Source organism: Dipodomys merriami, unplaced genomic scaffold (genome assembly GCF_024711535.1).
Source record: "Dipodomys merriami isolate MVZ:Mamm:240054 unplaced genomic scaffold, mDipMer1.0.p SCAF_26, whole genome shotgun sequence".
NCBI lineage: Eukaryota > Metazoa > Chordata > Mammalia > Rodentia > Heteromyidae > Dipodomys > Dipodomys merriami.
This window is the reverse complement of record NW_027204048.1, coordinates 4,424,504-4,557,771: the sequence shown is the minus strand read 5'-3', so window position 1 is coordinate 4,557,771 and position 133,268 is coordinate 4,424,504. Positions and strand designations below refer to the sequence as shown.

General features: G+C 55.3%; 5 protein-coding genes and 1 long non-coding RNA gene across 18 annotated transcripts in view; 2 read left to right on the top strand and 4 right to left on the bottom strand.

The window, feature by feature from the left end:
- Nucleotides 1–16,901: 16,901 nt before the first annotated feature.
- Nucleotides 16,902–59,639, bottom strand: Clip2 (CAP-Gly domain containing linker protein 2). 4 transcript variants are annotated; one of them, XM_070035560.1, is made up of 18 exons: nucleotides 58,823–58,948; nucleotides 55,444–55,518; nucleotides 47,833–48,017; nucleotides 41,377–41,915; nucleotides 37,248–37,372; nucleotides 36,200–36,413; nucleotides 34,938–35,135; nucleotides 32,102–32,205; nucleotides 31,313–31,373; nucleotides 28,783–28,887; nucleotides 26,109–27,041; nucleotides 22,357–22,414; nucleotides 21,406–21,489; nucleotides 20,884–21,040; nucleotides 20,598–20,757; nucleotides 19,623–19,805; nucleotides 19,345–19,404; nucleotides 16,902–17,810 (listed from the first exon to the last, which is right to left on the bottom strand). In XM_070035560.1, the coding sequence occupies exons 3-18, from the start codon at nucleotides 47,957–47,959 to the stop codon at nucleotides 17,799–17,801; spliced, it is 3,120 nt and encodes a 1,039-aa protein (XP_069891661.1). In that variant the 5' UTR covers nucleotides 47,960–48,017; nucleotides 55,444–55,518; nucleotides 58,823–58,948; the 3' UTR covers nucleotides 16,902–17,798. The 4 variants fall into 4 exon arrangements, with proteins under 4 accessions (XP_069891661.1, XP_069891659.1, XP_069891660.1 ...); XM_070035558.1 differs by lacking the exons at nucleotides 55,444–55,518; nucleotides 58,823–58,948 and adding an exon at nucleotides 59,387–59,639; XM_070035559.1 differs by lacking the exon at nucleotides 55,444–55,518.
- A 6,722-nt stretch (nucleotides 59,640–66,361) lies between these two features.
- On the top strand, nucleotides 66,362–67,525 carry LOC138836898 (uncharacterized). The gene is made up of 3 exons (XR_011375120.1): nucleotides 66,362–66,441; nucleotides 67,136–67,252; nucleotides 67,418–67,525. It is a non-coding gene; the product is annotated as an uncharacterized lncRNA (long non-coding RNA).
- A 5,434-nt stretch (nucleotides 67,526–72,959) lies between these two features.
- On the top strand, nucleotides 72,960–79,622 carry Rfc2 (replication factor C subunit 2). Its single transcript, XM_070035548.1, has 11 exons — nucleotides 72,960–73,088; nucleotides 73,562–73,631; nucleotides 74,317–74,358; nucleotides 74,457–74,563; nucleotides 75,198–75,299; nucleotides 75,964–76,064; nucleotides 76,311–76,468; nucleotides 76,589–76,654; nucleotides 77,483–77,563; nucleotides 77,833–77,946; nucleotides 79,226–79,622. The coding sequence occupies exons 1-11, from the start codon at nucleotides 72,994–72,996 to the stop codon at nucleotides 79,334–79,336; spliced, it is 1,047 nt and encodes a 348-aa protein (XP_069891649.1). The 5' UTR covers nucleotides 72,960–72,993; the 3' UTR covers nucleotides 79,337–79,622.
- Lat2 (linker for activation of T cells family member 2) lies at nucleotides 74,531–88,207 on the bottom strand. Of its 8 annotated transcripts, none has more exons than XM_070035550.1 (11): nucleotides 87,107–87,119; nucleotides 85,656–85,767; nucleotides 85,044–85,083; nucleotides 83,816–83,859; nucleotides 83,601–83,649; nucleotides 83,449–83,480; nucleotides 83,149–83,179; nucleotides 82,468–82,523; nucleotides 81,820–82,038; nucleotides 81,534–81,625; nucleotides 74,531–74,660 (listed from the first exon to the last, which is right to left on the bottom strand). In XM_070035550.1, exons 1-10 carry the CDS (start codon nucleotides 87,110–87,112, stop codon nucleotides 81,549–81,551), a joined length of 666 nt encoding a protein of 221 aa, XP_069891651.1. In that variant the 5' UTR covers nucleotides 87,113–87,119; the 3' UTR covers nucleotides 74,531–74,660; nucleotides 81,534–81,548. The 8 variants fall into 8 exon arrangements, with proteins under 8 accessions (XP_069891651.1, XP_069891654.1, XP_069891650.1 ...); XM_070035553.1 differs by lacking the exons at nucleotides 74,531–74,660; nucleotides 87,107–87,119 and adding exons at nucleotides 79,707–81,173; nucleotides 88,149–88,207; XM_070035549.1 differs by lacking the exon at nucleotides 74,531–74,660 and adding an exon at nucleotides 79,707–81,173.
- Nucleotides 88,208–90,612: 2,405 nt separating this feature from the next.
- Eif4h (eukaryotic translation initiation factor 4H) lies at nucleotides 90,613–109,882 on the bottom strand. 2 transcript variants are annotated; one of them, XM_070035546.1, is made up of 7 exons: nucleotides 109,777–109,882; nucleotides 97,367–97,554; nucleotides 96,250–96,314; nucleotides 96,074–96,170; nucleotides 95,789–95,848; nucleotides 92,263–92,400; nucleotides 90,613–92,184 (listed from the first exon to the last, which is right to left on the bottom strand). In XM_070035546.1, the coding sequence occupies exons 1-7, from the start codon at nucleotides 109,833–109,835 to the stop codon at nucleotides 92,045–92,047; spliced, it is 747 nt and encodes a 248-aa protein (XP_069891647.1). In that variant the 5' UTR covers nucleotides 109,836–109,882; the 3' UTR covers nucleotides 90,613–92,044. The 2 variants fall into 2 exon arrangements, with proteins under 2 accessions (XP_069891647.1, XP_069891648.1); XM_070035547.1 differs by lacking the exon at nucleotides 95,789–95,848.
- A 7,809-nt stretch (nucleotides 109,883–117,691) lies between these two features.
- Nucleotides 117,692–133,268, bottom strand: part of Limk1 (LIM domain kinase 1) — a 22,962-nt gene continuing 7,385 nt past the window's right edge. For both annotated transcript variants that reach the window (XM_070035544.1, XM_070035545.1), the window contains exons 3-16: nucleotides 131,695–131,833; nucleotides 131,296–131,405; nucleotides 130,409–130,615; nucleotides 127,757–127,862; nucleotides 127,507–127,673; nucleotides 125,421–125,604; nucleotides 124,962–125,048; nucleotides 124,626–124,757; nucleotides 123,452–123,511; nucleotides 123,220–123,285; nucleotides 121,851–122,007; nucleotides 119,209–119,264; nucleotides 118,917–119,074; nucleotides 117,692–118,827 (exon numbers count right to left, since the gene is read on the bottom strand). In XM_070035544.1, coding sequence (XP_069891645.1) covers nucleotides 118,665–118,827; nucleotides 118,917–119,074; nucleotides 119,209–119,264; nucleotides 121,851–122,007; nucleotides 123,220–123,285; nucleotides 123,452–123,511; nucleotides 124,626–124,757; nucleotides 124,962–125,048; nucleotides 125,421–125,604; nucleotides 127,507–127,673; nucleotides 127,757–127,862; nucleotides 130,409–130,615; nucleotides 131,296–131,405; nucleotides 131,695–131,833 — 1,792 coding nt within the window. In that variant the 3' untranslated portion in view covers nucleotides 117,692–118,664. The remainder of the gene's footprint in view (nucleotides 118,828–118,916; nucleotides 119,075–119,208; nucleotides 119,265–121,850; nucleotides 122,008–123,219; nucleotides 123,286–123,451; nucleotides 123,512–124,625; nucleotides 124,758–124,961; nucleotides 125,049–125,420; nucleotides 125,605–127,506; nucleotides 127,674–127,756; nucleotides 127,863–130,408; nucleotides 130,616–131,295; nucleotides 131,406–131,694; nucleotides 131,834–133,268) is intronic.

Sequence of the window (133,268 nt, the reverse complement as noted above, 5' to 3'; positions counted from 1 at the left end):
GCCCGCACCGCCCCGCGCCCGCCCGGCCGGGGACGCGGACGCCCCGCCCACGCCGGATTAAGAGAGCCGCCCCCCCAGGTCAAGGTCACCCCGCGGTGTCCCCCGCCCCGCCCCCGGCCCCGCCGCTTTGTCTCTGCCCGGCCTGGCTCCCACCCTCCGCTGCCCGGGCCGGGGTCGTGCGCGGCCGGGGACACCGCGCCCACGGTCCAGCGAACGCCCCAGCGCCCCGGGGAGTCACCGAGCCCGGGGACGCGGGCCTGGTCCTTGAGGTCCCCCCGGAGCCCGCCACGGCTGGCCACCCCGCTCCCCCCCCAGCCTCGCACCCCAGGAACCCATCTCACATCAGAGGCCCTGTGTCCACAAAGAGCCTGAGAGCAACATCACAGATGAGGGCAATAGAATCCGGGGGCTGAGCGCAAGGGTTCAAATCCTAGCTCTTCCTCTTCCTGATGGGGTGATCTTGGCCAAGTCAGTGCCCCTCCGGGGCTCCCCTTCCTGCAGCCTGTCTGTCCATCACGGGGGACCCCACGGTAGGCAGCCGTGCCCGCGGTCCATTAAACACCTGCTCGCTGCTGGTCAGAGCAGCGCCCAGCCCGGTGTAATCACCTGTAATCTCAGCCGCTCCGAAGGTTGAGATCTATCAGAATGTAGCAGATCGAAGGCAGCCGGGCCGGTAAATCGGTGAGACCACCAAAAGGCTGGACGTGGAGCTGTGGCTCGAGCGGTGGAGCGCCAGGAACAGCGCCCAGGCCCAAGGACTGGCACATAAAAATCACTTTCTGAAACCGGGCGCTGGTGGCTCCCGCCTTGTCATCCTAGCTACTCAGCAGGCTGAGATCTAAAGACCGCGGTTCAAAGCCAGCCCGGGCAGGAACGTCCACGAGACTCTCATCTCCAATTAACCACCAGAAAACCGGAGGTGGCGCTGTGGCTCAAGCGGTAGAGCGCTCGCCTCGAGCTGAAGAGCGCAGGGACAGCGCCCAGGCCCAGAGTTCAAGCCCCACGACCGATCAAAAAAAAGATGTTGTTTTTTTTTTTTAATGGACTTGAATGACTTGTGCGTGGACCCCGTTCCCCAAACTCCCCACGCGCGGGAGGCGCTGTGTTCAGGCTGATCCCGAACCCGCTGCAGGCTGGGGGTGGAGGCCGGGCCCTGGCAACCCCACACCTCCTTCCGGCCTGGGGGCTGCCAGCCGGGTCCCCCAGGCTTGGTCAGGCTTCTCTCACTGGAGCTGCAATTCCAGGCACCGATAGGCCAGGAGGGGCACTGGGAGACCCGGGCAAAGGTCAGGGTGGTCAAGGATGTCTGGGAGGATGGAGAGGACGGAGAGGATGGGGAGGATGGGGAAGACTTCCAGATGGACAGGCCCAGAGCCTCGCCCCCTCTGGGCGGGCCCTAGCTCGGTGCTGGCCAATAAGAACACAGGGAGGGCTGCCACACACTGCAAATACAGGCTGCCTGGAACCCATGGAGCTGGAGGCTCACCAAGTGTTCAAAGCCAGCCTGGCTACGTTGAAAAACTAAAATAAGGGAATGGAGGGAGGGAGGTGAGCAAATCCAGTCATTGCATTCCGTGTACACTATGTTAAACAATGAATTAAGGGGCTGGGAAATGTGGCTCAGTAGTGGAAAGCTTGCCTCACATGCATGAAGTTCTGGGAACGAGTCCTGCAGTACCACATACACAGAAAAAGCTGGAAGTGGTGCTCTGTTTCAAGTGGTAGAGTGTTAGCAAAAGAAGCCCAGGGACAGAGCCAGGCCCTGAGTTCAAACCCCAGGACTGGCACACACACACAAAAATTACAAGCAGGCATGGGTGGCTCATGCCTATAATCCTAGATGCTCAGGAGGCTGAGATTTGAGGATTGTGGTTTGAGGATTGTTGGCCTGGGCAGGAAAATCCATGAAATTCTTTTTATGTCCATCACGGGGCTTGAACTCAGGGCCTGGGTGCTGTCCTGAGCTCTTTCACTCAATCCTGGCACTCTACCACTTAAGCCACCAGGGCCACTTCTGGTTTTCTGGTGGTTTATTAGAGATAAGTGTCACAGACTTTTCTGCCTATGGCTGGCTTCAAACCGCAATTCTCAGATCTCAGCCTCCTGAGTAGCTAGGATTACAGGCGTGAGCCACCTATACCCAGCCCCATGAGATTCTAATTTCCAATTAACCACCAAAAATCTGGAAATGGAACTGTGACTCAAGTGGTAGAGCATTACATAAAATCTCAGGGACAGCACCCAGGCTCTGAGTTCAAACCCTAGCTCAGGGACCAAAATATTAAAATTTAAAAGTGAAGAAAATTAGAGTTAGATATGTTACTTATTGGGAAATGATGTAGCATATACAAAAGGCCCAGGTCTTAATACCTGGTCTGCACTGAAAAAAAAAGTGTGTGTGTGTGTGTGTGTGTGTGTGTGTGTGTGTGTGTGTGTGTGTGTGTGTGTGTGTGTGTGTGTGTGTGTGTGTGTATACCTATACAAACATGCAATTTAAACTGAGCATGAATCTGATACGTTTGGCAAAATCCAGACTGGGAAATTTGAAAGCACATACAAGTGTATTTCTTTTAACAAACCAGGAACATTGGGGATGAGCAGAGTGTAGACGGGCCCCCAGATGAAGAGACATAAGTGGTTGTAGTGTGTAGACCTTCCTGGTTTGTGAAGATTACATGATATAACTCAGGCAGACATCTCATTCGGGGAACTTGCAGAGTGGTTCGCAATGATTATTTGGCAGAAGAGAAAGAAACTCTTCTGTATATTTTTTTTGTCGGTCTTGGAGCTTGAACTCTGGGCCTGGGCGCTGTCCCTCAGCTCTTCAGCGAGTGCTCTACCGCTTGAGCCACAGCACCACTTCTGGTTTTCTGGTGGTTTATTGGAGATAAGAGTTTCACAGACTTTCCTGCCCAGGCTGGCTTTGAACCGTGATCCTCAGATCTCAGCCTCCTGAGTAGCTAGGATTACACTTGAGCCACTGGCGCCCAACTACTCTTCTGTATTTTTACCTCTTCAAGATGCAGATATCATGTAGTGAAGAATGAAAGTATAAATAAATGAAACATTATAAATAAATTATATAATGAAATAATATAATTGTGTGTGTGTGTGTGTGCGTGTGCGTGTGTGCGTGTGCGCGCGCGCCAGTCCTGGGTCTTGAACTTAAGGCCTGGGTGCTGTCCCTTTGCTTTTTCACGAAAACAAGGCTGGCACTCTGCCACTTGAGCCACAGCTCCACTTAGGACTTTTTGGTGATTAACTGGAGGTAAGAGTCTCATGACTCTCCTCTCAGGAACGGCTTTGAACCATCCTCCTCAGATCTCAGTCCTCTGAGTAGCTGGGATTACAGGCGTGAGCACCAGCACACAGCTTAGGCTACCTCTGTGGGCTTTCTTTTTGGTTTTCTATGTCTGAGGGGTCCCAGCACCCCCTGCCATGCCTGCGCCTCTGCCCTCTGTGCCCCCTCTGCTGGCATCTAAAGAACAGAGGGATGTGATGAGCACACACAGCCCTAGAGGTTGTGAGTGAGAGGCGCTGAATTCGGAGCCAAGAGCTTTGCTCCCAGTAATGGCACCCCAACGTGTGCACAGGGAGAGGGGCCCCAGGGGCCCGGAAGAGGAACACAGCGCCAGCCTCCCTAGCCCGGGCCTCATCAGGGAATGGGGGCCTGTGCTGCAAACAGGAAGGGAAACGGGGGGGGGGCTGACACCCCTGCCCCACGCTCCGCAGAGGCGCTTGGCGCCTGCTCCTGTTTATAATTTATGCCTACAGCGGGAATTATGGGCAATAACATAACATGATGATAATTGCTGAGCTGCGGGCTCCGTGGCAGCGCTGTTGGTAAATATTATGATAGAGACAGGGCACTCTGGCCTCCTGGAGCCGGAGGGAGGGATGGGGGGCGGGGGTCTTGGGGGGGGTCCCCCTCCCAGATGGGCTCCCACCCCAATGCTATCTAAGTCAGCTCCTGATAAGCGTTCTCTCCCTCTCTCCCTCCCCACCTCTCTTTCTGGGCCAGTATTGGGGCTCACACTCAGGGCCTGAGCTCTTTTGCTGAAGGCTAACACTCTATCACTTGAGCCACAGCACACTTCTGGTTTTATGGTAGTTCACTGGAGATAAGAGTCTTGATGGGCTGGGAAGGTGGCTCAGTGGTAGAGCGCTTGCCTTGCATGCATGAGGCCCTGGGTTCGATTCCTCAGCACCACATAAGCAAAAAGAAAAAAGCCAGAAGTGGTGCTGTGGCTCAAGTGGTAGAGTGCTAACCTTGAGCTGAAGCGCTGAGGGACAGCGCTCAGGCCCAGAGTTCAGGCCTACGACCGGACCCCCAAAAAAAGTCTTCAGATCTTTCCTGCCTTGACTGGCTTTGAACTGCAGTCCTCACATCTCAGCCTCCTGAGTAGCTGGGATTACAGACTTGGGCCACAGGTACCGGCTTTTCTTTTGTGTAGGTAGTGATATCTGGACTCAGAGCCTGGTGCTCTACCACCAGGCGGGCCTTCCATACTTTTGAGTCCCATGGCTACTGGGGTGACGTTGTCTGTCAGGGCTCTCCTGCATTCTGTATGCACTAGACCGGACCAGTGCTGTCCGGCCCCGGGGTGAGGTGGGGACAGGCATCTGCCAAGGGCCACTGCTCCTGCTCATAACCCCAATTGGCCCTGCTTGCCAAACACACTTAAAGACACGACGATGCGGGGCACCCATGGCTCACACTAGCTACTCAGAGGCTATGATCTGAGGATTGAGGTTTGAGGCTAGAAAAGGCCACTAGACTCCATCTCTAAAATAACCAGCAAAAAGTTAGATTGGTGGTGTGGCTCAAGTGGTAGAGTGCCAACTATGTGCAAGCAAGCCAAAGGCGCTGGTGGCTCACACCTGTAATCCTAGCTATTCAGGAGGCTGACATCTGAGGATCGCGGTTCAAAATCAGCCTGGGCAGGAAAGTCCGTGAAACTCTTATCTCCAATAAACCACTAGAAAACCAGAAGTGGTGCTGTGGCTCAAGCAGCGGAGTGCTTGCCTTGAGCTGAAGAGCTGAAGGACAGTGCCCAAGCCCAGAGTTCAAGCCCCACAACTGACCAAAAACAAACAAAAAAACAAGCTACAAGATGCAAGACAGTAACAGCAGAGCAATGGCTAAAAGCGAGTGTCCAGGGCTCACTTCCCTCTTCCCTCTGCTACCACCACCCAGGCCCCGCCCCCAAGCCAGACATGGCAGTGTCCTGTGGCCACCATGGCCAGCATCCCCACCACGAGTGCAGTATCCCTTTCTGTCTCCCACTCAGGGACACCGCAGGAAAGAGTGTGTCATGAATGTCAGGCTTTTAGAACTGGGCCTGTACCCCCTGGGGTGCAGTGGGGCGCCAAGCCCACCCTGACACAGCCGTTTCCAGTGCCGGCGCTGTGCACGGATGTAGGTCAGGCCAGGGACCAGGGCTTTGTTGGCCCAGAGAGGGTGTGGGTTGGTTTGGCCCAGCTGGGCTGGGGAGGACTCAGGGAGGGTGAGGAAAGGGAGCGAGGGCCAGAGGCCTGGGCCTCCAAATTCTGACCCATGTGGTCCCCACACATGCAGCATGTGCAGAGGAGAGAATCACCACTCCGCATCAGACGCCACCACGCTGTCTCCCCATTTTGATATGTTCCCTCCTGCCTCAGTTTCCCACACCTGTGCAGCGAGTGTTATTCTGACCATGCTAGCCCAGTGGGCCCAGGGTGTCTTATGGTTAAAAGCACAGCTGAAAGTTGGGCCTGGCAGTGCATGCCTGTAATCCCAGCATTCAGGAAGCTGAGGCAGGAGGATGGAGAGGTTCAGGCTGGCAGGGGCAGCTGTGTGACACTTACCAGTTTACAAAACCTCTCTGTGCCCAAGTGTTCTCAGCTGCACACACAGAGATAAAAATAGGAGCCATCTCGGAGCTATTAGGAACAAGCTGACGTCAGGGGTGTGGGGCGGCGCAGGGGCCCATGCCGGGTCTGGAGTGTGGACGCCGCAGCCAGCCGCGTGAGTGCTGTTTTCAAGACAATCTCTCTCCTGAGGTGTGGGCCCCCAGCCCCCCGCCCCCGGCAAGCCTCCTCTCCCCCCACAGCCCAGTAACCGCCCCCCCCCCAGCCCAGGGTGCAGCCAAGGGGAGGATGGGGCTTGTGTGCATGCTACCCGCCAGCCCCCAGGCCTGCGCTCGGGGTCGGAGTCTATCTGCAGATCTGGTAATTAATACCTGCGACAGGACGGGTTTTATTGGAAGCAGGCAGGCCCTGCACATGAAGGTTTTTAATTAATAACCAGCTTCCCCTGTCCCCTCCCATCCCCTCGGCGGCCCTATGGGTCTTAAGGGGTGGACAGGCCTCTTGGGGGACAGGCAAGCAGGAGGGGGAGGAAGGGGGGGAGCCCACAGCCACCCAGGTCCGGCCCAGTCCACTCAGAAGGTCGGGGCTTTCTGGAGGGGTCATTTGCCAAGCCACATCTAGAACATTCTCAGCCTTTGGTGTGGCGGACAGCAGGGCCTTGGGTGGCCAGCCCAGCCCAGGGACCAGTAGTTGGGATTGGGATCTGGAGGGCAGATCTGTGTGTGTGTGTGTGTGTGTGTGTGTGTGTGTGTGTGTGTTGTGTGTGTGTGTGTGTGTGTGTGTGTGTCACGCCCCCACCCTCCTCCCTCGGTCATTCTTAGATTCAGTTTTCTGTGGCCTCACTGTATCCAGCCTCCTTCTGTGGAGATGGAGCCCTGTGGACTCCTGCCTGGGCTGGCCTCCAGCCACCATCCTCTAGACCTCAGCCTCCCAAGGAATGAGGATTACAGGCATGAGCCACTAGCGCCTGGCTCAGACGTGTTTCTTGGGGGTGCACTGAATGAATGTCTTCCACTCCAGGGGACGCCAGCCTGCTGTGGGTGGGGCTGCCAGAGGTTGGATCTGGGGCCTGGGGCCTCACTCAGCCTGGATCTGTTGGGGGGTGGGGAGGGAGTGTCTAGCAACCTCTCTCCAGCCCCAACCCCCCTCCCTTCCCCCCCCCCCCCCCCCCCGTCTATTTTTAATTAGCCACCTCTGAGATGAAAATACACCTCACCACTCCGGGCTCCTTTGCATAATTCCCCCCAATTAACATTTCCAAGGTGCCAAAGGAGACAGGGCCCCCTCCCCCCTGCCCCTTCTCTGCAGCTCCTAGGGGAACCGGCTTTGCCAGCGAAGACCTGAGCCTGTCCCGGGCAGCTGGGGCACAGGCTGGGACTTGTTGAGTCTTTGGAATGCTCTTGGCCGAGGGCCTTTTGTCTGTGGGCCTCAGTTTCCCCATTTGTGAAGTAAGAGGGTGGGAGAGGATCAGGGTGTGACACCTAGCAGGGTCTCCTCTTCCTCCTTGAGCCCACTGAACAGGTGGAAACGGAGGCCTGGAACTGCAGGGTCTCTGCCTGGCCCCTGGGCGAGGTTAGCCCTGCCCCCTAATTCCCCCAGGCTGCACAGCACATAGTGAAAGGGGTTGTAGCTCCTGCTGTGCTCTGGGGCTCAGGTCAAGCTGCCTCCCACAGGAAGCCCTCCAGGATCTCTCTGTCTGTGTCTCTGTCTCTCTCTCTGACACACACACATACCCCTCCCCTCACCCCAGAGTCCCCATTGTCCCCTTGAGGACTCTCAGACTTGGTTCTCTCCTTTTGGTCCCTGTCCCCAGTCTATGGCTCTCCCTCCTGCAGCTTGGGGCCAGGCTAGGTGCAGGCAAACAGGACTGGCCAGCCCCAGTGCCCACCCAGGGACACAGGGCAGGGCCACCAATGTCCCCTCCCCTTCCTCCCTGCCTTCCTCTAAGAGCTCCTTCATCCCACCAGCAAGAGCCAGATTCCTTTCCCTCCATCCCAGTCTCGTAGGCAAGCTTGGTGGCCATTTCTAGCATTTTCTGTCCAAAGCATAAGTGTCCCTGTTGAATTTAATCTAGGCTCTGGCCTGGCCACAAGCACCGGCCCACGATCCCAAAGTAGCAAATCACACTTCTCAGACCTGCCAGACCACTGTGATGGACACAGGGATCGGCCAATCAGAGTTCAAGGCTGCTGTGACCTGCTACCCACCGGTGGGATTCCGTGGGAGAGAGGACGACTTGGGGTCCCAAAGGTCCTCTAGCTGTATCCATGCCATGAAATGGGGTGCACTTGCCTAGCTGCTTGTAGTTTTACTTGGGGTGTGTCTCACTTAAGTGGGACGGAGCAGCTGCCGCCATCAGGTGAGATGCAGCCATGCTGGAGGGCTGGGCCCAGCACCGCCTTGCCTGTCCGGCCTCTGCAGAGAAAGCGCCCCTCAGATAGTGGGTGCTTGTTTCTTATTGATTTGTAGAAGTTGTCTATATGTGTCAGATCCCCAGTCCTTTGTCAGTAATGAACGGGCACTGCAGATCTTTCTGGAAGCCATGCTTTATCTTTCATTTTGTGTTCATTTTTTTTTTGGTCAGTCATGGGGCTTGAAATCAGTTCTTATGCTCAAAGCTAGTGCTCTACCTCTTGAGCCACAGCGCCACTTCTGGTTTTCTGAGTGGTGTACTGGAGATACAGGCTGGCTTTGAACCATGATCCTTAGATCTCAGCCTCCTGAGTAGCTAGGATTACAGGCGTGAGCCACTGGGGCCCGGCTTGTGTTCACTTTTTATTACTATAACACATGAGGTGCTTGTTAGAAGTTTTACATTTTAATTTTTTGGGGGGAGGGTCTGTCATGGGGATTGAACTCAGGGCCTTGGACTCAGGGACTTGGGTGCTATCCCTGAGCTCTTGTGATCTAAGTGAGCACTCTACCACTTTGAGCCACAGTACTACTTCCGATTTTCTGGTGGTGTCTGCCTGGCTTTTGAACCGAACCAAAATCCTCAGATCTCAGCCCGTGAGTAGTCAGGATTACAGGCATGAGCTACCGGTGCCTGGCTTCACATTTTAATTTAAGGATATTTGACAATCATTTCTTTTTACACTTGTACTTAAAAAAAATATGGCAGTTCTGGGGCTTGAACTCCAGGCCTGGGTACTGCCCCTGAGATTTTATGCTCAAGACTAACACTCTACCACTTGAGCCACAGCTCCACTTCTGGCTTTTTGGTGGTTAAGTGGAGTTAAGGAGTGAGCCATCAGCACTCAGTTGTTTTTCTTTTTTTTTCCTGTCAGATTCCTCCCAGTACCTAATGCCAGAACTAACAACTTTGCCTGCCTGCCTGCCTGCCTGCCTGCCTGCCTTCCTTCCTTCCTTCCTTCCTTCCTTCCTTCCTTCCTTCCTTCCTTCCTTCCTTCCTCCCTCCTTCCCTCCCTCCCTTCTTTTCTTCCCTGCTCCTGTTGTTATTATTATTATTATTATTATTTGGTGGTGCTGAAGATGGAATCCAGGGCCATGCACAAGCTAACTAAGTGCACTGAGCACTTGGGTGAAATCGGGTCTCACTAAGCAGCTCACACTAACCTTAAGCTCCGGATCCTGGCACCTCCCTCTCGCGGATGACTATACCTGAGATAGCATTAGTGAATTTTTTTTTTTTTGGTCCGGTCGTGGGGCCTGAACTCTGGGCCTGGGCGCTGTCCCTCAACTCTTCAGCTCAAGGCTAGCACTCTACCACTTGAGCCACAGCGCCACTTCCGGCTTTTTTTCTTTTTGCTTATGTGGGGCTGAGGAATCGAACCCAGGGCCTTGAGCGTGCAAGGCAAGCGCTCTACCACTGAGCCACCTTCCCAGCCCCAACTATACCTGAGATAGAAGTAAACCCAAGGAAGAGTTGCTCTAAAACACTTTGGTTTTGGATTTCTGCAGCCAGGTACATTGCCTGTGCTCGATTTTCTCTGGAAAGTTCTGTCTTTACTTCTTACACATACTTACTGAGTTCACATGGAGTCGATTTTTTGCGGCTGTGGGAGGTGATAACTTATTTTTAGGCTTTTTCCATATGGACATCGAAGTGTCCCCACAGTATTTATCAAGTAGTAGAAAATAAAACGCAAGGTATCTGAAAATAAAGAAGTAAACAGAGCGAGGGTTGCTCGTGACCTTGATAGAAAACATGGGGAAGTGTGCACAAAGGCACAGAGCAGGGGGGCAGCGAGCTGTGGACAGGTGGGAAGTTCTCCCCTGGCCAGTTGTCCAGTGCCAGCCCATCTAATCAGCATGGGCTTTCTGTGTTATTTTTTCCAAGTTATAAAGACAACTGAACAGAGTAGGTGCGGCTGGAAGCCTAGGACTGAAGGACCAGTTAGAAGGCGGCCACCACGCGAGCAAGCAGGTAGAAATTGAGTAGAAACTGTAGCTGGCTAGAGGCACAGAGCCAGAGGTTTGCCTACCACAGAAGAACAAAGGAAGGGCGGACACAAACCACCAAGGAGGCCAGGCCCCGACGGCTGGAATTGGAGCTGCTTAGGAGGCTAAGATCTGAGCGTGGAGGTTGAAAGCCAGCCCGGGCGGGAAAGCCTCTGAGACTTTTACCTCCAGTTAACCAGCATAAAGCCAGAAATAGAGCTGTGGCTTAAGTAGTAAAGCATCAGCCAGAGCAGAAAAGCTCAGAGACAGCACCCAGGCTCTGAGTTCAAGCCCCAGGACTGGCACAGTAAATGAAAACAAACTAACAAAAACAGAATTGTTTGGAAGAAATGAAAGTCCCGAGTGAATGGGATGAAATGTTGGGACTCTAAAGGAAAGGCTGAATCCCACCTCAAAGCCAGTGCAAAACCAACATTATAAACCAGAAAGAGGAACTTGAAAGTTATTCTTAGGAGATAAAAGTGGAAAGGTTTAAAGTAATGATAAAATAAAGTGACAAGATGAATTTGATTTGAGAAGATAAGAGATCAAAGCTAGACTTCTGGGATTAAAAGATTAAAAATAGGCACGTTAAAGATGTGGAGCATAATTGGCCACCCAGGAGATGAAGGAAGAAGGCGCGGCGGAACCCTGAATTGGCTGCAGAAGACGGCAGGTTTGTTTTCTCAACAAGACATAGACTTGAAAGTTAAGACCAAGGGAAAATGTGTCTTAAAGGAAGAAATAGCCAGACGCTGGAAGATTCCAGATAAAGACACTACAGTCAGCCTGGCACTGTGGCTAACACCTATAATCCTAGCTACTCAGTAGGCTGACATCTGAGGATCACAGTTCAAAGCCAGCCCTGGCAGGAAAGTTCATGAGACTCATCGCCAATAAACCACCAGAAAGCTGGAAGTGGTGCTGTGGCTCAAATGGTAGAGTGCTAGCCTTGAGCTGAAGAGCTGAGGGACAGCACCCAGGCCCAGAGTTCAAGCCCCACGACCAACCAAAAAAAAAAAAAAAAAAAGATTCCACAGCCAGGCTGGACACTAAGGAGTGGAGCCTGGAGAATGGAGAGTTCTGCACTATGTCTTATCTCAAACAAACAAATAAAACATGTCAAATAGACCCAGATTTACAAAAAAAAGCAAAAACATGCCAAGCTCACATGCTAGCTACTCAAGAGGCTGAGATCTGAGGATTTGGGTTTGAAGCCAGCCTGGGCAGAAAAGACCATGTGAGACTCTTATCTCCAATAAACTACTCAAAAACCAGAAGTGGCCCTGTGCTCAAATGGTAGAGCGCTAGCCTGGAGCACAAAGAGCCCAGGGACAGTGCCCAGGTCCTGAGTTCAAATCCCATGACTGACAAAAGAAAAAAAAAAGGTGATGGAAAGTGAGCCACAGCACCATTCCGCCTGCTCCCCGCAGAGAAGTGGGAGAATCAGGTCCCCCACCCCCCGCCCGTGGGTCCCTGTCCTCCACATCAGCTCTGCTGGGCAGATGGGACGGCACGGGGGTGTGCGTCCATGTCCGTGTATGGTGATGTGCACAGTGCATTTGATCCTGGGTACATGTGTACACACATGCATAGGTTTGTGTGTGTGGTATTTGCACATCGATGTGTGTGCATACAGGTGTTGTGCATGTGCACGAGTGTGCATGCATTCACGTGACTCACTGAGGCACTGGAAGCCAGGACAGAGTGAAGACAGAAAGTGACCGCCAGGGCCAGTTCAGGAAAACCTGGCACTGTGCAGAGCAATACCTGCATGAGGGGCAGGACCAGAGAAGGCAGCCCCAGGGAAGATTCTAGAACCAACTCTGATGATTGATTCTATACCATTTTGCCTCCTGAACAAGTCACCCTACATCCCACGGTTCCGTTTTTGGTTTTGGTTTTTGTGCCAGTCCTAGGGTTTGAACTCAAGACCTGGACCCTGTCCCTGAGTTTTTCTGCTCAAGGCTGGACCGCTAGCACTTGAGCCACAGCTCCCCATCTAGCTTTTTGGTGGTTCATCAGAGATGAGAGTCTCATGGACTTTCCTGCCTAGGCTGGCTTTGAACCATGATCCTCAGATCTCAGCCTCCTGAGTAAGCCAGGATTACAGGGGTGGGCACTAGCACCCGGCTCCCACACTTGAGTTCTGTGAGGTATTCCAGGAGGACCCCAGGCATCTCCCAGGAGATGGCTCCGTGGAAAGGACATTTGTGGTGTGGAGAACTGTCACCTGTGGGTGACAGGGACATCACGGGAACAGGGAGAGACAGAGAGATAGAACACATGGCCTGTGATCCAGCTATGCACCTTTTGTCCTCTGTAAAAATGGAGCTGGACAGGATGGTGGCCGCCATATGCACTGGTGAGTGGGATGAGGGTGACCTCTGCTGGTGACTATGAACATTACAGGCAGGACTCGGATGGTCTTGGGGGAGGGCCATGTCACCTCCAGGCTGGCTTCCTCCTCAGTCCCTTCCAGGGCCCCGGATCACACAGTCAGATAGGACTGCGGGACAGCAGAGCGGGGCCATGAGGTGAGGGCCTGCATCCACAGCACAGACATGGTGGAAGGAGGGCTGCTTCATTCTGGTGTGCCAGGACCCCAGGCCTGGCAAACCTGGGGTCCTGGCAAAGCCTTAGTTGAGCACTGAATTGGAATGCATGCCCAGGCCATCCCATCCTCCAGGAGTTGGCCCTTATGCGCGGGCTGTGGACACCCATACGGTGTTGCAAGGACCTCAGCTCCTGACTCCAGACCCCCTGATTCCACCCCACCTCCCAACACTGCTGCCCTAAAGTCAGTTTATCTTCTTTCCAAAGCAAGACAGGGTTCCACCTGGACCCCTCCCAGAGGCTCCCAGGGAAGGTGCTCACCAGCCCTGCCCAAGGCATGGCTTCCAGTATGGCCCACTGAGGCCCTATGTGTGGGAACCAAAGCTTCTGCTTTACAGAGGGGAAAACAGCTCCAAGGGACTGGTCTCTTCCAAGGCCAAGGGTTATTAGGACAATCATCTGCTCTTAAATCATGACATAATTTCCCCCCACCCCCCCACCCCCCACCCCGGCCACACACACAATCACTCAAGCCCTAGCTACTCAGGAGGCTGAGATCTGAAGATTGAGTTCAAAGCCAACTCCGGCAGTAAGTCTACAAGATTCTTACCTCCAATTAAAAGCCAAAAAATGCTGGGTGTCAGTAGGTCATCTGTTATCCTACTCAGGAAGCTGAGATCTGTGGATCTCAGCTCAAAGCCAGCCTGAGCAGGAAAATCCATGAGACTCTTTTTTTTGGTCGGTCATGGGGCTTGATCTGGGCTTGGGCACTGTCCCTGAGTTTTTCAGCTCAAGGTGAGCACTCTACCACTTGGGCCACAGCACCACTTCTGGTCTTCTAGTGGTTTATTGGCGATAAGAGTCTCTAGGTAGGATTACAGGCGTGAGCCACCGGCGCCCTGCTTCCATGAGATTCTTTTTTTTGGGGTCCGGTCGTGGGCCTGAACTCTGGGCCTGGGCGCTGTCCCTCAGTTCTTCAGCTCAAGGCTAGCACTCTACCACTTGAGCCACAGTGCCACTTCTGGCTTTTTTCTTTTTGCTTATGTGGTACTGAGGAATCGAACCCAGGGCCTCATGCATGCAAGGCAAGCGCTCTACCACTGAGCCATCTTCCCAGCCCCTTCCATGAGATTCTTATCTCCACTGAACCACCAGAAAACCAGAAGTGGCGCTGTGGCTCAGAGTGGTAGAATGTTAACCTTGAGCAATAGAGCTGAGGAACAGTGCTCAGGCCCTGCAAGTCCCAGGACTGACACACACACATACATCCTCCCTCTCCCCCCCACAATCCCTGAGAAAATCAATTTAGGAGGAAGGATTCCTTTCAGCTCATGGTTTCAGTCCACAGCCGCTGACCAAAATGAGGCTGAACATCACTGGCGGAAGAAACACATCATGGTGGACAGGAAACAGAGAGGACTGGGCCAGAGACATACATACCCCACAAGTCCCCAGTGACCTGCTTCCTTCAACCAGGCCCCGCCTCCCGGCAGCCTCAACTGTGATGTCATTAGTGGAGGATTCCATTGGTGCAGCCAGAGCCCCCGTGAGCCAATCACCTCTCAAGGCCCCTGCCTCCCGATAGCCCACTCAGCCACTCAGCCACTCAGCTGGCCCCAGACTCGGCCCTAGACACTGCTTCGCAGCTCCCAAGGGGGCTCTGTAGAGAGGAGCTGTGATCGCTGGGCTCATGGCATCTGCAGCCAGGAATAAGGTTGAGGGGCGTGTCCTCTAGACAGGAAGTGAGGTTGAGGGGCGTGGCATCTAGCCCTAGTTTCCACCTCTTTCTCACTTCTTGGTCACCTGGAGGGCAGCTTCCTTCCCCACCTGCTCCCTCCATGATGATGCCTCAGGCCCAAAGCAACAGGGCCACTGGCCATGACTGAACTAACACTGGGCCAAACAAGCCCCTTATGCATGTATGCATGTGTATGTGTGTATGACAGTCCTGGGGCTTGAACTCAGGGCCTGGGTGCTGTCGCTGAGCTGCTTTGGCTGGTGCTCTGCCCCTGGAGCCACAGTGCTACTTCTGGAAGTGCTGATTTGAGACTATGCTTGCACTCAGAGGGACCCTGGTCCTTCCTTCTTCTTTTCCACCTCCTCTGACCCTGTGTGGCCGTTAATCTTGCAGGCTTCGATGTTCCTGACACAGGTGGTGCTCACACAGCTCACCAGAGTCTGCTTTTCCAGGTCTTTGCTTGTGGCTTTTTGTTGTTGTTGTTGTTATGGGGCTTGAACTCTGGGCCTGGGTGCTGTCCCTCAGCTCTTCAGCTCAAGGTGAGCTCTCTACCACTTGAGGCATAACGCCACTTCTGGTTTTCTGGTAGTTAATTGTCCTGCCCTGGCTGGCTTTGAACTGTGATCCTCAGATCTCAGCCTCCTGAGTAGCTAGGATTACAGGTGTGAGCCACTGGCCCCTGGATTTTTTTTTTCTCAGTATTAAAGCTTGAACTCACGGGTCTCGCATTTGCTGGGCAAGTGCCCCTACCACCGAGCCACAGCCCCATATCTTTTTGCCTTAGTTGGAACTTGGAATTTCTATCTCAGCCTAGGGCATAGCTTGGATGACAGAGGTGTGGGCCACTGAATGAGATGGAGTCTTGCAATGTCTGGTTTTGAACCATAATCCTCCTCATCTCAGCTTCCTGGTAACTGTGGGTTAGTCCAGGTGCGAGTCTGCACACCTGGCAAAAATTGTGTTTTTGAGACAGGGTCCTGCTGTGCAGTCCAGGCTGGGCATGAACTTGGGATCATCCTGTGTCACTTCAGTCATGCCCCCAGCCCTTCCTGGTGGCCTAGATTGAGAATGAGGAGGGACTGCACCCTAAGTTTCCTACCACGACCATTAAGTCCTTCTTATTTTCCTTCTGCTTAAAAATTAAAACTCAAGGGGGCTGGGAAGGTGGCTCAGTGGCAGAGCGCGTGCCTTGCATGCATGAGGCCCTGGGTTCAAATCCTCAGCACCACATAAGCAGAAAAAAAAGCTGGAAGTGGCACTGTAGCTTGTGGTAGAGCACTAGGCTTGAGCTGAAGAGCTGAGGGACAGCGCCCAGGCCCAGAGTTCAGGCAAAAATAAAATAAAATAAAATAACTTAAAACTCAAGTTCAGTAAGTTGGGCACTGGTGACTCACACCTGTAATCCTAGCTACTCAGGAGGCTGAGATCTGAGGATCACAGTTCAAAGCCAGCCAGGGCAGAAAAGTCCATGAGACTCTTATCTCCAATAAACTACTAGAAAACCGGAAGTGGTGCTGTGGTCCAAGTGGCAGAGGGCTCACCTTGAGCTGAAGAGCTGAGGGACAGCGTCCAGGTCCAGAGTTCAAGCCCCATGACCAACAAAAATAAAAAATAAATTTAAAAAATATTAAATCCAACTATAAAAGCTGTCAGGTTATTGACGTGAAAACTGTTGTCTTTGGGGCTGGGTGTGGCAGGGTGGCTTTGTATAGCCAGTGTGAGGCGGGTGGGGCACAGCCCCGCTCCCTGGAGACCTGGGCCAGTGGGGGTCCCTGGGCACCCCTGCCATCTCTGGGTGATTCTCCATTTGCATTCCCTGCTTATAGCTGGTTTTTTGTTTTTGGCCAATACTGTGATTTGAACTTAAGGCTTTGTGCTTGAGATAGGGCCTCGCTCATTTTGCCTGAATTGGCCTCAAACCTTTTTTTTTTTTTTTTGGTCAGTCGTGGGGACTGGGCGCCGTCCCTCAGCTCTTCAGCTCAGGGCTAGCGCTCTACCACTTGAGCCACAGCGCCACTTCCGGCTTTTTCTGCTTATGTGGTGCTGAGGAATTGAACCCAGGGCCTCATGCATGCAAGGCAAGCGCTCTACCACTGAGCCACCTTCCCAGTCCTGGCCTCAAATCTTGAGCCTCTTGTCTCTGTGTTCCCAAGTAACTGTGACTACAGGTGTGTGCCGCCACACTCAGCTCCTCATGCACTTCTACTGCCACCCCCATAACCATTCACGTGAGCAGGCCAGCAGACAACAAAGTGAGAACCAACCAACTCCTCTCCTGGCACGGGTGGAGAGGTGCTGCCTTGGGGTGACTCGGGTCTCCAGGCACCCACAGAGTCCTGTTTGACCACTCGGCTCCTGCACCTCAGTCACAAGCTTTATTGCCCGAAGACAGACGAGCCACGCTTCCACAATTCCACTGGGGGAGGGAGGGGGTGGGGGGGGCAGGGCGGGGAAGGGCAGGGCCAGGAGAGGCCCTGGTGGCCGTGCGGCAGGCCATCCAGATGGCTTGTCACAAACCTGCCGGGCCACCCTCCCGGCCTGGGTCCGCTAGTACTCAGAGCTGCTGGATTGTGCTAGAAGCAGCAGTGCTGTCTCTGGCCAAACCACTAACACGCATCGCTTCTAAGCCGATGTTACTAAATCCGCTACGGAAGCCAGCGGGGAGTGGGGGGCATGGGCGGGTACATGGCTGCCCCCCATAGCTGCCTTGGGGTGACTGTGACCCTTGCCAGCCTGTACCTGGGGGAGGGACATCAGGCCGCCCTCCTGGAACTGGGGGCCCGCAGGGGTGGGCGCCGCCCCGCACCCCACGCTTGCCGTGTGGCCTGGGGACAGTGTGGTACCAGCCCTGGTCACCCTGGCTCCAGGCCAGGGCTGCCCGAGGCCGCAGGGTGGAGAGGGGCTGGTGCGGGCATAATACTGAGGCTGGCGGGGCCCAGCCGGCCTCCTGGGCAGGACAAGCTGAGTGTGGAGGCCCCGGGTCGCGGACCCACCACCTTGTCCTAGGGGGCAGGGGCAGCGGGGGGCACGGCTGGGCCCTGGCACCCAGACAGGCGTCAGGGCAGCTTGCTCCGGGGAGTCTCTGGCAGGGTTATCTCAGCTTCTCCCTAAGAGTTCCAGAAGCTTCTTCATGCCCAAGTGAGGGCTGAGACGGGCGGGCTGCGGTGGATGGCAAGCTCCGGGCACCTCCTGGTCCGGCAGGGGCAAGATTGCTATGGTCACGGCTGGCCACGCCGCCTCCAGGTCCACGGGGTCAGTGCCGGTCCTGGGGGAGCCAGGGTTTGGTCAGAGGCGGGGAGGAAAGCAGGGCCAAGGCAGGAGGGCGGGTGGGCATGCGGGGAGAGGACCTGCAGGTGTCGAGGCCCTGGGGCAGGAAATGTGTGGGGTTTACAAGGAGCCCAGGGGGAAAGGATGGATGGATGGAGATGGGAATGGGGGTGGCAGGCCCCAATTTCCCCATGTGTCAGCTGGGATGAGCCCGCCCTGTGCACCGCAAGCCTGGCAGGGGAGCAGAGCTGCAGGCAGTAAGGTGCAGGCCACAAGTGCAAGGTGGAGGCCCAGGCTCAGGACGTGGGCAAGGCTGCGCTGGGCTCCAGGCCCTGCAGAACAGCAGTGGGCTGGGTGACAGCTCTGTCTGGGCATAGCGGGCGGGGCCAGGCCTGAGCAGGGCGGCAGCGGCAGAGCGGGGAGCTGGCGGGGAGAGGGGGCGTTGCACCTGCACAAAGCACGGGAGCCTCTGATACAAAAGGTGCTAGGAAAAACATTTTTGGGGAGAGGAGATATTGGAGTTTGAACTCATAGCCTTGTACTCTCATTCAACTTTTTTTTCCCCCCTTGGCGCCCAATACTGGGCACCAAAAAACTCAAGGGCTGGGTGCACTCTCTGAGCTTTTGGACGCAAGACAGGTGCTCTACCACTTGAGCCACAGCTCCACTTCCAGTATTTTGGGGGTTCATTGAAGGGAAGAGTCTCATGGATTTTCCTGCCCAGGCTGGTTTCAGATCACAACCCTTCAGATTTCAGCCTCCTGAACAGCTAGGATTATGGATGTGAGCCACCAGTGCCCAGCTAATTTTATTCATTCATTCATTTAGGTTGGTCGTGGAGCTTGAACTCAGGGCCTGGGCGCTGTCCCCAAGTGCTCTTTGCTCAAGACTAGAGTTCTAGCACTTTGAGCCACAGCACCGCTTCCAGTTTTTTGGTTCACTGGAGATAAGGGTCTCACAGACTTTCCTGCACAGGCTGGCTTCGAACCTTAATCCTAACATCGCAGCCTCCTAAATAGATAGGATTACAGGTGTGAGCCACCAGCGCTCAGCAGCTCAGGAGCGCTTCATCATCCAGCCTTCAATTGCCTCCTGAGTGCTGAGATTACAGGCGTGAGCCACCTTACCCAGCCTGCCTACACAATACCGATGTGTTGGGTACAGTGGCAGTTGGCTCAGACAAGAGGCATAGAAGGCTGGGTGCGGCTTGTGATCCCGGAGCTCAGGAAGGGGGCGCAAGAGGCCAGCCAGGCGTATGAGTACAATGAGACTCTGTGTCGAGAAAAATGGGGGTGGGGGTCACTGGGGTGTAGCTCCATGGCAGAGCGCCTTCCTGGCACACACAAAGCTCCGGGTTCATCCTCAGTGCCAGGCAAAGAAAAAAGGCAGGAAGGACGTTGTCGCCCCTGAACGCGCCTCTGTGAATGGCCTCTTGTTAGGGGCACACGCGTGCACGCACGGGCACGCACACACATGCCGCTTCCTCTGCGTTTAGTGCCTTCCCAGGTGTCCTCCTACGGGGGTGCCTTTACCTCCTGCTTCTGGGCCTTGTCTGGTTGATGGATGCCATTGGCAGAACCGGAAGTCAAGGTCTGCAGTGGGGGGGGGGCAGAGGCCATGAACACGGTGCCCACTGGGTGGGGCCAGTGCCCAACACCAACATCCCAGGCCGGGCTCCATCCTCCTTCCTCCCTCCCTCCCTCCCTTCTGCTCCCTCCCTTGTCTTTCTCCATTTCCTCCCTCCAGGCTGGGCAGCCCGTCTCTGGTTCTTCCTGGCTTGGACCCCCGCAGCCTGGGCCCCAGTGCTCACCTGGGCCCGGTCAGGGCCCCGCATGGCCTCCACAAACTTCTCCACTTGCCGCGTGAGCTCCAGGGCCTCGCGCAGTGCATCCTCGGTGCTCAGCAGCTGGTGCTGCAGGCGGAGCAGCTCCGGCGCGGATGTGGGGTCGATAAGGGAGAAGCGTCTCTGCTCGGCCAGGCCCCGGTCCTTGTCCTGCGCAGAGCTTGGGGTCAGCGCTTACAAGAAGCCCTTGAGGCCCACGTACCCCGAGACACTGGGCCACCAAGTGCCCAGAGATGGCTCTGCCTGGCCCTTGGCCTGGCCTCCATGCCAGCCTCAGGAGGCCGGGCTCGCTGGGCAGAGCCCATGCCACCTGGCTGATGGACAGCCAAAGAACCAAGCACCCCAGACCCCCTAGCACCCCAGCACAGGCCTGGTCACATAGCCACAAGACTGCAGGGCATGGATGGGAAGATAGCAGTGATCATCAGGCCCAGACTGGGCAGAGCCCGCAGGCCTGGCCCGCCCCTGCTCCCTTCTCCCTGCCAGGCCAGGCACGCAGTTAGTAAGGATCGCGGTTTGAAGCCAGTCCGGGCAGGAAAGTCCGGAAGACTCTCCAATGAACCATCAAAAGCCAGAAGTAGAGCTGTGGCTCAAATGGAGTGCCCACCTTGAGTGAAAACTCTATGGGACAGCGCCAGTCTCTGAGTTCAAGTCCCAGAACTGGTACAAAACCAAAACAGAAGCCAAGCAAGCCTGGGAAAGGAAGAGGAGTCTGGGGAGACTGGGTGGAATCCCCCCGGGGACCCCAGCACAGCCTGGAAGTTCTGGCCAATTCCCTTGGGGCGCGGGGGCTCCCTACCCGGACAGCCACCCGCCTGGGCACAGGCCCCACTGGGCTGACCCCCACCGGGCCTCAGCCTGCCATGGCCCCCCTCCCACAGGCCCCGCCCTGTCCCACCCCCGCCAGTCCCTCCCACAGGCCCCGCCCAGTCCCCCAAGTACCAGCCCCGTGAGCTCCTCCCGCAGACCCCGGATGTCATCCTTCAGTTTCTGCTCCTTGATCCGCCACTCAGCCTTGTGCACCTCGCGGCTCAGGTCCCGCTCAGGTCCCGGCGAGTGGCGATTGGCCTCCAGGAGCAGCACCCTCAGCTCGTTCAGACTCCTGGGAGCACAGGAGGGGCGTCAGCCCGCCCCGCCGCCGGGGCCCAGCGCCCAGCCTACTCAGGAGGCTGAGACGCGAGGATCGCAGCCCAGGGTGCGGTGGGGGGGGGGGGGGGGGCTGGCTCACCGCTCCTTCCGCAGCAGCTCCCGGCTGAGGGTGACCAGCTGACCTGAGCCGTCATGAGTCCTGCGGGCCGCGGCGTCCAGCTCCGCCTCCAGACGCCGCTTCTCCTTCAGCAGTGCGTCCGTCCTCTTCTCCGCGGCCTTGCACTTGGCTTCCAGCGCTGCCCAAGGCCATGGGGAGAGGGTTGAGCCCTTCGGGGACCCAGGTCCACCCAGGGCGCTGGGGCTCGGGGGGGCCAGCCCGAGAAGAGGACCTCACAGAACAAGACAAACTCCAAAACCAGTGCCCGGGCAGTGGGTCAGGAACAGGTGCCCCTGCCTCAGGGCATGGCAGACATGCAGCAATTAGACAAGGAGGCTGAGCTGTGGCCCAGGGCCCCTGACTTCTGTGGACTCGCTTAGCCACGTGATGTGACAGGGATGGGGGGGGGGTCCTACGGGAATGCAGTCCAGCATTCAGAGGAAGGTAAGGGCACCCCCCCGCCCCCCACATTGCCCCTCTCAGGGCTAAAGGACGGAGACTTACCACTTACTTGGGCCCCAAGTGTCTCGGCCTGGGACGTCAATGCCATCACCTCTTTGTCCCTCTTGTGGAGCTTGTCCTGCAGGTCTAGGGCAGAAGAGGGGCTTGGTATGCTCCAGGGAGGCCTGACCTCTCCAAGGAGGCCACACTGGGCCTCCAGGGCCCAGCCCTTCCTCACTCTTCGCTGTGAACTGCCCTGTGTCCTGGCCAGGGCAGAATGCTGGACCACACGCCAGTCACTCCCGAGTCCTGTGTCACCAGGCACGGGGACAGACCAGGCTCCCCTCCCGTTTGGTTCCTTCTCTTAAACGAGGTCTAACAATATAGCTCAGGCTGGCCTAGAACTCCATCCTCCTACCTCAGCTTCTTGAGTGCTGGCATGGTAGGTGTGCACTACCATGCCCAGCTATAAATAAAAATACCAAGATTCTAATTGTGTGTGTGTTGGCTGGTACCGAGGCTTGAACCTGGGGCTAGGGCACCCAAGCTATTTTGGCTGGTGCTCTACCACTTGAGCTATACCTCTAGCCCTTCTTTTTGCTGGGTATTTTGAAGATGATGTCTTTACAACTTTTTTTCTGCCTGAGCTGGACTATAGGTGAGCCACTGGTGCCCAGGGCCAAAGGAATTTTTAAAAAGCAAAGGAGGGGGCTGAGAAGGTGGCTCAGTGGTAGAGTGCTTGCCTAGCATGCATGAGGCCCTGGGTTCAAATCCTCAGCACTACATAAACAGAAAAGGCTGGAAGTGGCGCTGTAGCTCAAATGGTAGAGCGCTAGCCTTGAGCTGAAGAGCTCAGGGACAGCGTCCAGGCCTAGAGTTCCAGCCCCACAACTGACCAAAAAACAAGAAACATAAACAAAAAAAGGAGGGCCAGGCACCGATGGCTCATGCCCGTCATCCTGTCATCCTGGTGGTGGCACAATAGGCCCAGCCATTCCTGTCCATCCTACTCACCCTCCAGCGTCTCCTTCATGCTCATCTTCTCCTCCGAAAGGTCATTGGCCTCGATCACCTGGAAGAAGGCAGGGTCCTGCCTGTTGCCTGGTCCACCAGTCCCCCCACACCTCATCCTGTGTAAGGGCCTTGATGCGGTGTCCAGGGCCACCATGTCCCCACGCAGCCTCCCCATGACAGAGGCAGCCCCTTGGCTTCACCTCCATGAGCTACTGCTGCAGACCTCCATCCCTCCTTAGTCACGGTACTACAGCGGGTGCTGGGACTCACACCCATAATTCTAACTATTCAGGAGACAGGTCTGAGGATCATAGTTCAAATCCAGCCTGGGCAGAAAAGGCTATGAAACATCTCCAATAAACTACCAGAAAACCAGAAGTGGCACTGTGACTCAAGTGGTAGTGAGCTAACCTTGAGCTGAAGAGCTGAGAGATAGTACTCAGGCCCAGAGTTCAAGCCCATGACTGACAAAAAAAAAAACCCAATTTTTAAAAAAATATAAATTGAACAGGTATAGTGGTATGTGCCTTCCTCAAGAGGCTGAGGAAGGAAGAAATGGAGGTCAAGGCCAGCCTGGGCTACCTGGTAGTTGGGAGCTGGTAGCTCATGCCTGTAAGCCTAGCAACTGAAAAGATTTGAGATCTGAGGACTGAAGTTCAAAGCCAGCCTAGACAGGAAATACATGAGACTCTTATTTAATTAATCAGCAAGAAGCTGGAAGTAGAGCCGTGGCCTTGAGTGAAAAAGATAAGGGACGGAACTCAGGCCCTGAGTTCAAGCACCAGAACAGGTACAAACACTAAAGAGTCTGGTACACAAGTCAAAAGACTGTAGAGCCGGGGCTGGGAAGGTGGCTCAGTGGTAGAGCGCTTTGCTTTGCATGCCTGAGGCCCTGGGTTCGATTCCTCAGCACCACATAAGCAAAAAGAAAAAAGCCGGAAGTGGCGCTGTGGCTCAAGTGGTAGAGCGCTAGCCTTGAGCTGAAGAGCTGAGGGATAGCGCCCAGGCCCAGAGTTGAGGCCCCACGACCAGACCCAAACAAACAAAAACAAACAAACAAAAAAAGACTGTAGAGCCGGGCACCAGTGGCTCACGCCTGTAATCCTAGTTACTCAGGAGGCTGAGATCTGAGGATCTTGGATCAAAGCCAGCCTGGGCAGAAAAGTCTGTGAGACTCTTATCTCCAATTTACCACCAGAAAACCAGAAGTGGCACTGTGGCTCAAGTGGTAGAGCGCTCGCCTTAAGCTGAAGAGCTCATGGACAGTGACCAGGCCCAGAGTTCAAGGTCCATGAGCAACATTAAAAAAAAAAAAAGAGCCGGGCGCTGGTGGCTCACGCCTGTAATCCTAGCTACTCAGGAGGCTGAGATCTGAGGATCACGGTTCAAAGCCAGCCCGGGCAGGAGAGACCGTGAGACTCCTATCTCCAATAAAACCACCAGAAAACCGGAAGTGGCGCTGTAGCTCAAGTGGTAGAGCGCTCGCCTTGAGCTGAAGAGCTGAGGGACAGCGCCCAGGCCCAGAGTTCAAGCCCCACGACCGACAAAAAAAAAAAAAAAAAAAAAAAGACTGTGGACAGTGCCTGCGCCCCCTCCGCAAGTTCTCACCCACTGTCCAGAGCCCACGAGGTGCGCGGTGCAGCCCGGCAGCAGGGGGAGCAGAGCCCATCAAAGCCGAGCGCCCATCCCATCCATTTTACTTTGTCCTTTCCAGATTATGTCTGAACCCGGGGCCACAGGGGGCCCCTTCGTGACACAAGGGGTGGGGTCACCCTCAGGCCTCTGTCACCAAGGTCTGCAAACCTCCACAACTAAGGGCACCAAGGTCCAGGGCTGCAGCCTTGATCCACCTGCCCATCAGCTTCCCTCTGACTAGCCCGGCCGCCTCCTTCCTCCAGCCCAGATCCCGGCAAGCAGGGACCATGCGAGTGCATGGGGGCGGGACACAGGAAGGACTTCACAAACAGCCCCCTCCCCCCCACTGCAGCCAACCCATGGAGCAGGGCTGCCTGGTGGGGACCCTTGGAGGCTGACCAGGTCTGTCACTGGCCACCCCTCCCATGGGGCTCTGTCATCCTGGCACCTTCATGGGCTCTGCTGGCCACCGGACTGGTCACCCTGCCAATGGGCACCAGGGCAAGCCATGCCACCCCAGGGCAATGTGGGGCTGGGCACCCATTCTCTTCCATCCCAGGGAAGGCCAGTCCTGCAGAGCGCCCGGGAGCCCTGGCTCTGGGGACAGCTGCTGGCTTCACGGGTGGTGGTGGGGGGAGGCCATGCTGGGCCCCTGGGCCAGTGCACTTGTTGGAGATGGGCACCCAGGCGGCAGCTTCCCGCCACATGGCTGTTCTGTGGGGACCGAGTGTCATGTCCTCTGAGGGTGGCCCCAGGGGTGGAATCTAGGGACTCCACCACGGGACCCATCTCCAGCCTGTCACCATCCTGACAAGAAGCATTGGGAGGAGAGATTACAGGGACTTGAACCCAAGCTGGCTACTGCCTGATCCACACTCAAGCCCCACCCCGTCACTGAGCCACCACCACTGCTTGAGCCAGGTCTCCAGTCCCCTTTTTTTTTTTTTTTTTTGTCGGTCGTGGGGCTTGAACTCTGGGCCTGGGCGTTGTGCCTCAGCTCTTCAGCTCAAGGCGAGGGCTCTACCACTTGAGCTACAGCGCCACTTCCGGTTTTCTGGTGGTTTATTGGAGATAGGAGTCTCACGGTCTTTCCTGCCCGGGCTGGCTTTGAACCGCGATCCTCAGATCTCAGCCTCCTGAGTAGCTAGGATTACAGGCGTGAGCCACCAGCGCCCGGCTTTTTCCAGTCCCCTTTTGCCTTGGAATTTTCTTTTTTTTTTTTTGTCGGTCATGGGCCTTGAACTCTGGGCCTGGGCGCTGTCCCTCAGCTCTTCAGCTGAAGGCGAGCGCTCTACCACTTGAGCTACAGCGCCACTTCCGGTTTTCTGGTGGTTTATTGGAGATAGGAGTCTCACAGTCTCTCCTGCCCGGGCTGGCTTTGAACCGCGATCCTCAGATCTCAGCCTCTGGAGTAGCTAGGATTACAGGCATGAGCCACCAGTGCCCGGCTTTTTGCCTTGGAATTTTCAAGGCAAAATCTCCCCCATCATGCCCTGGGGTGCAATCTCCTACTTGTGCTGCCTGCGGCTGGGGCAGCAGACCTGCCTTGCTACGCCTGGCCTTCGGTTGTGATGGACTCTCAAGCATATATATATATATTTTTTTCCATTTTGTCAGTCATAGGGCTTGAACTCTGGGCCTGAGCAGTCCCTGAGCTCTTTTTCTCAAGGCTAGCACTCTATCACTTTGAGCCATGGCACCACTTCTGGTTTTCTGGTGGTTACTCAAGAGATTTGAGTCTCACAGACTTTCCTATCCAGGTTGGCTTTGAACTGTGACCCTCAGACCTCAACCTCCTGGGTAGCTGGGATTACAGGCGTGAGCCACTAGTGGCACCTGGCCTCTCAAGCACTGTACTTTTATGCACGAGCTGACCTCCCATTGTGATCCCCAGAGCTCCATCTCCCCAGAAGCCTGGACTATAAGCATCAACCACCGTGCTGGGCAGGTTGCATTTTTCCTTTTTCTCGCTTTGCTGGGGCGAGGGGGAAGTTGTGCCTGCCAGGCAAGGGCCACCCCCCCCCTGCCCCCCTCAGGGTACCTGGGAGGCCCTGGGCCACCACACAGAGGCCCATCCCACCCACACCCTGCCCAGCTGGCCTGCAGGAGCCGCCTACGTGGCTGTGCTGAGCCGAGCACAGGGCCTCGAGCGCCTGGAGTCTGTTCTCCGCCACCAGGAGCTTCTCCCGAAGCCCCTCGGCCTCCGCCTTGCTCTGGGCTTCGGCCCGCTGCAGCAGCTCGAAGTCCAGCATTTTCTTTTCGGCCAGGGCGATCTGCTGCTTGAGGAACTCGATGGCCTGCGCCTGGCCGCGGTACTCCACATCCAGCCCCTCCAGCTCCTGCACGCGTAGCTGGGCATCCCGGCACCGGTCCTGAGCCTCCTGCAGCTCCTGCCGGTGCTGTGTGGCCTGGGCCTCCAGCTGGGCCTGCCACTGCTGCCCGAGGCCAGCCAGCTCGTCCTGGGCCTCCTGCAGCTTCTGCTGCAGGCCCTCCTTCTCCTTGGCGTGCATGGCTGCCTCCAGGTCCTGCTTGGCACGCAGATTGCCCAACTCCAGCTGGTGCTCCATTTTGATACCCTCTATCACAGCCTTCAGCTCTCCGATCTCCTTCTGCTGGGCACCCGGGCCCGAGCTCAGCGTGGCCTTGAGCCCCTCCAGGGACTTCTGGTGGTCAGAGGCCAGCGAGTCCAGCCTGGACTTCCAGTTGTCCATGAGGCCCATGTTCTCGTGCGTGGCCTGCCGCACCTTGGCCTTCAGGTCGGCCACCTCCTGCGCGTACTTCTCGTTGGCCGCCCGCAGCCTGTCCGCCTCGGCCTGATAGGCCTTCAGCGCCTCCTCATACTTGTCCCGGAGCGCGCTGCCCTCTGGCTGCCGCTCCTGGCTGGACAGCAGCCGCTCCCGCAGCCGCAGCGCTTCGGCAGCCTCGGGGTGGTCCGCAGGCAGCGGCCCTGACTGCAGCAGGCACTGCTGCAGCTCCTGGATCTCACCGCGCCGCAGGCTCAGCTCCTCCTCCAACTGCAGAACCCGAGACTTCTCGGCTACCGTGGTCAGCTGTTGGGAGAGAAAGGGTGGGAGTCAGGTCGCAGGTCGGGAGCCCATCCCAGCTACTCGGGAGGCTGAGACCTGAGGACCGAGATTCAAAGCCAGCCCCGCTGGAAATGTCCACGAGACTCTAATCTCCAACTGACTACCAAAAAGCCAGACATGGAGCTGTGGCTTGAGTAGTAGAGTGCCCGCCTTCAATAGAAATGCTGAGGGGCAGCACCCAGGCCCTGAGTTCAAGCCCCAGTATCGGCACAAACAGTTGTCAGCAGCCAGCTGGACCGCAAGAGGACACATACCAGCTGGGGAAAAGGCACCCCTCCCTCCTGGGCACTGGCTGCACCCTAATAATGAAGCCACATGTGTGGGTAAGAGAAGCCAGCATCTTGTGCCTAAGGGCTGTGCAAGCTAGGCAGGCGCTCTACTGCTTGAGTCATGTCTCCAACCATTTTTGCTTTTGGTGTTTACAGACAGGATCTTAAACTTTTTTTTTTTTTAAACTGGAGGCCAGACTAAGACTGTGATTCTCCTACCTCCTCCCGAGTGGCTGAGATTATAGGTGTGCACCACTATGCCTGGTCAAGCTAATGCTAGTTCCAATAAGCAGAGTCCAGAGTAGCTTTGCCATCCCCTTACTTTAGAGGTCCCAACATGAGTGGCTGGTACCCAGAGGGGCAGGTAGGAGGGGTGGCCGAAGGGGCAGGTTTCAGGCCTCCAGCAAAACAGACCCGTTGGGGGCCTCTACCCTCCCAAAGGGCCCCTGATCACGTCAGTGGTCACAGATTTGGAAATCCTGCTGGGCTGGGAAGGTGGCTCTGTGGTAGAGTGTTTGCCTTGCATGCATGAGACCCTGGGGCCGATTACTCATCACTACATAAGCAGAAAAAGCCAGAAGTGGTGCTGTGGCTCGTGGTAGAGTGCTAGTCTTGAGAACAAAAGAAGCTCAGGGATAGTGCCCAGGCCCTGAGTTCAAAACCCAGGACTGGCAAAAAAAAAAAAAAAAAGAAAGACGTTGCCCTGCTTCTCTGATATGAGGATTAAACTTGGGGTTTTCCAGCTACATAAGCACCCCATCCTGCATTTGTGTGCATTCGCATACATTTGCATGTGCACCTGCCATGGAATCTGGGGCCTGGTGCTTGCTGCATCAATCTACTCCGGGGCTACAGCCCTAAGGCCTTTTAAAGTTTTGAAACAGGCTCTCAATACATAGCCTGGGCTGGCATCCATTTTCTTGCTTCAGCCTCCCCAGTGCTGGGATTACAGGCATGCCCATGCCACCTGTGTGGATGGAGTTGGCCACTTGGAGACTGGATGGGTGTGAACGCAGCTTCGTGCACACGGATGCTGAGCCGTGGCTGTGTGAAGATGCCCGTGTCTGCAGACACCCGCACAGTGCACGCTCTTTCCCCATGGCCGTCAGCGCCCCTCCAAGCGCGTGCCACTCCTTGGAACTCATGGCACCTCATGCCCATGGCAGCCTTCCTGGACTCCCCATTTCACTGGGTGCTGCAGTCGGTCCTAGGACCCATGGAAATGCGGCACAGCTCTGCCCTGCAGATGGGGGGGATCTCGGCAAGTAGGCGGGTAAACGCCCAGGGACCCCAGCTCCCACAGCCCCAGCGTGTTCGGGAATATCTGCTTCCTCCGGAGAACAGGACGCGGCGAGAGCAGCCAGAGGCAGAGAGGAGGTGGAAGGGTGGCGGGGCCGGGTGGGCACGGCGGGCACGGCGGGCAGCAGGCGCATTACCCTGTTGTCCGCTAACTCCCTGAGCAGCCGCTCGGCCTGCGCCTTCTCCAGTAGCAGGCTCTGCTCCAGCTCCCCAATGCGGGCGTGCTCCAGCTGGGTCTGGGTCTGGCTCCACCCAGAGACAGGGGAACGGGGACAGGGGACACAGGGACAGGATGGGAGAGGAAAGCCAGAGAGAGACAGACAGAGAGAGACAGAGAGAGAGGAGAGAGGAGAGAGAAAGGAGGCGTCATCGTCCACGAGCTGACAGCACAGGGAACAGAGGAGCGGGAATGGCCCAGGAGAGGTGTGGGGGAGCGGGCGGTGCCCACTTCCCATGCGGCCCGGCTAGGGTGCCATGCGCCCCTCCCTGGAGGCCCTCAGTCCTTTGTTCACTCAGCTTGGGGCCTGGCATTGATCTCAGGCATAAGGTCCTACACGTGGGACCCCAGGATTCCTGGCTCCCCAGGGGAAGTTGTGAACATTTCCACCCACGCCATCTCGACTGCCCAGGCTGGGCTGAGGCAGGGCCAGGCTCCATCTCCATCCCTGCCCCGGGGCCCCCACATGAGCACAATGCCACTTTGTCCCCAGCTTCCCACGCCCGGGCCGGGCCAACAAAGCCACATATTCTTGGGCTGGTGTGCCTGGCATTTGGGCTGCCCGTGATGGCTCCCCAGCGCGGCGGTGGGCAAGGGCAGCACTGGCGGAGAAGCAGCCTGACCCGGGCGAGGCGGGACGGAGACGCCGCTGCTGAAGAGATGAAGAGAAAGGCTGCATGCAGGCAGCATGTGGGGGCCCCACAGAAATCCTGCAGCCCGACCGCCAGGACCCGCCCTCCTCACACACCAGTGATCTAGAAATGACACACAGTACAGGGAGCGGTGGACATGGGGGTGCGCGTCTGTAATCCCTGCGCTTGGGAGGCTGAGGCAGGCTGACTTTTTGCCTGGGCTAGCCTCAGACCTCAATCCACCAGATCTCATCCTGGGCAGTCACTGGGATTACAGATGTCAGCCACTGCACCTGGCCACCTAGGGATTGTCTTCCTGCAGCTTTGCTGACCACACAACACCGCTTCACAAGCAAACAAGCAAATCCTGACATGGAAGAGAGAACATGACATGGCCTGGTGCCATGTTGCCCAGTGGCATCCAGCAGAGCCAAGTTAGACCCCACAAGGGGGCCTGTGCCGCTTGGGAAGGGGAGACTCCTGGGGCAGGGGAGGGGCTCCCCGTTTTCCAGCTCCAACCACTTGCCCGCGCCTCATAGTCCATGCCTAAAGGGGAAAGAGGCTTCACTTCTGACAGTCCACTGGGGCCTCAGCCACCAGGCGGCCAGCTGAGTTCTCTAAAGATGGTTGATTCTAGGCTGAGCGCACTGACGCACACTGCAGTCCCAGCATTCTGGAGGTGGACGCAGGAGGATGGCCAGCCTGGGCTACGTAAGAAAACTGAATCTCAAAACAGCTTTGGCTAGGCTGGGAAGGTGGCTCAGTGGTAGAGCGCTTGCCTTGCACTCATGAGGCCCTGGGTTCGATTCCTCAGCACCACAGAAGCAGAAAAAGTTGGGAGTGGTGCTGTGGCTCAAGTGGTAGCGCACTTGTTGTGACCTGAAGAGCTGAGGGGCAGTGCCCAGACCCAGGGTTCAGGACCCACAAGCGGGGGGGTGGAGGGGGTGCAGCAGGGAAGCTTTGGCACTGCCAGCTCACACTCCTCATCCCAGGAGGCTGAGATCAGGACCAAGGTTCAAAGCCAGCCCGGGCAGGAAAGTCCATGAGACTCTTATCTCCAATTAATCACCAGAAAAACAGAAGTAGAGCGGTGGCTCCAAGTGGTAGAGCATTAGCCTTGAGCAAAAGAGCCCAGGGACAGTGCCCAGGCCCTGAGTTCAAGCCCAGGACTAACAACAAAAAAAGCTTTGGCTTAGCCAGTGCATAGTTCACACAACCCCATCTCAACTGATATTTGGGCATGGTGGCACAAGCCTGCTGTCCCAGCAATGCCGGGCGCAGTGCAGGAGTCTGTGGCCCCGGCAACACTGGGAGGCACAGCAGGGCTGCAGCCCAGGCTGGCCAAGGCATAAATGGAGACTCTACCATAACAAAAAGGGGCTGGAGGCATGGCTCAAGCAGCAGAGCACCACCTTAGCAAGCTTCAGTTCAAACCCCAAGTACTGCTGAGAAAAGAAAAGGCTTTGGACGGCGCAGAACGTGGAAGCCGAGAGACATGCAGGGGTCGGGCGTCACGGACGCTGGGCGGTGGAGGGCTGGCACTCAGGCATGTTGGGGTGCAGGAAGGGGGGCTGGGAACCCACAGGGATGAGAAGCTGTGCAGGGCTCCTTCTGGAGCCGGGGGCGCCATCTGGGTGCTGTGGACGCCCCAACCATTGTGGGAACCTGCCCCGAACCCCACCTCCAGCTGCCGACTCAGGCTGGGGTCAGGGCAGGGCCAATCCCATCTTGGGCCCCAGAACAGCTCATGACCTCCAACCTTCTGCATTTCTCTCCTCCCGCAGCCCGGGGCCCGCGCTGCCCCCAGGCGGCCGATACCTCCAGGTCCCCCTTGGTGATGGACTCCTCCTCCACACGGAACTGCAGGTCCTCTACTTTCCTGTGGGCAGAGAGAGAGGGGATGATGGGGGCTGGGGCAGGCAGCCCCACATCCCCTGGATCTGCCAGGGTGGGAGGGAGGCAGGCTGGCACATGGGGTAGTAACTACAGATCTCATCATGGAGAGGAGGAAAGGAGAGCTGGGCGTTCATCCATGGGTCCCCCATCTCCATTCTGGAGCCCCCGGGCCCTCCAGTGGGAATCGGGGAACAAGTATATGAGCACAGGCTCATATCACATATAATCACAGTTTTGACAGCCCTGAGCAGGCCAAGTGAGAGGAGCAGAGGCCAGAGAGGGCAAGCAGCCTGCTCAAGGTCACACAGCGAGGCAAGGCCACAGCCAGACTCGCAGTGAACACAACTCCCATGGGCCTCCCAGAGTGATTCGTGTGTCAGCATCAGTGTGTCACCATGGAAACCAGATGTACAGGCCCGGATGACCCACCCAGGGGTAAAAATACACCCTCATCTCCCAGCCAGAAGGCAAGGGCGGCTGGCGGACGCTCTTCTGGGCTGAACGCCCGAAACACAGATGCGAGAGGAGGTGTGGGGTAAGGGGAGAGGAGGGGAGGCACAGAAGTCCCCATCACCCCAGAGAAGAGGAGAGGCTGGGCCTCCTCCACAGGCAGGGCGGGAATGGTGGCAGGGCCGCACCTCAGGCTCGGCCGGTACGTGGGTGACTCAGCCAGCCCAGGGCCCAGCCGCAGCCCAGCCCGGTAGCACCCACCTCCTCTCCTCCTCCAGCTGGTTGCACAGCTCCACCTTCTCCTTCCGAGCACTGTCCACCAGCAGCCGCGCCCGCTGGAGCTTCTCCTCTGCCTCTGAAACATACTGCGGCCCCAGGGCCAGGCAGGGTGAGCTCCCCGAGACCCCAGGGCAGGGAGGGCCCTACAGCACGGCCATCCTGCCGCCCTCCCAACTCTAGCACACAAACAAGGCCACAGCGGTGCAGCGCCAGTGACCCTGAGGTTCACATGGCTGCAAGAGCTGCCATCCCTGCCTCCCCTATCAGAGGCAGACCGGCCTGGGGAAGGCCCCTCTCACAGGGAACTTAGCTCTATGACTCTGCCTGAGGTTTCTGTCGTTGTTTTCTACACTGGTAACAGGGCTTGAACTCAGGGCCTCTAACTTGGCTTTTTTTTTTTTGGTCTGGTCGTGGGGCCTGAACTCTGGGCGTGGGCGCTGTCCCTCAGCTCTTCAGCTCAAGGCTAGCGCTCTACCACTTGAGCCACAGCGCCACTTCTGGCTCTTTTTTTTTCTTATGTGGTGCTGAGGAATCGAACCCAGGGCCTCAGGCATGCAAGGCAAGCACTCTACCACTAAGCCACCTTCCCAGCCCCTCACTTGGCTTTTTTGCTCAAAGCTGGCACTCTACCACTTGCGTCAGCTCTGCTTGGGCTTTCTGGTGGTTAATTAGAGATAGAAGTCTCAGGGACTTTCCTGCCTAGGCTGGCTTTGAGCCACAATCCTCAGATCTCAGCCTTCTGGGTAATTAGGATTACAGTGTGAGCCACGGGCACCTGGCCTGACGAGCTTTGGAACATAGAGCCTGGCGCTCTCACTTGGCTTGCCTGATTGGCTGATATCTGCTGCTGGAGTCATGCCTGGGGTCCCATTTTTACTGCTTTATTCTGCCCAGGCTGGCCTTCCGCTGTGATCCTGCAGAGCTCAGCTTCCTGAGCATCTAGACACCCAGCAGGCTTTACAGATTTGGGGGTTTATTTATTTATTTTTTTGTTGATTGTGGGGTTTGAACTCTGGGCCTGGGTGCTGTCCCTCAGCTCTTCAGCTCAAGGCAAGCATTCTACCACTTGAGCCATAGCACCAACTTCCGGTTTTCTGGTTTATTGGAGATAAAGAGTCTCACGGATTTTTCCTGCCCAGGCTGGCTTTGAACCGTGATCCTCAGATCTCAGCCTCCTGAGTAGCTAGGATTACAGGCGTGAGCCACTGGCGCCCGGCTTGGGGGTTTATTTTTTGCAATGCTGGGGATGGAAGCCAGAACTATGCAAGTACAAGGCAAGCACTCGACCACTCGACCACATTCCAGCCCAGGCTCTTTTTTTTTTTTTTTTTTTTTTTTTTTTGGGTCCGGTCGTGGGGCCTGAACTCTGGGCCTGGGCGCTGTCCCTCAGCTCTTCAGCTCAAGGCTAGCACTCTACCACTTGAGCCACGCCACTTCCGGCTTTTTTCTTTTTGCTTATGTGGTGCTGAGGAATCAAACCCAGGGCCTCAGGCATGCAAGGCAAGCGCTCTACCACTGAGCTATCTTCCCAGCCCTAGCCCAGGCTCTTTACTCTTTCAATCCCAAAGAGGACCCAGGGGCCAGAGGGGGCCATTGCCAGAGATAAAACACCAGAGCCGGGCATCAAGGGCTCATACATGTAGCCTTTGTTACTCAGGAGGCTGAGGTTAGAGGATCATGGTTCAAAGCCAGTCAGGTCAGGAAGATCTGTGAGACTCTTATCTCCACTTAACCATCAAAAAGCCAGAAGTGGAATGTTGGCTCAATTGGTAGACCCTTGAGCACAAAAGCTCAGGGACAACACCCACCCAGACCTTGAGTGACCCCACCGGGGGACCCAGCTAAGAAGTCTCATCACCCACCAATCTGCCCAGAAGCATGACCTGAATGAGGGAGCAGCACACAGAAAGATCCTGCTGACGCATGATGTAGAAGAGAAAAGCTAAAAATGGTGAAGATGAGCAGGGAGGGGCTACACTCATGAGGTCACAGCCACAAGGGACAGCTGATTAGCCATTAAGACTATGAAGACATTAGACATCTGAAGCGGAGGTGTAGTACCAGTCTTGAGAAAAAAAAGCTAAGCAGGGGCAAGAGGTCCTGAGTTCAAGCCCCAGGTCCAAGCACAAGAACATAAAGAAAATGAAAGAAAAGAAGCCAGGCATGGTGGCACACAGCTACAATCCCAGATACTTAGCAGGCGGAGATAGTAAGATCAAGATTCACAACCAGGGGCTGGGAATGTGGTTTAGTGGTAGAGTGCTTGCCTAGCAGGCATGAAGCCCTGGGTTCTATTCCTCAGTACCACATTAGCAGAAAAAGCCACAAGTGGCACTGTGGCTCAAGTGGTAGAGTGCTAGCCTGAGCTAAAGTAACTCAGGGACAGTGCCCAGGCCCTGAGTTCAAGCCCCAGGACTGTCAAAAAAAAAAAAAATTCACAATCAGAAAAAAAAAGCATGAGACTCTATAAAAGAAACAAAAATAAAGCAAAAAGGGCTGGGGGTGTGGCTCAAGTAGCAGAGCCTGCCTGGTGGGCACAAAGCCCTGAGTTCAAAAGAATTTTCCATGACCTACAAAATTCTCCCAGTAGTTGGGATAGAAAGCAGGACACACAAATTTGGGGGCCAACCCTGGGGCCCTGTTCCTCCACCGACACATAGAGAAAAGTCTGGAAGGAGCCTGGCCAGACCCCTGCAGGGATGGCTCTCAGGGGTTGTGGATGACGCTCAGGAAGGATCAGATTGCTCTGCACACCCAGGTTTCCCGCCTAGGAGCAGGGAGTGGCCCAGAACCCCCGCCACCCTGGGACCTGGCCCACCTGCTCGTGCTGCGCCTTGAGCAGTGCGATCTCCTTCTCCACCTCGCAAATGTGGCTGGTGGCCTTGGCCACCTCGGCACGCTCCAGGTCACGCTCCGCCAGCAGCTGCTCGATGTGCTGCTGCTTCTCCTTCAGCGCCTCCTGCAGGGCTGTGGTGCCCGAGATCTTGCGGGCATAGCGCGAGGATGTCTCTGTGAGCTGTGGACAGAGGGGGTGAGGCCGAGGCTGGGTGACTCACAGGTGGGAGTCCTGTTTCCCGCCCTGCCGTGCCTGAACACTCTGGAACTCCACGCTCACCTGGACACACTTGGGGTACCCCTTGCCCAGAGCTAGGCCCTGACAGGGTCCCAGGATGCATTCATGGTGGTGCCCTAGCCTTGGCCAGCACTGCCTGGGGTTGAGCTGGACAGGTGACCCTCCACCCAGCCTCCTCTCCCTCAGAAAGAGCCCTGAACCCTGCATCCACCAATGCCTCCTCCATGGCCTGGGAAGGGCTTGCACACACAGGTCAGTAACAAGTGTAACAATAAATGTAATTGGATCAACTTTCCTATGAAAAGAAACTGACAACCCCCACCCCCACCCCGGGACTGGGACTTGAACTTGGGACTTCAGGCTTGCTCACTTGCGTGGCTGGCACTCTACCACTTGAGCCATGCCCCCAAGGCCAAGCTACACATTTTTATCTTTGCTCAAAAACTCCAAATTGACCAGGCACTGGTGGCCCCTGCCTGTCATCCTAGCTACTTGGAGGCTGAGATCTGAAGATCACCATGTGAAGCCAACCCAGGTAGAAAAGTCTTAAGACTCCAATTAATCTCCAATTAATCACAGGAAAAGCCTTAAGTGGGGCTGAGGCTCAAGTGGTGGAGCACTACCTTTGAACAAAAGAAACTCAGAGAGGGGCTGGGAAGGTGGCTCAGTGGTAGAGTGCTTGCCTTGCATGCATGAGGCCCTGGGTTCGATTCCTCAGCACCACATAAGCAGGAAAAAAAAAGACAGAAGTGGCATTGTGGCTCAAGTGGTAGAGTGCTAGCCTTGAGCTGAAGAGCTGAGGGACAGCACCCAGGCCCAGAGTTCAGGCCCCATGACCGGACCAAAAAAAGAAAGAAAAAGAAACTCAGGGACAGTGCGCAGGCCCTGAATTCAAGCCCCAGGAAGAGCAAAAATAAACTTAAAAAAAACAACCCTGAACTGAGCGAAGGAAAGAGGCAGAACCGGGGACAGCCCGGCCCGGCCGGTGCCCCCAGCCCCTTGCTCACCAGACCACTGCGGCTGGGCCGGCCTCCAACAGAGGAGGCCACGGAGCTGACGGAGCTGATGGAGGAGCTGCTAGGGCTGTGGGTGAGCGCCGAGACGCCCATGGCCATGCGCTTGGTCTTCTTGGCCTTGGCAGGGCTGGTGGAGGGGAAGCCGATGCGAATCACCTTATGGATGGGCGCGAAGAGACCAAACTTGGGTGGGCACTGGAAGTACCTGAGGGAGCCAGAGAGAGACCCCGCTGCCAATGTGGCCTGGAGCACCCCTGTGGCCCCCGCTGCTCAGACCCCATCATTCTCAGAAGGAGGGGAGAACCTTCCAGAGGATGGGTGGGGTTCCCCGGGGAAGGCAACAGAGCTGGGAAGAGCCTGAACATCTGCAGCTGGCAGCAGCCACTGGGGCCAATTCGGAGAGGGGTGAGATGCCCTGCACTGCACAGAGGCTGAGGCACTGATTAAGTACCACACAGCCAGCCCCTCCCACCCCCGGCCATGCAGAGCCCCCAGACACAGGGACAGCCAGAGTCTGCCCAGACAGACACAGGGTCTGCCCAGAGCCAAGCAACTCCACTGCTCCCCACATCCTGAGAGGGGAGGGAGGCGGGGACCGGGAAGACTGTTGTCATGGAAACCCAGGCTCTGCTCAGCTCAGGCTCTACTTATGGGCTGCGAAGCCTGGCACTTGGTGAGCTCACTGCCCACGGCCACGATGATGCAGGGCGCCTGTCCCCATCTCGTGCTCCAGGCGGCCTCAGCCTCTCTTCTGCCTTGATTTCCTTGTGTCAGAGATGGCAGGACACAGGCAGCCCCTTTGTGCTTTGAGGGGCCACCTTGAGCTGCGGGTGGGCATGGCCAGATGGTGTTACCGGGCACTGCGGCCTCCCTCAGCCACGTCCACACGGAGCCGGCACCGAGTGACTGGGTGACTGTAAGCAGTGACTCCTGTCTGCCTCTGGCCATCAGCGTATGCCCGGCTGTGGTGGATGCTCGAAGGGGAGCCCCCATGAAGACCAACGCCCCTCCCCTCCCCTCATCCCTGCAGCAGCTGTACCTGGTGCCCGCCACTGCGCCATCGTTCTTCCCCAGGGGCTCGTCCAGCTCGACGCCGCACCACTCACCCTTGGCAAAGTCAGTCTCCCCCACGTACCGCACCACGCCCGTCTTCGTCCCGCCAACCTGCACCGTGGGGAGGAACTCAGCCCAGAGCTCACAGGGGTACAGGATGGAGATGGCTTCTCCCCCCTCCCGCCCAGCTCAGCTCGCAGGGCATGGGGACAGGCGAAGGGGGACCTCAAGAACGGTTGGGAAGGCCCCAGCACCTCCCAGGCCTGTGCCATACTGGGAGGTGACTGGGATCAGCGTTGGAACTCTGCCACTTAAAAGCTGTGTGAGCTTACCAAGTTTCCTGCCCTCTCTGAGCCCCAGTGCCTTCACCCACCAAAATCATCTGTGAGAATTTAGTAGTGTGCTCCTTGGGAGGCTGAGACCCACACAACCCAGTGTACATATCTGTGGGTTCTGTGTGACGTGGTGAGTAACGCACATGCTGATTCGTTCATGGTGCAATCTGGGGCAGGCTGCCAAGAACCAAAATGATTCTCTCAGACAGAACAGCACAACCCCGTCCCTCAGAACCCAGCCAGGCAGGCGCCCTACCACTGGTGCCCATCCCCAGCATTCTTCTTTTTGTACTGGTACTGGGGCTTGAACTTAAGGCCTCCCACTTTTTGCTTAGCTTCTTATTCAAAGCTGGCACTCTACCACTTGTGCCACAGATCCCCTTCCAACTTTTTGCTGGTTAACTGAAGGTAAGAGTTTCACACCCGGGTGGCAGTGGCTCATGCCTATAATCCTAGCTACTCAGGAGGCTGGGATCTGAGGATCAAGGTTCTAAGTCAGCCCGTGAGATACTTAGCCCCAATTAACCACTCAAAAACCGAAAGCAAAGCTGTGGCTCAAAGTGGTAGAGCACTAGCCTTGAGTGAAAGAGCTCAAGGACAGAGCCCAGGCACTGAGTTCAAGCCCCACAACCAAAAACAAAAACAAACAAAAAATAATAATAAAAAATAAGGGGCTGGGAAGGTGGCTCAGTGGTAGAGCGCTTGCCTTGCATGCATGAGGCCCTGGGTTCGATTCCTCAGCACCACATAAGCAAAAGAGAAAAGCCAGAAGTGGTGCTGTGGCTCAAGTGGTAGAGCACTAGCCTTGAGCTGAAGAGCTGAGGGACAGCACCCAGGCCCATAGTTCAGGCCCCATGACTGGACCCAAAAAAACAAAAAAACAAACAAACAAACAAAAAAGTCTCACCATTTTGTCTGCCTGGGCTGGCCTCAAATCATGATCCTCAGATTCCGCCTGAGTAACTAGGATTACAGGTGTGACCCATTGGTGTCTGGCTTATGCCCTTATTCTTAAGGGGTTTTGTCAGTTGTGTGGCTTGAACTCAAGGCCTAGGTGCTGTCCCTGAGCTCTTTTGTACTCTGGGGTGGTTAACTGGAGATAAGAGTCTCATGGGGGGGGGGGCTGGGAAGGTGGCTCAGTGATAGAGTGCTTGCCTTACATGTATGAGGCCCTGGGTTCGATTCCTCAGCACCACATAAGCAGAAAAAGCCAGAAGTGGCACTGTGGCTCAAGTGGTAGAGCACTAACCTTGAGCTGAAGAGCTGAGGGACAGCGCCCAGGCCCAGAGCTCAGGTCCACGACTGACCAAAAAAAAAAAGTCTCATGGGAACTTTTCTGCCCAGGCTGGGCTCGATCTGATTCTCAGATCTCAGACTCCTGAGTAGCTGGGATTACAGGTGTGAACACTGGGCACCTGGCTTTCTTGAGGAGTTTTCCCGGGTCTCTTTATTTGAGAGGCTCCCTCTGTGTGTCCAAAGCTTTAGTGTTACTGTTGAGAGACCTTTAAAGCCACTTAGAATCCTGCCCTGTGTCCAGCCAGGACCTGTGAAGATGGGCCTGTGTCCAGCCAGGACCTGTAGCAACGGGCCTGTGTCTCCATGTGCTGCACCCTCCCCTTGTCTCAGATGCTGCAGGCCCCAAGTTCAAATCCCAAAACAAACTCCAAAGACAGTAATAGAGCTCGTTCGTCTCTTTCCATCTGTCTTCGTCTTCAACGTTCTCAGATTTCCTTCATTTTATCTTCTAACACTTCTTATTTCTGCAGTCACACTTTACTTCCCAGAGTCTTGTGGCATGATGAATATTCATGCATATGAATATTCATGACCCCCATGAATATTCATGATCCTCTATTCAAGGATCTTAGGAGACCAGGGTCCATCCCAAACCCCGGCCTGCAGGGTGGTCGCCAGCCAAAGGTGGACAGGGGCAGAGATGTGATGGAGGTGACTTCGTGATTTTTCTCCTGTTTCTGGCCTGGCATGGGCCCCACTTCCAGGGACCCCATGAGGCTGGCACAGGCTGTGCCAGTCCAAGATGACTGACAAGGGCGTTTCTGTCTCCCGATTCCAGCTCTGAGCATGGCTTTGGTGCATTTCCAGCTCTGCTGTTGCTGCTGTTTCTTCTGTTCTTTGTCCTTGAGGATTTAAAGTCTTTTTTTTTTTTTTTTAAATCTCACCCAATGGTTCATGCCTATAATCCCAGCTACTCAAGTTGCTGAGAGCTGAGAATTGTGATTTGAAGCCAGCCTAGGAAGAAAAGTCCATGAGGTTTTATCTCCAATTAACCAGAAAAAAAAAAAAAAAAAAAAAAAAGCTAGGCATTGGTGGCTCATGCCTGTAATCCTAGCTACTCAGAAGGCTAAGATCTGAGGATCACGGGTTGAAGCCAGCCCAAATAGGAAAGTCCGTGAGACTCTTATCTCCAATAAACTACTGAGAAAAAGCTGCAAGTAGTGCTGTAGTTCAAGTGGTAGAGCACTAGCCTGGAGCACAGAGAGGCTAAGGGAGGCACAGAGAACCCAGGCTCTGAGTTCAAGGACCAGCAAAATAAATAAATACATAAATACATACAAAATTTTAAACACCACGGTTCAAGTGATAGACATGTTTTGAGTGGAGAAGGTGAGGACTGTGTGGTGGTGGGGCATGGCCAGGGTTTTAGGGCGTGTCTGTGTGATGGGTATGGTTCATATGGTGGGGGCGTGGCTCAAATGGCAGGTGTTATAGCTCAAAGGTAGGCCAGCCCAATACAAAAGCAGAAGACCCTACGTGAAGACTTATCTATTAGGAAGGAGAAGGAAGTGGAGCCCCTGGGCCCAGATGGGCCTTTCGAGGGATTTTAGCTAAAAGAGGGACAAAGAGCCAATAGCCTGAACTGAGATCATCCGACCTCCACCTCCTGTGTGGCTGGAATTACAGACATGTACTCTCATGCTCAGCCTCTAGACATCTCACCACTGGATTTATATAATCTTATAAAGTGTGAAGACCAGCCCCATTTCAAAGGTGGGAAACAGAAGCTCTGCACTTTCTGAAGTCACACTCCTGAGGGCTGGGCACTTACCCCCTGCGGTGTTTTCACCATGGTGAGCCTGCCTGGCACCTGGCACACAGCTCAGCCGCATGCTTGGAGACTACAGCAAGGGAAAGCTAGAGATGGCCAAAGCCTTCCCCTCTCAGAAGCTGACTGCCGGCCCCAGGACAGCAGTGAGGGACCTGGTGTGTAGACCTGCCTACTAGGGCAAGGAACCCAGGTCGGGCTGCTGGGCTCCAAGCTGTCTGAGGGGCTTTCGCTCCACCAATGGGTGCATCCTCTGGTGACATATATTTTAGTCAAGAGGTGGGGCCTTGAGGTGATTGGATCATGGAGCTCTAACTCCACCAATGGGTTCGTCCACTGATGATGTCATAGCTGAGTGGGCTAACAGGGGTCTTGAGAAGTGATTGGACCATGGGAGCTGACTCCACCAATGGGCTCATCCATAGCTGAGTGGGCAGTCTGGAGGTGGGGCCTGATTGGAGGAAGCGGTGGAGGGGCGGAGCTTCGAGGCATTTCTCACCTCTCCTCGCAGGGGGGGGCCCTTTCCTCTCCGCTTCCTGGTCGCCAGGAGGAGAGCAGCTCAGAAGACCAAAGCCTGAAGCCATGAGCCAAATAAACCTCTATGCTGCTTCCCAGGGAGAAAAGACTGAACACAGACGGGCAGATGGGAAAAAGGGCGGGCGGGCAGGCGGGAGGGTGAATGGGAGGAGGAGGGGAGGGCGGGCGCCCGCGCTCACCAGCACGCGGTCCCCCAGCCGCAGGTCCTTGTCGCCCCGCTTCACCGAGCCGCTGTCGGACAGGTTGGAGCCGGACTCGTTGCCCGCCTTGCCGGAGCCCAGCACGGCGTCGCGCAGCGGCAGCGCGCGGCCGGGCGGCGGCGTGGCGCTGCTGGCGTGCAGGGACAGGTTCTGCGCGGTGAGCGGCTCGCGCGGCTCGCGGTCGGCGCCCTCGGCCGGCTGGCGCACCAGCTTGGACGGCCTGGTGAAGATGCCGCGCAGCGCCGGGCACTCGAAGTAGCGCACGCCGCCCACCGCGCCGTCGTTCTTGCCCACGGGCTCGTCCAGCACCACGCCGGCCCACTGCCCGGGGGCGAACTGCGTCTCCCCGAGGAACTGCACCGAGCCGGGCTTCACGCCGTTCACCCACACGCGCTCGCCCACCTCGAAGTCGCCCGCAGACTCGTCGCCCGCCTCGGCCGCCCGCGAGCCCGGCTTGTCAGGGGCGGCGGGGCCGGGGGCCGGGGCCGGGGCCGGGGCGGGCTTGTGCTGCGGGGATCCTGCGGGCGGGGAGGGAGAGGCAGCCGTGAGGACCCGCACTGCCTGCCCGCGGGGGTTACCTGCGGGAGGGGGGAAACTGAGGCAGCCCCCGACCCCCCCCCCCGCGCTGGGGCTCCGGCCCCTCCCCTGCCCCGTGCACCCTCCCCTTCCCTGGTTCTGGGGTCGCACCCCAGTCCTGGGGCTGGAGCTCTCGCTTGGCTTTTTTACTCAAGGCTGGTGCTCCACCACTTGGGCCACAAATCCACTTCCGGCTTTTGGGTGGTTCACTGGAGATAAGAGGCTCAGGGCCTTTCCTGACCAGACTGGCTTCACACATGGTCCTCACGTCTCAGAATCAGGAGTAGCTGGGATTACAGGTGTAACTCACTGGAGCCCGGCTTTATTTGGGGTGTCTTCCCGCCCTTGCTGCCCCTCTGATGGTTCTCAGCTCAGACAAGCACTTCCATACCCATGGTCCTGAGAACCGAGCCACCTGGGGGGCTCCGCCCCACAGCTCTGAACACAAGACCACCCAAGGCTCCACAGAGCCAAGGAGGGGGCTCCGTCCTGTCCTTCCTCAGATAACCCAGAAAAGCCTCAGTCTATGCCCTGCCACCTGAGATAGAAAAGGCTACACACAGCCAGGTGCTGGCGCTCACACCTATGATCCCAGCTACTCAGGAGGCTGATACAGGATTCTGGTTCAAAGCCAGCCCAAGCAGGAAAGCCCACATGACTCTTCTCTCCAATTAATCAGCAGAAAGCAGGAAGTGGAGTTGTAGCTTAAATGTGAAAGCACCAGTCCTAAGCAAAAAAGCAAATGAAGGCTGGGAAGGTGTCTCAGTGGTAGAGTGCTTGCCTTGCATGCACGAGGCCCTGGGAGCAATTCCTAGGCACTACATAAGCAGAAAAAAACCAGAAGTGGTGCTGTGGCTCAAGGGGTAGAGTGCAAGCCCAGTACACACACACACACACACACACACACACACACACACACACACACACACACACACACACACACACACACACACACACACACACACACACACACGTCAAGGGGCTAGGAAGGATCTAGGAAGGATCAAGAGATCTTTCCTCCCCCTAGGCCTCCGTCGACCTCCCCAGGCCTCCATGCTGCCATCGAGGTTGAGGGCCTGCCAGCCTCAGAGCTGAAGACCCAGCTGGGAATAGAAAGGAAGGAACGGCACTTAATCCCTGCCCCTCCTGGGGCTCAACTCTGGCCTTTCTAATAGGAAGAGCAACTCTTCAGCTCAGAGACAAAGGCCTTGCCCACAACCACACAGCACAGATGGGGCTCTAACTGAGGCCTGAGTCAGTGTATTACCTACCCACAGGGGACGGAAAACACCAGCTTAAGGCCCCTCACAAAAGGGCATGGCACCAGCCATTGCTCTGGTCCTCAACAGAGTGGCTGGGATTATAGGCATGCACTACCATGCCCAGCCAAGCCTTCTACATAGTAGACACACTTGATGATGTTGCCACATCCCATGCCTGTTTCTGTCTGTTGTAATAAAATGGCCAGGCTCACCAGGGCTGGTCTCTACCTGTCCCAAAATTTCCTTAGAGCCAGAGAAAACTTCCCAAGGTCCATGGAGACCCAGCCTGGCTATTCTTAGCAAAAAGTGCCTGCCCAGCTGTCCTCAACCCCAGCTGCTGCCCTGGTGCTGGGGACCCTCAGGTAATCTCCCCCTACCTCCCCCCTTCCAGGGTCATGGGCCTCTACACCAGTTGTTTTAACAGCTGCTCAAACCCAGGTCATGCGTCTTGGCGCTCAGACTCGCTTGCTTCCTTTACCCTCTCTGTCGTAAGCCCTTCGGCTGCCCCCGACAGCACTGAGACCCCCTCCCATCAAATTCCCCACAAAAGCAGGCCTAAAACTCGGCTTCCTGAGGAGGAGAACACAGAAGACACGTGAGAGGGCACACAGCCCCAAGACAACCTTGCAACGTTGGCTGGGCCTGGCCAAGCCTGTGTCCAGATTAGTGTCTCCATTTCCCCATGAGACAACAAAAGCCCAGGTCAGAACCCACCACAGATGGCTGAGCATGGTGATTCATGCCTGTAATCCCAGCCACTCAGTAGGCAGAGGTAGGATTTCAGTCTAAGGCTGGTATGTCTGGGCCAAAGTATAAGACCCCATCTAAAAGCAAAGCAAAGCAAAAATAAAATAAATAAAAGCACTCAAGTGGTAGAGCTCCTCACTAGCTAGGAGGAGGCCTGAGTTCAAATCCCAGTCATAGCCGGACGCTGGTGGCTCACACCTGTAATCCTAGCTACTCAGGAGGATGAGATCTGAGGATCACGGTTCAAAGCCAGCCTGGGCAGGAAAGACCGTGAGACTCCTATCTCCAATAAACCACCAGAAAACCAGAAGTGGCGCTGTAGCTCAAGTGGTAGAGCGCTCGCCTTGAGCTGAAGAGCTCAGGGACAGCGCCCAGGCCCAGAGTTCAAGCCCCATGACCGAGAAAAACAAAAACAAATCCCAGTCATGTCCAAAAAGAAAGAACAGGAGAGAGGGGGCCGTGTCACTCGGAACCCACGTGTCCCAGGGGCCTGGTGTGTGGTCACAGCCCTGAGACCTGCGGGTGGGCTGATGACCCCAGCCTCAAAGGCGACAGGGGGTCTGGCAGCCCTTAGGGCTCAGCACCCTCACGATGCCCAGTGGGGAGCCTTTCCCGGAGCAGCTGCTTCCTGCTTGGAATGAGACTGACCGGGGTCCCCGAGTGCAAAGCAGAGCTGAGGGCACAGGGCCTCTGCAGCAGCTGAGGGGTGGGCAAGCGGGGTGCTCAGAAAGGAAGGGAGGCCCCCCCCCGGCTGGTGACAGCTGCGGCAGAGCCAGCAAGGACGGGGTGAGACAGGCAGGCTCGTGTCTACAATTTAGATCCCCCACACATCCCAAGAGCCACCAGCCTGGGTGCACGGCAGAGGGGTCCCCATGACTGCTGGCCCCCACTTCCCACTACTCCTTGTGGCTCCGCTCCCTCCCCAGATCCCCCCAGCTCGGCAGAAGCTGATGGCAGCTCAATCCTTGCCCAGCTCCACACCCGGCAAGGCTGGGACTGGGAACCAGCTACACAGCGCCATACAAGGACCCAGCGTCTGAGCCTCACAGAGCCCACCACCATGAGGGCCATGGAGGGGCCCTCCCTTCCCCCACCACTTTCACCCTCCCTCCCTCCTTCTTCCCTCCCCAGGGCCTCTCTAACCTTCCCTGTGCTTCTAAAATAATCTAAGGCCCCTTACCGTAATAACCACCTGCCGCCCTCCACGCGGCCCTGGCGGGATGCTCGCCCCTCTCTCAGGTTCTGAACTGGAGAAGGGGCCCGGAGCCGGACGGTGAGGAAACAACCCTGTCACCCACCCGAGTCACCACCCTCAGTCTCTCTCCTCTTCCCTGCCAGCTCACCAAGACTCAGCCATCCCCAGAGAAAAGATATCCTGAAAGCCACACTGCCCTGGGTCCCCCATACAGCCTTGGCCATGGTCCTGGCCACCCATCTCTCCCTCCCCAACCCAGCCATCAGAACACAGTGGCATGGTGGCATGATGGGTAATCCCGGGGAGGTAGAGTCAGGAGGGTCTGACCTGCCACCACCACATGCACCAACCCAGCCTCTGCACTGGCAGCCTTGGACAAAGGTGGCTCAGTGGTAGAGCACTTGCCTTGCATGCATGAGGCCCTGGGTTCGATTCCTCAGCACCACATAAGCAAAAAGAAAAGAAGCCGGAAGTGGCGCTGTGGCTCAAGTGGTAGAGCGCTAGACTTGAGCTGAAGAGCTGAGGGACAGAGCCCAGGCCCAGAGTTCAGGCCCAACGACCGGATTCCCCCCCCCACAAAAAAAACCCTCAGAGACAGCACCCATACCTTGAATTCAAGCACCAGGACTCACGGGGGGGGGGGGGGGGGGGGGGGGGAGCCACAGGGGGAAAGAGGCAGCTTACAATGTGCTGCAGGACTTTCCAGAGCCTCCTATAAACAATGCCGATCAGCACTGCGCTGCTCCCCACTGGGTGGGGCTACACATGAGGAGCCCTGGGGATTCTCACAACACAGAGCCAGCTGCAGGCCTTCACGCTAGCCCGCCTCCTCCTCCCACCCTGGCCCCAAGCACCCAAGTGCCTTGGCCCCAGTTCCACCCTCCAGCCTCATCTGCCCTCTGCCTGCGTAGCCTGCTGCCTGAGCTACCGGACGGGAAGGGAAGCCATGCACCCTCTCTCGGGAGTTCAGGTCACCCCTGGGACCCACAGGCCCCAGAGGACGGTGTGGAGATGCCCCACACCCCAGGCAGCTTTCTGGGCCCTTCCTCTCCCCAGAAGGGCTCAAAGGCGGAAATGGAGCCCCTCCCCAGCTTCCAGGAGGCCCAGGTCTGCCCCTGGGGGCTCTGCAGCCCTACGCCCCCCCACCAGGGCACTCAGCACTCTTCCAGAACCAGGCAGAACCCAGAAGCCCCTCCCCTGCCCTGTCTCCCACCCCAGGACAAGGCTCCTGCCTGGCACACAGCCAGGGGCGGTGGCAGGGATGGGCAGTCCTTACCCACAAGAGAACAGAGCCAGCTCCCCATGGAGAAGCCTGCGCCGGCTCCCGGGCAGCTCTGGCCGCCTGGTCCCCACCCCCGGATCAATGGTGGCCCAGGATGGGCGTCCAGAGGCCGCCCTGCCCCCAGCACGCCACACCCTGCCACACAGCCCAGCAAGGCCGGGCCTGACCGCTCCATCCTGCACCATTAGTTTCAGATGTGGTCAGGGAGGGGCGCGCACAGGAGCTGCCCTTGAATGTGACCTTGGCCACTGCTGGGGGAAGCCGGGGCCGGCCTGGTCCTGCACCAGGTCGCACTGTGTCCTAGACAAGTCATTTCAAATGATGCCAGCTGGGCAGTGACGGAGCCCTGGCACAGGCACCTGGGCTCAGGACCAGCACAGGACCTGCATGGGGGGGGGGGTCCTAACACCTCTGCAGTCCCCAATACCAGGAACTTCTGGGGACAGGGTGACCCACTAGGTACACTGGCTCTTCCTGTCACCCACCTGCCTGGAGTAGGCCACGTGTGCAGAACTGGGCCTGGGACAGAACACAGGTGGCATCTCTGGACTCTGCTCAGGCCTGGCCTCAGGGCAACCCTGCCGCTCCCTGACTTGGTGCTTCTAAGCCAGCTCAGCTGCAGTGCTCAGCTCTGTGCTACTGAATGGACCGAAGAGCTGGGCACTGGTGCTGTAATCCCAGCTATTCTGGAGGCTGAGATCTGAGGATGGAGGTTCAGAGCAGCTGGGACACAAAAGTCCATAAATGCCAGGCGCTGGTGGCTCACACCTGTAATCCTAGCTACTTAGGAGGCTGAAATCTGAGGATTGCAATTCAAAGCCAGCCCAGGCAGGAAAGTCTGTGAGATTCTCATCTCCAATGAACCACCAGAAAACCGGATGTGGCGCTATGGCTCAAGTGGTAGAGCACTAACCTTGAGCTGAAGAGCTGAGGGGCAGCGCCCAGGCCCAGAGTTCAAGCCCCACGACCGAGCAAAAAAAAAAAGTCTATAAGACTTATCTCCACCAAAAAGCCACCAGTTAGAGCTGGGAGTCAAGTGCAAACATACATATCACAAACTACGCCCCCCCCCCCCCCCCGAACAAAATATGACTGTGCCTGCCGGAGGGAATAGGATCACACACAACTGCACCCCTGCAGCAAGCTTCCCCAGTCTTAAATAAGAACAAAATACAGCACGGTAGTGTACACCTGCAATCCCAGCGCCCCAAAGGCTGAGGCAGGAGGATGCAGAGCTGGAGGCCAGCCTGGACTATATCACAAGGCCCGACCCCAAAAACACCGACCCTTCCAAGGAGAGCTCCCAGGGAGCGAGCGGTCCCCACAATTTTTCGGAAGCAGCCTCCTCCCCCAAGCCCCTCAGCCCTACACACCTTCCTTGGAGCCCGTGGTTGCTGCAGATGGCGAGGCAGAGGAGGCTGAGCCCGTGGAGGCCCTGCCCATGGGGCTGGAGTGCTTTCCCCCCCGGCCGGGGGGCTTCAGGCCGCTGGGCTTCTGCATGGCTCCACGTGTGGAGATGGGGCGGGCACCACTCACGTTCTCTCCACCATCTTGTCACCTATGGACAGAGACAGGACAGGTGACGTCACCACATGCAGGGCCACCAGCCCAGGTCATGGCCTGGGCGCCTCACACCACCCAGAATCTTCCAGAACCCTCCAGAACACCACTCCCACACAGCAGGGGACAGTTGTCACTTTTTATTTATTTTGTGCCAGTACTGGAGCTTGAACTCCGGGCCTGGGCGCTGTCCCTCAGCTCTTCAGCTCAAGGCTAGCACTCTACCACTTGAGCTACAGCGCCACTTCTGGCTTTTTCTGCGTATGTGGTGCTGAGGAATCGAACCCAGGGCCCCAGGCATGCAAGGCAAGCGCTCTACCACTGAGACACCTTCCCAGCCCGGATCTCAGCTACTTGAGAGGATCAAGGTTCAACAACAGACTGGGTAAAAAGTTAGCAAAACCCCATCTCAATCAATAGTTGAGTACAGTAGAGCAAGCTTGTCATCCCAACTATGCAGGAAGCACAGGGAGGAAGTCTGTGTCCAGGCTAGCCTAGGCAAACACACAAAATTCCATTTGAAAAAATAAAAGGATGGGCGCCAGTGGCTCACACCTGTAATCCTAGCTAGTCAGGAGGCTGAGATCTGAGGATCACAGTTCAAAGCCAGCCCTGGGCAGAAAAGTCCGAGAGATTATCTCCAATGAACCACCAGAAAACCGGAAGTGGCACTGTGGCTCAAGTGATAGAGTGCTAGAGCTGAGGGACAGCGCCCAGGCCCAGAGTTCAAGCCCCACAACCAACCAAAAAAATAAAGCAAGACAGGAGGTATGGCTCAAGCAGTAGAGCACCTGCAAAGCACGTCCAGTCAATCCCCAGGAAAGCCAAAAAATAAATAATGAAATAAAGTCCTTCCCACCTGCACACTTACAACCTTGGAATCACAGACACCCTTAAGTGATTTTTGTTGTTGTTTTGTTTCGTTTTGGCCAGTCCTGGGACCGAACTCGGGGCCTGGGTGCTGTCCTTGAGCTTCTTTTTACTCAAAGTGAGTCCTCTACTACTTGAGTCCCAGTGCCACTCCTAGTTTTTTTCTGAGCAGAGATGAGTGTCTCGTGGCCTTTCCTGCCCAGGCTGGCTTCAAACCACAATCCTCAGTTCTCAGCCTCCTGAGTAGCTAGGATTATAGACATGAGCCACTGGTACCTGACAAGGCTTTAAGTTTTCAGTAAAGAAAGTCGGTTTTATTTTTTGTTGGTTGGTTGGCGGTGCTGCTGGGTGAAACCCAGGGCATGGCACATGCTAGGCAAGCACTCTGCCACAGGGCTCTTCCCCTAAGGCAAGGCGGGCGATTCTGGGCACCACAGATGGGCTGGCAGGGGCCCAGGGGTGGATGGCCCCCTCTCCTGCCTCTGGCTTGGGAGTCACAAGCACTTTCTTGTGTCAGTTCCAGTGCAGGACCCAGCTGCAGCAGGACCCAGCCTCTGCCCTGGGGTACTGTCCAGGGAGGGGACTCAGCCTGGACCCCAGGGAGACCCTCCTGGGTGCCAGGCCTTGCACGAATGGGGGGCCCATTTGTCCTGGGTCCCCTGCTGAGGCCACCAACATCACAGGACATCAAAGCTCAGAAAATAGCCACCAGTGGCTCACACCTGTAATCCCAGCTACTCAGCAGGCTAGGATCTGATGATTGTGGTTCAAAGCCAGCCTGGGCCAGAAAGTCAACGAGACTTTTCTTTTTTTTTAATCTTTTCTTTCTTGGCTCTGGGGATGGAAACAGGATGCTGAACTTTCTAGCAAAGCACTTTGCACTGAGCCACATCCCAGCCCCTGTAAGATTCTTCAGTGAACCACCAAAAAGCCAGAAGGAGAGCTGTGGTTCAAATGAAAGAGTGCCAACCTGGAGCTAAAAAAGCTCAGGGCATTCAAGCCCCAGTACCGGCCACACAAAAACCTCAGTCAAGTTTGAGGACTCAGACCCAGCGAGGACTGGCCCAGCCACCCCCAGACTAGCTGGGTCCACCCAGGAGTAACATTTGTCCCCAGCCTCTGGGGACAGCGCCCGACTGCCACTGCTGACAAAGGAGACCAGAGGCAACCAAGCTGGCACGGAGCCTGTGCCCGCACTGCTGCGGGGACTGGTGGGAGAGGGGGCTGGGAGGAGAGGAGGGAGCGGGGCGGGGACTCATGCCTCACAGGACAAGGGAGGGACTGGGATGTGGTGACCAGTTGCCCCTGAATACATGATGGCCACTGGCAGGGTGACAAGACATGAAGCATCATGCAGAGCACGCACCCTGGGTGCTTGGCACTGGACATGGCCAGCGCAGTGACCGCTCCTGGCCTGGAGCCCAGGGCGCCACTAGGCGCCCACCTCTGTGCGCCTCCATTACAGTGCTCCCAGGCAAAAATGCGCGTATCTCAGGCTTTCCATTTCAGTCACTGGGGGTGGCAGAGGAGGCTGGGGCTTTCGGCCAGTGGGCGGCCCCTTCTGAGATGGTGCCAACCAGGGCACGGGAAATTGGGTCTCCAGTGGGGCAGGGCGGCTGGGGAAAGGGATCCAGTGCCAGGAAGCGGGCACCGCAGCCAGCCTGGAAGCAGCTAGAAACGCGAGTGGAGGGGCCTGGCTGGCTGGGCAGTCCACAGGGGCACAGGGCTTGCGTGACATTGCAAGACCCAAGTGCCTTGACCAGCACTACAAAACAGGTTTTAAGCCAGGTGCTGCTGGCTCACACCTGTAATCCCAGCTAGGCAGGAGGCTGAGATCTGAGGATGACGGTTTGAAGCCAGCCAGGGCAGGAATGTCCATGAGACTCTTATCTCCAATGAACACCTAAAAGCCAGAAGTGGAACTGTGGCTCAAGTGGTAGAGCATCAGCCTTGAGCAAAAAAAGCTCAGGGACAGCAGCACCCAGACCCTGCAGAGTTCTCAATACCAGCACACATACAATTACTTACACACACACACACACACACACACACACACACACACACACACACACACACACACACACACACACACACACACACACACACACACACACACACAAAATATTACTTCTAAGAGTGCACCTGAGGCTTCACTGGGCCCAGGGCAGGGGCTGGACCCCAGAAGCTCTGCAGCCTCCCACAGAGCAGCAGGGAAGTGGGCTCTGGGGAGGAGGGAGTGCAGTGATGGCTCCATTTTTTTGTTTTGGTTTGGTTTGGTTTTATTGGTTGTGGGGCTTGGCACTCTGGGCCTGGGTGCTATCCCTGAGATCTTCAGCTCAAAGTGAGCACTCTACCTCTTGAGCCACAGTAAGACTTCCAGTTCTCTGGAGGTTAATTGGAGATAAAAGTCTCATGCACTTTCCTGCCTGGGCTGGATTTGAACCATGATCCTCAGATCTCGGCCTCCTGAGTAGCTAGGATTACAGGCTTGAGCCACAGGTGCCCGGCGATGGCTCTGTTTATCTGTGCCCGATTTTCTTCACTCTGCAGAGAACACAAAGCTGGCCCTGTCCTCTGTCCCCTCCTTTGTCATTGCCGCTAATGGCTATTTGTCGGTCATGGGGCCTGAACTCTGGGCCTGGCGCTGTCCCTAAGCTCTTCAGCTCAAGGCTAGCGCTCTACCACTCGAGCCACAGCACCACTTCTGGCTTTTTCTGTTTATGTGATGCTGAGGAATCAAACCCAGGACATCATACATGCAAGACAAGCACTCTACCACTGAGCTACCTTCCCAGTCCTAGCTATGTATTTTTTAGACATAAGGTCTCACTATGTAAGCCCAGACAGACTGGGAACCTGCCATTCCTTCTGCATCAGGCTTCTGAGTGTTGGGATTATAGGCATGCGTCACCACACTTGTCTGGCTGTTCTTTTGACTGCACTTGACTTTGTTACTAGGTGAGTCCAAGTTCAGCATCTAAAGCTCCCGTAGCCCCAGGCAAGCAGAGCGAAGGGCTGGGCAGACACTCTCTGTTTGCTGCACCAGCCTTTAGATGAAAGCCAACATGCTGCCTCCTGCCAGCTGCCCCTCAGGCAGGGAGAGCAGGGGAGATGGCGCCCCTGCCCAGTCTGTCCCCAGGTCTGCCCTCTGCCTCCAGGGTCACCAGGCCAGGCCTGGCAGGAGGTGGGCAGCCTCATGCTCAGCTGCCAGCTTATAGAAGGGGCACTGGAGCCCCAGAGAGGAGAGGGCAGGAGGGCCTGGGTGGGTCTCCAGTTGCCCTGGATGGTCCCAGGAGCCCCAGATGTAATGGAAGGGGTAGGGCAGGGCTGGGAAGGTGCAGCGTGGGGGGGGGGCAAAGGGGGTGCACCTGGCTGTGTAGACCCTACCCACAGCTCAGCAACATGACAACTGGGGTCTCCCACCTCTGGACCATGATCAGCAGTAGGCAGTGGCTGGCTGTGCTAGCGGGAGACCCCACCAGGCCCACAGAAAAGGACCCAGGAAGAGCCAGGACTCAAGTTCCCCCTCGCACCTGCCTTCATGCCCACTTTGCAGACTGAGAAGCTGCGGCCCAGAGCAGAGGAGTAATGCACGCACACTCACAGGGCAGGGAAACAGGGTGGCAAGGGTCAGCACCCACGTGGGCAGCGCTGGGCCAGTCAGGAGTGTCCCTGGGGCTGGCAGGGCCACGAAGGTCTGGGGAGGCGGGCACCAGCCCCAGCAACCTGCTCCTGGTGCTCTTCCACAACTTACCCTTTCCTGCTAGCTCCATGTGCCAGTGCCAGCCTGGGGTGGCGGCCGAAAGGTGGTCCATGTTCCCACCTCTCCTCTCTGGGCCAGCCTGTCTGGCCGCCTCTTTATTAGTCTTGATCACATGCGCAACTAAAAATACCCCTGGATCACAGGGGTCTCGACAATGACTGATGATGGTAGACAGCATAAAGAACAAAAAAAGAAAGCGGAGCACCAGTGCTAATGCCTGTAATCCCGGCTATTCAGGTGAATGAGAGCTGAGAATCATGGTGTGAAATCAAACCCAGGTAGGGAAAAAGAAAAAAATCTGTGAGGCTCTTTATCTCCAATAGACAAGCAAAACAAAACAAAAAAAAAAAAAAAAGCTGCGGCTCAAGTGGAAGAATGGCAACCTTAATTAAAGACTAAAAAAACGACACCCAGGCCCTGAGTTCAAGCCCAGGAGAGGCACAAAAGAAAAAAACACAGAGTAACAATCCGCAAGATGCCCACAACCCAATTCCCCTCAGTTTGTGGGATCAGACCCACCTCCATTCACAGAGGGGTCACCGCTGGACTCAGTGTCTCTGCTTCTATCCTTACAAACAGAGAACAGAAGAAGCCAAAGAATCAGAGCAGGCTGGGTGCTGGTGGCTCACGCCTGTAATCCCAGCAACTCATGAGGTTGAGACCTGAGAATTGCAGTTCAAAGCCAGCCTGCAGGAAAGTCTATGAGACTCTTATCTCCAATGAACCACCAGAAAACCGGAAGTGGCGCTGTGGCTCAAAGTGAAGCACTAGCCTTGAGCAAAAGAGCTCAGGGACAGCACCCAGGCCGAGTTCAAGCCCATGACCACCACCAACAACAAAAAAGAATTCCAGTGGGCAGTGGTGGTTGTGAAGGCTGAGGGAAGAGGCCTGAAGCCAAGGAATGTCGGGGGCAGCCCTACAGGCCAGAAGTAAGGGAGAGACCAACTCAGCTGCAGGCTGGCTCTGCTGGGGTCCTGACTTCAGCCTGGTGGTAGCCAAGGGGGCGGGGCTAACCTCAGGATCCTCAGGTTGCAACAGCTTTCCACCACCAATCGGACAGCAGAGTTCTGCCCTAGCAGTAAGAAACTCATCAATTCAAGGTGGCCAGCAGACCCACTGGTGAAAGGCAAGGCAAGGCAATTTCTAGAAGGCAAGACAACAAGAGATGCCTAGAACAAGGCACAGAAAATACTTTGCAAAAAACGCAAGAAGAGCTGGGCGCTGGTGGCTCACGCCTGTAATCCTAGCTACTCAGGAGGCTGAGATCTCAGGATCGCGGTTCAAAGCCAGCCCAGGCAGGAGAGACCATGAGACTCCTATCTCCAATAAACCACCAGAAAACCGGAAGTGGCGCTGTAGCTCAGGTGGTAGAGCGCTCGCCTTGAGCTGAAGAGCTGAGGGACAGCGCCCAGGCCCAGAGTTCAAGCCTCATGACCGACCAAAAAAAAAAAAAAAATACAAGAAGGGGAGAAATTCAGCAATATTGAGATTAAGAGCTTTGCATGTCAAAAAACAAAGAGAGCAAAGGAGAGAAAGAAAGGGAGAGATAGGAAGTATCACAAAGGGAGGGACCAGTTTTTTTGCTCAGTACTGGGATTTGAACTCAGGTATTATACATGCTCAGTTGGCAGAACTGGCACTGGCACTCTACCACGTAAGACACCCCTCCAGCCTGGCTTTTTTTTATCTAGGAGATAAAGAGACTCATGGAGTGCTGGGAAGGTGGCTCAGTGGTAGAGCACTTGCCTTGCATGCCTGAGGCCCTGGGTTCGATTCCTCAGTACCACATAAGCAAACAGAAAAAAGCTGGAAGTGGCACTGTGGCTCAAGTGGTAGAGCCCTAGCCTGGAGCTGAAGAGCTGAGGGACAGTGCCCAGGCCCAGAGTTCAGGCTCCATGACCGGACCCCCCCCAAAAAAAAAAAAAAAAAGAGACTCGTGGAGCTGGGTGTTGGTGGCTCATGCCTATAATCCTAGCTACTTAGGAGGCGGAAATCTGAGGATCACGGTTCAAAGCCAGCCCAGGTAGAAAAGTCCATGAGACTCTTATCTCCAACACACTACTGGGAAAGGGCCAAAGGTGGTGCTGTGGCTTCAGATGGTAGAGCCCTAACTTTAAGCACAAAGAGGTACAGGGACAGGGCCTATGCCCTGAGTTCAAGCCCCAGGGCCAGAAAAAAAAACAAAAAAGTCTTACGGTTTCCCCCCCCCCCCCCCCCAGACTGACTTCCATTGTGATCTTCCAGATCTCAGCCTCTTGAATAGCTACCGTGAGCCACTGTGCCTGGCACATGAATTCAGAAACTATAAAGACCTCCCACAAGCCATTGAGAAAAGCCAGCAAGAGACTAGTAGGAGTATTTCAGAGGAAGACAGAGGAAGGCAGAAAGAAGATCCGTTTCACTGTCAGTACAGTAACCCTACCCCTGCCACAGCAAGGGGAAATGTGCAGGACACTACATCGGGTGGAGAGCGCCGGCAGGGACACCGGCACCCGGGTGGTCCCAGCTGGAGGGAAAGCGCCCTTTAGCCTCTTGAAAACAGATGGCATTACCCAGGAAGCTGAACACACAAAGCCTGCGAACCCGGTGGCCATACTCCAGGTAGACACGTGCACCTACACACGCCGAACACCACCAACTACTCCCAATATCCCAAGTCTGAAATAACCCGGACGCTCCTGCCACTTCCCTGCACAGGACTCACGCCCGCAATCCCAGCTCCTCAGGAGGCTGAGATCTGAATATTGAGGTTCAATGCCTGTCCAGGCAGGAAAGTCCGTCAGACTCTTACCTCCAATGAACCAGCAAAAAGCAGGAAAGCAGAGCTGTAGCTCAAGTGGCAGAGCATCATCCTTGAGTTAAAAACCTAAGAGACAGTGATTTCAGGCTGTGATTTCAAGCCCCACGACCAATATTAAAAAAAAAAAAAAAAATCTGCCAGGCGCCCTTGGCTCACGCCTGTAATCCTACCTACTCAGGAGGCTGAGATCTGAGGATTACAGTTCAAAGCCAGCCTGGGCAGGAAAGTCCGTGAAACTCTTATCTCCAATAAACCACCAGAAAACTGGAAGTGGCGCTGTAGCTCAAGTGCTGGAGCGCTAGCCTTGAGCTGAAGAGCTGAAGGACAGTGCTCAGGACCGAGAGTTCAAGGCCCACGACCGACAAAAAAAAGGAAAAAAAAAAATCACAGCCACCCTGCTTCCTCCCACCAAAGTCCTGGCCTATAAACGTTTCATCTTTACCGCGTTACCAATGGAGAAACTGGGGCTTGGAGCAGGCATGTGGCTTGTCAGAGTCACCCAACTCAGGCCCTGAAATCAAGTCTCAACTTCCTGAAACTTAAAGAGCATCTTGGCTCCCCAACTGAGGGTGGAGAACAAGGGCAGAGATCTGGGGGTGCCATGGCACCAGGCCACCCCCATGATCTCTGGCTGCTTTTTCTGCAATTCCTCCCACCAAGTACCAGGTTCTGTCCGAGAATATTCCAGAACCCCTGTGGGCCCCGCCCATCCCTTCCTCTGGACCCTAAGCCTCTACACAACCATCCCCGGGGGCTCCAGGGCCCCCTCCTTGACAAGAAATGGAGGTCTGCAGGCCCAGACCAGCCGGGAGCCACCGCCGCCCAGCTTCGGACCTACAGCTGTTCCTAGGGACTGAAGGGGATGGGGGTACTAGGAGGGTGGGATGCCACCTTAGCTGGGGGTTAAACCCCAAGTATACGATGGTGGCACACGCATGCACACACACTGTAAGTGTGCCCCACTACGCTCCTTTCTGCCTCCAGAGGCCACTGGCCTGCCCCCATCAGCGAGCCTCCTGCACCCTGTGCCCGGCCCACACAGTCTCTCCCTGGCAAGCAGAGACTAAGGCACACCCCACTGGGAGGGGCCCCACAGAGTGGAGCTGAAGCCTGGGACAGAAGGCTAGCCTGCAGGGAGAGGCCGGGCCGCACCCCAGGGAGGCCCAGAAACCTAGAAAGAAGAGAGCCGGCCAGCGGCCAGCAGGGCCAGCTCCCCAGGGGCCCAGCTCCTGGTGGCCTGAAACTTTGAGGAACAGGATCCCCAGTCCCTAAATCCCCTTTGCTTAAACTAATTGGAAAAGGCTCACATGAGAGACAAAATCACCCCAAAGATGAAATCAAAGAGGCTTCGGCCACAGCCCTACGGTACTGAGCCGCAGCCGTGATTGAAGCAAGCTCAGGTGGTCTGGCCAAGCACTGGTGTCAGGTCAGGCCGGGAGTGTGCAGTGAACGGGGTGGGAACGCCAGCAGTGGGCCCCAAAACTCAGCTAGGAAAGCCAGATGGCACTGGACTTGGTACTAGAGCAGACAGGGCAGGAGTGTTCAGGAAGGGGAGGCCATAATCACACCTCAGGACCAGCGGGCGGAGGGCGGACAGCTGGGGAGAAGGCAGACCGGGGCATGTACACGCCTGGAAGGTAAGGAGAGCATGGCGCACCACCAGCTAGCCTCACCCGTAAGGCCGGGAAGCATTGGTAAAATATCCGTGGCATCACCAAAACAAAGCATCGGTGATGAGGTGAGGCTGCCTGTAATCCCAGCTGCACAGGAGGTGTGAGCGGGAAGATCAGAAAAATGACCATGGCAGAAACAGGGCTGAGGAGTGGCTGCAGGGACCCCGAGTTCAAATAAAGAGGCTGAAGGGACAGGTGGGGCTGGCGGCTTTTGCACCCTGGCGGGGCGGGGCTGCTGGGGGGAGCTGGAGGCCACTTCCTGCCTCGGTCTACAATGACAGACTGTCCCTGGATCCCTCAGACCCGAATGACAGATGGGGAAATGGAGGCAGAGAGGGACACAGTGACTAGTCCAAGGTGACACAACTGAGCAAGTAGCAGACCTGGGATCTGACCTCAACTCTTGCGGGGACCTGTGGGCTCCATGTGCCCCCGTGTGTGCGCACACAGCGAGGCTGCAAACAGTGGCACTGCCACCGTGCCCCCCCCCACGCCCACAGGGAGCAGCTGGGCCTCTCCAAGCCCGCCCTGCACCTGGCTCCTCCACCCCCTCGTCTTTTCTGCTGTCTGCACCCCAACATCGCTCCCATCCAGCTCTGCAGGCCGCGATACATACACAGGATGCTAGTAAGCTCCTTCTATAGACTACGTACTGCCTGGCTCCGCCTGGCTGACAAGGCCTTGAACTCGGAGCCCCAGAAACCCAAATCTTCAGCTGCCCCCTTGCAGCCGACAGACCCTCGGCCTCCCATCCTGTGTGTGTGTGTGCGCGCGCTTGAACTCAGGGCCGGGACACAGTCTCTCAGCTCTAAGGCGAGCGCTCTACCACTTCCGGTGAGTCACAGGGACTTTCCTTCCCCTGGCTGGCTTTGAACCTCCATGCTCAGATCTCCGTCTCCTGAGTGGCTAGGATTACAGGCGTGAGCCACCGGCCCCGCTCGACTGCAAGCTTTCGCAGCTCCTGCAAGCAGCCGCTCTGCGAGGCGGCCGAGCACCACCGGCGGCAGCGCCCCGCGCCCCGAGCCCCGAGCCCTGCGCCCAGAGCCCTGCGCCCCCCAGGCCCGAGGGCAGCTGGGTCCCCAGTACCCGCCAGGCCGGGGCGTGGGTCTCCACGAAGGGCTATTGTTTACACTTGCTCTGGGGGTGCGCCGCCCCACGTGCGGCCTCCCTCGCGCGCCCCACGGAGCAGGGCCACCGCGGCCCTCGCCATTCGCCACCCAAGGGGGAGCAGGGCCCGGGGCGCGGCGCGGGCGAGCCCGGGGCCCCTGCGGCCTGCGGGGCGGGGGCTCCGCTCCTCCCCGAGGGAGGATCTGCAGTCTCACCCCGCGGCCGCGGAGCCGCCGACCCGGGGCCGCGCCCCCAAACCCCCGAGGAGGGGGCGGCGGCCGCGCCCACCAGGCCGTGCCAGGGCCTGGAAGTCCTGCGGCGAGTCCCGCGCCGGCCGCGCTGGGGGCGGGGGACGGCGGGACACAGGCGCCAGCGGACAGATGCCCAAGCCCAGGCCGTGGTGCGGGCACCGGGGCGCCGCGACGCCCGGGCCGCGATCGCCGGCGGAGTCCCGGCCCCGGCCAGCCTCCGCCAGCGCCCCCGCCCCGCCCCGCCCCGCCCGCGCTTCCGGCCCGCGCTTCACTAGTGCCCGGCGGGGCCGCCGCCGCCCCCCGCGCCCGGTCCTTTGTCGCTCGCGGGTCCGCGCCTACCTCGGTCCTCCGGCGGCGGCCCGGCCGGCGCCTCCCCCGAGCGGCCTCCCGGAGTGGCGCCGCTTCGCGCCCCCGCGCTGCCCCGCGCCCGCCGCAGGCCCGGGCCGGGTCTCGCAGGCGGCGGCGGCGCCGGCGGCCGAGGCTAGCGGAGCCGGTGCAAGCGGCGCGCGGCGAACAAAAGGGGCCGGCGCCGGGGCGGGCGCCTGGGGCGGGGCGGGGCGGGGCCGCAGCGCGCGGCCTCCCGGTTCTCGGGCCGCGGCGCCGCGCGGGACCAGGCGGGCGGGCGGAAAACGCGGTCCTCCCCGCCCCCCCCCCCCCACCGCGCCGGACCCCGCGCCCACACCGCCTCACAGCCCGGCGTCCTACGGCGCTCATTCGTTCTTCTATTTTTTGCCCTGTCTGTCGTGGGCTTCAACTCAGCGCCTGGCGCTGTCCCAGCTTCTCCACTCAAGCTGGCGCGCCACCGCTTTGAGCCACAGCGCCACTTCCGGGCTTTTTGAGTCTCCTGTACTTTCCTACCCTGGGTGGCTTCGAACCTTGATCCTCAGATCTTAGCCTGAGTACCTAGGATGACAGTCCGGCGTCCCGCTCTGACGGAGTTTAGTGGACAGCGCATTCTTCAAGGATGTCCCGGGCTACGCGAGGAAGCTGCGAGGGGCGGGGATGGAGACGGGGGAAGCCGGGCGGCGAGGGAACAACTTCAGTCTTCCTTAGAAGCCAAAGTGGGTGTGGAGCGGCGTGGTCTCCAGGGATGGCGGTCGTCCTGGGGCCGTGGTCCAGATGCGAGTCTCTCATCCTGGGGGCGTGGTCTCGATGGATGCCTGTCATCTTGGGGGACGTAGTCTGGAAGGACGGCTGTCATCTGGGGGCGGGGTCCCGATGTGTCTGTCACCTGGGGGCGTGGTCTCGATGGATGGCCGTCATCCTGGGGGCGTGGTCTCCGTGGATGTCTGTCTTCCTCGTGGTCTCGACTGTCCTGATCGGCACCCGGCATGCAAATGAGCTGGCCGCCCTGGCCTCTGGGATGCTGTGGTCCCCTCCTGGACGGGGAGGCTGAAACTGTGTCAGCCCAGGAAGTAAGTAACTAAATCCAGCTCTGAGGCCCTCTGGGGCTCCTTTCCTGTCCCCACTGTACTCCAGTGGCTGTGCCCACTGCACTCCTTCTCCCCCCTGTGTTGGCCAGCTAACTCTTGCAGCTCAAAGCCAGCTTCGCCCACCCCCAGTTTAGGGATGCTGGGGAGGCGTGGCCTTGGGCGCTGGGTGGTAGTGGGCGTGGCTTCGGGTGAAGGAGGCGTCCTTTGGTGGCCAGCAGAGCCTGCTGGGAGACCCCAGCTCTCTCTTGGGAGGGCCAGAACAGGGACTGCTTATGCCTCCTTTTTTATGAACCAGCGCCCCGCACAATACCTGGTAGGGGACAGACAGGGAGGAGTATTTGTTGAATGAATTTGCTACTACTGCCCCTTCCCCGCCCTGGCATCCAGAGTCTCTGAGAAATGAGCTAAGCTCTTTCCTCATCTGCAAACTTCAGTGTATTCTCCATTCAGTTCAACAAACACTGGTGGTGTGAGGACAGTAAGTGGGTACTGGGCCAGCCCTAGAGGTCCCACATAATGTGGGAGGGCAAAGCCAGGCCTGGGAGGGTGCAGAGTGAGCCACCCAAGGGAGGCAAGTCCAACCTTGTAAGAAGGAAGGGAAAGGATGCTGTGGCTCACACCTGTAATACTAACTTCTACTCAGGAGGCTAAGATCTGAGGATTATGGTTTTGAAGCTAGCCCCCACAGACAAACCTGAGAGACTCTTATTTCCAATTAACCAGCAAAATCTGAAGGGGAAGTGTGGCTCAAGTGGCAGAGGGCTAACCTTGAATGAAAAAACCAAGCAACAGCACGAGGCTTAAGTTGAACCTCAGTGGTAGCGCCCATGCGCGCACGCACGCGTGCACACACACACACACACATACACACACACAAGCATGCACACATGAGCGTGTGCACACACACACACAGAAATACACAGGTTCTTAGTTTTCCCTCTGGAAGTAATGAAAATATTTACAGTAGATTTTAATGAGTCAAGATGCATAATTTAATAGCATAATCACATTCCTTTTACATGATTGTTATGCTAACAAGTTTATAGGCAGAACAATGGGTTCATAAAATAGTTCCAGTAAAGTGAGGCAAAGTAAAGTCAAAGACTAAAGATGGTGGTTGAAATCGGACTGGGGAGTAGCTCAAGTGGTAGAGCACCTGTAGGTTGCAGATCCTGAGTTTAAACCCTGGTAACATCAAAAATAAAAGAGTGGGCTGGGAAGGTGGCTCAATGGTAGAGTGCTTCCCCCTGCATGCATGAGGCCCTGGGTTCGATTCTTCAGCACACATAAGCAGAAAAGGCCAGAAGTGGCGCTGTGACTCAAGTGGTAGAGTGCTAGCCTTGAGCTGAATAGCTGAGGGACAGTAGGCAGGCCCACAGTTCGGACACCACTGACAAAAAAAATAAATAAAAATAAAAGATTGTTAGCCAGGCACTGGTGACTCATGCTTGTAATCCTAGGTATTAAGAAGGCTGAGAGCTGAGGATTGCAGACTGAAGCCTGCTTGGGCAGGAAAGTTTGTGAGACATTTATCTCCAATTAACCACCCCAAAACCTGAAGTGGTGCTGTGGCTCAAAGTGATAGAGCATTAGCCTTGAGCAAATGAGCTCAGAGACAGTGCCTAAGCCCTGAGTTCAAGCCCTAGGACCAACAAAAAAGAAAAGATAGTTGAAGTAGTGTGTCAAATCATGCCTGCAATCCTAGCTACACACACAAAAAAAGCTTGCAAATTCTGCTGTGATCTGCTGGGCTTACCTGGGTCCTGGGGAGGCAGCTCTCTATTATCAACAGCTCCAGTGTGCCTCAGAGGACAATGAGACCCAAACTCCCTACTATTCCCACCTGACAACCGACGTGTGAGCCTGGCCTGAAGATTCCTTTGGCCTGGCTGCCGGAGGAGGGAAGGCCTTAGAGAAGGCCTGGTGGAGTTTGGATCCACTGTCCTGCAGCCCGTGGCCAGTGGAGCAGGTGTTGGGCCCGGCCCTGGAGTGGGGAGGGGACCCCAGCTGATCTCACACCCGGCCCTTTGTCTCCACCTGAAGTGCCAGCTTGGTCCTTCTCTTGCTAAAGAGGATAATGGCTGGCCAGGGCAGTAGTGGGGGTGCGGTGGGGAGTAGTAGTGGGGAGAGAGCCTGGGCTGCTCTGGCAGCTGGAGCCACGCCCCGATCCTTTCCATTTCACTTTGCTTTTCAGATAGCGTCTCGGGCTTTTGCCCAGGCAACCTTTGACCTAAATCTTCCCCAGTGCCGGGGATGACAGGCACGCATGCACCACCACATCTGGCTGGCTCCAACATGCTTGTATTATCATGGTTTTCCATTCTCTGGTGCTGGGAATGACCTCAGGCCCTGCACTCACTAGCCAAGGGCTCTCCCACCGAGCTGCACGCCCGCCACACCCGTAATTTTGATTTACGTTAGGTTATTTTGAGGTTCCTGTTTCAACGCTGAGGCTCTCGCCCTGCTAGGGAGGCGTTACCGCTGAACAACACGCAGCTTCACCGGGCAGTGTTTTGGTGCTGTGTGTGCTGTGGCGGGGGCTTGAACTCGGGGCCTGCGCGCCGTCCTTGAGCGTTTTTGCTCAGGTTGGCGCTGCACCACTTGAGCCACAGCGCCGCTTCCGGATTTTTGCTGGTGAGCAAGCCCCGCGGGTGTGACGCTCAGTCCTCGGATCTCAGCCTCGCGCGCAGCCGGGACGACGGCGTGAGCACGGCGCCAGTTCTGGGTGGGGCTCCGCGGCCTGGGCCTCGCGGCTCCCGGGTGTTTGCTGCAAAACCGCGCTGCGATCGCCCCGGGCGAAGCCATGCAGGCAACCGAGGACCCCGGCCGGGAAGTCGAGCAACCGAGCGGGGAAGCCGCCGTGGGACGTTTCTGTCCCTCTGCCTCGGATGTCCCTGCGCCACTCGTAGGTCGCTGGCAAAACACCTGAATCCACTCCCGGCGGCGGCCCGGCGGCGGCGAGGACCCGGCGCACCGCCCGCCTCGGGTGGGCGGGGCGTCGCCATGGAGACGGCTACGCGCGGGCCCCGCCCTCCGCCGCCCGTGGGCGGGGCCTGGGTGGGGTCGCGCGGCCCCGCCCCCGGGGCGGGGTGGAGGAAAGGCGGGGTTCGGCGGCAGGGGTGTGGCGGGCGGCGGCGGGACGGAGGGCACAGGGGGGGATGGGGGACACAGAGGGACATCGTGGGTGGGGGACACAGGGGGATGCCACCGGGGGTGGGGGACACAGGGCCTGGGGGACACCATCGCGGGCAGGGAGACTTGGGGGGACACCACCGGGGGCTGGACACCACTGCACAAGAAGGCCGGGCTCTGCCGCTAGGCCAATAGAGAATACCTTGGGGTCCCTCATTTCCCATGGGGACCCCTTATTTCTCAGAGGTGGTGGAAATAGTGATAAGCCCAGGCCTACCTAAGTGACCAAAGCTACTAGTGTTCCTTCCTTCCTTCCTTCCTTTTTTTTTTTTTTTTTTTTTTGGTTTTCTTGCCAGTCTTAGGGCTTAAACTCAGGGCCTGGGCGCTGTCCCTCAGCTCTTCAGCTCAAGGCTACCACTCTACCACTTGAGCCAGCTTTTGCTGCTTATGTGGTGCTGAGGAATCGAACCAGGGCTTCATGCATGCAAGGCAAGCGCTCTACCACTGAGCCACCTTCCCAGCCCTTTGCAAAACTCTTATACCCAATTTACCACTAGAAAACCAGAGTGGAGCTGTGGCTCAAAGTGGTAGAGCAGTCACCTTGAGCAAATAAAGAGCTCAGGGACAGTGCCCAAGCTGGAGTTCAAATACCTCAGCCAATAACAACAATTAAAAACAACAACAACAGTAAAGACAGGATCTGCTGTGTAGCTCAGGCTGTCCTAAGCTCACCATCCTGCCTTAGTCTGAAAAAGCAAAAGCAACAAAAAGCAAAGGGCCTGGCGGTGTGGCTCAAGTTGTAGATCACCTATGTGTTAGGTTTTTAAAAAGAGGTAGCCGAGTTCAGGTAAGGGGTAGGTTTATTCATCGTTCCGCAGCAGACAGACGGGTTCGCAAAAGGCCATCAGAACTGTGGGTATTCCTCAGAGCAAAAAGGGAACAAACAAAAAAGAAAAAAGAGGGGAAAAAAAAACAGAGAGGAATCCCACCTATCCTGACTTTAAGCCCTTTATCCGAGTCACAGCACCATTTATGTTAGGTTTTTAAAACGAGGTGGCCAGGTAAGAACAGCACCACACACATGGTATTCAGGTAAGGGGTAGGTTTATTCAGTAGACCTGCTGGGATCAGGCATGGCTGGGAAAGGCCTGGGAAAGAGAGAGAGCTGGGAAAGAGAGAGGAAAGGGAGAGAAAAGAGCTAGAAAAGAGCCTAAAAAGAGCAGAGAGAGAAAATAGCTAGAAAAGAGAAGAGCTAGAAAAGAGCTAGAAAGAGAGAGCTAGGAAAGAGAAGGGAGCTGGGAAAGAGAAGAGAAGGAAAGAGCTGAGAAAGCTAGAAAAAAGCAGGCGTCTGGGCCTGGGCTAGGCCTTATCTAGGGTATGGGCGGAGAAAGGTGTGGCCACATCAAATTCAGATGTGACCTCAGCCGTTGCCGATGTGACCTCTTCCAGGTGTCCCAGTTGCCTAGGTAACACAGGTACTGGGTGGAGACTTTGCTGCGAGGAGGGTGGAGTCTGCTAGCCATCCAGGAGCGGACCTTATACTATGGATGTGCAGAAGGCCCACAGGAGGTAGAACTAAAGTCAGGTGGCATGACCTGCAGCTGGGGACAGAAGGGCAGGAACTGAGAAGGGAGAAGCTTTCAGCCAGGCACTGGAGTTCACCTCTGTAATGTCAGGAGGCTAAGATCTGAGGATTGCAATGAGAAGGCACCTCAGACAAGACAAATCCAAGGGAGACAACCTGGTCTTCCCCTTATCTGCCCTTCCCATTCTGGAATTTCAGTCACCTGCCATCCACTAAGACTAAATGGACAATCCTAGGAACAAACAATGCATGAGTTGTAAAGCTTGTACCACGGTTGACGGCATGATGACCCTGGCACCGTCCCCTCTGCCATCTTCATTCATGGGTGGGGGTGCCATGTGCTGCTCATTTGTTAGATACAGTTTCCTGTACTGTGGGGTACCCCTCTGCTGAACCCACAGCTCAGGGGACACTGGAGACCTAGCTATACCACAAGTTGGGACTGGGGCCAGGAGGCGGGGGTAGAGGGTGGGGAGAGAGTGACTCAGTTCCGAGAGCTGGGCAAAGTCCTTCCTTCCAGGGCTGCCAAGGGGTGATTCAGGCCCCGTGGCCACATCCATACCCGCCGTGGCCTCTAGGCCACCCCAAAAGCGCAGCAGCCTCTGTCTTTTTGGGCTTTTTGGGTTCTGTCCAGTGCCTCAGGCTTCAGCCCAGATGTGATCCACAGCTGCTCACTCACTGCTAGACGCGCAGAGGTTGATCCTGGTGGGATGGAGGAGGGTCCTTGCCTTTCCCCTCCCTCCCACGGCCTGACTCACTCCCAGATGGTCCTTTACTATGGGAAAACCAGACTTCCTGTTTTATCCACTCTAATCCAGAACATAGAGAGAGAAGGAGGAAGGAAGGAAGGAAGGAAGGAAAGTAGGAAGGAAGGAAGGAAGGACGGACCTGAGGTCTTCAGGCTACCTGTGATGATGCACTTGGAAACCTAAATTAAGAGCCCACTCTTAGTCAGGTGCTGGTGGCTCACACCTGTAATCCTAGCTATTCAGAAGGCTGAGCTCTAAGGATTGCATGGCAAAGCTGGCCCAGGCTGTAAAATTGGGGATACTCTTATCTCCAGTTAACCAACAACAACAACAAAAAGCTGGAAATGGAGTTGAGGCTCAAGTGGTAGAATACCAACCTTGAGTGAAAAAACTCAAGGACAGCACCTAGGTCCCTGAGTTCAAGACCCCCCTTCCTACATGCATGTGCCCATGTGCACACACAGGAATGCTAATTCTGATCCATTGTCACCAGCTGGGTGGCCAGGACAAGCTCTTCCCCTCTGAACTTGGGTTTGCACCTTCCTTTGTCTATTGTCGGCTAGGGAGCTGAACTCAGGGCCTAGGCTCTGTCTCTGAGGTTTTTTCTTCAAGTCTAGCACCAATTTTTTTGATGGCTAATGAATGTCATGGACTTTCTTGCCTGGGCTGGCTTTGACCATGATTCTTAGATCTCAGCTCCCTGGGTTACTAGGATTATAGGCATGAGCCAATGTGGGTTTACTATGCTCATCTTTAAAGGAAGGTGGTGGAGAGTCAGGTGTGACCGCCCTTCTGACTGAAATGCTGGAACTTGCTCTTAAGTTAAAGGGAAGCAAGTCTTGCTATGTCTCTGGAAGCCCCAATAATATCCAGAAAAATACAAAAAAAATCTCCGTCCGGTCACGCTGGGCCAATTAAAAATTTCCTCTAAATCCCGCGCGGTAGGCAACGGCAACCAAAAGATTCAACTGTCTCTGGTCCCTGCCATGGGGGGTCCCTTGCCTTCCAGGCAGCCTAGAAACTCATATTTTATTCATGGCAGCCAGGCATAAACAGGATGTAAATATTTGCGGGCTGTGTGGGGGTGATATGGGGTGGGGGGAGGCCGTCCAGCGTGGGGGGAGAGCGGGCTGTGGGACAATGCTTTCCCGGGACCCGCCCCTCGTCTGCTATAGGCTGCGCGCGGCTGGAGATGGGGTCCCGCGCGCGCGGGAGACCCCGCTCAGGACGGTGCTGCGGTACTCCCGGGCTCTAACCTTTGGCTCCTCCCCAGCGGCAGGGGCTCCCCTTGGGGGTCCCTCGCGTCCGCCCTCATCCCCAGATTCCCTGCTGCGTGCACCCCGAGGCTGCACCAGCCAGAGCCCCCCCAGGCTGGGCTCACAGCCCCCCCCCAGGCTGGGCTCACAGCCCCCCCCAGGCTGGGCTCACAGTCCCCCCAGGCTGGGCTCACAGCCCCCCCAGGCTGGGCTCACAGTCCCCCCCAGGCTGGGCTCACAGTCCCCCCCAGGCTGGGCTCACAGTCCCCCCCCCAGGCTGGGCTCACAGTCCCCCCCAGGCTGGGCTCACAGTCCCCCCCAGGCTGGGCTCACAGCCCCCCCACCCCCAGCCCCGGATTCCCGGTCACACTGATGAGGTCTGGATGGTTCTGTCGTGTTCATTGAATACTGGCTGGACGGATGGCCAGATGGATGGAGCTGCAGTTCCATTGTCCCCTAAAATCTGCCACACCTCCTGTTCCTTTATTTTTTGGCAGATCTTGAGGACTGAACTCTGGGCCTGGTCGTTGTCCCTTGGCGTTTTCACTCAGCCTGCCCGGTGCTCTAACCCCTGAGCCCCAGCTCCACATCTGACATTTTATGGTTAAGTATAGGTAAGAGTCTCACAGACTTTTCTGCCTTGGCAGGCTTCAATCCTTGATCCTTAAATCTGACTCCTGGATTACAGGTGTGAACATCTATGCCCATGCTGGGCTGTGCACAAGAGCCCCCCTCTCCCACCCACCCAACCTCTTCTCCCCCTTTCCTGTGTTTCCCAGACTCACTGGAGCCCCCTTGGGAGCTGGAAGACTGGCTGGGACCCCGCGGGTCGCGCCATGAATGTAGTCAGTGGATGGGCCAGGCCAGGCAGAGCTTCTACAGTGAATCCTTCTAGAAAGGTCCTTTGCAGACCATAAGAGGGGTAGGTTCTGGGGTGGAGGAGGATGGGGAGCCCGCCCATTGTATTGGGGTCTGGACCAGGTGCTGCCATGAACAATGCCTGGCCCTGAGATGTCCGGAGACATGCACAGGTCATGTGGGCTGGCACCTTTCTTTGGGTCTTTGGATTTGGATCCTGGGTTTTGCTGTGTAGCCCGGGCAGGCCTGGAACTCATGATCTTCCTGTCTCAGCCTGCCCAGTGCTGGGCACTGGTGGCTTCAAGTTGAGCTGATCTGGCAGTGGATGATCCTGGCTAGAGACAGAGAGGCCCCTGGCCCCCCCCCACTCTCCTGGGTCCTGGGGGGGGCAGGCCCCCGACCCCCATCCTATTAACTCAGAGCTTTAGCAGGCAAGGTGGTACCTGTAGTCCTAGTTCCTTAGGAGGCTGAGATAGGACTGCGTGAGCCAAAAATGTAAGGCCCAAGGGCAACATAGGAACACTCCACCTCTGAGACATTCTTCCTTCTTCCCTCCTTTTCTTCTTCCTTTTTTTTTTTTTTTTTTTTTGTCAGTCACGGGGCTTGAATTCTGGGGTTGAGCGCTGTTCCTCAGCTCTTCAGTTCAAGGCAAGCATTCTACCGCTTGAACCACAGCGCCACTTCCAGTTTTCTAGTGGTTTCTTGGAGATAAGAGTCTCATGGACTTTCTTGCCCGGGCTGGCTTTGAATAGTGATCTTCAGATGTCAGCCTCCTGAGTAGCTAGGATTACAGACGTGAGCCAATGGTGCCCAGCTTTCCTTTGTTTTCTGAGCCAGGGTCTTGATGTGTAACCCAGACTGTCCCTCTTAATTTGCAATTCTTCTGCTTCCTAGGAGCTGGGATTACAAGTGTGTACCACCATACCTAGTTCAGGTAAGCATTGCCAGAGACAAGATTTGAGAATTAGAGCCGGGCGCTCTTTTTTGGGAGGGGAGGGAGTCCGGTTGTGGGGCCTGAACTCTGGGCTTGGGTGCTGTCCCTTAGCATTTCAGCTCAAGGCTAGCGCTCTACCACCTGAACCACAGCGCCACTTCTGGCTTTTTTCTTTTTGCTTATGTGGTGCTGAGGAATCGAAACCAGGGCCTCATGCATGCAAGGCAAGCGCTCTACCACTGAGCCACCTTCCCAGCCCCAGAACATATACTTCTAAATTGGTCTCCAGCCAGGTGATGGTGGCTCATACCTGTAATCCCAGCTACTGAGGAGGCTGAGATCTGAGGACCAGGGTTTGAAGCCAGCCTGGGCATAAAAAGTCTGTGAGACTCTTATCTCCACTAATCTACTCCCCAAAAGCTGGAAGTAGAGCTGTGGCTCAAGTGGTAGAGTACTAACTTTAAGCAAATGAAGCTCAAGGACAGCACCTAGGCCCTCAGTTAAAGCTCCAGGACTAGCGCAAAAAAACAAAACAAAACAAAACAAAAACCCCCAGCAATCATATGTATATTGTGTGCAATGTTTAGTAATTACATTATTATATTAGCCCACAGACAGTAAACAGTTACTGAGCATACATTGCATACTACCAGGCTGAGAACAGAAATGCACGCCAGACCCCACCAGTGGGAGCCCGTGCCCTGTCCCCACCTATGCGTGTCCCAGCTGAGGACAGGAGGAAGGGTGCTGACCAAGAACGGAAGTCAAGTGCCCAATACCTTCCTGAGGGGCTGTGTCATGCAGGGGCAGCCAGCCCCAACCCACAGCGCCTCATGCTGCACAAAACCCCTACGTTACAGCTTAGGGGGAAAATTCTGCCTTTTAAAAATTATTTTTATTCTTATTTATTTTATTTTTTTGTCGGTCGTGAGGTTTGAACTCTGGGTTTGGGCCCTGTCCTTTGCGCTTTTTGTGTGTGTGTGTGAAAATACTGTACAGAGGGGTTACAATTACATGGGCAAGATAATGAGTACATTTCTTATTAAGCATTGTAGTCTCCTCCTTTGTTTCCCCTTCCCATCCCTTCCCATCCTCCCCGCCTCCCCCCAGTGTCCTTGCGCTCTTTAGCTCAAAGCAAGCTCTCTACCTCTTGAGCCACAGCACCACTTCCTGTTTTCTAGTGGTTTATTGGAGGTAAGAGTCTTACGGACTTTCCTGCCGGGCTGGCTTTGAACCTCAATCCTTAGATCTCAGTCTCTTGAATAGCTAGAATTACAGGGGTGATCCTCTGGTGCCTGGCTTTGCCTTTTTTTAATTAATTAATTTAGTCTGGTTAAAAGAGGGAAGAAGGGCTGGGAAGGTGGTTCAGTGGTAGAGTGCTTGCCTTGCATGCATGAGGCCCTGGGTTTGATTCCTTAGCACCACATAAACAGAAAAAGCCAATAGTAGCGTTGTACCTCAAGTGGTAGAGTGGTAGCCTTGAGTTGAAAGGCTGAGGGACAGCACCCAGGCCCAGAGTTCCAAGACCCATGTTAGAGGAGGAGGGGGAGGGGGAAAGAGTTCTCAAAGTTATGGAAGTGTTAGTGTCACTTTTGCCTGGCATCTGCGCCCCGTGTTTGTGCAGAGCTCCGTCCCAGGCTGGTGGGTAAAGTAGTGCCCTCCAGGATTTGCTAATGGTAGGGCAGACAGAGGCTCTTTGAAATCACTAGCCTGAGGCTTGAAAAGGCCACCTGGTCTGGGTGTGGCAGTGCCTGCCTGTAATCTCAGCTTTTGGAGGGTGGTGGCTCCCAGCTCAGCAAAAGTGGTATCCAAACCTTATCTCAAAAAGCAAAGGAAACTGGCAAGGCCCTGGGCTCCATCTCCAGTACCAAAACAAACAAAAAGCGAGGATCTGAGGGGGCTGGGAAGGTGGCTCAGTGGTAGAGCGCTTGCCTTGCATGCATAAAGCCCTGGTTTCCATTCCTCAGCAGCACATAAGCAAAAAGAAAAAAGCAGGAAGTGGCGCTGTGGCTCAAGTGGTAGAGCACTAGCCTTGAGCTGAAGAGCTGAGGGACAGAGCCCAGGCCCAGAGTTCAGGCCCCACAACCGGACCCCCTCCCAAAAAACAAACAAACAAAAAAGTGAGGATCTGAGGATCTTGGTTAGAAGCCAGGGCAGGCAGGAAAGTCTGTGAGACCCTACCTCCAATGAACCACCAGAAAACTGGAAGTGGCACTGTGGCTCAAATGGTAGAGCACCAGCCTTGAGCAAAAGAGCTCAGGAACACTGCCCAGACCCTGAGTTCAAACCCCACAACAGCCCCCCCCCCCGCACCCCAAAAAAGCCATCTTTGGAGGAAAATGTCTTTCCAAATCACTTCTGGAGGCGCTGTGGACTTTGTCTCCTGCCTGAGAGGCGGAGGTCCCAGGAGGAGGTGCTGAGGGCACCAGTGGAAATGTGAGACTCATCCACCCTTCACTCAGAATTTATTTATTTTATTTTTTTCAGGCACAACTTTTTTTCACTCAGAATTTAAACTTGACCTTTAAAAAAAAATTAATGCCAGTCCTGGAGCTAGAGCTCAGGGCCTGGGCACTGTCCCTGAGCTTTTCCTCCTAAGGCTAGTGCTCTACCACTTGGGCCACAGCTCCATTTCTGACTTTTTAGTGGTTAACTGGAGGTAAGAGTTTCATTCTTGCCCAAGCTGGCTTTGAACATTGATCCTCAGATCTCAGCCTCCTGAGTAGATGGGATTAAAGGCATGAGCCACTGGTGCCCCGAAGACCTTAAACTCTTGGTTTTTTGAACTCTGAGGGCTTGAACGCTGGGCCTGGGAGCTGTCCCTGAATGCTTCAGCTCAAGGTGAGTGCTCTACCACTTGAGCCATACCGCCACCTCTGGTTTTCTGGTGGTTAATTGGAGCTAAGAGTCTCAAGGACTTTCCTGCCCAGGGTTGGCTTTGAACAGAGATTCTTGGATCTTAACCTCCAGAGTAGCTAGGATTAAGGTGTGAGGTACCAGTGCCCAGCTTACTTGTTTTTGTTTTTTTCACTTAAGGTTGGTGCCCTACTGTATGAGCCATGTCTCCACAACCAACTTTTTTTGTTTTTTACTGGCTGGAGATAAGTCTCAAGCTTTCTTCTGCCAGGGCTGGCTTTGAAAGTCAGTCCTCAGATTCAGTTTCCAGAGAAGGGGTGGGGAGGGGATTACAGGAGTGAGCAGCTGATTGGTGTCTAGCAACACCCACTTCCTCCTTTCTCTTTAGGGAAAGAGCTGGGAGCTGAGCCTGGGGGTGAATTCCAGGGACTTCCGCCCCGTGGTACCTCTGCCCCCCAACTCCCTGGCCTCCCAACATTGCTGCTGTGTGGCTCTCAGGGAATGTTGGGAGTTTTGAAGCTCTGAGCTCTTTCTGGGCTCCAGTTCAACCAGTCACAGAAAGCTCAGCATAGAAAGGAGAAAAATGTCCTGACAGCACAGTTCCGCTCCAAAGGTCACCTCCTCTCTCAGCAGCCAGGGAGAAACTGAGCCAGAGGCCTCCTGTCCCCTGGGGGTGTGAGACAGATCACTCTCGTCTGCTCTCTGCCTCCGCTGTGATGTGGTGGGAAGAGGATGTTTGAACAAGTTTCCACACACGAAAAAAAAAAATCCTCAGGAAATGCCACAAAGAGTCACTTCAGGAAGTCGAAGTCAGTGGGGCACCCAGTGGTTACTCCTGTCATCCTGGCTACTTAGGAGGCTGAGACCTGAGAATCGAGGTTCAAAGCCAGCTAGGCAGAAAAGTTCGGGTGAGTCCATTTCCAGTGAGTCCTCAAATGCCAGCTTGAGGTCAAGTAGTAGAGCACATAGGCTGGTGAGCAGGAAAATGGGACGAGTGTGAGGCCCCAAGTTCAAACCCTGGTACTGATCCCCCCCCACACACACATACATACACCACGCCACCAATAATGAAACAATTCTTCTCGCTGGGGCTTTGGTGTCTCAGGCCTGTAATCCCAGCTACCCAGGAGGTTAAGATCTGAGGATCAGGGTCCAAAGCCAGCCCGGGCAGGAAAGTCCATAAGACTCTCAGGGCAGCGCCCAAGCCCTAGTTCAAGACCCACAGCCGACATCATCATCATCATCATCATCATCATCAATCTTATCACTGGGAAACAGCTCCAAAGTCCCGAGGCCTCCGAGCTCGGGCCGCCCGGCCGCCTGGCGTCGGTGCAGGCCTGCGGAGAGCGGGGCAGCGCGCCAGGGCCTCCGCCGCCCGCCCCGAGTCACCCACACACACCCCCAAATTACATCGCCGGGCGCCGGGGCGGTCGGCGGCCGGACGGAACTTTAGACGAGGCGGAGTTCGAATCCTGCTCCACCGCGCACGCCTTGAAGGACACCGCACAGCGCGCGCAGCCGCTCCAGAGCCACCGGCATCCCGGAGAGGCGACTTCACCGCTCCCGCCACGCCCCCGGCGGCCTCCGCGCGTGCGCACCGAGACACCGACGCGCGGCTTCCGGTTGCTCCCGGCGCACCTCGGGGCGGGGCTGGCGCGATGATGTCACGGGGCGGGGCTTCTGCCGGCGGGAAGAGGAGGCGCGGGAATGGAGGCTCCGAGCGGCGGCGCGGGGGAGCGCGGTGAGCCCGCGCCTGCACCCAGCAGGGCCCCGGGCAGCGCCGGCCACTACGAGCTGCCGTGGTGAGGGCCGGGCCGCCGCCGCGGGCGCCCCGCACGGGAGGGTGGGCATCGGGGCCCCGGGCGGGTGGTCGCCTGCCTCGTTAGAACCCAGCTCCGCGCCGGGTCCCCCGGCTCCCGCCTGTAGCCCCGGCTGCAGCTCGCCTTGCGCCCTGCGCCGGGCGGTGTGCGGCCTCGGAGGGGCAGACTCGCATCCATTTGGCGCGTGTTTTATTGGGTTCTTGCCTATCAGTTTTTGTTGCTATTGTTGGGAGACACAAGGTCTAAGCCGACTATCTCAGGCTGGTCTCGAACTTGTTCCCCTAGCCGGTCTCGATCGCCGATCTTCCGGCCTCAGCGTCCAGAGTGCCGGAGCCACAGGCGTGCCCCACCACGCCCGGCTGGAATGCATCCTATGACGGTTCAGATCGCCCCTTAGTACTTTCTTGGGGGTAGCTGGAGAACGCCGACATTTTTATGCCTTTTCCGCCACACAGGGTTGAAAAATACCGGCCAGTGAAGTTGAGCGAGATCGTGGGGAATGAGGACACGGTCAGCAGGCTGGAGGTGAGGGCGGCTCTCACAGCTGGCTCAGGTCGCTATTTGGCTGTGACACATTGGAAGGACGCAGCCAGCGGGTGAGAGGCAGGTGAACTAGAAGTCCAGAGGGCTGAGGGAGACTGGAAGCCAAGGTGTGTAACCGGAGCTGCTTGGGGAACTGGCTTAAGCTTACTAAAGACACAAAGTTCAGACTGGGTCTTGCTCCCTTAGAGCTGGAAGTTTTTAGTAAAGGCCAGGTGGGCAATCAAGGCAGGTAGTACACGGAATTGAACTCAGGACCTTGTGCTTGCCAGCTAGGTCCTCTGCCACTTCAGTCTACCCTCCCAGCCCTTTTTTTGCTTTCGTTTTTTTAGGTAGAGTCGCCCTCTTTTTCCCAGGCCAACCTGGACTGCAGTGTTCTTAGCTCTACCGCTTCCACAGCTGGGATTAAAGGAGTGTGCCACTGCACCTAGCATACCTGTTGAGATGGGGAGGGCTGCAAGAGAGGATGGCCCCCAGGCTCCAGGCACACGCGGTCTGAGGGAGGCGTGGTGGGGCTGGTGTAGGTGGAGTGGGTTCAGGTTCTGTGTTGAACACATGGAGGTGACATCCAAAGTTGCCCCTAGGGAGTGTGGCCGGGCTTCAGTGAGTGCTAGCTGACTCAGGCCATCTGCCTGGTGAACTAATTGTTCTAATGGGGGTCTGCCCTCAGGTCTTCGCACGCGAGGGGAATGTGCCCAATATCATCATCGCCGTGAGTCCCCCCCTCCCGCTGCACCCTGGGCCATTGCTGGATTGGGGTTGGGGTGGGGGAGTCCTGGGGGGGCCAATGCTCAGCACCCCTGTTCCCAGGGCCCCCCCGGGACTGGCAAGACCACCAGCATCCTGTGCCTGGCGCGAGCGCTGCTGGGCCCAGCCCTGAAGGACGCCGTGCTGGAGCTCAATGCCTCCAACGACAGGTGAGCGTGTGGAAATGGAAACACAGGTTGGTGGTGTGGCTCACGATGAAGTGCTGGCCAGTGAGTGAAAGTGTCAGGTACAGTTCAAGTCTCAGCCCTAAAAAAAAAAAACAAAGGAAAAGGGCACTGTGAAATATATATAACCTAAAACTATGTTTTAGGCTGCTGTGGGGTTGTGGATTATTAGGACTTGTATGTGTTAGGGAGGTGCCCTGTCCCTGACCTCTGCCTCCAGCCTCAGGAAATGAGAGCTTTTCATTCTCTGCTGTGGTCAAGGAGAGCTGAAGACAAAAGGCCAGAAAGAGGTGGAGTTTAACATTGTCACACATCTTACAGTAATGCGCAGGGCCCGAGGCACCCCAGTGTGAGAGGGAGCCCCACAGCACAGGAGAAATCAAATATCCTGCACACCCTCAGCCATGCCTACAGAATAAACGATGAAGGACGGGACCGAGCATGGTGGTGAGGGCCTGTAGTCCCAGCTCCACAGGAAGTGTGAATAGGAGGATCAAAGTCCCAGCCTGCCTGGGAAAAAAAGTGAGACTCTATTGGAATGACGAGGAAAGCAAGGATGGCTGAGGTGTGGGTCCAGTAGGAGAGAAGCCGAAGAAAGGTAATTTGTTTGTTATTCCAGGGGCATCGATGTGGTGAGGAATAAAATTAAAATGTTTGCCCAGCAGAAGGTCACGCTCCCCAAGGGTCGCCACAAGATCATCATCCTGGATGAGGCTGACAGGTACGCACACACCTCCCTTCCTCCTCCCTCCCCCCTTTTCCCATCCCCCTCCTCCTCTCCCTTTCTTTCCTGAGTGTCCCTCCAACCCCTCCACCCCCCTACCCCCAGTTATGGGGTCTGAACTTGGCATAGGCGCTGTCCCTCAGCTCTTCAGCTCAAGGCTAGTGCTCTACTACTAGAGCCACAGCGCCACTTCTGGTTTTTGCGGCTTATGGGATACTGAGGAATCGAACCCAGGGCCTCATGCATGCGAGGCAAGCGCTCTACCACTGAGCCACCTTCCCAGTCTCTTTTTTTTTTTTTTTTTTGGGGTCCAGTCGTGGGGCCTGAACTCTGGGCCTGGGCACTGTCCCTCAGCTCTTCAGCTCAAGGCTAGTGCTCTACCACTTGAGCCACAGTGCCACTTCCGGCTTTTTTCTTTTTGCTTATGTGGTGCTGAGGAATCGAACCCAGGGCCTTGAGCATGCAAGGCAAGCACTCTACCACTGAGCCACCTTCCCAGCCCCCTTCCCAGTCTCTTGCCCAGGTCATTGTGACCTTCTTTGTAGCTGTGGTGCTGTCCAGGGCTGTGGATGTGTCTGGGGGCCCTGGGTCATGCTGGGAGGGGGAAGGTTTGTCCCAGGTTCTGGCTGCAGGTGACAATGGTGGCGTGTGTTTGTCCCAGCATGACAGACGGGGCCCAGCAGGCTTTGCGCAGGACCATGGAGATCTACTCCAAGACCACCCGCTTCGCCCTGGCCTGCAACGCCTCCGACAAAATCATCGGTGAGTGGGTGTGTGCTGCCCTGGGATTCGGGCTCCCCTGGGCCGTGTGTGTGTCGGGCGAGGCTCCTCTGCTGAATATACCTGGAGCACTGGGGGATGGGGAAGCTCCGAGAGGTTGCTGGTTTGTCTGGAGTTGCACAGCACACAGGCTGGGGTCCCCAGGCCTGGGAGGCTGTGCAGTTGGGGACACATGGTGTCTGACTTCCGTGTCTCCCCTACCCCCTTCACTCCTGCCTCTCCTCGCAGAGCCCATCCAGTCCCGGTGTGCGGTGCTGCGCTACACTAAGCTCACTGACGCCCAGGTGCTGGCGCGGCTCCTGAGCGTCCTGGAGAAGGAAGGGGTACCGCACACCGACGACGGCCTGGAGGCCATCATCTTCACAGCCCAAGGGGACATGCGGCAGGTGCAGACAGGCGCCATGCTGGGGGCGGCAAGGATGTGGACGGGGCACTGCACTGGGCTGGGCAGCGGGAACGTGGACGGGGCAGTGCATGGGGCTCACACCGCTTTCCCTTCTCCCCAGGCGCTGAACAACTTGCAGTCCACCTTCTCGGGGTTTGGCTTTATCAACAGCGAGAATGTATTCAAGGTGCAGAGCCGGGCTGGGGGCTCTGTGGACTCCACAGGCCGGGCATGATGGGGGCTCCTGTAATCCCAGCACGCAGGAGGTTGAGCAGGAGCTTGGCGAGTCACCTGCGCTGTGTAGTGAGACTCTGTCTCAAAAAAAAAAGTCACTCAGAGTTCAAGCCCCACGATCAGCCAAAATAACCCCAAGAGTGGTCTATAACTTTAAGCCGGGTGCCCGTGGCTCACGCGTGTAATCCTAGCTCCTCAGGAGGCTGAGAGCTGAGGATCATGGTTCAAAGTCAGCTGGGGCGGGAAAGTCTGCGAGACTCTTATCTCTAATTAGCCACCAGAAAAATGGAAGTGGCGCTGTGGCTCAAGTGGTAGAGCGCTAGCCATAAGCTGAAGAGCTGAGGGACAGCGCCCAGGCCCAGAGTTCAGGCCCCACAACCTACCAAAAAAGTCACCACGTTGGTACAATCCTGTTGCCAGAAGGTTGCCTAGCAACCACTGCAATGGGTTCTGGCCATTTTTTACCTCAGCAGCCACTGAGAGCCAGGTACCATGGCGCCAGCCAGGGTGGGTGTGTGGCACCATGGGCAGAGGTTGGAGAGTGGGGGTTCTTAGTTAGAACTGAGGGCCACTTTGGGGTCTCAGGGAGAGCGGGTACCTGCACCACACCAGGCGCACAGAGCAGTCCTCCTCCTCCAGGCTGTTTGCACATGGCCCAGGCCATCTGTGATGGCCGACGCTAGTGCTGAGTCTGCTGTCAGCTTTTTAGGGTGAAGCTGCTTTGGGAGGGGAGGGGTCGGGGGGCCAGCAGTGGATCCCTGACGCCCCCTGGGCCCCTCAGGTCTGTGATGAGCCCCACCCGCTGCTGGTGAAGGAGATGATCCAGCACTGTGTGGATGCCAACATTGATGAGGCGTACAAGGTCAGTGCCAGCACCCAGCCCTTCCCCGTGTTCCAGGCTTGTGCGGTCGGCACTGCCCGAGGTCAGGGACTCCGCATTCCTTGCCTGCGGTTGCTTTAGATGTGGACCTGGGCCGGAAGCAGGCGTCTGTAATCATCACTTGCCCTCCTTCCTGAGGGTGGGGACAGGCACTGCACCAAGTGAGCTCACCAGGCCTCCGTCAGGGGGAAGCCAGGGGCTGGCAGAGCTGGCACTGGTGCCGTGATGTCTCTCCATGCCCTCCTGCCTAGATCCTGGCACACCTGTGGCACCTGGGCTACTCCCCTGAGGACATCATCAGCAACATCTTCCGAGTGTGTAAAACTTTCCCCATGGCCGAGTACCTGAAGTTGGAGTTCATCAAGGTTGGTCTGAGCACGCCCAGGATGCTTGTCCCCAGCCTCGCTGCCTCTCTGCAGACATTCACACATGGTGAATGGGGTTTACTAGCCCAGGGCTCTCCTACACAAGCCACCCCACTACTTTTTGCTTTTCTTGGGTTCAGGCCCAGACAAGGACTGTCCTACCTATGCCTGTGGCTGGGATTCTGTATTACCATGCCCCAGACTCTGGTAGAAATGTAGGTCTCGCTGGAAGTGTGGCTCAGTGCTAAGCTACCTGCCTGCCCAGCATCTAGTTCAGTACTGTCAACTTTTTTTCTTTTTCTCAGTCATGGGACTTGAACTCAGGGCCTGGGCATTGTCCCTGAGCTCTTTTGCTCAAGGCTAGCGCTCTATCACTTTGAGTCACAGCTCTACTTCCAGTCTGGTGGTTACACGAAGATAAGAATCTCCTAGGCTGGTTTTGAACTACAGTCCTCAGATCTTCAGCTGTCTGAGTAGCTAGGATTACAGGCATGAGCCAACAGCGCCCAGTTCACCCTTTTTTCATTTTTTTTGCTGGTCGTGGGGCCTGACCTCTGGGCCTGAGCACTGTCCCTCAGCTCTTCAGCTCAAGGCTAGCGCTCTACCACTTGAGCTAGTGCCACTTCTGGCTTTTTCTGCTTATATGGTGCTGAGGAATGGAACCCAGGGCCTCATGCATGCAAGGCAAGCACTCTACCACTGAGCCACCTTCCCTGCCCTTCAACCATTTTTTAAAAAAGAGATTGGGGTCATTTGCTCAAACTGGCCTCAAACCATGATCCGTCCAGTCTCTGCTCAGTAGCTGGGATTTCAGCTGTGTGGTACCATACCTGGCTCAGGTATATATTTTGTAGATATTCTAACCTAGGCTTTTGGTGGGGCTTGAACTCTGGGTCTGGGCGCTATCCCTCAAGCTCTTCAGCTCAAGGCTAGTGCTCTACCACTTGAACCACAGCGTGCCAGTTCTGGTTTTCTGGTAGTTTATTGGAGATAGAGTGTCTCACACACTTTCCTGCCCGGGCTGGCTTTGAACCATGAGCCTGAGATCTCAGGCTTATTAGTAGCTAGGATTACAGGTGTGAGCCACCATTGCCTAGCTTTTTTTTTTTTTTTTTTTTTTTTAATACTTTTAAAGAAATACAATTATCCTTCCAGGATTCTACTTTGCTCTCATTTTCCAGCTGGGGTGGAGCTTGGTTGTACTTCTCTGAAGCACAGCCTTCGCTCAGATGATGCCAGGCTGGTTTACTGATGCCTTTTGCTGCGGTCTGCTTCTCAGGAAATCGGGTACACACACATGAAAGTGGCAGAAGGTGTGAACTCCCTCCTGCAGATGGCTGGGCTCCTGGCAAGGCTGTGTCAGAAGACGATGGCTCCAGTGGCCAGTTAGGATGGCAAAGTCACAGGGCAATGAGAAGCATCCTCCTCCAGCCAAGTGTCATGGCACATGCCTGTAATCCCAGCACTTGAGTGGTGCAGGAAGGAGAATCAGGAGTGCTGAGTCTGCCTGGGCTGCATCACAAGACCCTGTCTCAAAACAAAGTCCTTGTCCTGAGATGCTGGGGGCCCACAGTCCTTTGGCACGGAGGGCCTCCGTGGTGGCTGCCGAGTGGCTGAACATCAGTGGGTGGCATCTCCCCAGCCTTTTACCTAATAAAGCCGTTTGCCCCATGTCACATGACTGCGGCTCTGCACATGCACATGGGGGCAGGAGGGGGTCAAGGTTTGAAAGCAGTCCAGGCAGGAAAGTCTATGAGATTCTTTTTTTTTTTTTTTTTTTTTTTTTTTTTTTTGTCGGTCGTGGGGCTTGAACTCTGGGCCTGGGCGCTGTCCCTCAGCTCTTCAGCTCAAGGCGAGCGCTCTACCACTTGAGCTACAGCGCCACTTCCGGTTTTCTGGGGGTTTATCGGAGATAGGAGTCTCACAGTCTTTCCTGCCCGGGCTGGCTTTGAACCGTGATCCTCAGATCTCAGCCTCCTGAGTAGCTAGGATTACAGGCGTGAGCCACCAGCGCCCGGCTCTATGAGATTCTTACCTCCAGTGAACCACTAAAAAGCTGGAAGTAGAGCTGAGGCTCAAGTGATAGAGCACTAGTCTTGAAAGAGGTCAGGGACGGCACCCAGGCCTTGAGTTCAAACCCCAGGACTGAGATGCACACACATACTTCATCTACTTCACAGTAGATGTGGTAGCACACATCTAACCTAATCTTAGCTGTCAGGAGGGTGAGGTTGGAGTTGAGTAAGTTCTAGGCCAAAGACCCTAGGGTATCATTTTTCTGACACTGGGACACCTACCTCAGTGTTCATTTCTGGAAGGTGGAAGAATGTCACCCCATCTTTCAAATAGAGACAGCCCCAAGGCTGACCTCTGCTTGGACGCTGTCCAGCATGGGGAGAGGGGAGATACATCTGGGACCTGTGCGGGGGCCCAGCTCCAGGGCAGGACTTCACATTTCCTACTTCACTCTTTTCTTCTTGGGAAGAATTGGGGTGTCCCAGGAGGAGAGCTGGACTGGGGGGCCTGGGCCCCTCCTGTTCCCCAAGTAGTTTGGAATTAGACAGGAGCAGATCAGCACTCTGCAAGCAGCAGTTTATTGTAGAGGTCGGTGGAGTGACCTCCTTCCCTCCATGCCTGTGCCCAGCCCAGCCCAGGGGCCCTGACGCTTTCTTCCTAATGAGAGGCCCAGTTCAGTCCCCAGCACCACCTAACAAACCTGAAGAGCTCAGGAGCACTCAAGCTCCCTGACCAGCCCACCGAGCTCAGGTAATGCTTGTTAAGGAGCAGGAGAGATGTGCTGAGATTCCCCTAAGTTGACATTTAAATAACGATCCATCCATACAAGTTAGCTGTACAAGCTGGTTTCCAGAGGCCAACAATTTGAGATTCAAAGCACAAAAGCAGACAGGGTGGGTGGCTGTGGTGGTGTATCCCTGTAATTCCAGCTACTGGGAGACAGATGGGAGAATCATGTTCCTAGATCAGACAAGTGCCAACACTGTCAATGTTTTAGACCTGGGGAGTGGCATGCAGCCTGACCTAGGTGTCCACCACAGGGAGAGCCATGAGCCAGCAGGCTCCAGTCCCAGGGGCCCAGGGCAGCAGCAGGAGGTGGCGGCGTCGGGCTGTTCGTCTCCCTGTGTGAGGTGAGCTCAGGTATGCTGGTGCCCGTCCCAGAGGAGTCTGGCAGGGCCTGGAGGCCCTGGAGTTCCTGGATCCTCCAGCTCCTTCAACCGAGAAGACCCAGTTACAATCATGCCTGTAGTCCCGGCTACTCAGGAGGCTGAGATCTGAGGATCACAGTCTGAAGCTAGCCCAGGCAGGAAAGTCCATGAGACTCATCTCCAGGTAACCATTAAAGAGGTGGCACAAGTGGTAGAGCACTAGCCTTGAGTGCAAAAGTTGAGGGACAGTGTCCAGGCCCTGAGTTTAAGCCCCAGTGCTGCACGCATGCGTGCACACACATGTGTGTGAGTGCTTTGCACATTGTGTGTCCCCACAGCAAGTCCCCCTCAGGGGCTTGGAGCTGGGAGCCGGTGGACTCCCTCTTCCTGTGTGGGGTCCTGTGTGCTCCCCCTTGGCCCTACCTTCTCTCCGTTCCTCTAGGCATTCACATAATCTGGCTCATCGTTGTCTGGGCTTCCTGCTGGGATCCTGCATACAGCACCCAACACTTGCCCTGCAAGGAGAGGGGGCTGTCACATACATAGCACAGAGCTCAGGTCATTTGTGTCTGGGATTTGTGGAGGCCAAGCCTGGAGGATTGGGCTGAGAGGCCAAGCATCTCAGGGGATCCCTGGGGCACCAGGCCTCACATGGCATCAGCTGGGCTGGCAGGAGAAGCCTACGAAGGCCAGCCTTGTGCCCACCTACCCAAGGTCCTTGCTGACTCGTGCCACTGGTAGATGGATGTGGAATTCTGGTAGTCACTCTCCTCTTCATCTGTGGGACACAGTGGGGATAGACGGCCACCTGGTCCCTCCCCGGCCTGTGTTCCTATGGAGAGCTCTCCTGGGCCAGGGCTTCTGGGCTGGAAGATGAGCACGTTCTCATAGGAGTTGCCATCAGAGGAGTTGCCGTCGCTGCTGCCAACTGTCAGGGAAGAGGGCAGCACAGATCCCACAGGGCCCTGTCAGTCCCAGCACTCCCCCAGCCCCAGTGAAGGCCTGGTGGTCCCCATCCCCGAACCCCAAGGTCATGTGCACAGGTACTGGGGCTATGGCTCCCCAAAGGCAGATCCAAGCCACAGCTACTGCATGGAGAAACACTGCCTCAGTTTCCCTTTCTTTCTGTAAAGCACAGGTGTCATGGGCCTGGTGCCCAAACAACCTGTACCAGATGCACCCCCAGGGAGCTGCTAGCCTTGGGGTGCAAGGTGCCCCATCCCCCTCTGCTCCTGTCCTCCATCAACATCTTGCCTCCACGCTGGCAATGCCCCCTGCCCTGCCCACCCATACACCTGATGACCCCTGGGCCTGGGCCAATCCCCCTCAACATGTCCAGCCATGCTGTCCGCCTCACCTCCCCAGGACTTCTGCAAGCGCCCCCAGTTGTAATCATCCGCCGCCATGAATTCTCTGGGCAAGAAAGCACGGCATGGGTCACTGGGCAGGCCAGTGTGGGTGTGGGAGGGGTGACAGCCAGTTGGTCGACTTGTAAAATGAAGACACACCCCAAGCTGGAAACCCCATAACATTTTTGTTGCTTGGCTTTTTTTTTTTTTTTTTCCTTTCAGAGGTGATGACCAAACTCAGAGCCTTGCTCTTCTGCTGAGCTAACCCCAACCCTGGTACCAAGCTTTAGACTCAGGATCTGGCACTTTGCTTGGCTAGTGCCTCCATGTTAGCCAAGTTGTCGCTAGTTATTTTGGAAATGGAGTCTCTTCAGTTTTCTGCCCATGATCCTCTAGAATTAAAGATGAGAGCCACTGGCACCAGACTATCATCATTGTCAACAGAAGGGGGAAAAAAAAGCCTAGAACCTTTAACTAGAGATCATCCTATCTCAGCCCCCTGGACGCTGAGACCACAGGCATCAAGCACCATGGCCTGCTTGTAACTTGACTCTGGATGATGTGGGGTGAGTATTTTATCCCAAAGGGCCCCCCTCTCCTGAGCAGGGCCCCATCGCAGTCCCCGTGAGTTCCAGGAGCTAGGGTGGCAGTGGGTGGGCAGGAGGGGGCAAGGCAGGGAAGCCACTCACATGTAGGTGGCATCAGGCTCCCGTTGACTTCCTGGAGGATGGGGTGGCAGAAGTCAGCTCCCGGCTCCCGGGCTGCATGGGTGGGGGTGGGGGGTTGGGAGAGGACAACCCATCCCCACCACACACCCTTGCTGAAGTTCTGGGGAGCTGGGATCTAGAAGACAGACTCAAGTTGTCCACCACCTGCCCTGCCACTGCCACCTGGTTGTGGCCAGAGCCCATGCAAGGGCCTTGCTGTGTGTGCACGTGTGCTTGTGCATGTGTGTGCATGGGCCACCCCCCCCCAACAGTGTTACTCACCCTCATAGCAGGAGAGCTGCAACTTGTTCTTCCTGTGGGGTGTGTGGGGTGTGGGTTGGAGCTGAGGAGACACAGTGAGGAGCCCCCAAGCCCACAGCCTCCTGCAGGGCCCAGATCCCCCCCTCATTTCCTGTGGGCTGACCCCTGCCTACCTGGGGACTGCCACTTCTTTCAGGGGCCCTGTACACACCTGCTTGACCACTGCAAAGATGAGGGGCACCTGTTGGCTGGGCCCCCCAGGCCTGCCTGGCCCTTACCTGTCACTTCACCTTATCAGGCCTGGCCCCTGGCCTCAGAGCAAGGGAACATGAGGGACCCAACCCCACCCCTGCCCTGGGCTGTTGGGAGGGGGGAGAGGGGGACTCACAGGTAAAGGTCTGGGCCACCTCGAAGCTTTCACCATGTTCCTGTCTAGAAACACGAAGGGGAGGGGGAGTACTGTGCTGAGCCAGGGTAAGGGACCAATGGGACTGGAGGGGAGGAGGCGGTTTAGACCTGGGGTCCCTGGTCCCTGCTTCTGTGTCCTGGGCCCCTCCACCCAGGTGTCCACTCTAAAGACAAGGCCTTGGGCTGGACCCCAGCTGCCAGCCACACCCATCTCCAGCATGGAATGGAGTTTTATCCACGTAGCCCAGTACCCCATTAAAAGACATTTCCCAGCATGCCTTGTGCCTAGGTGTTACCATGTGATACCAGTGGTCAGATTTTAAGGAATCTGTTCACAGGGGTAGGACCCACTTATGTCCTGTCTTTCTACTGCATGGAATTCTGCCCTTGAGAATGGAAGCTATCTTGCCAGTTGACTATTTACTAGAGCAGGGTTCTGGCCCCTCCCTCCCCTGGACTAGAATGGGTGCCTGGCCCAGCCTGCCAGGAGCTGGGGATCACTGAACCCATGGCATCCTGGGCTTGGTGTCTGAGGCAGTAGAGTGGCTCCATGCAAGATGGCGGCCCTGGTGTCAGCTGAGAGATGGTGGAGGAAAGGCCTGGGGAGGGGACAGAGGGCAGCTCCTCTATCCTGCACATGTGCTGGGGTTTATCTAGGACCCATCACTGGGTGGGAGGGAGAGAAAGACAAGAGGGGCCCAGAGGACAGGGGACCATAAAGCTCCAGCCAGCCCTGGGCGGGCAGGGGTGGGGAAGTTCCATTTTCATCATGACCTTTCAGTTGAAAAAGGAAATGAGCAAGGGGGTGAGAGTAACAGTGTGCCCCATAGGTGGGTGTGTGTGCCCACTAGGTGTGTAGTAGATCGCACCATGCTGTGTGGACACCTGGGTAATTTTAGGCAGTGTTCTGAGTGGGCATTTGGTGCTTTGTGGGGGCAGGGTCCTCCCTAGGGCCAGCCCCGCCCCCAGCCCCTTTAGCAGTTTCTACTGCTCACATCCTGCCTTGTGTACCTCTCCTGTCCCCACATACAGAAGAGCCCCAGCTGCAGTCAGAGGGACACCAAGGGCATGAGGACCTGGCCTCCCACCCCTTCTCCCCAGCCCGACTGCCATGGAGTGGGTGTTATTGGGGGGTGTGGAGGGGGGTCCCTGGGGCAATGCTCCCCAGGCACAAAAGTACATGGGACTGGGGACAGGAGTCCACTCACACGTTTCTCTGCTGGTAGATTTTCTCTGCCCTCTTCACCCCTGCAGAAACAAGTCCAGACTAGCAAATGTCCCTGACCTGGGGAAACTGAGGCTGGCGCACAGCATGAGGATTGAGAGCTTGACATTAGCCCAGGCCACATAGTGAGACTCCATGTCAAAAATCAAAGACAAAAAACAACCCAGCTGGGTGCCAGTGTCTCATGCCTGTAATCCTAGCTACTCAGGAGGCTGAGATCTGAGGATCGAAGTTCAAAGCCAGCCCAGGAAGGAAAGTCTGTGAGACCCTTATCTCAAGTGGTAGAGTGCTCGCCTTGAGCTGAAGAGCACGGGGATAGTGCCCAAGCCTAGAGTTCAAGCCCCATGACCGACAAAAAATAAAAATAAAAAACAGAAGAGAGGAGGCTAGGGAAAGGGAGGACAAAAAGGGAGAATTCAGCTTGGAAAAGGTGGTGTCATGGGCAGCAGAATCCCCTCCTTGCCCAGAGCAACTTTCTGACCCCAGAGACCCTGTGACCCAGCAGAACTGCGGTCCCAGGGAAGCAGACCCCTGTTCCCTGGGGTAGCACAGAGCCACCTGCTTTCTCTGCCCTCCCCGGCCCCGTGGCCCCTACCTGGGTGGAAGCAGCACGCACACAGCCCAGTGGTGGCCCCCAGAAGCAGCAGCAGCACTGCCGCCAGCCACAGCAGCTCTGTGTCCCCGCTCATGTTGACTTGGGGTCCCACCTGCAATGTCACACGGTGATCTAGGCGCAGCCAGCCAGCCTGGCCCCTATTATGCTTTGCACCTGCTGGAAGGTTTGGGCCCAATGAGCTCTTCCACAGCTGCTCACCCCCCAAGCCTGGTTTTGCCCACACATCCTCCTGCCACTGTCTGCCAACCAAATGGTGGCAGAAAAGTCAGCCAAAAGTCAGGGTGGAGGCGTGGCTCAAACGATAGTACACCAGCTGATGGAGAGCACAAGGCTCTGAGGTTGAGTTTAAGCCCTCAGACCAGCATAAAACACAAGCAAAGCAGATGACCCACACTGTCACTGTTTAGTGACACTGCCCTGCACTGTCACCTGGGGATGAGAATGGTGGCCAGACCTGGTGGGACTCTGGGCTGAGAGAGGTGTTTCAAGTTCATACAGTGCTAGGATTGAAACCCAGGAGAGACAGGCTGGGCACTGAGGCTCATGCCTATAATCCCAGCTTCTCAGGAGGCTGAGACCTGAGGCTCATGGTTTGAAGCCAGCCCAGCAGAAATGTCCATGAGACTCTGATCTCCAACTAAACAGCAAAAAACTGTAAGTGGTGCTGGGCTCAAAGGTAGAGTGCCAGTCTTGAACAAAAAAAAAAAAAGCTATTAAGCTAAGGAAGAGTTCAAGGCCCTGAGTTCAAGCCCGTAAGTGGTATGCCCACTTGTGTGTGTGCACCTGTGCACACACATGCATATATGTTGCACAGGACAGGCTGAGGGCAAATGCCACACTTCTTTCCTTTCAAACTTCAAATAAAAGAATTCAACATAAAACTGAATAGCCGGGCGCTGTGGCTCACGCCTGTAATCCTAGCTACTCAGGAAGATGATATCTGAGGATCACGGTTCAAAACCACTCCCCCACCGGGCGCTGGTGGCTCACGCCTGTAATCCTAGCTACTCAGGAGGCTGAGATCTGAGGATCGCAGTTCAAAGCCAGCCCGGGCAGGAGAGATCGTGAGACTCCTATCTCCAATAAACCACCAGAAAACCGGAAGTGGCGCTGTAGCTCAAGTGGTAGAGCGCTCACCTTGAGCTGAAGAGCTGAGGGACAGCACTCAGGCCCAGAGTTCAAGCCCCACGACCGACAAAAAAAAAAAAAAGAAAAAAAAAAAGAAAAAACCACTCCCCCCCCCCCCCCCCCGCAGTAAAGACTGTGAGACTATCTGTGAGACTATCTTCAATAAACCACTCAGAAAAACCCAAGTGGCGCTGTGGCTCAAGCTCTAGAGCGGTAACCTTGAGCTAAAGAGCTGAGGGACAGCACCAAGGCCCAGAGTTCAAGCCCCACAACCGACAAACAAAAAAACTTGAATAAATCACCTTCATCACTGTCCTTTCTCCTCTCTCTGGATTGAGAGAAAGGGGCTGAGGGGGTAGAGTTTGGGGCTTAGGGGCCCCAGCAAGGCCCCAAGGGGCTGGCAGAGGAAGGGGAACGGCTGCCACAGTCCTGCGGTTCTGTGGCCAAAATAGCTTGGGGGGAAGTGTGCAGTTTTCTTATGAGCAAGGTTGACCCGGTGCAGGCGCCCAGCCAGGCCCAGCAGCAGGGCCTGTGGCTGGAGGGTCCTCAGAGACCACCTGTAACACTGCGCTGTACTCCACAGCGCAGATGGGGAAACTGGGGCCCAATCTCCCGCAGAGGCTGGGGGACCATCAATCCTGGAACCTGAAATTTTGTCCAGGTAACTCCCATGGTAGCCAGATGGCCAAGGGACAAGGCTTGGGCAGGACCTGGCAATCCTTGTCTCAAGCCAATGGTGGTGTCACGAGGCTGTGGTGGTCAGAGCTAGGCTGCTCCTCCACAGCACCGGGCACTGGGAGCCCCTGGGCCTGTGGCTGCCACCTGCTCAGACCCTATTAGAGTTACAGGCATGGGCCAGGTCCTTCCACTGACCAGGTAGGGTCTGGCACAGCTGCCCTAGGCAAGAGCCAGTGCGATAAAGCCGCCAAGGGGGGGGGGGCTGGGAAGGTGGCTCAGTGGCAGAGCACTGGCCTTGCATGCCTGAGGCCCTGGGTTCGATTCCTCAGCACCACATAAGCAAAAAGAAAAAAAGCCAGAAGTGGCGCTGTGGCTCAAGTGGTAGAGCACTAGCCTTGAAGAGCTGAGGGACAGTGCCCAAGACCCATGAGACTGGACCCCCCCCCAAAAAAAAAAGCTGCCAAGGGGGGCCCGGGCTTCCCAGGACTGCTGCTCAGATGCTGAGGGCAGAAGTGTCCTGACCCCCGAGCAGGTGCCCCTGCACGTGATAGGGCCAAGAGTGCCCAGACACTGGCACAGGCACCTCGGCCAAGGCTCCTGGGGTGTAGGGGACCCCTGGGAACCTCTGCCTCACCCAGACTCCTGACACCCCTAGGAAACGCTTACCTGAGACGTGGGGGCTCCTCACGCCTGCATACCTGCCTGCTGAGGCCAGTGCCACAGGCTGGGGCGGAAGCAAGCGAGGTGGTGGCTTTTGTTGGCTCTTGTATCAACCCACATCCGCCTGCTCACCGGACAGGCCAGCCAGTGATGGAGGAGGGGAGGGGCAAAGGGAGACAGGGCAAAGAACAGGGGAGTTCCCTGGGGACAAAGCAGAGGACCGGGGAGGGCCACAAAAATCCTGGGCGGAAGGAGAATGAGGGGGCCACCAGCGTACAGCACAGCCGGGCAGACGTGGTGACAGCTGGAAGAGAGGGGGACCCTGGGAGCGGGCCTAAGCTGGTGACACACAGGGACACCCAGCACATGCATACCACCAGGATGGGACAAATGACCATCCAAGGCTGGAGCAGGGGACAGCCAGCCAGTCACAGGGCAGGAGACCTGGAGGAGGGCAGGCTGCAGTCTGAGTGGGACAGTTCAGTGATCACACACCTCTGAGTGCTGTGCTAGCACCTGTCCAGACAACTGCCAAGGGTATTCACCCACCGGAGGCCAGCCTTCCAGGCACCAGGCTTACCAGCATTCCTCTACTTGCTTTAAGTCATTGTTTAAGAACCCAGGTCCAGCCGGGCGCTGGTGGCTCACGCCTGTAATCCTAGCTACTCAGGAGGCTGAGATCTGAGGATTGCGGTTCAAAGCCAGCCCGGGCACGAGAGACTGTGAGACTCCTATCTCCAATAAACCACCAGAAAACCGGAAGTGGCGCTGTAGCTCAAGTGGTAGAGCGCTAGCCTTGAGCTGAAGAGCTGAGGGACAGCACCCAGGCCCAGAGTTCAAGCCCCACAACTGACAAAAAAAAAAAAAAAAAGAACCCAGGTCCATGGGGCTGGGAAGGTGGCTCAGTGGTAGAGCACTTGCCTTGCATGCCTGAGGCCCTGGGTTCGATTCCTCAGCACCACATAAGCAAAAAGAAAAGAGCTGGAAGTGGCACTGTGGCTCAAGTGGTAGAGTGCTAGCCTTGAGCTGAAGAGCTGAAGGATAGCACCCAGGCTGAGTTCAGGCCCCAGAACCAGACCCAAAAATAAATAAATAAATAAAAAAGAACCCAGGTCCTGAGTGGGCACTGGTGGCTCATGCCTGTAATCCTAGCTACTAAGGAGACCGTGATCTGAGATCACGGTTCAAAGCCAGCCCAGGCAGGAAAGTCCATGAGGCTCTTATCTCCAATAAACCACTAGAAAACTGGAAGTGGTGCTGTGGCTCAAGAGGTAGAGTGCTTGCCTTGAGCTGAAGAGCTGAGGGACAGTGCCCAAGCCCCACAATCAAGGAGGGGTGGGGGGGGGGAGGGAGGAGAGCCCAGGTCCCAGCATGGGGACCCCATGTGACAATATTTCTCCAGCCCTTGCCCAGGATGGCTGCCAGGGCCTGCTGATGCCAACCCCATGGAGACAGAGAGTCACAGCCTGGGGAGGGATTTGGATCCCACAGGGATGGGACCTGGACTTGGTCTAGCCCCTTGCTACCTGGAGGGCAAGGAAGACTGAGCCCCTTACTGCCATCCGTAGTGACGGGATGAGTCAAGGGGTCCACGAAGGCCACTGGAACCCAGTGCTCCTGGCTGGGACCATTTGCCTGGCTTCCCACTGGGCAGACACGCCAGGACAGGCTCCCGACTTCTGCACCCCACCCCTATCCAGGGGGCACTGACCTCTATCTGGCAGTTTCTACTTCTCTACAACCCGGATTTTGCTCGTTTTATTTGATCAGGTCTCATCTTTATGGTTGTGAATTAAAAAACAGATTTGAAAAAAGCTTGGTTGGCTGGAGGCTGGCTCTGGTGGTGGAACACTTGCCTAGCAACAAGCACTGGGCTCAAATTCTGGTATACTAGAAAATAACAAAAACAGCTGGGCACTCACATCTGTAGAGATTCCCTTATCTCCAACTACACAAAAGCCAGAAGTGTGGTGCTGAAGCTCAAGTGGTAAAGTGCCAGCTTTGAGTGGGGACAGCCCCCCAGACCCAAGCCCAAGCCTCATGACTGGCACACACACAGAGGCAAGGCATTCTGAGCTACAAGGAAGCCAGTGAGGCGCAGGTGCCATCCCCGGCACTCCCTGGCCTGCAGCAAGACCCCAGGGGCCAACATCTGCGAGGTACTGCCATGTGGACTTCTCTGGGGAGCAGTTTCCATGTTTACTTACATCCCCGTCAGATACTGAGTAATAAATGACTTGAGGGCTCAGGGATGGTGATCAGGACATGGTGATGGCCACCCGCAGTGCCCGCTGGATACATTACACTGTGACATTCACCCACAGCGCCCCCTAGAGGCTGCAGGCCAGGGCCACAAGATGCACAGCCAGTAAGAGCACTTCCATGAACAGTGAGGACACTGGTCCTGACAATGACCACAGCACTCAATGTCACCACCAGCAGCCAGAAAACTCCACAATGAGGAACAGCATTAAACATTACGTAAGGTTCTCTTTTATTTAAAAGATCATTCACAAAATACCATATCCATAGATCTACGTTCTGTCAGAGCACTGAATGTGTTAAGTGTTTGGAATTCCGTTCTCATTTAAAGGCCGTCTGGAAGGCCGGAAGTTTGGGTGGATTTGTTCTTATCTTTCCCACACTGGAGATGTAAGTAGGGCATCTGAAAGCATCAGGTTTGATTGCAACCACATAATGCAGGTCTTCCTTAAGTTAATTATTGGTGTTACACAAATGGTTCTTATCTCAGAAGCAGAAAAGATGGCAAGCAAAAGGAAGGAAGGAAAGAGGGAAGGGGAGGGAGGGAGGGAGGGAAAGAAGGAAGGAGGGAAAAGGCAGGGGGAGGAGGAAGAGAGTTCTGGAAATTGCTGAGACCTTGCAACAAAGACAAACAAGAGCCAAGCCTGGCAGTGGCAGCTCCCACAGAAGCACACTGCCCCTGGTGCCCACGGCCTCCAGCTGCACCAGGCCTCTTCCCCTAAGACTCTAGGGCCAGGGTGAACTCCACCTGTTCCCACTGGCACAGCCCAGGACTCAGGCACTACAGAACTTTCCATTTGTTCTCACACAGGTGTTCAAGCTTCCTCCTGGTAGTACAGGCCAGTACCATGGTACAGGACTGTGCCCAGCACCTTCAGCTCACCGAGTTGACAGGTGAGTGGCAGATTCCAGGCCCAGGGTGGCGGTGGGTTCAGGGTAGGAGTAATGAACACAGGAGATGGGGCACTGCTGCTGAGGGAGGGGAGGGCCTCCATGCCGGGGGCCCTGCTTTGGACCCCGTGGGGGAGCAGAGGGGAAGGGACCAAGCCCCCGTGCTGGGTGGCATCCACACTCTGCACCTCCGAGGTCTTACTGCGGGGCGAGGGCAGCTTTGCTTAGGCAGCCCCGGGACTCTGGCTGAGACTGGGGGTGACAGCCGGGGCAGGAAAGGGGCAGGGGAACCTACCAGGGCCTCCGTATGCTGGAGGCTGCGGGCACACAGAACTCAGCATGCGGTTGGAGAAGCACCCAGAACAAGGAAGGCCCCACAGTGGCCCCACTGCTCACCCCTGCCGTCCTCCCCGCAGCACGTAAGCACGGGAGAGTGAGCCAGAGAGAGCCGCAAGGAGAAGGGAGACAGAGATGGAGATAAGGAAGATGTACGGAGAGGCAGAGAGGAAGGAAGGGAAGAACTAAGCAGGGCGCTAGCTAGCAGGGTGGGCACGGCGGGGCGAGGCAGGGCAGAGGCAGGGCGAGGCGAGCTACTAAAAACCACTTGTTAACAGCTGGTGCAGCTCGAGCTGTTCCTGTGCGCGAGGGAGGGCGGTGTCAGGCTCAGGAATGGTGGCTGAGGGCAGCCAGGCCCCCCAGGCTGAGGTCTGCTCTAACTCCCCACACCCCCTTCCCTCCCAACTGCGAGCTCATTCCTGCCCCTTCTGGACGACTTCCTCTCTGGGCCGGGCCCCCCCGAAGATGGCAGAGTTGGGGTTGGCTACTTGGTTGAGGGGCGTCGCCACTGTCCGGGGTTTAAGCTGGAGCCGAGGCCTCTGTGCTCTTTCCTCTGGGGAGAGAACAAGGCAGTTCAGGCACGTGGCTGCACTGGACTGGGGCCCACCCATGCCCGCGGGGTGCACCATACCTTCCGTGGGCTCCCTGAAGTCCATGTTGGATCCACGCAGGGGAGGGCCATCCCGGAAGCGACTCCCCATGGGAGGGCCCGCCCTCCGGTCCCCGGGGCGGCTGCCACCCCGTCCTCCGAGGAAATCATCCCGGAAGCCTGGAGGAGAAAGGGGCGTCAGTGGCCACCCGCATTTCACGGTCCAGCCAGCTAGGTCAGTATCCGAGTCTCCTGGACCACGTGATGGAATGTGCTGAAAGACGAGCGGTCTGTCAGTAGTTCCTGTGCACACAGCACGGCTCATGATGCTGTGGTGTGGGGAAGGGGCTGGCAGGCAGAGCAGTGGGCACTGACGTGGGCATTAGGGTGGCTGCTCCGGGTTCTGCCCATGGCGAAGTCACTGGATTGCGTTGGCCCCTAGGGGGCGCTGTGCCCTGGGGAAGGGAGGCAGGCGCTGCATGCTCAGCGTCCTCATGCAGTGCGCACCACCCCAGCCCCCTCCGTGCTGGGGTCACACATCGGGCCTCTGCGCCTAGAGGAAGGCAGACACTCTCAACAGCAGCTGACAGGCAGCCAGGAGTTGAACATCAACTTAACACAACTGAAGGCGGCTCCAAACACACTTAAGACTAACATGACAGCCGCTGGGGAAAATACTTCCTCACAAAGTCCTGTTTCTTGGGAGGCGGGGCAGCCCTGGGACTGAACCCAGGCCTGGAGCTTTACTAGGCAGGCATGCTGCGCTCTTGGAGAGGGCCTTGGAGAGGCCTTGCACCCCCCACCCAAGACTGGGACTCAAACTCAGTAGGTGACACTTTGCTCATTGGCTGGCGCTCTACCACCTGAGCCTCACCTACTCCAGGCTCTGTGCTTTTGTCTGGAGAAACACAGCTGGATATTTCAGGCATACTCCACCACACCCAGCCCTTTAGATTACAGTTTAGGCATGCTACTTAACACTCACAACATTTAACCTGTTATCTCCCCCAAACTACCCCCACAGTGAAGCTGCCCTTCCCTAGGCAAACACGTTTCCAGCCTTCAAAGACAGGTGAGGGACATCTCAGGGTTCTGGCCAGCCTGATCACACAGTGAGATACCATTTCAAAAACCCACCAACACCAACCTCAAAGGCTCCTTTCAAAAACCATGTAGGAGCTGGGCCCCGGTGGCTCATGCCTGTAATCCTAGCTACTCAGAAGGCCGACACCTGAGGATTGTGGTTCAAAGCCAGTCCAGACAAGGGAAGTCTGTGAAACTCATGTCCAATTAACCACCAGAAAACTGGAAGTGGTTCTGTGGCTCAAGTGGTAGAATGCTAGCCTTGAGCAAAAGAGCTCATGGACAGCACCCAGGCCCAGAGTTCAATCCCCACAATGGGATGGACAAAAACAAAAAAACCCACCTGGCCCAGGAGGAACAAGGTCTGGCAGGATACCCAGGTGTCTGCGCTGAGACACACAGAACACACTTATGCCCTTCCTCAGCCAGCTGGGAGCGAACCCCAGGGCCCAGCACAAGCTCTACCAGCCCCACTAAACCCCCAGCCAGATGGGCTGTTTCTATTTGCTTTCTTCCTCATAATTCTCTGTATCACTGTTTATATTTTGTGAGACTGGGACCTGAACTCAGTATCTGATATTTCTGCCCACTGGCCAGAGCTCTACCACCTGAATCATACCCCCAAACTTCATTTTGTGGGTTCAAAAAATAGCAGCTGGGAGCCAGGCTCTGGTGGCTCATGTTTGTAATCCTTGTTACTCAGGAGGTTGAGATCTGAGGATAATGGTTTGAAGCCAGTCCAGGTAGGAAAGTTTGTGAGACTTATCTCCAATTAAGCACCAGAAAACCAGAAGTGGAGCTTGGCTCAAAGTTGTAGAGTGTGCCCGGTGTTGGTGGCTCACACCTGTAATCCTAGCTACTCAAGGAGGCTGAGATCTGAGGGTCGAAGTTCAAAGCCAGCCCCAGCAGAAAAGTCCATGAGACTCTTATCTCTAATAAATTATCAGAGAACTGGAAGAGATACTGTGGTTCAAATGGTAGGCCCTTGAGCTGAAGAGCTGAGGGACAGTGCCAGGCCCAGAGTTCAAGCCCCACAACTGAGGGAAAAAAAAAAGTGTAGAGTGCTAGCCTTGAGCCCAAGAAACTTAGGAACAGTGCCCAGGCCTGGAGTTCAAGTTCCATGACCAACCAACCAAAAAAAAAAAAAAAAAAAGAGCTGAGGGACAGCGCCCAGGCCCAGAGTTCAGGCCTCATGACCAGCAAAAAAGAAAAGAAAAAAGAAAAAAAAAGTTCAAGTATAGTGCCCAGGCTCTGGGTTCAAACCTCAGAACTAGCACAAATAACAACTGCAGTGTGCACATTAGCTCTTAGAAGGAATGTTCTTGTGGTACTATGGCTGGAAGTCAGGGCCACTCGCTGGCTACTAGGCAAGGGCTCTGCCATAGCCACGCCCCCAGCAGAAAAATCTACTTCTCGGGGCTGGGAAGCTCAGTGTTAGAGCGCTTGCCTTGCATGCCTGAGGCCCTGGGTTCAATTCCCCAGCACCACATAAGCAAAAAGAAAAAAAGCCGGAAGTGGTACTGTGGCTCAAGTGGTAGAGCGCTAGCCTTGAGCTGAAGAGCTGAGGGACAGTGCCCAGGCCCAGAGTTCAGGCCCCACAACTGGACCCCCCCCCCCAAAAAAAAAGAAAAAAAAAAAAGAAAAATCTACTTCTCCAAGGCCTGGGAAAGGCACTGGAGTGAGCAAGTCAGCTTCTAGATGTCACCTCACTATGTACTTTATGCTGGCACTGGAGGGTAGCCCTCCTTGGATGAACTGTCCGGCTCCCTTGATCAGAGACCTGTGGACAAAGCACCATGGGGCTGATGACTACAGGGCTCTCAGGACTGAACTGCCCCACAGCTGTCTGCTCAACTCAAGTGGGGCTAGACGTAAGTGCACACATGCCAGCCTCCTGACCATGGCCAGCCCTGGCCCCTCTCACTCAGCACTGGCATGGGCCTATGGCTATAGAGGAGGCTGTGGTAGGGCCAAGACTCCTGGGCCAGAAAGGGCCCTATACTACTGGGCAGGAAGATGGCTGCTCTTCTACTTTGGCTCCTCTGACTACAAACAAACAGCGTGGAGCTGCCTGGCATCATGGGAACCTGCCTGTGTTGGCTCAGAAAGGGAACACGAAAGTGGCTTGTGTTCATTGTGACGGGACTAGAGTTCCATGTCCTTCCAGAAAAACACAGGCCTCCAGAACAAAATTTCACCATCTAAGGAGCCACCAGCATCCACATTTCTGTAAGCTTCTAGAACTGCACCACATTATTTTGGAAAGCAGTGGTGCTTCTCTGTTCCTCGTTTCTTGTCTCAGAAAGATGCTGATAAAGCAAGGTCACGGCCCCATGCTGCCCACGCAGAGGAGCAGGACCCAGGTGGGCATGGCCTGGGTAAGGGTCTGACCTGCCCCCACGAAAGCCCTGCATGAGGCTCGCGCTCCAGGGGAGTTGGCCAGGCTGGCGGTGGGGGGTAAAGTGGGAAGTGTAAATACTGGTACCCGAATTGAAGTCATCCCGGGGATCCCAGCCACCTCTAGATTCTCGAGAGCCACCCATTCCTGAGGACACACAAAAGAGACAAAGTTCAGGCGCGGTCATTACCTGGCTGCAGAAACATGGACAAGTCACGTGATGGATGGGAGGTCAATGAAACCCTTCTAGGAGGTTCTGTTGCCTCTAGAACCTCCAGCATTCTCCCTAAGACTATCAATGCTCCCCCACCAGGGCCACGTAGTGTCCGGGCAGCAGACACAGCCAGCTGACTTCGTAAGAGAAGCAATCACCTCTGTCATCAGGGCCGCCTTTCCTGAATCCGAAGCCACCTTTGTCTTGCTTTCTGCCTTCTGCAATGTCCACACGCAGTGACCGATCGCCCAACAGCTAGTGACAAGGGGAGAGGGGTGAGTATGGACAAGCCCACACCAACCACGGATGAGGCCAGGCCCTGCCAGGGACTCACCGCACCGTCGTATGTCAGGGCTTCCTTCAGCGAATCCACCTCGTCGAATTCTACATAGCAGAATCCTGGAAGACAGAGGCAGTTGTGGACTAAGGAGGCAGGGGCCAGCTTACTCCTCCCTGCCTAGGGCCACCTGGCTCTGTGGCCTATGATGGACAGGAAGAGCCGAGGCTACTGGACTTCCCTGTCTGTGCTGGGATGGACCCTAGCCTCAGGCACACTGGGCACCGAGCAGCACCTCAGGCCCATGTCATAACTGCAGTAGGAAAACCCCACTGGTCACTGTGGAGTAGTGTGAGCTTTGGTGGTTTTGATGAACAGAATCAAAGCAGGGGCTAGACCTCACAGTTCCAGATTAATGCTCAAAATGTTCTGAGGATTGGGGCTGGAGTGGGCACTCAGTAGTAGAGTGCCTGCCCAGAACAAGGTCCTGGGGTCACCTTGAGAATGACCAACAGACAGAAAAAATCCACAGTGACTCATGGCCCCGGCACTTGTGATATCTTCTGAAGGCACGAAGGCTGTGTCTGGTGTCCCCAACAGTGACCCAACATTGCCATTTCCTTGTGCTTGGCTGTCCCTGTCTGGAGTTGCAGCACACTGGCTCTCCATGCTTGTCTTTCCAGAACACCCCACTGTACTGGGGGCTCACAGATGGCTGCCTGTGCTAGGTGGACCCAGTCTGGAGAACACCTGGAGTGTGGGGGCCACATACCCACCCTTACACCGCACAGGCCGGGCTCAGAGCGTGCACATGCACATGGGCAGTCTGGATTGCACTGCTCTCTGGCAGCAGGCTGCAGGGCTATCGGCAGGAAGAGCACAGAGCTGGGGCTGCCTGCTGCCCAGCCTGCCACTAGAAATCTGCAGCAGGTAACCTGCTCCCTGCCCAAGTACCCCAACCCCACCAATCTCCATCTCCCAGGGATAGCTGTAACAATCATCTGGATTTTAGCACCTGGATAACGGTGCTGACCCCGAGCTCATCTTGTGCTCAAGCTGATCGCTGTTGAGGCTGACCTGTGGCAGGTGCCAGTACCCATGGCACTGAGGCCGTGCCTCACCAGAGCTTCCCCCCAACTCCCCCCAGACCCCACAGGAACAAGTGCCAACTCACCTTTAAATTTGTCTGTGTCTTTGTCTCTGACTAGCCGCACACTCCTTATGCTGAGGTCCTTAAAGATGGCGTCTATGTCGCCCTGAACCGTGTTAAAAGGTAGATTTCCTACGTAGGCTGTGTAGGGGGGCTCTGTAGGCAGCTCCTTCTGGCTGCGGGAGCCATGGCCACCAGCACTGCCGCGGGACCTGGAGGAGCCAACACAGCGTGTGATGGACTACAGAGCCCCATGGGCCACCTGATCCCTACCACCTGGAGTCTGGCTGCATACCCCTTCTGCCCTTCAGAGGCCAACCACGTGTTCCACACACAACCCAGGCTTGCTGGGGCAGACATAAATCCACCATGGCCTCTCCAGTGCCGGAGGCCATGGGGAGCATGCCTGCAAGCCTAGCACTCAGGCTGGCCAGCCTTGATTACACAGTGAGATCCTGCCTCAAACAAGGAGAAAAAGTACATGTGTGACATCTGAAGGAGACTGGGAGGAGGACACAGAATCAGTGGGAAGCAAGTGAAGAAATACAGCAGAGTGGCCCATCAGCTGCACTGGACATTAATGAAAGTGAGCTACGCAACTCAAGGGCAGTGATGGGGGGGAGGGAAAGAGAAATAGGAAACAGTTGATACAAAGCAAAAAGAAAGAAATGTACTACATATTACTGGTCTGGAAAAAATTAAGTTTTATTGTTAATATTTGTAGATTAGAATGATTTATCATTGTGAAGGTGAAAATGTGTTTGTGACTTTAGCTAAGTATGACTATGCCATAGTACTATGAAATTTATATAGTTTACTTAGTCTCAATAAAGAAATCTTTGGGGGAAAAAAGTACATGCGTGTAGTGGGGACCACAACCAATGGCACGAGCCTGGCAGCAGCTGCAGTACTGGCATAGGGTGGTGACAGAAGAGGACGCTGAGGCTGGGCCTCTAGGGCAGCCGTGGGCCCTGCTTGTCCACTGTGAACCCCAACTGCTCAAAAGTAAAGTCTACAGAAACACATAGAAGACCACCAGGTAATAGATGAACAGGAAATCACACTAAGAAATCACAAGCCGAGTGCTGTGTCTCACATCTGAGAATTGGGTTCACAGCCAACCTGGGCAGACACATTCAAAACGTTTTTTTTTTTTTTTTTTGGGGGGGGGGGCCTGAACTCTGGGCCTGGGCGCTGTCCCTCAGCTCTTCAGCTCAAGGCTAGTGCTCTACCACTTGAGCCACAGCGCCACTTCTGGCTTTTTTTCTTTCTTTTTTTTTTTGTCGGTCGTGGGGCTTGAACTCTGGGCCTGGGCGCTGTCCCTCAGCTCTTCAGCTCAAGGCTAGCGCTCTACCACTTGAGCTACAGCGCCACTTCCAGTTTTCTGGTGGTTTATTGGAGATAGGAGTCTCACAGTCTCTCCTGCCCGGGCTGGCTTTGAACCGCGATCCTCAGATCTCAGCCTCCTGAGTAGCTAGGATTACAGGCGTGAGCCACCAGCGCCCGGCTGCTTTTTTTCTTTTTGCTTATGTGGTGCTGGGGAATTGAACCCAGGGCCTCAGGTATGCAAGGCAAGCGTTCTACCACTGAGCCACCTTCCCAGCCCCTCAAAACTTTTGCTGGTGCTCTATCACTTTGAACCGAAGTACCACTTCCGGTTTTCTGATAGTTAATTGGAGGTAAGTGTCATGGACTTTCCTGCTTGGGCTGGCTCTGAATTGTGAACCTCAGATTTCAACTCCTGAGTAGTTAGGATTATAGGCTTGAGCCACCAGCGCCTGTGCAAATTTAAGACTCTTATCTCCAATTATCTAGCAAAAAGCTGGAGCTGGAGGAGTGGTTCAAGTGATAACTGTACTAGCATGCACGCATGCGCGCACACGCACAAAAGTTAAAGTAAGGCTAGGCCCAGTGGTTTACGCCCAGAATTCCAGTTTTGGAGAGGTGGGTATCAGGAAGATCATGGCTCAAAAGGCCTGCCAAGGGCAGAAAGATAGCATTTCAACCAGTAAAATGCTGGGTGTGGAGGGTGACATGCTGCCAGGGTTTGGGGAAAGCCAGCATCAGAAGCACCAGGAAGACAGCAGATTAAAGCATCACACACCTAATTTACCAGATAACATGAGGTGCCTCCTGGTGCCAGCAACTTGAGACAGAGCAAGAGATAAACCCTGCTATGCACATGCATATAAGATGACACAACTATGGCCAGGAATGAAAACTCACTCCTGTAATCCCAACTACTAGAGACACAGGAGCAGGAATAGTTCAAGGGCAGCCCAAACAAAAAGTGTAGGACCCCATTCCAATCATAAACCAGGCATGGTGCAAAAATTCAAGATCCTATTTGAAAAAGAAAAACGGCTTGACACAGGGGCTGAAAATGTGGCCTAGTGGTAGAGTGTTTGCCTAGCATGCCAGAAGCCTCAGTACCACATAAACAGAAAAGGCTGGAAGTGGCTTAAGTATAATGCTAGCCCTGAGCGAATGAAGTTCAGGGACAGTGCCCAGGCCCTGAGTTCAAGCCCTAGGACTGAAAAAAAAAAAGGGGGGGGGGGGACTTGACACAAGTGGTGAGTACCACAAAGCTAAGAGTTGCAAAACCCAGTACTGGGGCAGGGAGAGATGACTGTAACAACTACCCCATTCATAAAATCATATGCCAGGGGCTGGGAAGGTGGCTCAGTGGTAGAGCGCTTGCCTTGCATGCATGAGGCCCTGGGTTCGATTCCTCAGCACCACATAAGCAAAAAGAAAAAAGCCAGAAGTGGTGCTGTGGCTCAAGTGGTAGAGCGCTAGCCTTGAGCTGAAGAGCTGAGGGACAGTGCCCAGGCCCAGAGTTCAGGCCCCACGACCAGACCCAAAAAAATAAAAATAAAAAATAAAATAAAATCATATGCCAGAGAACTGCAACCTAAAACCCCCAAGACAGCAGGGCATGGTGCTCGTGTACCCTGAAGGATCACCAGTTTGAAGCCAGCTGGGGTACACAGAAAACCTGTCTCAAAAACAAAACAAAACAAAAAATCCTGAGATAACTTTACTTCCCTGCCCATGCTGGCTTTGAACTGAGATCCTCAGATCTCAGCCTCCAGAGTAGCTAGGATTAAAGCCACCAGCACCTAGCTTGAGTTTGTTTTGTTAATATAAGGTCTTCTCTCTCTTTGGGCATAGAGGTACACAGCTGTAACCCAACACTTGGAGACAGAGCCAGGAGGATGGAGGTCAAGGCCAGCTGGGACTATGCAGTGAGAACCCATTCTACACTTCCTTTAACAGGTTAGTACAGTACATGAAGCAAGAGTGGATTTGCTGGTGGTAAGTCTGCACCTGAGAAAACTGGGTTACAGGTGTGTGCCACTGAATGTGGCTCTGCCTGTTATTTCCTCTTTCTTTTTTTGGGGGGTCCAGTCATGGGGCCTGAACTCTGGGCCTGGGCGCTGTCCCTCAGCTCTTCAGCTCAAGGCTAGTGTTCTACCACTTGAGCCATAGCACCACTTCTGGCTATTTTTTTTTTCTGCTTATGTGGTGCTGAAGAATGGAACCCAGGGCCTCATTCATGCAAGGCAAGTGCTCTACCCCTGAGCTACCTTCCTAGCCCTTGCCTGTTATTTTAAAAGTCTTTTAATAGAATTTAATTGACCATAAAACTTCAGAAATATAGGGGTCTATACAATCTGATGACTGTTCTCCACCGGTGGTTACACTGAACACAGCTGAAGCCCTGTCAGGGCAGCGGACAGGAGCTGGCAGTGTTTGGAAAATAGGAAGCAGGCACAAAACACTGTCCCTGAGGATCTGATACCCAGACAAGGTTGTGCCCACAGCTCTCAGCCCCACCCCGCATTGCTGCTTCCAAATGCCCTGTAGGGACAGGCAGCACCTTCAGTTTCCCATCTGCAAGCGATTCATGACATCCTAATCCAGGAAATCTGACTTCCAGCTCCAATTTGACTCCTTCTCTGTACTCAACCCTTCTCAACCATGGTCTTTAGAGAGAGAGCTCAAGGTTGCTGCTCAATGCCCTCCCCAAAGGGGACTACACTATACCACACCCAGGACACAAAGACCAGGGGACAACAGCAGCTGGAAGTGTCCACTAGAGCAGCAAGGCCACTCTGCTGGCTTAGAGCTTGGCTAGTCTATTGGGGCCGTGTGAATGGAGCCAGAAATCAAAGCACTCAGTGTATTTCCAGGAAATGGTTTTGTAGACTAACTGGAAGCACTGCGTCTAAGCAATGTGCTGTACCTGGAAGCCCAGGCAAATGAACCACACGTATCAGGCTGGAAATGGATCTGGAAGGGAGTGCTTACCACACTCCATGGCCTCCAATACCTGCCCCCACCTCCATTTAGTGGCACGAACTGCCCGGCATGTGGCACCCACTGGAAGCTGTGTAAACCACATAACCTAAGCTTTCAGAGCAGAACCCATCCAGTAAGGTGAGCGCCGGGGAGGGGGATCCTGTCTCAAGCAAAGGTGGACTCCTGGGAAAAGCCCTTACTCCAGTGGTGGCCACATGAGCCAGATAACCTCCTTGGCTCGAAGGTACACAGAGAACTAGCGCTGACACGCGACTGACTAGCAGCCACATCCCGCTGTGTCCTCCCGGGGGCACATGCGTTTATTATGCTTCGGCCCAACGAGGGATGCAGCAGAACACTTGCTGACCCTGTGCCAGGCCTGGGTCTGATCCCAGCATGGCCATACACACACCTAAACTGGGTTAAATGCTATTTTTCCACAGACGAAGGCTCCCCAGAACAGATGCTTATCTGGCAATCATCACTGCAGCTTTTGGGGCACTGGTCCCAGCCCCGTCTACTGACCTCGGTGGAGGTCACACCCCAGACACAATCAGGCAGGCCTGTCTGCGGTCTTGGCAGACAATGCCAGTTTCAGGGGAGAAAGAACAGAACGGGGTAGGCCTAAAAGCCATTGAGGATTGGAAATTACTGTCACTACAGGGCTGGTCTCCCAGGGGAGGGTTGCTTGCAACCAAATGACAGCCTCAAGTAGGTACTTAAAATGTTTCTCAAGCCAAGCAGTTTAGGTTCTGAGTTCAAACTAGCCAAATCTGGCACTGACCACATTTTATTTACAACTTCATGTTCACACAAAGAAAGAAGTAATGTGAGTCCTAATTCAGTGTATCCTGAATACTATTCTAACCTACCTCATTTAAACCAAACCACATGGGTTAGAACCCACCCACTGATCTGCAGGCTGAGACTCGGGACAGTCACCAGTGACAGAATGCAAGGTGCATCTCTTACAAGGAAACGAGCATTGCCTAGACTGAACCTAGGCTACGGCTCCCCCACTGGCATAAGTGGGCGCAGGTGTATCTTCAGCCACAACTCTCTTTTAGCTTCTTGCTGGCTTAACTAGAGGTAAGAATCTCACACTTTCCGGTCCAGAGTAGCTTCAAACCTTAATCTTTACAGGTCAGTTAGTAGTTACTGCTGGTGAGCCACCTGCAAGCAGCTCAAATGGTCTTCTCATGGCACTGGGGGTTGGACCCAGGCCCTGCAAAAGCTAAGCACACTTCCTGCCACAGAGCCACACTTCCAGCTCCAACTAGCAATCCTTTCCACTTCAGTCTCCAAGCAAGCACTGGGATGTAAACCCCTGGTTCCTAGTCTGATCCCAGAGCCACTCAGATCTCACACAGAATGAGCTCTGACAGTGACTGTGAAAGCAGCTACAGTTTGCAGGGCTGAATGCAATGGTGTGCACTGATCCCAGTATTTGGAAGGCTGAGGGAGGAGGATCACGAGTTCAAAGCCAACCTGGCCTACATAGAGAAACGCCTTGTCAAAAAGGGGTGGTTCAAGTGGTAGAGCACCTGCCTAGCAACCACGAGGCTGATCAGACCCAGTGGCAACAAAGACCAAAATGTGCTGTTCCCGAGGTGGCTCAGCCTTTCCTTGCAGAGCCTTGCTGACCTCAGCCTACAAGCCTCTAGGAATGCTTCCCAAAAGTGATCAGCATCCCAAGGTCTATGAGCAACATCCATCAAGGATCCTGCCACTGGCCTACCCATACACCAAGGCGGCAGCACCAACTCCTGCTTCCCAACCAGGCATTCATGGCAGCACACACCTGTAATCCCAACACCACTATGGAAGCTGAGCCATGAGGATTGAAAAGTTCAAAGCCAGTCTAGAAAAATGGTGTGTGGGGGTGGGGACACGAAGACAAAAAATTCCACAGCTGGCATCAGTGGCTCATGCCTAGAATCTCCTAGCTACTGAGCAAGCTGAGATCTGAAGATCAAGGTTTGAAGCCAGCCTGGGCAGAAAAGTCAGACTCTAATCTCCAATGAACCAACCAAAAAGAGTCAGAAATGCAGCTGTGGCTCAAGTGGTAGAGCACTAGCCTTGAGTGAAAAAAAGCTCAGGGACAGCACTCTGGCTGAGTTCATGCACCAGGACTGGCACAGAAAGAAAGAAAAGAACATTAGCCCTGAGCCTTGCCCAAGGCAGTGACCGAAGGGAGCAGAAAAGCCTAGAAGATAAAGTCTCTGTCTGAAGGGGAAGTAAAGGAGCCCAGACCCAGAAGGAAAGATGAAAGAGCACCAGGCTTCCAACCTCATCAGTGTCTACATCAGGCCAGCAGAAGCCCAGCAGGAACAGCGGGAGCATGTTTGAGCTGCCAGCACCATTGCTTTTCCCCAGCACGTGGTGAGGACTGTGGGCATATCTGCAGGAAGAGTAGGGGTGCACCCTGGAACCGAGCTGCAGTGACAGTCTCACTGGAGTAGTACTAGGTAGAGAACATGCTGAGGGCCACTAGCAAGCCAGGAAAAGCCGCAGCAGCACAGATACAAACCTAAATAACCGTCTCAGGAATAGAGGAGTGTCAGGAACGAAACAGATACCACTTGTAAGTTATTTATTATAGGATATATGCTTGGAATATTTATTCTAAGTGCTTTAAGACTTCTAGAAACTTGCTGTTTTCCTTTGTGGTTCTTAGTGGGGACTTAGGGCTTCACAGGGGTTGGCAAAGCCTCTACCACTGAGCCATGTCCCTGATACAAGCAGGATATCATCCGTGGACCGTGTTCTTCTGTGTGCGCTGGTCTCGGGGCTTGAACTCAGGGCCTGCACACTGCCGGAGCCTTTGTGCTTAAGGCTGGCATTCTACCACTTGAGCCACAGCTCTGCTTCTAACTTTTTGGTGGTTAAATGGAAATAAGAGTCTTACAGGAAGTGGCACTGTGGCTCAAGTGGTAGAGCACTAGCCTTGAGCTGAAGAGCTGAGGGACAGTGCCCAGGCCCAGAGATCAGGCCTCATGACCGACAGAGACAGAGACAGAGACAGAGAGACAGACAGACAGACAGACAGACAGACAGACAGACACACACACACACACACACACACACACACACACACACTACAAAAACAAACAGGGGAGGGTGGGAGAGAGAAGGGAAGGGACGGGAAGGGGAAACAGGGAAAGAGGCAACAATGCTTGATAGGAATGTACTCACTATCTTGCCCATGTAATTGTAACCCGTCTGTACAGTGCTGGGGCTGGTTTTCAACCACAATCCTTAAATCCTAGCCTCCTGAAGACTAGGATGGATTACAGACTAACAAACTAATAAATAAAACAAGTGTTAATCACTGATTCATTCAACATACCCTTCATACTTATAGGAATGTGTGCCCAGTGATCCAAACAACAAATGAAAATTATTTAAAAAACACAAAGACAGCTTGGGAGTCGGTGGCTCATGCCTATAATCCTAGCTACTCAGGAGGCTGAGATCAATAACCATGGTTCAAAGCCAGCCTAGGCAGAAAAAGTCCAAGAGACTTTTTTTTTTGTCAATCATGGGGAATGAACTCAGGGACTGGATGCTGTCCCTGAGCTGTTTGGCTCCAGGCTAGAGCTCTGTCACTTTGAGCCACAGCTACATTTCTGGCTTTTTGGTGGTTAATTGGAGTTTCCTCCTCTGGTGCCTCTGCTGGCACTGAACTAGATCCTTAGCCTTCTTGGGTAGCTATGATTATAGGTGTGAGCCACCAGCACTGGGCTCCAAGAGATTCTTATCACTGATTAATCCCCCAAAGCAGCCAAAAAATGGAACTGTGGCTCAAACCCTAGTGTGCTAGCCTTAAGCAAAAGAGCTCAGGGACAGCAGCCAGGCCTAGAATTCAGGTGCCAGTACTGGCACCAAAAACAACACCGTGGGTCCAGTCACCAATACCATCAAAAAGTAACCAAAAGCCAGGCACCAGTAGCTTATGCCTGTAATCCTAGCTACTCAGATGCTGAGATCTGAGGATCTGTGGGTCAAAGCCAGCCCAGGCAACTAAGTCTATGATATATTTATCTCCAATAAACTACAAACAAACAAAAAAACCAAAAGCTACAAGTGGAGCTATGGTTCAAGTGGCAGAGCGCCACCCTTGAGCAAAACAGATCAGGGACAGTGCCAGGCCTGGAGTTCAAGCCCCCAGGAGCAGTGTGTGCACATGCACGTACGTGTGTGTGCCCACGCGCGTGCACACACACACAAAGACACAGCAACTAACCAGAAACCTGGAAGCCAGGGCTGGGAAGTTGGCTCAGTGGTAGAGCGCTTGCCTTGCATGCCTGAGGCCCTGGGTTCAATTCCTCAGCACCACATAAGCAAAAAGAAAAAAGCCGGAAGTGGTGCTGTGGCTCAAGTGGTAGAGCGCTAGCCTTGAGCTGAAGAGCTGAGGGACAGTGCCCAGGCCGAGTTCAGGCCCCATGACCGGAAAAAAAAAGAAAAAAAAAAAAAGAAAAAAAGAAACCTGGAAGCCACTAGTGTCTGTCCATGCAACAGCTGTTCTCCCTCAAATAAAGAAGCTTTTACTTTTCTTTTGTAGATAGCTGACTTTGAACCACATTCTCCAGAGCTCAGCTTCCTGAGTAGCTAGAATTATAGGCAGGAGCTAACATACCCAGCTCTGAAATAAGTGAAACTATACAAGGAAACAAAGTAAACTAGTAACTACCAGGATTCATGGGAGAAATACTGGAAGTCCTTGTTTCCTGGGTACAGAGTTTTAATTTTACCTAATGGAGTTAGGAAGGAGGGCATGTGGTAAACATTAGCACATTCAGCTGCATGTGTGACATGGGTTGAAATGATAACTCAGATGTGTTTCAGTCTAACAAATTCACTTAGGTTAGAAAATAAGCTTCCTCCCTCACTGGAACCTGACACAGAATTCTGTTTTGTCTGTGAGATGGCCTCACCACGTGGCCCAGGCTGGTCTGCAACTCACTCTCCTCCTGCCTCAGCTCCCCAGTGCTCACCAGATTTCAGGTGTGCACCATCAGCCCTGTCTGCATAGCTTTGTTGGCCAGGCTGGTCTCCGCAGACATCCAGTAGCTGGGACTGTAGGTATGTGCCACCACATCAGGCTTGGAGGACACGTCCATCTACTGTAGCTCCAGCACTACTAACACAGGGCTGAGGGTTCTCAGGCATGTGCTCAGTGGGTCTGACCAATTATCATCCAGAACCTTCTCACCAAGGAAAAAGGGAAACCTCAGAAAGACAATCTAGTGAGGCACAAAGCCATCCATGCGATCAACTTGTGACGATCTGGAATTGTTCTTGGTGTGCTTGTTCAACAATGCAGCTGTTGCTGGTGGCGGAAAGAACAGGATGCGCTATCCGGGAGCACCTTCAACATCCTGAGGGCGAAGCGCAGCTGCTTGCACGACAGTAAGTCTGCTGATTGACTGATCATTCCAACTCTGAAGCAAAAGGTCTAGTTTTAGGAAGGTTGTATCCATCTACAAAAGCTAATGGCCCTGCACTATGGCAAACCTGTGACATGGAGGTGGATGGTGAGACTGATGCCTGAGTTCTGGTGCTATCTTCTAGAGCAGATTTAGGCTGTGACCTGTGACCAGGGTCCTAGGCGTGCTTTAGACCAGGGGAAGAAATGGCACCTGGCACCCGAGTGCAGCGCAGGGCTGGCTTCCTCACAGCTCCCATCATGCCAAGGCCACATGTGCATGCACAGTCACATCTAAGGCTGTGAACACAGCTCAGCTCACTGCCACCATTGGAAGATTGCTGTTCTCTAAGTTTCAGGGATGCCAAAGACTCCTCACTTGGCTCCGGGCAAAGCCCCTCATGTACAAATAAGCACACAGACCCACCAAAACTTAACAGGAAATGAAGACACACTGTCCAAGGATATAGAGCCACTGGAAAATTTCAAGGTCAGATGCTGGAGATGCTATGCAGCAAATGACTCACCAGGTAGTCTGAGAGATGATCTGATGTAGCCCAAGTTGGCCTCCCAAGTGCCGGAATTACAGGCATGCACCATAAACCATTGCTAATGGTAGCACTTTAAAATAAAGACACCAGCTGTACTGGTGGCTTAACACCTAGAATCCTAGCTTCTCAGGAGGCTGAGATCTGAGTATAAAGTCTCAAAGCCAGCCTGGGCAGGAAAGTTCATGAATCTCCAATTAACTAGCAAAAAGTCAGAAGTAGACATGTGGCTCAAGTAGTAGAGCAAAAAAGGCTGAGAGCCCAAAGCCCTGAATTCAAGCCCAGTATTATCATGCATGCATGTACAAACACACAAATAGCCCCAGACTCAGAAGTCCCAAGGTGAATAAACTATCAGACTGAACTGGTCTATTTAGGAAGGCTATTCCCAGGGAACTTGTAAATGTAAAAAAAAAAAAAAAAAAAAAGCTGGGCGCTGGAGGTTCATGCCTATAATTCTAGCTACTCAGGAGGCTGAGATCTGAGAATCGTGGTTCAAAGCCAGCCTGGGCAGGAAAGTGCGTGAAACTCTTATCTCCAATAAACCACCAGAAAACAGGAAGTGGTGCTATAGCTCAAGTGGTAGAGCGCTAGCCTTGAGCTGAAGAGCTGAAGGACAGCGTTCAGGCCCAGAGTTCAAGCCTCACGACCGACAAGACAAAACAAAAACACTTGATAAAAAAGCCCCTACTGATTCAATTTCAAGACTGGAGTGCTGGGAACCAGTGGCTCACACCTGTAGTCTTAGCTACTCAGGAGGCTGAGATCTGAGGATCACTGTTTGAAGACAGCTGGGGCAGGAAAGTCCATGGGGCTCTTATCACTAATGAAATACCAAAAATGCCAAAAGTGGAGCTGTGGCTCAAAGCTAGAGTGCTATGCTAGCCTTGAGCACAAAAGCTCAGGGACAGCACCCAGCCCCTGAGTTCAAGATCCAGGACTGACACCCAATAATAAATAAATAAAAACACTGGAGTTCAACAGAGGCCTAGAAACCTACCCCGAAGGCTCTACTTTTAAATGTCACCTAACATCAATTTCCTTTTTATTAGCAAATAAAATATTCTTTGAAATCTAGGTGGCTCCACCTACCCCAAGCTCCTACTAGTGTTTCTCACCACCCTGGGTACACTCCGGCACCGAGCACGCCTTTGTTCCAACCTTCCCATACCAAGATAGGAAAAAAGTCATCATTCTCAACCAAACAAAGGTACTTTTTTGGACCGCGGGGTCGGAGACGGTTCACCTCGGAAGGTGAGCCCAACTGTGGTGTGATCCCCACAGAGGAAATCTTGTTACAGCCACACAAAGGCCAAATGTGTCCTTGACAAACAGCAAGACGTTCCCGGCCCAAACCTCTCTGGGAGAGGCAGCATCCAGGCATAACAAAACAAAACAAATCCGGTGCAGGTTTCTGGAATTCAACATCAGAAACCGTCTATGCAGCCACGAACATTTTCAAAGCAGACTCGGCCGCTTTGACTTCTTCTGGGCATCCGACCACGGTCATCACACGGGATTCCTCCCCGGGGTCCGGGGAGGCCAAGGAGGAAGGCAGACTTCCACCCGCGGGCTCCGAGCACTTGCCCCCAACAGACCAACGCGCCCAGAGCAGCCGCGACGTGTCAGCAGCGTGCGAGAACCGGAGGCTCCGTCCCCCCACCGCCGGCCCCAAACCCGCCCTTTCCCGGGTTCGAGCTGGGAGGGGAAAGCAGCCAGCAGTAGCCCCTCTCGCGGCCTCCGACCGCGCCCGGAGCGACCGGCCTCCGACCAGGGGGTCTGGGGGGGACCCGCGGTGCGGAGAGGCGGGCGGCGGCGGGCGGCACCCCCAACCTCGCCGGAGGGGGATGGGCCCCGGTCACCGCCGCGGCCCCGACCCGGCCTGGTGGCGGGGCAGGACCGGGGGCGCGCTGCAGCCCGCGGGACGCCGCCCGGACGCCTGGCCCGGAGCCGCCCCGGTTAACCGCCGCCGCCCGCCCCGGAGCGCGCCATTTCCAGGCCTCGGCCCGCACGGCGCCTCGCAGGCCGCCGCGGGCCCCGCCAGGCCGCGGCTTCCCTCCCGCCGCCCCGGGCAAGCACGGCAGGGCCGCCGCCGCCTCGGGGCCCCCGAGACCCGGCCGAGCCGGGGCCCGCGCACCCACCGCCCGCCTCACCCTCTGCCGCCGCCGAAGCTGCTGTAGGCCCGATCGTCGTAGGTATCGAAGTCCGCCATTTGCCGTGTCCGCTCCGAGAGGAACCAGGGTGAGCGAGGAAGGACCCCGCAATATAACTCCCCCCCGCCCCACCGCTGGGGCTGTCCGCTGCGCTGCCTGATCGCAAATCGCACGCACGCACGCGCGTGCGCGCGCACGTACGCCCGCGCCGCGCCCGGCCCTGGGCCGACGGGGCCGCTGTTGGCCCGGCGCGCTCTGCGGCCCACGTGGTGCGGCGGCGGGGTCGCGCGCCCGGCCTGTGGTCGCAGCCCATTGTGTGCTGGCCGGGAAGGGGAGGGGAGGCGGCGGGAACGCGCGGCCCGGGGAGGCCCCGCCCCTCCCGTCCGCCCCGCCCAACCCCGCCCTGCTTCGCCTCGCTCCCGCAGCTTGGTCCCGCCCGACCCAGGGATCCCCCCCCCCCCCCCCGACGTGAGACGCGAGCTCCGATGCTCTGGGCCCGGCGAGACGGAGACGGGTGCGTGGCGGAGGAGCCTCCTGCCGGGCTGGCGTGACCCCGGGCCGTGCGTGGCACCGCGAGCCGAGCTCGGATCCGCCTTCCACCCCCGCAAGTGCTGCGGGACAAGTATGACAAACCCTAACGCAGAGTCCCAAGAGCCTGGGCAGCGAGTGCGGCGGCCACGCCCGTAAACCCTTGAAGATCGCGGTTCAAAATCGTGTAGACCCTCTTTTTTGGGTCTGGTCGTGGGGCCTGAACTCTGGGCCTGGGCGCTGTCCCTCAGCTCTTCAGCTCAAGGCTAGCGCTCTACCACTTGAGCCACAGCGCCACTTCCCGCTTTTTTCTTTTTGTTTATGTGGTGCTGAGGAATCGAACCCAGGGCCTCATGCATGCAAGGCAAGCGCTCTACCACTGAGCCACCTTCCCAGCCCTCTTGCAGACTCTTATCTCCAATTCGCCATCCAAAAGCCAGAAGTGGAGCCGTGGCTCATGTGGTAGAGCGCCAGCCTTGGGCAAAATGAGCTCAGAGACAGCACCTAAGGCCTGAGTTCCACGCCCAGGACCAGCAAGAATAATTTAAAGGGGGAGGGGGGCGTGGAGTGTAGTTGTGGAGATGGGAAGGAAGGGATGGTAGGGGAAAAACAAAGGCGGCAACAATGCTTGATAAGAAATGTACTGTTACCTTGCTCCTGTAACTGTAACCCCTCTGTACACTAATTTCACAATAAAAAACTTATTTAAAAACAATTTTAAAAATAAAAAGGTAGAGCTGAAAAATTCCTCTCACTTGCTGTGACTTGTGATTTTTTGCAGTAAAACTCATCCCTCATGGATGGGGCCTGGGGCTGCTGGTGTAAGGGAAGCTGAATTTTTTTTTTTTTTTGGTCAGTCTTGGGGCTTGGACTCTGGGCCTGGGCGCTGTCCCTCAGCTCTTCAGCTCAAAGAGAGCGCTCTACCTCGAACCACAGCGCCATTTCTGGTTTTCTGAGTGGTTTATTGGAGATGAGTCTCTCGGACTTTACTGCCTGGGCTGGCTTTAAACCGTGAACCTCAGATCTCAGCCTCCTGAATAGGATTACAGGCGTGAGCCAGGGGATCCTGGCAGGAAGATGATTTTTATACTAACGTTTTTATACTAACGGTTATAAAAATGCAGTGCACACAGTTATGTACACCACAAAATAACTTACAAGTGATAATAAACACCTGTTACTCATTTAGTTATTCCCATATACTTTTCCTCTTACAATGTACTTCAGCTTATAAAATTAAAAAAAATCAGATGTGGTAGTACCAGTTTGTAATCTGAGCTACCTGGGAGGCAGTAAGGAGCCAGGTTGTGAGTCCTGGAGCAAAATTATACAGATCGCCACTTAAAAACAAAAATCAGCTGGGCGCTGGTGGCTCATGCCTGTAATCCTAGCTACTCAGGAGGCTGAGATCTGAGGATCGCGGTTCAAAGCCAGCCCGGGCAGAAGAGACCGTGAGACTCCTATCTCCAATAAACCACCAGAAAACCGGAAGTGGCGCTGTAGCTCAAGTGGTAGAGCGCTTGCCTTGAGCTGAAGAGCTGAGGGACAGCGCCCAGGCCCAGAGTTCAAGCCCCAAGACCGACAAAAAAAAAAAAATCAAAGAAATGGGAAGAGCTGGAAGCATTGCTAAAGAGATAATTGTGCTTCTTACAGATCTTGAGATCCTAGGTTCAATTTTCCAGTAGTTAAAAAAAAAAAGTTCCCTGTAAAACAGACTACTTGGAACATCCTGTGTTTACCTGGTCCCTGGATGAAGGGACCAGGGTCAAATGTTGGCCTGCATCTGTCTGTTTAAATATGATGACAGTGTTAACTCGTGATGTGTTTCTGAATGTATTATCATCACTTAGCAGCCAAACCTGTACTCCCTGGGTGACCTAAAGCAGTTGCTCAATCCCTCAATTCTTTGTTAAACAGGAACAATAGTCTTTTTTTTTTCTTGCTGGTAGTGGGGCCTGAACTCTGGGCCTAGGCACTGTTCCTGAGCAGTTCAGCTCAAGGCTAGCTCTACCACTAGAGCCACAGTGCCACTTCTGTTTTTTTCTGCTTATGTATGTAAGGTCTGAACAGGGACACCTCCCTCCCTCTTGGCTAAGTTTCTGCCCAGTATCTGTTACCTAGGTAATTGGCAGACCTGGAAGCAGTCACCTTCCCCTCCTGCTAGGTCACATCCTTGGTCACCTCTGGTCACAAGCCTCCCATCTGACCTTAGGAGGGTCCCAGACCCTGAGGTCACATCCAGATCCAGTGTGGCCACACCTTTCCTCACCTGGCCACACCTCTTCCTGTCCCTGGCCTAGGTAAGTCCTGGCCCAGAGGTGGCCGGCCCCCTTTCCCCTGCCCCCTTTCCTTTTCAGCCATGCTTCTCTACCATGCATGGTGTGGGGGCAGCAGTTCGGTAAATAAACTTCTTTTCTTGCCTGAATAGCAGGTGGTGTTCTCTTCATCAGCTACCTAATGAAACCTACCTAGTTAATATATCTAACAATGTGGTGCTGAGGAATCAAACCCAGGGCCTCATGCATGCAAGGCAAGCAAGCACTCTGCCACTGAGCCACCTTCCCAGCCCCTTTTTCTTTTTAACAGAGCCTGGGCTTGAACTCAGATCATGGGCACTATCTATGAGCTGGTGCTCTACCACTTGAGCCACAGTTCCACTTCCGGCTTTTTTCTTTTTGCTTATGTGGTGCTGAGGAATGGAACCCAGGGCCTCATGCATGCAAGGCAAGCATTTTACCACTGAGCCACCTTCCCAGCCCTTGCTTTTTTTTTTTTTTGGTTGGTCATGGGGTTTGAACTCTGGGCCTGGGTGCTGTTCCTCAGTTCTTCAGCTCAGGGTGAGTGCTCTACCACTTGAGCACAGCACCACTTCTGGTTTTCTGGTGGTTTATTGGAGATAAGAGTCTCATAGATTTTCCTGCCTGGGCTGGCTTTGAACCATGATTCTCAGATCTCAGCCTCCTGAGTACCTAGGATTATGAATGTGAGCCACTGGTACCTGGCTTGCTTGGCTTTTTGGCTCAAGGCTGGAGCTCTACCACTTAAGCCACAGCTCAGGGACAGCACCCAAACCCTAAGTTTAAGCCCTACACAAACAACAATAACAAAACAACTTTTATGCCAGGCACCGGTGGCTCACACCCGTAATCCTAGCTACTCAGGAGGCTGAGATCTGAGGATCTCGGCTCAAAGCCAGCCTGGGCAGGAAAGTCCGTGAGACTCTTATCTCCAGTAAACCACCAAAAAACCGAAGTGGTACTGTGGCTCAAGTGGTAGAGTGCTTGCCTTGAGCTGAAGAGTGCAGGAACAGTGCCCAAGCCCAGAGTTCAAGCCCCACGGCTGACAAAAACAAAACAAAAACAACTTTCATGTCTGGGCTGGCCTCAAACTACAATCCTCCATTCTTGGCCTCCCAAATAGCTAGGATGACAGGTGTGAGTGACTGATGCCTGGCTGCATTTTATTTGCTGGGAAGTAATGTTGACTTGAATGTCTGTGGCCATGTGTGGCTAGTGGCTTCTGTGGCACCCTAGGAAGGAACTCACCCTGCCCCAGAGGGCTGCCAGGCTCCAGTGGCAGACCTGAAGTCCCACCCAGGGTGGGACAGTCTACATTCCCAGCCCGCCTCGCAGAGACTGAATTAGGTCCTTGCTGGAGGTCAGGGTGGAAGAATTGGAGCTGGGCTAGATTCCTAAGAAGTGGATGGATCAGCCAGCCAAGACTCACCAGCTTGGGGTGTACTCAGGCCTCAGTGCTCTCCCTACCCATCAGCTGCTCTTGACCCAGTGGCAGACTCCAGATGGTTTTCTTTTTCTGTTCTTGGTGAGTTTTGTTTTCCCAGACAAGAACTGAATATGTAGCCCAGGCTGGCCTCCAACTTGTGATGTTCTCACCTCAGCCTCCCATGCTTGGACCTCGGGGCACACTGCCACAATTAGTAACCATGTTGACCTTTTTTGGCTTTCTTCCCTCCCTACCCTTCTGTCCTAAGCATTTCGGTTACCTGCAAACTTCCCACCCGGGGACCCCAACTCCCAGTGTATCTCAATTCACAGCCTTGTGAGCCTTCTCAGGAGTCTCCCCACCTAAACTCTTGTGCTCCAACCAGAGGCCTTCTCCTGAACCATGCCTCTCCTGTGCTACCCACATCCTTGGCTTTTGCTCACTTTGTGTGTGTGTGTGTGTGTGTGTGTGTGTGTGTGTGTGTGTGTGTGTGTGTGTGTGTGTGTGTATGTGTGTGTGTGTACACGTGGGCGTCCGCTGGTCCTGGGGCTTGAACTCAGGGCCTGGGTGTTGTCTCTGATGTTTTTACTCAAGGCGGGTGCTCTACCACTTGAGCTACAGCTACACTTCTGGCTTTTTGGCTGGTGAATTGGAGATAAGTCTCATGAACTTCCAGGTCCAGGCTGCCTTTGAACCATGGTCCTCAGATCTCAGCCTCCTGAATCACTGGTATTAAAGACATGAGCAACTGGTGCACCCAGAAGGCACATTTTTTCCCCCCCGGTACTGAGGTTTGAATTCTGAGGTCTGGCTTTCTGGCTCACTGCTGGCCCTGTACTTCTTGAGCCATAAGGCTCCCAAGGCAACCTGGAACCCCTGCAAGGCCCAGATTCTTTTTGGTGGTGGTAGTGGTGGCAGGGTCTCCCTTTGTAGTCTGATTGGCTAGGTTCCTCAGGCCTTAGCCTCTACGGGGCAGGGATTAGGTATATCACCTCCCCTGGTCTAGATTTATTTCTGATCTGTCACAGCTATGGTATACCTAAGGGCAGGGGTAGTCTGGTGCCTTCAATTTAGAGTAACAACCTTGGTGTAGGAAACAAGAAATGGAACGCAGGATGGGCAGGGCAGGCAGAAGGAGCTCAGCTCCCAGTCCTGTTGTGAGGGATTTAGTTGGAGGTGACAGACTGCTTAGCTTGCTGTCCTCCCAGAATGAGGACATTTGCCAACTCTGCCATCAACTGAGGGAGGAGCAGTCCCCTCTGGAGGATTCAGCCTTCACTCTGGTGTTCCCCACTTTAGCGTGGTGGAGCTTGGGGATTGTGGCTTAACTATGGCTTAACTGACAACAGTGCTAGCCTGGGTTGGGGGATGGGGGGAAGGGGAGGGAAGGAAGATCTGAAGTTCCAGCCCAGCCTCGGCTACAGACTGAGATCCTGGCTCAAAAACCAAAACCAAAGGGAAAGAGCTGAGGTAGGAGCTCTGGGGCAGAGCACCTGCTGAGTGCATGCAAGGCCTCATCCCATCCTACACAACAAAACTGCATACATAGCTATGCCAGAGGCTCACACCTGTAATCCCAGCTACTCAGGGGGCTGAGATCTGAGGATCATAGTTCAAAGCCAGCCTGAGCAGGAAAATACATGAGATTTTTTTGTTGTTGTTGTTGGTCATGGGGCTTGAACTCTGGGCCTGGGAGCCATCTTGGAGCTCTTCAGCTCAAGGCTAGTGCTCTACCACTTGAGCCAGAGTGTCACTTCCCCTTTTCTGGTGGTTAACTGGAGATAGGAGTCTAACAGGGGGTGGGAAGGTAGCTCAGTGGTAGAGTGCTTGCCTTGCATGCATGAGGCCCTGGGTTTGATTCCTCAGCACCACATAAGCAGAAAAAGCTGGCAGTGGCACTGTGGCTCAAGTGGTAGAGTGCTAGCCTTGGGCTGAAGAGCTGAGGGACAGTGCCCAGGCCCAGAGTTCCCAGGCCCCACAACTGACAAAAAAATAAAAAAATAAAGTCTCACAGACTCTCCTGCCTGGGCTGACTTTGAAGCCTGATGATCTTCAGATCTCAGCCTCCTGAGTACCTAGGGTTAGAGGCATGAGCCACCAGCATCCAGCCTCCATTAGACACTTATCTCTAATGAACCACTAGAAAACCAGAAGTGAACCAGAAGTGGTGGTGTGGCTCAGCGATAGAATGCTAGCCTTGAGCAAAAAGAGCTCAGGAAAGGTGGCCTGGCCCTGAATTCAAGCTTCATGGAGGGTGGCTAGGTCCCACCAGGTACCCAGACTGACCCTAGCCAGGGCCCTTCTGCTACAGACTCCCAAATATGGGGATGATAGGGGTGGGTTGTACTACTGCTTCCTGCTGGGGCCCTCCTAGACGAGGACACCTGTGCTGTGTGAGGCTGTGAGCCCTGCAGGGGGAGGCTGGGGGTAGCTGAGGGTGCACATGGGGGGACAGGCTGAAGCCCAAGGTGCAGGCCCAGTAGGGTTGCTAGATGGCTGGAAAGGATGCCCCAGTGCTCTATAGCACTCTGATAAGTGCGCACTTGCTCACAGGTATAAGAAGCACTGGAGAAAGGGGAACAGAATGTCTTCCCTGCCCTGTGGGCTGCAAGCAGCAGGTGTCAGCTCAGGAGGTTGAGGGCCTCTGCCGCCTCAGCCCCCAGCCAGGCCGGTGTCTCATGCCTATAATCCCAGCTTCCAGCCAAGCCAGCACCTCACCAGTGGCTCATACTTAGCTGCTCTGGAATCTGAGAGCTGAAGATCATAGTTCAAAGCCAGCCTAGGCAGGAAAAAAAATCCATGAAATCCCTATCTCCAAAATGCCAGAAGTCTCAAGTGGTGGAGCACTAGCCTAAGGGTCCTAAGTGCTAATCCAAGGGTCCTAAATTCAAGTCCTAGTATTGGTATGCATGCACATGCCCACACACCAATACATTCCTAAGTAAATCCTCACTTCTACCCAGTTTTGGCTTCCTTTAAAAAAGGAGACAGGGGGGCTGGGAAGGTGGCTCAGTGGTAGAGCGCTTGCCTTGCATGCATGAGGCCCTGAGTTCGATTCCTCAGCACCACATAAGCAGGAAAAAAAAAGCCGGAAGTGGCAATGTGGCTCACAAGTGGTAGAGCGCTCGCCTTGAGCTGAAGAGCTGAGGGACAGCGCCCAGGCCCAGAGTTCAGGTCCCACGACCGAACCCCCCCCCCCCAAAAAAAAAGGAGACGGGCTGGGAAGGTGGCTCAGTGGTAGAGTGCTTGCCTTGCATGCATGAGGCCCTGGGTTCGATTCCTCAGCACCACATAAGCAGAAAAAAAAGCCAGAAGTGGTGCTGTGGCTCAAGTGGTAGAGTGCTAGTCTTGAGCTGAAGAGCTGAGGGACAGCGCCCAGGCCCAGAGTTCAGGCCTCGTTACTGGACCCTCCCCCCCAAAAAAAGAGAGAGAGACAGGGTCAGGTTAATGTATCCCAGGAGACCTCAAACTTGAGCTTCTCTAGCTTCAGCCTCTTCAGTGCTGAGATTACGGGTGTGTGACATCATGCTCAGTCCATTTCAGCTTCTGATATCTTCTTGTGTCCTGTCTGGGCCCCCACTTCTGCCCCATCTGACTAGGCTTTGTCAGATGACCCCACCCTGCTTATGAACTTCTCCCCAGACACACACAAGGAAGGCCTGGGGGGGCACAGACTTTATTGTTCCTAGTGCCTGCACGGTTTCTGGGCCTGGGGAGCATGTCCCGCCCCCTTGGCCTGCTCAGATTCTTTTCCAAGTTCAAAGTGCACTGAGAGAGCTTCACAGTTTTAATGTCCCCGATCTGAACTGAGGCAAGGTGACAAAATGGCCCTCCCACCCCCACCCGCCAAGGAAAGAAAACCCCAAGCCCCCAGCAGCTGCTGCTCCAGCCTTATGAAAAAATAATACAAACTCTCCTTAAAAAATAGATTACACAGAAAGAACCCAGAGGACGGGGGGGATGCCAGGGGAGGGGCGGGGCGGCTGCAGGGGAGGGGCGGGGTGGCTGCAGCTCTGGGGAACGGGATGGGAGGGATGGGAGAGGAACCTCAGTCATGGCCCCCTGGCTTCCCTCCTCCTCAGGGACCCTCTTCACCCTGAGGCCTGGTACCTTCTTACTAAAGTGGCTTTGATTTAAAGAAAAAAAAAAAAAGGCCCAAAGCAGGGGGAGGGGCCGCAGCCAGGCCTGCACCAGGGCCTTTCTCTCTCTCTCTGAGATTTGGGTTTTATCGTGATCTGCTTCTACACTGACACCCCAGGGGTGGGCGGGGAGCATCAGGTCCTGGGACGGCCCCTGTGGTGCTGGGCACACTGCCTGGCCCCTCTCAGCCCAGCCAGGCTCAGAGGCACCGCGGGCAGATGTGTGTGGGTGGCACAACTCCCTGGGCCCCCAGCTCATGCAAGGAGAGGTGAGGGGTGGCCCCACCGAGGCAGAGGTAAGGTAGGGCAAGGTGGGGTGTGCGCAGCCCTGGGGCCTGGGCAGAGAGGGCAGGGGCACGGTCTGCAGGGGGCGCTGCTGTGCCAGGCTTGGCTCTGGAGACAGGTTGAGTGCTGCTGCCCTGTGCCTTGGCGACGGAGTGGAAGGGAGTCTGGTGTGGGTGGGTGCTGGGGTGGGGTTGGGGCGGCGTCTGGCTGGGCTCAGTCGGGGACCTCGGGGTGGGCGGGCAGGCCGCTCTCGCCTCGCCGGTACGTCTCCCAGAAGCCCCTCTCCAGCTGCTCCAGCTGTGGGCCCAGTGGCAGGTGGCCGGCCACGTGCATGCGGAGCGACTCCAGCCACTGCTGCAGCTTCATGAAGGAGGGCCTGGGGATGGGAGACACCAGGGGATGGGGGGGCGTGGGCTGGCTGGCTCTGCTGGGGAGTGGCCCACCCACTCACAGTCCCCCACTCACCTCTTCTCAGGATCCAGGTCGCAGCAGTGCACAGCGATGGGGAAGAAGCTGGGGGGGCAGCTGGGGGGGCAGTAACGGTCCAGAAAGCCCCGCACGTTGAGGCCAAAGTCCATGGTGCGTGGCAGGTAGTCAGGGTCTGCGTTCACCCGCCCGATGATCTGTTCCGCATGAGGCCATGAGTTAACCTGGGGCCCTCTGACTGGGAGTCTGGGGGCTCAAGGGCAGGTCACGCAGGCTGGGGCTGGGGAGTATAGATGTTGCCCAGGCCCGTGCCATCAACCTTCACTCCTACCTCACACAGGACGATTCCAAAGGAAAACACGTCCACCTTCTCATCATAGCTGCGGCCTGCACAGAGAGACCTGGGGTCAGTGAGGACAAAGATGGCAAAAGCCAGGTGGGAAGAGGGAGCTGCTAGACATGACCCTCAACCTTGCCAGGTCCTAGGAACCCTGAGGACTAGAAGGTCCAGGCAAGTTGGCTATGGTGGCCTGTGCCAAAATTCTAGCACTTGGGAAGTAGGGAGGGCAGCCTAGGCAAAAAAGTTCATGAGACCTCATTTCAAAACGTAAGATCAGGGGCTGGGAAGGTGGTAGAGCACTTGCCTTGCATGCATGAGGTCCTGGGTTCAATTCCTTAGCACCACATAAGCAAAAAGAAAAAAGCCGGAAGTGGCACTGTGGCTCAAGTGGTAGAGCGCTAGCCTTGAGCTGAAGAGCTGAGGGACAGCGCCCAGGCCCAGAGTTCAGGCCCCAAGACCGGACCCCCCAAAACAAACAAACAAACAAACAAAAAAGCAAAATGTAAGACCAGTGTGGTGGTTTGTGCTTGTGATCCCAATTACTCAAATCGTGTAGGTAGGAGGAATGAGGTCCCATGCTAACCCCAGGCAAAAGTGTGAAGACCAATCTGAAAAACAGCAGAAGCAAAAAGGGTGGAGGTGTGGCACAAGGGGTAGAGTGCCTGCTTAGCAAGGCCACAGTTGTGGGTTCACAACCCAGTACTTCCGGGTAAATCATGGACTTTGTGTGTCCAAAAGCAATCAGGCCAAAACTTGGAATGATTCCATTGGGGGAGTTTTAGAGTGGGGTGAAGTTCAGGGAGAGGCACAAGCTAAGCTTATGCAATTTGATCTCCAGCATCGCAAAAAAGAATAAATAATATAAATAAATAAATAAGTGAAAAAAGTTCGGAGCTGTAATTCTAGCTACTCAGGAGGCCAAAATCTGAGGACCACGGTTCAAAGCCAGCCTGGGCAGGAAAGTCCATTAGACTCTTACTTTATACACATATATGAAAGTAGAGCAGGGGCTGGGAATGTGGCTTAGTGGTAGAGTGCTTGCCTAGCATGCATGAAACCCTGGGTTCTATTCCTCAGTATCACATAAACAGAAAAAGCCAGAAATGGCACTGTGGCTCAAGTGGTAGAGTACTAGCCTTAAGCAAAAGAAGCTCAGGGACAGGACGTAGACCCTGAGTTCAAGTCCTAGGACTGGCCAAAAAAGAAAAAAAAAAAAAAGAAAGTAGAGCAATGAAGCCTATTACAACTGTAAGGAGGAGTGGAGTGAGGGAAAGGGATGGAGAGGTGAGGTAAGGGGGTACACTGTATGCCCTGTGGAATGTCACAAGGGGACTCCCCCTTGTACAACTAATGCATCCCCCAAACCACAATAAAACCAAGGAGGACTGCCATGGTGGTGAGCTGAATAGCAACCAATAGGCCAGGATTTTAGGGCCCCCAGAGCAGGGCTGTCAACACTGCACAGGGCAGGCTAGCTAGGGACCACACAAACTCTATTCCCAGCACTGTGCTGGCCGACCCAGCTGCCTGCTCTGAACTGATGTTTTGTGTGTCACCTGCTTGTCAAGGAGCCTACAAAGGACCAAGAGAACTGGGTGAGGTCATCCTGGATTATCCACAGGGCTCAGGGTCACTGGGGGAAGGCAGTGTATGCCTGTAATTCTAGCTACTCAGGCAAGGAAATGGGGTGTGTATGGAGGTGTGGGGGTGTACACTGGTAACACCAGCACTGGGCAGCTGAGGCAGGACAGCAAGCTGGAGGCCAGTTTTGGCTATGTAGTTAAGACCCTATCTCAAAAATAAAAAGGATGGAAACAGGGTCTGAGAGCCAAGGAATGAGAAGCTGTATGGAAGCCAGAAAAAAACTGGGAAGATTTGCCTGGACCTTCAGCTTGGGGAGACTGGGGCTGGACTATTTTTTGTTATTGTTGTTGTTGTTGGTTGTGGGGCTTGAACTCTAGGCGTGGGTGCCGTCCCTGAGTTCTTCAGTTAAAGGCGAGCATTCTATGACTTGAGCCACAGAGCTACTTCCAGTTTTCTGGTGGTTAATTGAAGATAAGAGTCTCACGGACTTTCCTGCCCCTGCTGGCTTTGAACCGTGATCCTCAGATCTCAGCCTCCTGAGTAGCTAGGATTTACAGGAGAGCCATCTGAGCCCGGCTGGACTTTATTTTTGTTGTTGTTGTTGTGTCAGTCCTAGGGCTTGAACTCAGGGTCTGGGCGCTGTCCTTGAGCTTCTTTTGCTCAAGGCTAACGCTCTACCACTTGAGCCACAGTGCCACTTCTGGCCTTTTCTGTGTATGTGGTGATGAGGAATGGACCCAGGGCTTCAGGCATGCTAGGCAAATGCTCTACCACAGAGCTACCTTCCCAGCCTGAGGCTGGACTTCAGACCTCCAGGACCGCACAATAGTTTGTTATAGATGCCTCCAAGTATGTGGAAATGTCTTACAGCTGCAGCATAACATACAGGACCCAAGTGGAATGGCAGGGGCTGGGGAGTGGGGTGGGTCTGAGCGGAGGGGTGGAGAGCTGGTGTAGGCGGGGCCAGGAAGAGCCACGGTGGGGCAAGGTGCCTTTGTGGGTGGGGTCTCTGGCACAGGCGGGGCCTGGAGGGGGTAGGGCCAGCTTACCATTGATCATCTCTGGTGCCATCCAGTATGGGTTGCCCACCACCGTGTAGCGCTTTTTGCGGTCTGGCTTCTTGAGGCTGCGCAGGTCTTCAGGCTGTGGTTTCTCATCGACCATGAGGCGAGCCAGCCCGAAGTCGGCCACTACCACGTTCTTGTTCTGGGAAATTAAGGGTGCAGGGTCCTGCTGGGGCAGGTCCTGCCTAGCCTGCTCCTCACTAGCACCCTCCTCCAACCCCCGCACCCCAATACACCTCTGACATCCAGTGACCTCTGAAGGGTAGTGGATTCCACCCACCCCTACTCCCCTGCTTTTTGCAAACAAGTTGTTTGAAGCTCCTGAACTGGCTGCCAGTGTGACCCCACACCCATGTCCCAGGCCGGCCTCAAACAACCATTCTCCTATCTCCAACTCCCACTAGCTAGAATTACAGGAGTGTGCCAGTGTACTTGGTTCCAAGCCAGGAAGCCTTGACACAGGGTCCTCAGACCACATCCCCACTGGGCAATGGTTGTTAATGGCCTATGCCACCAGGACAGGTGGGGGGCTGGCTCCTGTCCTGTCCCTCAGAGGGCCTGACCTGGGCTTGAGGAGTCTCTTCTGTTGCGATACATGGGTCTGAAGCCCCTGACAGTGAGGTGAGGGATGCAGTGGGGTTCTCAGAGCCTCCACAGTGAGGACAAAAGGTGCTGGGGTTGGACCCCAGGACCTTGTATATTGTAAACATGCATTCTGGAGCAAAAGCATAGTCCAGGCTGGGTGCCTGTGGCTCACACCTGTAATCCTAGCTACTCAGGAGACTAAGATCTAAGGATCGCAGTTCCGTGCCAGCCCTGGCAGGAAGTCCGTGAGAATCATCTAGAATTAACCACCAGAAAACTGGAAGTGGTGCTGTGGCTCAAGTGGTAGAGCACTAGCCTTGAGCTAAAAAGCTCAGGGACAGTGCCCAGGCCCAAAGTTCAAGCCCCCAAATCGACAAACAACAACAACAACAACAAAACAAAAACAAAAACAAAAACACAACTCAGTCCAGACACACTGGAGGACAGGAGGATTTGCGGCTCTGATCTTGGGGTCATCGAGGCTGTAGTATGGAGGCTGAGCAGACTCCTGAAAAGCTTGCTGAGCTTCTGCCTTATCCACGGCTCCCCTCAGCTTGGGGACTTCTGAAGGTGAGGGCTTCCCTCCCTTCACAGCAAGGGCCTTCCAGAGCAGCAGCACACCCCCTCCCGCCCCCCAGGGAAGCCACTCTGGCAAAGGTACTCAAGCTGTCTGCAATGTGATGAGCTAGGAAGGCAGCCAGGGGGCCTTCATGAGGGCAGGCTGGGAGCATGGTGGATTCTGTGCCCCCAGTGCAGGGCCCCTGCTTACCTCTCGAACGAGGCAGTTGTGCGAGTTGAGGTCCCGGTGGATAATGTTCATGGAGTGGAGGTAGGCCTGGCGGTATGAGGAGGGGGCTCAGGAGGCAGCTGCTGGCTCCTCTTCTCCCGCCTCTTCCTGTCTCCCACCCCCCACCCCCCAGCCTCATTCCCTGCTGAAGCATCCTCCCTGCAGTGAGAGGCGGGGCTATCTTCACAGGGGCAGCAGGCTACCTGCCACTCACCATTCCTGCAGCGATGTCCTTGGCAAAGCTCACCCTCTGGCTCCACGGATACTGGCTGTCCTGGGGATGAAGGACAATGGCTAGGATGGAGCCAGCAGAGCCAAGGTGGGGACACAGAGGTGACAGTCACAGGATCCCAGTATTTGAGAGGGGCAGAAGGTAGCCGGCTCCCTCTTGTATACACCTTTTAAGGTGTGTAGACCAATCAAATATCTTTTTTGGCATTTTGTTGGTAAAATGGAGATTAGAGACTCATGGACTTTTTTGTCTCGGCTGGTTTTTTTTTTTGGCCAGTCCTGGGGCTTGAACTCAGGGCCTGGGTGCTGTTGCTGAACTTTGTTGCTCAAGGGTAGCACTCTACCAGCTGGGGCACAACTCTACTTCTGGCTTTTTGCTGGTTAATTGGAGATAAGAGTTTCATGGATTTTCCTGCTCAGGTTGGCTTTGAACTGTGAGCCTCAGATCTCAGCCTCCTGAGTAGCTAGGATTACAGGCGTGAGCCACTGGTGCCTGACAAGTTATGTGTGTTTTACTGTGGCTGTATAGGAATTATATTTACATATTGAAATGTCAGCATGTTCTGTTTTATCGAAGAAAAGAAAACAAAATGAGCTTGGTGTTTATGGCTCAGGTCTGGGATCCTAGCTATTCAAGAGGTTGAGATCTAGAGAATCATAGTTCGAAGCCAGCCCAGGCAAAAAAGTCCACAACACTCAATCTCCAATTAGCTAGCAAAATACCACACTGGAGGTGTGGTTCAAGTGTGAGCAGGTATGTAAAGCAAGCTTAAGGTTCTAAGTTCAAACTCCAGATCTAGCTCCTGCCTTACCCACAGGTCCCCTCAGCTTGGGGCTTCAATTCTTCCATCTACCACAGCCTCTGGAGTGTTGAGAGTACTAGTGTGCTCTACTACACCTAGCCTGCGGACAACTTTGAAATCTTGGAAGTTGTTCATGTAAACTTAAAAAAAAAAATTTTTTTGGTGGTGCTGGACTGGAACTCCCCAGGGCCTTGTATATGCTAAGGAAAGTACTCTACCACTGAGTTACATCCCAGGCCTAAGCTCACTTTAAAAAAAAGCCAAGGGTGGTGCCACAGTTGTGGGCAGGCCGGTCCTGAGGGTGGAGCCACAATTGTGGGCAGGGCCATGGCAGTGGGCGGGGCCAGCGCTCACCATGTTCTTGATGATGCTCCGCAGGGTGCCCCCTTTGATGTACTCGGTGATGAAGTTCAGCCTCTTGTCCTTGTACAGCACCCCAATGAACTTGAGAACGTTGGGGTGCTCCAGGCACCGCATGACCTTCACCTGGTGGGGTACACACAGTCTAGGCTCACTCCCCTTCTCCTCCAGCCAGAGCCAGCCGCAGTCTTAAGGAGCAGGGCTGCGAGCCCCAGTCCCTCCATCGCCCTCTCGCTTCCAGAGGCATGCCAATGCCACGAGTGTCACTGCACCCCAGAGCCCTGCACCCCCTCAGTGGGCAAGGTCCCCAGGAAGGCCGACCTCACCCACCTCCTTGAGGAACGTCCTCTGCGTCTCCTCATCAAAGCGGATCAGCTCCTTCATCACCATCACCTCCCCTGTCTCCCGGTGAGTCACCTGTGTGCACAGGGGAACCGAGGTACAATGCAGGGACAGCCAGGGGCCTACAGATGTCCCAGGGACAATGGGATACTGGGCGTAGGGAGCACCCTCCCTTTACAGGGGAGGAAACCAAGGCCCTGCAGTTTCCTGGCTGGCCAGAGGTTTGGGACCGGCCAGGCCGGGCCGGGTCAGCTCCTGGCTCTTCTGGAGAATGAAGGGGGGCTCATGGGCCCATGGGCTCCTCACCCAGTCCCTGACCCTTGCAGCCTGGTCACAGCCAGGGACACTAGGATCAGGGCCAGACCCCAACACCAGAGAAGAGGAGCCCAGATGCCAGGCTGGGTAGGGAGAGGAAGAGGTCTCCACCAGCCCATCCTCACACCATACCTTGATGGCCTGGCCGAAGCAGCCCTTGCCCAGCACCTCACCATGGATGAGGTCGGAGGGCCGGAAGATGCGGTGCGGCCGGCAGACCACACGGAGGGACTCTGAGCGACCCAGGTCCTTGCGCTGGGAGGCCGGCGAAGCCAGAGAGCCCGCACCCGGGGATGTGTCGATGCTGCAGCTTCTCCTGGAAGGCATGGATGCCCAGTGCCATGGAGACATGACACCTGGTCCCTCTTCTGCACCCTTCTATGCCATCCCAATTCAAGGATGCCCTAGACCCTGGCCCCATTTGCATTCTGGAGCCAGCATCCAGCTCCCTTCACTTCTGTTGTCCTGACTGGGCTATTAGTGTGCCAGTGTGGGGATGTAGCCTCTGACTTCCCTGTCCCCCACCCAAGGCTGGAGGACCTCTCTTCCAGATTCTGGGGGACGGGGGCAGAGACTTGTTAAGATGCCCAGTGGCTCTGGGCTTTTTCCTCTAGCCCCCAATCCCATCTCTGTTCAAAGATATGGGACCTGGACCCCAGAAGCAGTCGACTCACTGGCTCTGGTATTCTGTCTCTATTATGAAGGAGAGCAGAATTCACACACACACACACACACACACACACACACACACACACACTGGTATTCTGTCTCTATTATGAAGGAGAGCAGAATTCATACACACACACACACACACACACACACACACACACACACACACACACACACACACACACACACACACACACACACACACACACACACACCTGGGACTTAAACCTAAGTCTTGGGTGCTGTCTCTGAGCTTTTTTGCCCAAAGACACACACACACACACACACACACACACACACACGCACACGCGCGCACACACACCCTCCCTGGGACTTAAACCTAAGTCTTGGGTGCTGTCTCTGAGCTTTTTTGCCCAAGGACACACACACACACACACACACACACACACACACACACACACACACACACACACACACACACACGCGCGCGCGCGCGCGCACACACACACCCTCCCTGGGACTTAAACCTAAGTCTTGGGTGCTGTCTCTGAGCTTTTTTGCCCAAGGACAGCACACTATCACTTGAGCCACAACTCCAACTCTAGCTTTTTGCTAGTTAATTGGAAATAAGAGTCTCAAGGGCTTTCCTGCCTGGGTTGATTCAAACCATGATCCTCAGATCCTGGCTTCAGAATAATGTTTTTTTTGGGTCAGTAACAGGGATTGAACTCAGGGTCTCACCCTTTCCACACAAGCACTTTACCACCTGCCACACGTTTACTTTTTTTTTTTTTTTTTGGGTCCTGTCATGGGGCCTGAACTCTGGGCCTGGGCACTGTCCCTCAGCTCTTCAGCTCAAGGCTAGCACTCTACCACTTGAGCCACAGCGCCACTTCTGGCTTTTTTCTTTTTGCTTATGTGGTGCAGAGGTATCGAGCCCAGAGCCTCAGGCATGCAAGGCAAGCGCTCTACCACTGAGCCACCTTCCTAGCCCACTTTTTAAAAATGTTGTGAGGCTTGAACCCAAGAGCCTGGGCATTATCCCTGAGCCTCTTTGTGTTCAAGATTAGAGCTCTACCACTTGAGCCACAGAGCCACTTCTGGCTTTTTCTGGGTAGTTTATTGGAGGTATGAGTCTCAGACTTTCCTGCCTAGGCTGGCTTTGAATTGCAGTCCTCAGCTCTCAGACTCCTGAGTAGCTAGGATTACAGGTGTGAGCCACCAGTACCTGGCTCAGCCTGTTTTACTTTAGTTTGCTCCCCAGAGTCTTGTGCTTTTGCCTGGGGCTGGCCTGGGACCACAATCTTCCTATCCTCCTATCTCCCCCCCCCCCCCCCCCCCCCACCGCCCTCCCATGTAGCTGGAGTTAATTACAGGTATATGCCATCTGGTCCACAGAGTCTTCACAAAACACACTACTCTGTGGCAATACCCCTTTCATGGGGGCTTCTGCCCTTACTAGCTAGGGAGGTGGGGGACTGGAGGCCAGGTCCTGGGCCTCTGAGGCCCAGGGACAAGGGACAGTGGCATACAAGTCCCTGAGATCCGAGGCCTAGGGACAAGGACAGTAGGGTACAGGGGGACTTACAGCACAGGTTTCTGCCGGGCAGAACCTCCAGCTTCCTGGTTGGGGGTGCACAATGGGGAGCCCAGGGGGCTGGGCTCAGACCCTGGCCCATGGCCCAGTGTGTCATGAGGGTCGTGTTCCAGAGTCAGCTGGAGCAGGCGGCTGGTTTCCTGGATCAGCAGGTCAATCTGAGGGACAGGTGTATGGACAGGTGAGCCAGTGGTGGCCATGGGGGAGGGCCTAGGCTCTGCCTCCACCCACTCTGGCCGACCTCATCCAGTGGCACGTTTCTTATGGGTGTGCCGTTGATTTCCAGGATCCTGTCTCCCACATGGATGGAATTCTTCACGTCTGGGCTCATGCAGCCTGGGTCCACGCTGTGGGCAGAGCAGTGGTCAGATGGTCCTCTGGCAACTCAAAACAGGGTGGGGGGGATTGGGGGGTAGAGGAGGCTGCGGGGATGAGGGAGTAAATGATTCTATCTTGTATGGTTCAGTATTCTTCAGAATGCTGAGCTCTTATGAGGTTAATGATTTCTGTAATTGATTATTGGTGCCTGACATGGGCAGGCAAACATAATGGAGATGTTCAGTGGCTCCAGTTAATAGACTGTTACTCCCACTGTGTAGGGCCAAGCTGTCCTCCACAGTCTGCCATGCTGGGATCAGACAAATACAAGATGGGTCTTAACTGGGTACAGATCCACCAGCTTCCCACCCAACCCCAACTCACCCAGCAGCAGTAGCCAGCAGCCCGCTCTGTGCCATGGGGCAGGCCGGGGATAGGCATGATTGGGAAGTCATAAGCGAACTCAGAACAGCCGATGTACCAAATTCCCTTCTTGTGCTTCTTTTAACTGCTTGGTGCTTGGTGTTAGTTGGTTTCTGGCTTTCATTTATTCTCATATGTAGGTTGTGTTTTTTGTTTTTGTTTTGTGAGACAAAGCCTCTCTATAGTACTCAACTTGTGATCCTTTTGCCTGTCTCTTGAATGTTCGGATTACAGGCATGCATGATCACACCAGGCTCTCATAAATGCTGTGCACAGCTATAACCCCAGCTATTTAGAAAGCAGAGATAGGAAGACCAAGATTCATAACCAGGGACTGAGAATGTGGCTTAGTAGTAGAGTGCTTGTCTAGCATGCATGAAGCCCTGGGTTCAATTCTTCAGTACCACATCAACAGAAAAAGCCAGAAGTGGTGCTATGTCTCACATGGTAGATGCTAGCCTTGAGCAAAAGAACCTTGGGAACAGTGCCCAGGCCCTGAGTTCAAGCCCGAGGTCTGGCAAAAAAAAAAAGCAAACAAAAAAACCAGGCTGTGTACATGAGTGTGAGTGTGAGTGTGTGTGTGTGTGTGTGTGAATGTGATACTGGGGTTTGAACTTAGGGCACCATGCTCTCCCTTAGTATTTTTAATTTCCCTTGCTCAACGCTGGCACTCTACCTCTTGAGCTACACCTCTACTTCTGCCTTGTGATGGATAACTGGAAGTAAGAATCTCTCATCTGGGCTAGCTTCAAACTGCATTTCTCAAATCTCAGTCTCTTGAGAAGCTGAGATTACATTTGTGACCTACTGAGCTTTTAAAGGCTTTTAAAGGAATTTTCTTCTAGTTCTTTGAGATAGGGGAAACAGATTGGAGGTAAGGCACTGAGGAGACAGAGTTAAAAAAAAAAAAAAGAGCCCAGTGCCAGTGTTTCACGCCTGTCATCCTAGCTACTCAGGAGGCTGAGATTGAGGATCGTGGTTTGAAGCCAGCCCAGGGCAGGAAAGTCTGTAAGACTCTTTTTCTTTCTTTTTGCCATTTGGGGCCTAGGCACTGTTCCTGAACTCTTTATACTCAAAGCTGGTATACACTTTGAGCCACAGCGCCACTTTCTTTTTTCTGTAGCTTATTGGAGATAAGAGTCTCATGACTTTCCTACCTGGGCTGGCTTTGAACAGCAATCCTCAGATCTTAGTCTCCTGAGTAGCTAGGATTACATGCATGAGCCACCAGCACACGGCATGTAAGATTCTTCTCTCTAATGACCCACCAGAAAACAGGAAGTAGTGCTGTGGCTCAAAGTGGTAACCTTGAGCAATAAAGCTCAGGGACAGCACCCAGGCCCTGAGTTCAAGTCCCATGACCAACAAAACGACAATAAAACAAAAAAAACAATGATTTACAGAAATTTTCTTTTTTGGAAGCAGGGTCTTGATATGTAGCTCAGAATAGCCTCAAACTGGATCCTCCTGCCTCAGCCTCCTTAGCACTGCGATTACAGGTGTGGACCAATATGCCTTATCCTTTCTTTCCTGTGGGGATAGTAGCACCCACAGGGGTTCATGCACAGGAGCAAGTGCACTTAGCTGCTCCTACCCTTCACTGCTGGGAGCGGCAGGAAGCCGGCCAGTGAATGCACAGGTTGATGCCTGAAGTCAGCATATCCTTCATGTAGGGTGCTGACTGACTGATTCATGTTCTCTGCCATAAAGGATTTTGGCCTTTGTAATCAAGAAGCTGTTTTGTAAGATTGCAGTCTAAATATTCTGCATTTTTGCCAGGCACCCATGGTAGAGCACCAGCTGTGAGCAAGAAAGCTGGGTGGGCTGGGCACTGGGTGTCTCTTGCCACCTGCTATGAGATGAGTAGCGGCTCTCCCACGCCCCACTGCTGGTCCACTTACCGCAGACCCTGACCCCATGAAGCTGTGACCTAAAACCAGTTCTCTCCCTGCCTAAGCTGTTCACGTCAAGTGTTGTATCTCAGAGACCCAACATGTCACCGCTGGGCCCCTCTGAAGCCTTGCTTCACCCATCCTCAGGTCCCCAATCCTGACCTGCCACACACCTGCAACTGTGGCCATGGCCACTTACTATACCCTCCCTGCTTCCCTCTACCCTCCCTCCCCCCCGGCCTTGGCCAGCCGTCACTCACCCCTGCACACGAACAGTGCGGGAATGCTCTGAGCTGCAGCCTGGAGGTCCATGAGGGGGGTCGATGGAGACGGACAGGCCTCGTTTGCCGTGGGCAGAGGCAGGGATGGATACCAGAGTGACCGTGTGGGGCAGGTGGGAGCCAGGGGAGTCGGGCAGGATGTGCTCGATGACAGGGGTCACCACGGTCTGATAGTAGCAGTGTCCACTGGGGGAAAGAGGACAGGCTCAGCCCCACCTCCCAGCAGCCCCTTCCCCAGCACTCCCTTCAGGATGAGGAGCCCTCCAGGTGGACTCTCCAGGACAGGCTCTGCTGCTAGGCCACTTTTCACCCCTGCTGTGGACAGGCTGTCTCTGTTCCTAGGCCCTAGGGAGATCAAGTCCTGGGCATGAGTTATTTATGAGCCCTGGGGCTGCAATGGCAGGGGAAGGCAGGGGAGGGCGGGCAGGGCAGGAAGGAGAGGCTGGACATCCCCATGACACGTGCAACCCCATGTGCAGTGAGGCGCTCTGGTTGGTGAACATGGGTCCTTTATTATAAACTGGGGTTTCACATGCAGCTCCAGCTGTGTTCTTAGTCGCAAATTATCACAGCAGATGGAGCTGTGGGGTCCCTGTGCCTGGCCAGAGGAGCAAGTGAGTGGCCTGGGGCCTGAATGGGGATCTGAGGTCTGAGGCATGGCTGTCTGGTAAGGATGGCATCCTAACTTGTGGGGTTTGTGCCAGTGCTGGTGGCACTTCAGGAAGGGAGCTGGCATGTCTGCCGGGCCTCATCTCTGTCCTATCCAACATTTGTCTTTCACTGCATGCAAGGCTGGGTGTGGGGGCCAGCACCCCGGCACCCCGTGCCAGGCAGGAGGGCTGGGAGAGGCAGGGTGGGGTGCTCACCAGTACAGCTTGGAGTGCTCCACCAGCGTGTAGGTGTCCCCATCCCCGATGAAAGCCCCGCAGGCGAGGCAGATGAAGCACTCAGGGTGGTACTTGAGCTCCCCGGCCACCTGGTAGGGGACAGTGATGTCCTCAGCCTGCAGGGTCTCTCCCGTGGCTGCCTGGCACATGGTACGGAGCCAGGTGCATGGACAGGGGACAGAGGGACGTGAATACGAGGACATAGTGTGCAAGCAGAGAAGAGGCGAAGGTAGAAGGGAGAGGATGAGGACACCCAGAGCTGGACATTGGATACTACGGGTGGGCATGCACATCCCCATGGCAGGGGGAAGGGACCCCCTGGGCTGGACGCCGTGGGTGCTCATGCGCACCCCCATGCCGGTGGAAGGGGCGGCTCACCATGACCAGCCCCTTGGTGATGTGCTCTGAGCAGCCGTGGCACGACTCGCCATAGCGGGCCCAGTAGTCCTTCTTGCAGAAGAGCCGCCCATCCTTTTCGTAGTACTGGTGTGATAGCGCAGCGCCACAGTCGCTGCACCTGGTGGAGAGAGCAGGGCTGAGATGGCTGAGACGGCGCCACTGCTCCAGCTCTGCCTCCCCCCACTGGGCCTGCCCCCATCCCCCACACACCACACCTCCCCCATCTCCCCCCAACACTGGGCGTGCCCCCATTCCCTCCACCCCCCCATACACCAGGCCTCCCCCCATCTCCCCACATACACACCGGGTCTGCCCCTCATCACCCCCCCCCACACACACTGGGGCTGTCCCCCCATCTCCCCACATACATACCGGGTCTGCCCCTCATCACCCCCCCACACACACACTGGGGCTGTCCCCTCATCTCCCCACGCATATGGGCATATGACCCCCCCACATTGGGCCTCCCCCCATCACCATCTCTTCATATACACTGAGCCTGCCCCCATCTCCCCCACCACTGGGCCTGCCCCCCCTCGTCTCCCCACACATACACCAGGCCTGGCTCTCCCTATCTTTCCCCCTCCCTCCCCCCACCACCACACCAGACCTGGCCCTCCCCTCGGCCTGCTACTGTGTCCCCCAGGCACAGATAGCCTGTGCTGGGGCACAAGGCTTGGCAGCGGGTAGGGAAGGATCTGAACCCCATTCAGATGGATTCAAACCCATTTAGCTTCTCAGCAATACCCTATATACAGTGGACACCACCCAGAGCAGTTCTGCAACAAAGAGCTGCCCTTCTACCAGCCTCAGAGACCCCTGTCCCTGGTCACACAGGCCAGGAGGATAGGGTGAGGACTTGTGCTGGGTCCCCAGGCAGGAGAATGGGACAAACTGGAGGCCCCATCTTAGGGTCTGTGCCCCCCACCCCAGCAGTTCAGGCAGCACTAGGAGATGCAGTGCCTACTACGACCTCTTCACTCCTGCTGAAACTCCAGGCCACCTGAGGTTCACTGGGAGCCGCTAGGTAGGGTAGGTGAACCACATGGCTTCCCAGTCCTGGGTCCCCCATGTGTGGCCACAAGCTGGGAAAACCTGCCTTTTTTCACTAAGATGCAAAGTAGGAACGAGGCTCAGTATTAACCAGGATGGATGGGAAGCCAGGATGCAGACAGCCAGCACACAGGGTGTGCTGCTTTCTGGATGCTCAGCACCCGCGTGGTCTGCCAGCTTGTCTCCCTTTTTCCCTTCCCACAGGAAAGCAGCTGGTGTGCAGGGTGCCAGGGCCAGAGTCCCCAGGGCCTCCAGGGATGCTTGGGAGAAACACAGCCCCAGCTGCTAGGACCTACAGCTACCTGCCTGGCCTCTTCCCACACAGGCCTGGTGCCGGGAGGACTGCAGCCAGCGCTCCAGGCGAGTGGGGGACTGGCTTCTGGGGGTGCCCCAGGTCTTCACGTACATGGTAGGCCTGGACCGGAGCATAAACGTGAGCTGCAGAGCCAGGACCACTGGGTCACCAGGAAAGGAAGATCCAGGCTCTGGAGGACAAGTTC

Excerpts from the sequence above, each read along its gene's own strand:
- Lat2 (XM_070035550.1), bottom strand. Across the intron at positions 83,860-85,043 it reads ATCTACCAGCAGAGAAACGT|ACAGGAACATGGTGAAAGCT; the intron begins GTGAGTGGACTC and ends TCGTGTTTCTAG. Across the intron at positions 82,524-83,148 it reads GAGCCTGATGCCACCTACAT|AGAATTCATGGCGGCGGATG; the intron begins GTGAGTGGCTTC and ends TTTCTTGCCCAG.
- Eif4h (XM_070035546.1), bottom strand. The coding sequence starts at position 109,835 with ATGGCGGACTTCGATACCTACGACGATCGGGCCTACAGCAGCTTCGGC. Across the intron at positions 97,555-109,776 it reads AGCTTCGGCGGCGGCAGAGG|GTCCCGCGGCAGTGCTGGTG; the intron begins GTGAGGCGGGCG and ends TGGCTCCTCCAG. Across the intron at positions 96,171-96,249 it reads CCCTGACATACGACGGTGCG|CTGTTGGGCGATCGGTCACT; the intron begins GTGAGTCCCTGG and ends CCTTGTCACTAG.
- Clip2 (XM_070035558.1), bottom strand. The coding sequence starts at position 47,959 with ATGCAGAAGCCCAGCGGCCTGAAGCCCCCCGGCCGGGGGGGAAAGCAC. Across the intron at positions 31,374-32,101 it reads CAGCTGGAGGAGGAGAGGAG|GAAAGTAGAGGACCTGCAGT; the intron begins GTGGGTGCTACC and ends CTCTGCCCACAG. Across the intron at positions 21,490-22,356 it reads CATGAAGGAGACGCTGGAGG|ACCTGCAGGACAAGCTCCAC; the intron begins GTGAGTAGGATG and ends CTTCTGCCCTAG.
- Rfc2 (XM_070035548.1), top strand. The coding sequence starts at position 72,994 with ATGGAGGCTCCGAGCGGCGGCGCGGGGGAGCGCGGTGAGCCCGCGCCT. Across the intron at positions 73,089-73,561 it reads GGCCACTACGAGCTGCCGTG|GGTTGAAAAATACCGGCCAG; the intron begins GTGAGGGCCGGG and ends TCCGCCACACAG. Across the intron at positions 76,469-76,588 it reads CCCAAGGGGACATGCGGCAG|GCGCTGAACAACTTGCAGTC; the intron begins GTGCAGACAGGC and ends CCTTCTCCCCAG.